The sequence below is a fragment of the Paramisgurnus dabryanus genome, chromosome 3 (genome assembly GCF_030506205.2).
Source record: "Paramisgurnus dabryanus chromosome 3, PD_genome_1.1, whole genome shotgun sequence".
Classification (NCBI taxonomy): Eukaryota; Metazoa; Chordata; class Actinopteri; order Cypriniformes; family Cobitidae; genus Paramisgurnus; species Paramisgurnus dabryanus.
Window position 1 is genome coordinate 30,274,228 of NC_133339.1, and position 144,179 is coordinate 30,418,406.

At 38.5% G+C, this 144,179-nt stretch overlaps 3 protein-coding genes across 14 annotated transcripts; 2 read left to right on the top strand and 1 right to left on the bottom strand.

Annotated features, from left to right (window-relative positions):
* Positions 1–8,887: 8,887 nt before the first annotated feature.
* slc25a23b (solute carrier family 25 member 23b) lies at positions 8,888–14,932 on the top strand. Of its 2 annotated transcripts, XM_065276182.2 has the most exons (10): positions 8,888–9,552; positions 10,561–10,684; positions 10,916–11,003; positions 11,168–11,279; positions 11,369–11,527; positions 11,789–11,935; positions 12,014–12,127; positions 12,461–12,628; positions 12,721–12,871; positions 12,951–14,931. In XM_065276182.2, exons 1-10 carry the CDS (start codon positions 9,352–9,354, stop codon positions 13,133–13,135), a joined length of 1,449 nt encoding a protein of 482 aa, XP_065132254.1. In that variant the 5' UTR covers positions 8,888–9,351; the 3' UTR covers positions 13,136–14,931. The 2 variants fall into 2 exon arrangements, with proteins under 2 accessions (XP_065132254.1, XP_065111743.2); XM_065255671.2 differs by lacking the exons at positions 8,888–9,552; positions 11,168–11,279 and having other exon boundaries at positions 10,643–10,684; positions 12,951–14,932.
* Positions 14,933–15,270: 338 nt separating this feature from the next.
* znf207a (zinc finger protein 207, a) lies at positions 15,271–31,818 on the top strand. 8 transcript variants are annotated; one of them, XR_010541804.2, is made up of 16 exons: positions 15,271–15,401; positions 15,956–16,082; positions 16,179–16,317; positions 16,407–16,598; positions 18,258–18,333; positions 18,455–18,525; positions 18,609–18,754; positions 19,043–19,123; positions 19,801–20,019; positions 20,185–20,341; positions 23,272–23,456; positions 23,662–23,735; positions 25,261–27,027; positions 28,263–28,604; positions 31,030–31,133; positions 31,240–31,818. XR_010541804.2 is itself a non-coding variant. In XM_065276127.2 (12 exons), the coding sequence occupies exons 1-11, from the start codon at positions 15,361–15,363 to the stop codon at positions 23,430–23,432; spliced, it is 1,410 nt and encodes a 469-aa protein (XP_065132199.1). In that variant the 5' UTR covers positions 15,271–15,360; the 3' UTR covers positions 23,433–23,456; positions 23,662–23,990. The 8 variants fall into 8 exon arrangements, 5 of the variants coding, with proteins under 5 accessions (XP_065132199.1, XP_065132191.1, XP_065132223.1 ...); XR_010541802.2 differs by having other exon boundaries at positions 23,272–23,735; positions 25,261–25,315; positions 31,240–31,802; XR_012336365.1 differs by lacking the exons at positions 28,263–28,604; positions 31,030–31,133; positions 31,240–31,818 and having other exon boundaries at positions 23,272–23,735; positions 25,261–26,902.
* Positions 31,819–33,455: 1,637 nt separating this feature from the next.
* On the bottom strand, positions 33,456–84,869 carry tnrc6c1 (trinucleotide repeat containing adaptor 6C1). 4 transcript variants are annotated; one of them, XM_065276093.2, is made up of 22 exons: positions 84,261–84,869; positions 76,457–76,559; positions 75,711–75,732; positions 61,240–61,527; positions 47,804–50,194; positions 47,326–47,520; positions 46,527–46,690; positions 46,358–46,435; positions 46,173–46,230; positions 45,915–46,063; positions 45,660–45,791; positions 45,245–45,391; positions 44,977–45,096; positions 44,662–44,745; positions 44,151–44,400; positions 43,811–43,975; positions 43,377–43,547; positions 43,134–43,283; positions 41,973–42,188; positions 41,390–41,460; positions 41,164–41,303; positions 33,456–40,169 (listed from the first exon to the last, which is right to left on the bottom strand). In XM_065276093.2, exons 2-22 carry the CDS (start codon positions 76,517–76,519, stop codon positions 39,794–39,796), a joined length of 5,430 nt encoding a protein of 1,809 aa, XP_065132165.1. In that variant the 5' UTR covers positions 76,520–76,559; positions 84,261–84,869; the 3' UTR covers positions 33,456–39,793. The 4 variants fall into 4 exon arrangements, with proteins under 4 accessions (XP_065132165.1, XP_065132157.1, XP_065132173.1 ...); XM_065276085.2 differs by having other exon boundaries at positions 43,377–43,562; XM_065276101.2 differs by lacking the exon at positions 61,240–61,527 and having other exon boundaries at positions 43,377–43,562.
* Between the last annotated feature and the right edge of the window lie 59,310 nt (positions 84,870–144,179).

Genomic DNA, 144,179 nt, shown 5'->3' on the forward strand with positions numbered 1-144,179 from the left:
ATTATAAACGGGATGTTGTAAATGAATTCAATAGAGTTGGATTTGTTCATGTGGTTACATGGGACCCTACTTCTTTTATGCAAAATCTCTTGTAATATCCGATGACATCCTAGCTTACGAATGCATAACACAATGTAGTTCACAATGAAAAGCATTCAACTACTTCATAAATCTGATCTCTCAGGGTCAGTTTTGATTTATAGTTTACTATAGATTAAACATTTCTAAAGACTGGAAGTGAATTAGCTATTGATCCTTTACTGGGCTGGGTCACACACTGCAAACTGTGATTTGTGAAGTGTGACGTTTTAGCTGGTTAAAGAAAGTGAATTACTATGTTGTATAAAGGTTAATAAGCGAATGATATAACATTGCTCAGATTTAGTTACATTCACGATATGCTTTTTTCTTAATGCTTTAATAATTCGATAATGTGAAATACGATGGATGTCTCATCGTTTCTATATTCATGCTGTATGTATATCTCATATTTGCAGTAAACGCTAAAGGTATAAAAGATATTTTAAACGGTCTACTATTCAAGCTTACCAGACTGAAGACATGGATTAGGCCAAGTATACTACCTGACAGCCGAGATACCACCTGTTTGTCACGGTCCGCACACATGTCCCACCTCCCTTTCATCCTCTCCTGTCCCCTCTCTCTCCCCTAGCTTTTGGCTGGGCGTCTTGGAGCATCTGTGCCTGCCTGAGGCATGGGTTTGTTGTAGATGTGGGTCACAGTTCTGAATCCTGTGCGGTCTTATGACCAAGCAGCCATTGTATCTTCAGCAGACACGGCAAAGCCAGATGCCAAGCATTGTTGATGGATTGCTTCAGCAGCATGCAAAGTAATACAGTCAATAATGAAGGTCATAAGTCAAGTTAATGGTTTGCCTGGTTCTCGGTCCTCCTTTTCCCTTTCACAGAATGAAATTACACATCAAAGCGAAGGCATCCAAGGGTGAACATTTACAGCTTTCCGGTTCTGTATCACCACCTAGTGGTTAATGTAAAAATGACGTATTGAGATTGACTGTCTGAGATCGCAACCTCAATGAAGTAAACTAAGATCAAGTGTATTCAGATACAAAAGCACCTGATTTTGTGATGTACAACCATTGCAGAAACCAAGATCTGACAGTATGGAGACTATGGTGTGGTTCAGTTTTTCAACCACTCATGCTGAGAAGCTTTGAGGGCCAAGGGCTGTTCAGCGAGAATGAAGATAATGAGAGAGAGAGACAGCAGCATGGTAATCAGCAGGCCTCTGTTTCCTCACTGATGCTCTAGATCAGCTTCACAGGCTCCCTTAGGCCTTTTCATCTTCCCGCTCCCCTCTGAGAACACTTCGGATGAAAGGCATAACATCCTCATCCAGTCTGTACATGCATGTTGGGGCGACTATGCAAAACTATGCTGATAATCGAAGAGGATCTTTCTCTTCCCGGTTCATTATCTTTCACACAACCCTCTCTGCTCCATTAGTTCCACTTTAAGCCTTATACATGCTATGTTATATACAGCATCCTTATCTTGCCATGATTTTAACTTCAACAGCTTTCAGAGTTTATGCTGTCTCACTCTGAACTGATAAAATCAGGTTTCATCGTTATCATTTGCTTCCTGGAGCTCTTTGGTTTGGATGAAGCACTGTTTATACTGTAGGCCCGCAGCAAATTACAAATCCTACATGAAGAGAAAAGGTCAGCATTGTTTTAAAGGGGCCGTAGAATGTAAAATTGTATTCACCTAAACATAAATGAATAACAGTTATGTATATGACATATTGTGAGCCTCAAACACTATTGTTTTCTTCTTCTTATGCAGAGGTGTATAATACTTAAGTATTTTATTTTCCAAGCATCTGTACTTTATCAGAGTTTGTGTCTTGGGAAAAAAAATTACTTTTCTAAAAGTACGAAAATAATTTTTACTTAAGTAAAAGTACAAAAATTTACTAGATGTTAAATGTACTTAAATATTAAATATAAACCAAAAACTTGAAATTATGAAATGTAGTGGAGTAAAAATTATGATAATATGTTTTGGAATGTATGTTTTCCAAAGAAAAATACTAATAAAATACGAATAATTGAAAATTTACTTTTATGTAGAAAGTAAACATTCTTAAGTAGTATTCAACTCTGTTCTTATGTAAACCTTGTGCATGCAAAAGACTGCTGTAAAACAGGCCAATCCCAACATAACACCAACTGTGACGTTACAGTCGAGAAGATGCACGCCCAAACATTAAATACAATGTTTTTACAATGCTAAGAACAGTTTTGACTGCTGATTTGGCACTTTATGCTAAATAATGCTATATGCTAGCTTTTAGGCTGAAGTTCTACTATTGACGTTACAGTTATGTTTTGCAGGTCCATACTGAAAAAACATAAACTTGCCACTCAGAAACGTCCATTTCCAGTCTTCGAATAATTGATTATTTCTCAAAATCTGTATCTTCGTCTGATACAGGCTCAAATATAAGGTCTGTTTGCACACACAGAGCTACAGAAAGAAACAGCCAATCAGGGCAGAGCTCAACATTATTATTCATGACCCTTTCAAATAAAGTAATGACAGACCACCTAGGACATGTAAAACCGTCCCTGGATCATTTTTGCAATTAATAAAGTCACATGCCTTCTATGTAGGCAGGGCCGTAATTTCCACTGGGGACGGGGGGGACATGTCCCCCATTTTCAAAATCCCCCCACTTTTAAGGTAGTTTGTTTTGAATTGTTTAACCGCATGTTGTCCTCGGCACGGACGAGCAGGACACAGAGAGTCTGCTTATGTTGATGAGCGTGTCGAGTGCCGTGAACACTTTAAAAATAGCTTACTGAAAACTAATGAGCAGACATTTGCGGTTGCGGCACAGTCAACGATGAAATGCCAGAAGCAGCAACAGATGACTTTAATGTCATCGTGAATGAAAAGGAAAGAAAGGTGACGTGAGTTGGTTCAGTAAATTAGCTCAGCTCAGGACAGGATCGTATTTACTGTCAGACAGAATCTGTCTACACCTGTTGATATTAGCCTAACATTGACTGAGCTAATGTTAACATACACTGTTGCTAAGTAACTTCAGACTGTAAAAGAAATATTTAATGTAGACTAGAACAGTCTGTTTACCATGAAAACAAGATCACTTTAAACCACACGTTTTCTGTCAGCAATAAAACACGCATACATCCAGACAAGACTCTGGATGCTAGTTTAATGTTTTTTATAAAACGGGCAGTTCTGGCTCTTCATTCTGATTGGTTGAAACGCGTTCTAAGACGTGATAAAATACCCCGGTAACCCCACGGTTCAGACCGCATCACAAGTATCACTGCACTACTGTTGCTGCCTACTGATTTATGAAAATAAACACCACACTCTTTAATCATATTTTTAATTTGTCTACAATTGCACAATAAATGGGGATATACAGATAAATGTCAATAAATATTGTTAAGTCATCTCGTCAATAAAGAGAAAACGTTGTCTGAGGAGTTTATACTAAATGGCGATCTTACCCAACTTAAACACTGACGCATTCGCTCAACACTGAAAACACAGTCGCTGCGTCCCAAACCGCCTACTTCCATACTATATAGTATATAAAAAGCACTATTTCGCCTACTATATAGTATGGAAGTAGGCGGTTTGGGACGCAGCTAGTGTGTAAGTTTTGATGGCTTTGAATCTGATCTCTTAAAAAAAAATGTTCACAAAAATTTAATTATCTCCGCTTATAGCTAAAAAAATTTGAGAGGTGATAATAGAACAAATGAAGGTAGGATGAAACAGGTTTTTTTTTTTGTTAGTTTGAAAGCGGATGGTCTGTTCTTTCATTTGATATTTTATGTTTATTTAAAAAAGATAATTTGTCTGCAAGGCATTAAACTAAAACAGAGTTCAGCATGCTTCCAAGCATATTTGATCATCGCTTCAACAGTTGCACAATATAAATGTTAATAAATTAGATGAATGGTGATTTATAAAATAACGTTATGCATATGAAGTAATCGTTTTATAAATACAATAAACCCCTCAAAGCAGTGGGGTTACAGTGCATTTTATAACAGCTAAGCGGCATTGTTAGGCACAACGCGAAGCTTCTTGGGGTTTATTGCTTTAATTTAATATGATCATAACTCAGTCATTTTCATATAATATGAGGTGAAGCTGCTTCAGAGCAGAGAGTGAGAGAGGGGTGCTGTATAAAGGGCCAGGTGATTTTGATTTGTTGGTGATAAAGGGGAGAAGTGTAGGCTACATAATAAATAGTGAATACAGTTTGAATATTATAAAAATGTAATGCTCTTCTTGTAGCCAAAGTGTGTGTTTAGATGTTTAGAATATTTTGTAACATGGTCACATCATCAGTGTGGTTTTATATTATTTACATCACATTAATGGTTGACATTTTTGACTTTATAAAATGATTCTCTCACGTATTGGTGACAGATCTATCAAACAATAAAGAAATTAACACATCTTTTTCTAATAGCATACTATTCTTCTCTAATTTCTCCTGTATTTTGTATCACCATAGTCCCTAAGGTATGTAACATATTGTATCAATGCATTTTTTGGCACCTTTAACATTAGAGAATCTCACAGATCACAATGAAGCTTACACTGAAGAAATCAGAAGTTATCTGAACTGATTTCATTATTTAGTGTAGTTCAGACACTAAACTTATGGATCCCCCTTGTGGCATTTTAATGTAATGACTATAAGCATCCTACATGGATTTGTACATTCTAATATTCTTTGTAAAGATTCTGAACAATTTGGCAAAAGCCCTGTAATGTCATTGCATTTAGCAAACTTTTCCATTAGCCCTGAGTGGTAAATATCGTGCAAGCAAAATAGTCATTATTTCATTCATTCATTCCCTTTCAATTATGATGTGGTGAAAACCATAAAAGCGCTGAGTGCCCTTAAAATTATGTTAATCATACTAAAAGGCTTCAATCAATCTTTCAAGCCATAAACAGGGCAACTGCATCACTATGGGCCAAGGATTTTTTTAAAGGTTTTCAAATTTGAAATCTTGTACTTTGTACATAGTCTATACCATATATGCATATTTGACATGATTTTAAAGTATCATGTTTTAGGCGGTAGTATTTATTAGATCCTAAACAGAGTTGAACATAGGTTTCTTCTAAACCCTTTCACCTTATAGTAAGCAGGATATGAGGGACTGGAAATCCTCTATAAATAGTGCAAATATAAAAGGTACAAAGGCTGTCTGTGGGGCGGTACCCTTTCAATAACTACACATTTAAAAAGTGCATATTAGTACCTCACAGGTACACATTGGTGTCAAACAGGTACATAACTGTACATTACTGGTACAAATTAGGACATGGAGAGCACCTGTGAGGCACCAAAATGTATCTGTGAGGTACTAATATGCACTTATCAGTTACAAATGTGAAAGGGTTATTGAAAGGGTACCATCACAGTGACAGGTTTTGTTTCTTTTCTTCAGAGAATGTTACATGTTAATACTTTATTAAATATAATACTGTACATACATGTACACATATATTAATAAATATCAATGTAGGTAGGTATATCAATGTCTATATTGAATTTTAGCCAAATTAGCAGAGTCAGCGTAAAACTAATGAATGTTTGTTTGCTACAAAGAGAATGAATTGAAAGCAACCCCAGAGTATAACTGTAATGGGATTCATGAACAGATTATAAATGATTATCACACAATACTCAGTGAGAAGGCACAGTGTTTTACACTCTTCAGTGATGATATTCAGTGTAGTGGAGGTTGTCCTTATATATGTGCTTGAATGAAAAAGCACAAAATCTGTGCCAGCTGCAAAGCACTATGGGGTACTTTTATTGTGCATTGGTCTTTCAATTGGACCTGGAGTGTAAAATACCCTGATTATCGTACAGTGGTCTAGCATGCCTGGCACCATGGCATTGATGGTATAACCATGACAAGGAAAATATTACTAGAATACAGCATGAAGTCCCTTTAATGGCTTTCTGTGGTAGTTAGGGGTGTGATGAAGAGAAATTATATTTCCCAGAAACCACTGTGTGGGTTGTGCCAAGAGTGAAAGTCTAAACCACTCGGTGGGCACAGCCTACATCTATGCTTATAACACCATAATCATCTAAAACATTTCTAAACAAGAGCTCAGTATCTCACAAATACACCACGCAATAACAAACCCCTTCCTTTTGTGCAGTATCAAAGCCCTGCTGTGTATGACTGATTCATTGTTCCTTCCAAAGACTTGAAGTTCAGTTTTACGATGCTTTGACCATGAGGGACCGTTATTAAGAATGGTGGATTGTCGTGTTACCTGAACAATAGATTTCCAGAGCTGGATGTCTCCCTGCTAACATAAAACAGTAATATATATTTATATTAGTGATCCACTACCATATATAAATGCATATAATTTTATTTATGTACCACATAAAGTGTAGTCACTGGCCATCTCTTGAGGGTGTACCCTCCATGTGACCCATAATGCTGAGAATGGCTCCAGGACAAGCAGGTCCAGAGAATGGATCCAAGACTGCAAAATGGATCTTCGCTGGATCATTCATGGAGTCTGCATAAGAAAGAATAAACATAACGTATTGACACATTTACATTTATGCATCACAGATACCTTTACAAGTGACTTGGATTCGAGGTACACTGTAAAACCTAACAGTTAATTTAACTCAAACCATTGTAAGGAGTCCAAATATGACCCCATCCATCCGCTTGGCCCAACGACGGAATCCAAACGGTATGGCCGGTTTATAGCGCATTCGGTCTTTTCCGGTGCTTCCGGTTTTAACATTACGCAACTTTATAATCTGACTCCAAAGATATAAAACGTATTGTAATATGAATCAAATTGATGTAATTTTGGAATTTGGATAAACATTTGACCATTCTATTTACTCATGTTAACATTGGACTCGTTCATTCGATTACCAATATCATATCAGCCCACACCGGCCGTTGTGCGGGTTCTGAAACATAAACTCAACCACACCAGAGGTCCTGACTTATATAGCCCTCGAATAATCATTAAAATTACCCTCAACTTAGTTAGGGTTAAATAATTAAACTTAACCGCACCAGAGGTCCTGACTTATATAGTCCTCGAATAATCATTACAATTACCCACAACTTAGTTAGGGTTAAATAATTAGTCTATCCGTGTAACCAGAGGAAATGGTTGAAGCAACTGCCCCATGCTGGCGTGCCCTTAATTATCATTAGAAAATATTATGCAACCCAGCCAACTATATCCAACTTAATACAGAACTCAAAACTATAATTATAGTAGAGATACTGATCAGAGGTCCTGATTTATCATCTGATAGTCCACATATAGTAAAGTAATGGCTCAACCTCTAAGTTCATCGGTATAGACAATTAGCATGAATTTATACCCCGGTCGTAGATTTATGGTGATAAAGGATCTCGTAATACCTGTAGTAACTTAGAATAGTTAATGAAACAGAGAAGATAGAATGAATTCAAATGTAACAATTTATTTACCAGGTAAGAAAACATAATTCAGAAGCCAATTTACATTCCAATTCGAATACGAAAATCAAACGAAAACCCATTGCATACCTGGTAATGAGATGAAGATCTGGTTACAGATTCCTCAAAGTAAAATAACAATACATGATGCTGTGCCAGGACAGCATCATGGGGGTGCATTTCTCGATATTGAAAGTCCCGCCTAAATCTTCTACACATCTCCTTAAATAACCAGAGAACAAAGCATATAGGAATTTGGTACTGATTGGTTGTTGTAGAACTAAGGGCTGTCCTTAATCTCTATACAGTGGGTGATTGGTTTATGCTTAGAATGGGAGGTGTCTATCAACATTGAATGAAGTTTCACATATACTTTAACATTGAATTCTGTTGTTATATGAGGCCATTGTAACCACTTGCGATGAGACATTTCAATAGAAAACAAATAAGATACAGATATAAGATTCTTTGTGCATGTAGCATTTCATATACAGTTTGCTTTTAGAGAAAATAATACAAATGTATGACACCCTAAAGGTGTGTCTTTGAAACCCAAATGTGTCTCAGTGGGAAGTCCACTGTGAATCGTGGAGAGAGGCTTTTCTCGCGCACTCACTTTGCCCCCATGCAGTGTCCTTTGGGGAGGTGCTATCTTATTTAGGAAATTGTCTTACACCATTTATGTAAACCGGTTGCATTAGACCATTTAAGTTTTAAAACACATAAATTTAAGTACTGTGAACTTGAGTCATGTGCAATTATGCACATGACTCAACTTCACAGTACTTAAATTTATAACTGCATATGACTCAATTTATTGAAGTTCACAGTACTCAAATGTATGTGTTTTAAAACTAATGCACCGGTTTACTTAAATGGTTTGAGTTGAGTTAACTTTTAGGTTTTACAGTGTATGCATTTTATCAGTATGTTCCATGAAATCGAACCAACCTTTGTGCTGCTAATGCAATACTACTAATTAGAATACAGCAACACATACATAACATAAGCAGCATACAAGCGGTTTTGTGAGGCTATATCGTCACAAAATCCTTAACGTTAGTCACTCTAATCTATTCCACTATATCCCACAAGTGCTGACTCTAATTTCCATAAATCTCGAAGCATCACACTACAGGTGTCGACACATTGAGAATGTGGTTTGCTTTTTTGTGATGCTAATTATATATATAAAAAATACAACCCCGATCAAATGCAGTCATACCTGCTTATAAATATAAAACAAAAATGTTTTTAAATAACGTATTTATGTCACGTTGATGGCACAGAGAAGGCGAATGTGCCATCTGGTTAAAAAAAAGTCTCACAAAGATGTACAGTAGCTCAATACAGTAGATGTCGCGCTACAATGCAGTAGTGCAGGCGCGCTCTCGATGTGATGCGCATAGAAACCAGCGCCAGCGCGTGGCGTGCTGCGAGACGAATACAGTTCGTATGAATGAGCTGCAGTTTCATCAGTGGGACAGATACAGGGATTATTATTGTAGTCAGAGTGCCAGAGGTTTAATACTTACTGGATTAAGTGCTTTAATCGCGACAGACTACCATAGAACAACCGCGTCGGATATCTACGTGCTACACGCGGTTACTTCTGAAATGATCGTTTAGAAAAACACGGGGGCGAAATAATAGATTAGCTTTATATTTGGAGACAGCGGTTTTATGAACTTACCTTACTTTACAAACTCTCATAGTCATATTTGCTGAGGAAGCGGTCATTTGGGAAGGTGCGGTGCACCCTGCTGCTGCATGAGACTGTCCGAATTATCAAGAACAAATCGCAGAAAGTGCTTCATATGGGCGAAGCGAGAGCTCGGTTCCCCTCTGGTTGGACATGGGCTCGTTGTGAAGAAAACGGTGTGTCAGATGCCGAGCAGGAGAAACGATGGGCACAACTGTTTGATCAACTAGATCGAAATAAAGATGGAAGGGTCGATGTGAATGAGCTCCGCACTGGATTACATGCCAGGGGGATCAAGCGCAGCGAGGTGGACGAGGTAACACTGATTTATAGTGCGCTTGTCATGTGGCTACACCTGAATAACGTATAGTTGTGATACTTTTTAGACATCAGAAAATTAAGCAGACAAATAATATTTGTTAGTGTAGCATACTTTAATATTTACTAGAGTAAACAAAAGTAAAGTATAGTATACAATATTGTAGTAATACACTTTGTTAATATATACAGTAGTATGTAGTGATAATTAAATACTAACGCAAAATTATATGCATAAAATATACTATGCTAAAGTATCCTGCACTCTTAAATGCCTTTATTAACTAGCTGTCTGATTTTGATCTATGAGTTTTAGTAAGACTGAAACTGTCTGTGTCTCTGACCCATGCCAAGTGATCCCCTGTAATTTATTTAGGAGTTAGACTTCTCTTACCACTTTGCAATATTGACAACCCTCCAGCCTGTTTGCTTATGTACTGTTTTAGAAAGTGATGTCACATGTTGAGCAATCATATGCCATAAACAACCTGCAGAAATATATGAGGACCACTTAGTGACTGCTGTTTCACTGCAAGGACGAGAAGACTAGCAATTTATGTATTGATAAAGTGAATAGCTGGTCCATAAATTGCCTGTAAGAATATCATATGCATAATCAATATGTTTAGAGCTCTATCCCTATTTGTTTATTTTTTTTCTAATGTCATTCCAGCATCTATAGCTATATTCATGTTGGGAACCAGATAATCTACACACAGGCTAATCCATACATAAATTCATATTTGCAATTCACCTGGGAAAACCGGAACATCAGGAGTAAACCCATACTGACACTCCTGACTCAGCCAAGGCTCAATTTATAGACCTTCATGGTGTTTGGCAACAGTGCTAGTACCCACAGAGCCACTTTGCTTCTCCTATTTCCACATGTAGACATAGCTTTGCAGACTACAGTATTTATTGGCACCTTAAATGCTTTCTTATTTTTAAGTCACTTTGGATAAATGCATCTGCTAAATAAATACATGCACATGTACTTGCCCAGATTGTACGTGAGAGTGACAGCAATGATGACGGCCAGCTGGACTTTACAGAGTTCACGCAGTATCTTCGCAAGCATGAGAAAGACCTGAGGCTCATGTTCAGCAGCCTGGATCACAACAAAGATGGTCTGCATTAAATCTTTTAGCAATCGTCAATTTATCTTTATAATACTTAATAAAGGTCACATTTGAAGAGCACATTTAGCTATGCTGTAATAGCGAGTGCCAACATGTTGTTTTTACTTTTTCAATGGCCAAAATATGTGTGAGATTAATCTGAGTATTTTTGTTTACATAGAAATGCTGTATCATTGCTCTTCTGCACTATAAATTGACTGTGTTTTTTTCTAACGTCAGGTCACATAGACGTTGCAGAAATTCAGCTCTGCTTGCGCAGCCTCGGTGTGAATGTATCCACAGAGCAAGCCTCCACAATACTGCAAAGGTTAGAAATCTTTAACTTTTCACAAAAACCTGCTTTAGTCAATTTCATGGACGCATTCATTTCCCGCCTCCAGTTGTGCTTTCAATCGAGTCTAAGATGTTTCTTCAAAGCCCCTATGCGTTGACTCACACATAGTTTGAGTCACATTCATGTTTCTGTGTTAGCATGGACAGAGACGGCACAATGACCATTAACTGGAGCGAGTGGCGGGACCACTTCTTGTTTAACCCTCTGCACAACATAGAGGACATCGCCCATTACTGGAAACACTCTCTGGTTTGCTTAAAACTATTTCAGGTTTTTGTTTATAATTGTATGCTTCATATTTGATGTCTTTTGATGGTATGATATAATGAATGTCTTAGATGTTGGACATTGGGGAACAGCTGACTGTGCCGGATGAGTTCTCAGAGAAAGAGAGACGCTCAGGTTTGGTGTGGAGGCAGTTGGCGGCCGGGGCAATGGCCGGAGCAGTATCCCGAACAGGAACAGCCCCTCTTGACCGCCTTAAAGTTTTCCTTCAGGTTGAATTTAATCTTCCATGAACGCATTTCTAATGTTTCTAGGAAATGCAGTATATCTCAAGCTTTTTGTATTTTAAGAAGTAGACCTGCTAAGAATAAACCAGGTGCACCAAGAAATTAGTAAACCAACCCATAAATCTCTAAAACTAAGTGCTATAAAGTAAATAAATTATTCATTTATGGTTAATCATCAATGATTATATTTTATTATATTGATGCAGATTGGAAATGTTATGTATTTAAGTGATTGGGTTTCCATAGGTCCATGGCTCGAGTGGGATCGGTTTGTTAGGAGGCCTGCAGGGGATGGTAAAGGAGGGGGGCTTGAGGTCCCTCTGGAGAGGAAACGGGATTAACGTGCTTAAAATTGCCCCAGAGACAGCGATCAAATTCATGGCTTATGAGCAGGTAACAAGACCAGAATTGTCTGAGCTGCAAATGCTCTGGCACTGATTATCTCTGAGCAAGCATTTTTCTTTTGTGTAGATCAAATGCCTGATCAGAGGCAGTAAAGAGGGTGGAGCTTTGAGGGTTCAGGAGCGATTCATCGCAGGCTCACTGGCAGGAGCAACTGCTCAGACCATCATCTACCCTATGGAGGTGAGAGAGAAAGATATAACTGTCCCATCTGTCTAACTTGATCTGAGCAGACAGATACATAGGACACTAGAGGATCGTGTGAAAGGGGAAGCTGAACCTAACTGCTGTTAATTGCTTGATGACTCATTTTCTAGTAAATTTCTTTCACAGTGAACAGATTGTCTTTCTATTTCTGCTAAGCTTAAGTATGTAAGACAAGCCTTTTTCTTGGGCTTCTGATGTTTATTTAATGAGGCAGATCAGATGTAAAGCCAAATGTATTTATTTTGACCCCTTAGCTGAAGCTCTCCCTGCACCCTCACCCCCTTTTAAAGTTTTCTCAGTCTTTTCCAGGTGTTAAAGACTCGTCTGACACTCAGAAAGACTAAACAATATTCTGGTATGGCAGACTGTGCCAAGCAGATTCTGTGTAAGGAAGGGGTGCGTGCCTTTTACAAAGGCTATGTGCCCAACACACTTGGCATTATCCCATATGCTGGTATTGATCTGGCTGTCTATGAGGTATGGCCATGAAATGTTTTAGTGCATATATCTTATCAACCTTATCTTTGATCTACCTTTACAATAAGATCTTGTTGGTCTTCTTCTGTCAGACTTTAAAAAATGCTTGGCTACAGCGGTACTGCGTGGGCTCAGCTGACCCTGGGGTTCTGGTGCTGCTTGGATGTGGCACTGTGTCCAGCACATGTGGACAGCTGGCCAGTTACCCTCTGGCTCTCATCCGCACACGCATGCAGGCCCAGGGTAAGATATCATTTTTGTTTGCAACCAAGATGCAATTTTGACATACCCAAACATAATATTTTTTATTTCTTATTGGTAGCCTTAACTGATGGCGTTCCCCAGCTGACCATGGTTGGCCAGTTCAAGCATATTGTGTCCCACGAAGGCGTTCCCGGACTTTACAGAGGGATTGCTCCCAATTTTCTTAAAGTCATTCCTGCTGTTAGCATCTCTTATGTAGTTTATGAGCATATGAAGAAAGCACTGGGAGTTCTGGGATCATAAACTATGACAGATTCAGAGTACAAAAGGATGGTGAAACTAATAAAGCTGGTTTTGTGGTAAAAGAGATCTAGAGGGATGTAAGGACGACCCTACAGAATGCAGTAAGAGGATTTACAGTGAGTGACCTAAAACTACACTGTACTGTACACATTCTTCCTTGGGCAATCTTTAATAAGATTGTGTTAAGCCATCGTCATTTCTGTTTCTCTGACTGGCAGCTTGGAGATTTCAGGTTTATTGAACATTGTTTAGGCATATTTGCTGTTTCTTATTTGAACACAAAACCTAAACAGCATTACATGGTTATGGTTTTTACAGGGATTTGCCTGATGATGAATTTTAGGCAATGAACTGAAATAAATATTAGTTAGTTAAATATATACATTACTTTTGTCACTATCTGATGATAGGAAGTGATGGGTGGAATATTATTACAGTATTTTGGAGTATAAGCTTTTTTTAAATGATAACCAAAGTTCCTCTCATAAAATTCACCAAAATAAGGTGTTTAATGTGTGCAATAGATCACATAATATCTTAAGAAATTATTTCTGTCTGACAATAGTACATTTTAGGAGGGATTTTTCTTATTTTAGAATGTTTGTTCAGGTCATTCAGTGAGAGGTAAGCATAATATATTTAACATAGTGATTAAGGGATTTGCACAAAAATATTGAATTTATATCTTAAATGTCTAAACCTAGGTCTAAACTGACTTGGTTATTGACATTACTGCTGCTTTGCTGCCATTTTAGCCTTTTCTAATATTTTCTTTCTCATTGTTAGGGGGCAGTATAAGATAGATGGTTAGTAAATTATAATATTGCCTTGAACGACAAAAGTATTAGAAAAACACTGGAGATTTTTTAGTTTCTTTAAATTGGGATACTTTGTGTTTATAAAAAGTGGTGAATGTAGAACAATGCATTAAATTAATTTATAAATCTCTAAACAAAGGTGCTCTTAACCCATACTGCATGTTATCAATGATGTTCTGCATGTCAATGTACTGGTATTTCCTTTGAGAGAAATATGCGAACACTGTTATATTTAAAGTAAGCTAACAAGGAATTTGTGTTTATGTGAAATTAGACATAATAACATGTAGGATATGTTTTGTTACAAGAATGTATGTATATCATATTCCTGTATTTATTGTAGACATTGCTGAATTTTAAAAATACAAAATTAAAATATTCCAAGGATCTATATTTTCACTATTTTAACTGTTATTTTATAAGTTATAATAGAGTATACATGTTGCGGCTAGCTGCATCCAATGATGATTTAACTTAACTGCCAGAAACCTTTGGGAGATCTTGGGAAACCTTCTGGTCCAAAACAAATCCCAAATTAGGATGTAATGAAAAAAGAAAGTGATTGGAGCAGTACCGTGATCTAAGCCCATGACATTCTTAAAGGACAAACTTAACTTCAAAAGCCTGCATTTTTAATTTTGAATACAACATATGGTCTTGAATAAGAATACAGTTTGAATGTAGTTGTGTGGGACATGAAACCTCTGAAAATAATTGCCTTCTTGAATTGTCGCATTTCTTTCTTATTTGCATTGCAATAGTGTGCCTTGACATGCTGTATCACTTTAAAAGAAGTGCATGCTACTTCTCAGCTATTGGCAACAATTTTTTAACAATTTACATATAAAATGTGATGATTACTAACAATTCTGTCCTGTACCTAAAAAGTATTCTTTTACTGTCAGTTCCTCTTATAATTATTTTCTCAAACGAAACTTGATGCTCTCAAAATACTGTTTACAAAGGTCAGATGTAAGCTTATATGATACAATAAAATGCTATACTGTAAAACACGTCGTCTTAAATCTATTTAATCATTTCTCAAACAAATGCCATCAGACAGCTACCATAAAGCATTGCCTATTCATAATACTGCCTTTCTAACACATGGCAAAGATATGGGGCTACATTAATAATAATTGCACATCTTTAATCGATCTTCTTACTAATGTTACAAACGTAAACATTACCATTTTGGCTGTCGTGGAGCAAATATTTCCTAAGCATTTTCCAGATGAGTACAGTCTGTGCACTTGCACATCCGGTCCAGTTGGTGGCGCTATTTTATCTTCTGGTGCGTCATAAAAAGGGAGCCGTCATTTCCTTTATACGCCATTTTACGTCTGCTAATGTTTGCGTAGTGTCTCATTGTGCTGTTTGCTAATCGACTGGTAAAATTTTTAAATCATGGGCAGAAAAAAGAAGAAGCAGATGAAGCCATGGTGTTGGTATCCTTCTTGAAAACATTTGTACTGTTAATGTTTCAGTTAGTTGGTTTATTGTAAGGAATTTGCTCACTTCCTGTTAACGGCTGGCTAATGCATTGTTCGCGTGTTTCTCTGATATAAAGGCCAAACACATACTAAGCAGCTGCCCACCTAGACCACTTTTTTTGGACACCAGTACTGTTTATATATTTGTAGGTTTTGTGGCACAGCACACGTAATGTTATTTGATTTATGATTTATGTTATAAATAGCGATGGTTGCTCGGTTGAACTTGTGATGATTAATCATGCAGATAAACGAATGAAACCGAATTCATTTTCCATTTAGTTGTAGTATTTCACTACCATGTTATTGCACAATTAAACAAAGTATTACAGATTTTTAGTAGATAATATCCTAATTACACGTTTTAGTAAAAAACTAATTAAGTTTGATTATCAATTAGCGTTAATTGTTTCTTCTGCATTGTTGTGGTAAGTTACTTCGTTGTCAAGTTGATTTCTACGTTATTGTGATTTCTCGCTGAGTATATTTGACTTTAACTGCAAATTCAGGTACTGTAACAGGGACTTTGACGATGAAAAGATTCTCATTCAGCACCAAAAAGCCAAACACTTTAAATGTCACATATGTCACAAGAAGTTATATACTGGTCCTGGTCTGGCCATCCACTGTATGCAGGTATGATCTTGTCATTTTGTGTTTTAATTGTGTACTAAATTGTCACATAATTCAGTTATGTCTCAGATTCAGTTGTTTTTCTTTTGTTTGCTTAAGGTTCACAAAGAAACTATCGATGGTGTCCCAAATGCGATACCTGGAAGAACAGACATAGAATTGGAGATCTATGGAATGGAGGGTATTCCCGAAAAAGACATGGATGAGAGGAGACGTGTCCTTGAACAAAAATCACAGGGTATCACATTAAACTTGCTCTGTTACATTTTTTTTTTTGTTATTCAAGCAGAACACAACGTCACTTTATTTCCCTGCTTTGTGTAACAGATCAGAAGAAAAAACAGAACCAAGATGACTCAGACGACGACGATGATGATGAAGAGGCTGGACCTTCCTTCCAAAAGCCAGCTGCATCAGCGCAGCCTCAGGCCGCTTACACCCCTATGACACAGCCGGGAATGACCCCTGTCCCAGCACCAGGAATGCCACCTGGAAGCTACTCAGGTGTGCTGTACAACAGTTAGTACCGTGAATTAAAATACTTAAATCAACTTTTCATTTGTTTCAAAGAAATAATATATCAGTAATAAACCTTTTTGTATTTAAAGTAGAAGGATAGTTCCATTTTTACAAATATGCAAGAGTCCTCATACAAATTTACTGGATATTTTTAACCACACATACTTTGTGCGTGTAGGTCAACCATGTGTCTGTGGATCGTTTGATTTTTGGTACATTTTTCTAGAATCTGTGCGTGCATTCAAATTCACACACAAATCCCATAAAGATCTGGTAAATAAATACACGTAATGTGTATTGTGTTTGCAATAATGCACTTGGTGGATTTTTTTCTGCATCTTTAGTTTGCTTATCTGCGATTTCTCTCTTAATAAACCACACACGTGCATTTTTGTTTATTTTAAGATCAATAACGAGTACTTGATGGGTGATTCTCGTGAAATTGGACTTAAGAGGTGTCATAAAACATTTTGTTAAAAAAAGTAAATGCAAAGTAAGAGTATCAAAATAAGAAGCATACAGTTACAAAAATTTCTTCATGTACTATTGTGCACATGATTTCAAATGACATCATACAAACCAATTTTGTTGTTTTTTCCACATTTAAGGGGAAAATTTTCATTACCGCAAAGTGTCCATGACTGGATTTGGGTTCTTTGATATGGAAATATTTATAATTAAGAAACCTAAAAAAAATTATTTAAAATTTTTATCATTGGTAAATGTAGAGACGACAATAAGGAATATAAATGTGTCCAAGACCAATTTTCTCATCCTCCGCAACAATTTTCAATCATTGTTTAAGCCCTTAAGGAACTAACATTTAAAAAAAATAGTTGGAAGAGACATATTATTAGACTTATTTTCTGTCCAGATAAAAGTTGAAATTTTGTTTGTCATATTACTTAGACAACTTTTTATTTGTCATTACCGAAACATGAGTTTGTTAATACATATATTTAATATCATGTTGCGGAAATGCGATAATTTTTTGATAATGATGATCTAAAAAAAATTTAAATAAATCTATAGGATATATATTTTTTAAATCCTCTAAAAATAATTGTTTAGTAAGTTTAGACCTTAGATCTTATATTTGCAAAAAATGGCTTTAAAGGCTTTTTAAAAATTCTGATGCTGGACACCTTTCAAATCTGGATTTTGTGAGAATCACCCTGATGTGCAGTCCTAATATGCTGTTAAAACAAGCTTCTTGTTGGGATGACATGTGCATTCTCACAATGACACGCCCCTTACATACAAACAGTAATTGTGATTAATTATTTGACAGCCCTAACAATGTTACTAGTTCCTCTTTATGGGAGCAATCCCAGAAAAAATAACGGGACGTGTTTGCATTCACACAGAATGCATATGAACAATTTGTCTTTTTTTTTTTAGATCAGTGTATGATGTAAATGGGGTTTTGGTGTGTTTGAATGTGTGTACTGTAGCATTATTTACTGTGTAGTACTTGCCTCTCAACTGTTAATGCAGTATGCAGGTGGTTAGTATAGGTAGTTGGACATGCCAGACATACTGTGTTTGCCATTTATACCATACCTGCCTAGTAACAATACAGAATATCCCATGTAAAGAAAAAGGATTTGATGTTAAACCTTGTATATTTATTATGTCTCTTATTGGCTGCTTTTACAGGAATGCCCCCAATGATGCCTGGTGTTCCCCCGATGATGCCAGGCATGCCCCCTGTAATGCCAGGGATGCATCCAGGGTAAGTGTTTACAGAGTCTGTATCATTTAATAATCATTTTATGTGGTTCATCAAAGTTGAATCTTGTTTATTCTCTATCTTGCTCTGTGTAAATCCTCTTTTGTTAAATTGTAATCAACAGCATGATGCCGATGAGTGGAATGATGCCACCAACACATGGAATGCCACCAATGATGCCAGGCATGCCACCAGGTACCTAAACTTCAAGTTTTGCTCATTACTGTTATGAGATAACCGGTTATTGTTGGTTAATTATTTGTCATTGTTCTGGTCAGGAATACCACCTCCCATGGGCCCTCACCCTGGCATGCCCCACATGGCCCAGGGCCCTCCCACCACCGCCAGGCCAGCAGTGCCTGCCGTCACAGTGCCCGCACCACAGCCGGGTGTCTCCAAACCACTGTTTCCCAGTGCGGGACAGGTAGCCTCACCTTCCTGCTCTTATTTTGGCCTTCTGTCTTGTAACAGTTTAGACGACACACTGCAATCATCTTAAAGTCATGTTTATTTGATTAAAATGGCAGACCTGAAGGTTTAGCAACTGAGCGATACTGTATCACTTCATGCTACTGACGTTGTTCTTCTCAGGGCTTCAGAACTGCTGCTTCTCCTAGGCTTAATGTAGTTTATGAGAGCTTTGGTGAGCAGCAGTCCTTCGCAGAATAAACAGCTGAGGTTCTTTACTCTGTGCTCTTTCTCCATGCTGCAGATGGGGACTCGAGCTCCAAGCACAAGCTCAGCCTCCTCCAGTCTGGACACTTTGTCAGCATCCTCTAAACCGCTGTCCCAAGTACGCAGCAGCTCGCTGATTGATAGAAGCATTAATGGCATGCAATAGCAGACAGAGCTCAAGCTGCCTCCATAAGTATAGTTAACCTGGCTCTAGACCGGCTGCTGTAGTGCTGCAGGAAAAAAAGATTTGAGGCAGAGAAGTGATAAATTGCTTTTTTCTCTCCTTTAAATCCAGTGTTTTTTCCTGTTTATTAGTTCAAGTAAATATACAGTGGCCCCAGACTGTATTTGGACACTTTGATGCTACACCCTTTTTTCTCCGTACTAATTTAAGCTTAGTAGATGTACAACGGTTTCTTAGTTAAGCTAATTAACCGCAGGTAGACTAGTTCACATTAACAAGCATCACATTACCTTTTGACAGTCAAAGAGTGTCCAAATACATTTTAATGTTTTTTTTTTTGTGTGAACTTTATATTGTTTAATACTTAGCAAACTTTGTTTTGTGAAATGTTTTGCAATGAGTGTCTTTGCTGTGTCATTAATATAAATGCATTTTTTTTATGTGAATGTAAAGACATTCCTACATTTTCTTGTGTATTGCTTGGGTCTCAAAATATTTTTGAGGGCCACTGTATGCAGTTTTTGCTTTTTTGTTGCTACGAGTAGTTAATATGCGGTAGACGTTTTGGTGTTTGCTAAATGTGGCTAATCTGCACTGTTGCCCTTCTACAGGTTCAGCAGGCTGTTACAGGCGCAGCGACAAGCTCTTCTGCACCACCTTCTGTTGTCCCCAAACCCACATTCCCAGCCTATACTCAGTCCTCCTCTTCTCCTGCTAACACTAGCAGCACCGTGGCCAAACCAGGCACCCCAATCACAAGTAAGCCGGCCGCCCTCACCACTACCAGTGCAACCAGTAAGTTGATCCACCCTGATGAAGATGTGTCACTGGTAAGTGTTTGTTTCTATGAACAAATTAACCAAAGTAATTTTGTCTGGAATAACAGCTAAGTGACTGCTTTCCTCTGTTTGATACACCAGTTTCTTTTTTCAAACTGTTAAGTGCCCCTGTGTTTATCTAACCAACCTGTCTGCTTTGCATTATGTGTTTGACAGGAGGAATTGCGTGCCCAGCTGCCTCGCTACCAGTGTAAGATCCCTAGCACGGGACAGGCTCATGTGTCTTCCCCACCAGTCGCAGCAATGGGAAGCGTGTTGACACCTCAGCAGGGCATTCCTGCACAACAGCCAGGTGTTAGGCATCCCATGCAAGGTATTGTTTTTATCCGCTTGTTACGTCATGACATAAGTAGTACTACAATAAGTGAGACTACAATCTCAGCAGTGGTTTATGAGCACTGTTTACTCTCTTCACTAATTTCTGTAAACTTTTGGAATACATTACATTTTCCAGGCTCACAGCATTTTTGATTTTAATATTTAAGTGATTTCATAAGACAAATCACTGTCTGCTTATCCTGGATTTCAGTATGGGGATAGAGGTTAGGAAAGTTTTAAAGCGCAATGTGAGGAAATATTAGTATTGTTTGATGTTTGCTTAAGCATTTGAGCACTTGGACTTGGAAGCGATGTCGTTCGACAAGCTTAAAGCGACACTCCACTTTTTTTGAAAATATGCTAATTTCCCAGCTCCCTAAAGTTAAACATTTGATTTTTACTGTTTTGGAATCCATTCAGCTGATCTACGGGTCTGGTGGTTCCACTTTTAGCATAGCTTAGCATAATCCAATGAATCTGATTAGACCATTAGCATCACACTCAAAAATAACCAAAGAGTTTTGATATTTTTCCTATTTAAAACTTGACTCTTTCATAGTCACATTGTGTATTAAGACCGTTGAAAAATGTAAAGTTGCGATTTTCTAGGCAGATGGCTAGGAACTATACTCTCATTCTGGCGTAATAATCAAGGACTTTGCTGTCGTATCATGACTGCAGCAGGCGCAATGATAATTTGCAACACCTGAAGGTAGTCCTTTAGGTAACCTTTAATAGCACTGGACTATTTTTAGGCACTACGTAATATCATTGCGCCTCCTGCAGCCATGTTATGGCAGTCTTTATCTTGTGCAAGAATGAGAGTATAGACCAATTTAGAGTAGACGTCACAGTTACGTCACCTCAAGCTGCGCACGCAATGCGGTTGCAGAAAAACAGTGGAAATGAATTAGACACGAGTGAAAAGAGCAAGATAACTCACTAGAAAATGTCCTGTTAAGTGTCAAAATAAGAATGCCAAAAAAAGATGGCTTTCATCTTTATAGAATACCATCGTCGAAGACATCATTTGAAGATAAACGTAGGTGTTTATGATTACAATAAGCCCTAAATGGACAGAATGGAGCGAGGAAATCATCTGGAAATCTTTTAATAATTAGAATAGAAAATAAGTAGAGAAGATGTCCGGTGTTCTGTCGAAGTCTGTTCCCTCCATGTGTTTCTTATAGCGTTTTTATCACGTTACAATTATAATTTATTCAGAATAAAAAAAAATTTATACTGAAAAAGCAATAATGTCACAATTCTTTTTAAATATTTCATACTTTTTTCGTTTTCTATTATTTCTTTTTATTTCCTTATCTTAGCTTATGTCTTCTTCCTGTTTGTTCTAAAATTATTATGTTTACATACTTAATAAATATAAAAATATAGCGCGCACACACACACACACATGATGTAAAGTGTTATTAATATAGAAACAGGCCTTTTAAATGCATGTTAAAACATAATACTTTTATAATAGTTTTATAAAAAACACGTATATAAGGAAGAAATAATAGAAAACAGGAAAATGATGAAATATTTAATAAACGCTATTATATATAATACATAGTATTGCTTTTATATGTACTTTAGCGATTCAGACTGTAAAAATAATTGATTTAGCAAAAAAGAACAATATACATTACATACATGCATATCAGTAGCCAAGCCATTTAAACTTTTTATCTATCTAAAAAATAAACGTAACGTGATTAAAACGCTATAAGAAACATTGCACTAAAGGGAAACATAGGGGAATCAGACTTCGACAGAACACCGGATCCATAAAAATCACGGTTTAATTCTTAAACACTTCACAACCTAACTGCGGAGCAGTCACTTTCTGCAACCAGTTTTGCTCCGCCCACAAAAAACGTCATCTCTGTTTGCAAACACGAAATTGGTCTATAGTTCATAGCCATATCTGCCTAGAAAATCGCAACTTAAAATTTTCCGTTGATCTTAGTACACGATGTAAAAGAGTATACCTGTATATAGGGCCGATATTTGCAAAAATGGCAGATTTTTTCCGGCATTATTTACAGTTTGCTGGATGGTTCCACACTGTTAAACCTAAAAGTTAACTCAACTCAAACCATTTAAGTAAACCGGTTGCATTAGTTTTCAAACGCAATACATTTGAGTACTGTGAACTTAAACAAATTGAGTCAAATGCAGTTATGCACTTATATTTAAGTTCACACTACTTAAATATAAGTGCATAATTGCACATGACTCAAGTTCACAGTACTTAAATTTATGTGTTTTAAAACTTAAATGGTCTAATGCAACCGGTTTACTTAAATGGTTTGAGTTAAGTTTACTGTTAGGTTTTACAGTGCATAGCACCCTCACCTGTTTTTACTTTTTGTTAAATATAGTTTTTTTTTTAAGTTCTATAAATGTAACTTTTTTTTAAATTGAGACTTTTAACATTTGGCATCATCATTGTCATTTTTATGATGTAAATTGAGTGAGCAAGAGCAGTTCGGCTGCAAATATCGGCTCAAGAAAATCCGCAGCCTGTATCAGTCATCGGCTAAGGCTGATGAAACAAAAATCGGCATTGTCACTGAAAAATCCATATCGGTCGATCCCTACAAAAGAGACAAGTTTTAAATGGGGAAAATATCTAAAGTCTTTGGTTATTTTTGAGCCAGATGCTAATGGTCTAATCGGATTCAATGGATTGTGCTAAGTTATGCTAAAAGTGGTACCGCCAGACCCAGAGATCGGCTGAATGGATTCCAAAATGGTAAAAATCAAATGTTTAAGTCTAGGGGAGCTGGGAAATGAGCTTGTATTAAAAAAAGTGGAGTGTCACTTTAACAAGCAGAAATGTGTGTTTATTGAATACTAGGAGAAATGTAAAATAGACTAGTTTATGGAGTTTTAAACATGACCAATTTCTTTTCATAGGGCCATATGGGGCTCCGCCCCAAGGTGTATCTGGATATGTCCCCGGAGGGATGCCTCCCTATGGACAAGCCCCGCCCATGGTACCTCCTTACCAGGCCGCTCCCCCTCGGCCCGCCTTAGGCATGAGACCTCCCGTAATGTCTCCTGGGGGCCGATATTGAAGCGTCAGCACTGGTCTACATTAGGTTTGGTGATTCAACCATTTTACCATCTAGTGGCGTGCTTTTCAATCCAGATCAGTTGCTAAAACCGTAACAGTTCTTGTGCAGTGAGAGGAGATGGATAAACTCTGTAACGCATGGGACTTTGATTTTACTTAGTTTTTTATTTAGACACCTACCCTTGGTTGCAGATCATACAGCTTTGGCTTTTTTCTCATGTTTTGTTTAGGTTTTTAGAAGTGTAGTAAATATGGTTCGTATTAATTTGAAGCGGCTGGAGTTTCGTACAGCACCTTTATCAAGGCAAGTCACTGTAAATATACTACTGTACTAAAAGTGTGAAGCCTTCGCAGCACCCATAGGTGCTGTTGGACTTCATGTCCCCAGCTTTGCTTGGTGAGGGCTTCAGATAGATGTGACTGTTGGGTGTATTTTTGTATGTCTGCTCGTCTACATTTACAGTGTTCTCTCTCTATAGGGCAAATAACATAAAGAACTCCTGTGAATGCTATCTGTATTGTTCCATAATGAATTGTAATAAACTGTCTTGAAATCTAATGGCTGTTTTTTCGTGAGCAAGTGCAGGACAACCCCACAAGGTTTGTACTACGAATGACTCGCATGATGAACGTTACTGTACGTGTGTATGTGTGGAAATGAAAGCTGTGTGTTTGCCGTGTGCTGGATTGTTTTTTTATGGGTATTAGGAAGCGAGAATAAATGCCGGCAGCTGTGTTTGATGTTATTGCCATTTGGGTTCTTTTATAATTAAGTCAAAGGGATAGTTCATCCAAAAATGAAAGTGTTGTCATCATTATTTACTCAAACTCATGTTGTAACACACCTCTATACATTTTCAATCAAAAGCCTCATTGACTTCCATAGTAGGAAATGTCAATGGGGCTTCTGATTGATTTGGTTACGATCATTCCTCAAAATATCTTCCTTTGTGTTCATCAGAAAAAAAATATTTATACAACATGAGTGTGAGTAAATGAAATTTTTGGGTGAACTGTCTTTAATTAATTAAGGGCTGCATAACAACTAATCGCAACTAATCGTTTGCAGAACAAAAGTTTTTGTTTACATCATATATTTGTGTGTATTGTGTATAATAATTGTCAATATAAATACACATGCATGTACATATTTAATAAATATTTACGTGTGTATATACACATTTTATATTTGTATATAATTTATATTATATATATAAATACTTAATATTTACAAAAAAAATTCTTAAAATTTTAAATGCATGTGTGTATTTATATATACATAATTATTATACACAATACACACAAATATATGATGTAAACAAAAACTTTTATTCTGCAAATGATTAGATGTTATGCAGCCCTAAATACATTTTAAGGGGTAATATCACGAGGAATGAATTTTTATAATAAAGTTTATTTGAATCAATTTATATGTTTATTACGGTAATATCTCAACACTTCATCCCCAGTAAAAACACAGCTATTGGACGAAGATGCAAAAACATCTCCTCTTTGGATTTAAAGTCAACACTCAAAATGCCTTAACTTGTATACATCATTAAAGGTTATTTGGTGTTCAGATACTTAACTCGCCTCATCAGGCCTATCCATTCATGATGAAGTTAATACCCAAGGTATTTGGAGAATTACTATTATTACTGAACACCAAAAAAAACCCAACGCTAATAGTAAAACAGAAACTCTTATAAATGATTTCTGTCCACATTAAGGCATATTTGACTGTGATTTTCAGAAGGTAATGGGTGAGAAAGTGAGTGTAGTTCACTATGGTTGTTTTCCTAAACTGAGGATTTCTCTTCTCCTTGTAGCAATGCCATGGGATTTGCTGAGGCAGAGTCTCAGTGTTGCCCTGCACAGGCTGAGGCAAGTCTCACATTTTCTCTATCTATATTTTCTGTACTCGAGGGGCCTCACAGCCATGTGGCTGTTGGATAAAAGTGTCCCCAAACTTTAGGCAGGTTTGGTGATGCCCCCCGATTTTGTTAAATTTAGGCGATTTCGCCTAACTAACTCTAATAAGTAGTTTTACCTAACATGTTAGATATACACCACGGGGTTATTTTCAACTTGATGTAAATATCATGCTATCGATTACCACATTATCCAGTCATGCAGGCAACACTGTAACTGCTTCAAAAATATATTTCACGTTTCCTTATGACACTGGTGTGTGGTGCAGCTGCTTACTGATCGAAGCAATGTAACATTAGATGTGTTTTGTATACTCCCCCGTAAAATTTTACTTGCACTTAACCGCAACTAATGAACAATCCCACAAACATAAACCAAATTGGACACCTCCAGGTCGATCTGAAGTAACAAAAAGTCCTTATGAACATTGTTCTTGTCCAATCCTACAGGTTGCTTTGCTGCCAGGCTTCACTTGTAATGTAGGTGCATTGTTTCTCTTTCATTTTTACAAACTGCAAGTAAGTTAAAGTGTAGTTTGTGGTAATCGACAGCATGTCTCAGATGCTGTCCACAGGCATGAGCAAGTTAAAAATAACTGCAGTATTGTTTAACTTGGTCCTATGCTGCTTTTTAAACAGCATACTAAAGTTTCCTGTTAAAGACCATTAGGAGTAATGTGTGATGATTTCATTGATTCTTTAACTTTTATTTTACAAATTCTTCTGCTTATTAGAAGATACAGCTCAAATTTCCCTTCAATGATAAGTTTTGCAGAGCTTGGCGGACTGTATTTTCTTTGTGTTGATCTGAAAGACCCTCATCCACAGTTCGTATGAAGCCAGAGAGAGGTTTATTTCAGATTAGGATAAGCATTTCCTTAAACATCGCCTGTTTGTTGCTATTATGTGCTCTGTCCCATCTGTTTCTTTTGTCTGTCTAGCTTTTACTGTTCTTAACCTTGGATTCTTATAAGGTTTTCAGGACTCTGTGTACAGGTTAGTTTATGTTGAGATTAAATATGTATTCACCCACTGTTTGTATGTGGTGATTTGTTTAAAAAAGGTATGTGATTTTTCTTCTAGCTTTGTGTCAGCTGATTTTCTGACTGGTCTTCTTCCAGGTTTTTCTGATAATTTTTTGTCGTTCCTTGAGTCGCCTTTTAAGAGGAAAACGATACAAATGTAAGCAATTTAATACTTCTTTATTTGCCAGTAGAGTGCAGCACAGACAAAGTCAATAAAAGTTTTACTAAATACAAAATTGTTGTCTGTTCCTTTACATCATATTGTTTTTCCTCCTTATTGTGGCTGCTACAGAGTATGTCTGTAAATGCAAAGACTTTTTTCTAGAAATTAATATGAATGATGTTACTTTTTTTAAATGTGTTAATAACTACAATAGGAACCATAATCTTTCCTGTAACAAGACTTCTAGGAGTATAAATTATGGAGATGTGGACTAAAATTGTCAGTGGTATCTATCTGAAACACTCAACATTAATACTACTGTGAGAGATAGGTGTGACTATTGTGTGTCTGATGAGTTTCCTGTGTTAAGGTTGAGTTCAGACATAGCAGACTAAACACCTGCGTAGAGATAATAAACCTGTTTAAACATCATGAGAGCCTTAATGTGTCTTGGGATTTTATTGGAACAGATTTTTGGTATGTTAATATCAATGCTTTTTTAACGTGCTTGCATGTATAGCATCTGCTTTTTAGGATGAACTTAAGTACAAACGGTCACATTTGTCATTGAATATAATCTAAAAATGTGCATTAGAATTTGATTTTAGATATGCATAAATTATTGCCAACAAGTTTTGTAGGTTGAGCCTATAACATCTAGATTAAATGTATTCAGTATCATATAGCATCTTGTCTGACTTGTACATAAGTAGTTCAAACAAAAATGCATCTGACGTGTTTTCTTGTAAATTACATTTTTTTTTTTTAGGCTGTTATGTTTAGGCTTCGTAATTCGATGTAACTGGCAATGAATAGGTTTAATGAAAATTAAATGCCTTGTTTTCACAAATGTCACTTTAATAATTTTATTGTAATTTAACAAATTTGACTGTATTTAGTTGCAATACTCTTGGGACTAACTTAAATGATAGTGTTGTCTTGATCGAAAACAACTTCCTGTGACGTATCTTAAAATACATCAGAGCGTGTGTTGTGTCTTAAGATGCACACCAGTAACGTTTATTTAAAAAGTATGCTTTTAAAAACGACTTAAATATCCTAGTTTAACAAAAGCCTAGTCCTGGCTTAAGCTATTTGCAAGCTTTTGTGCTTCCACTTCTAAATAAATCAATTTCTTCGGATAAGACACGGTAAACAATCGCAAAATCACTAAAGCCGCAACTGGAAACGATTGCAAATTATTCAATGCAAAGCATGTAGTCTCCATTAGGTGGTGCTGTTGTCCTTATGACTGCCACAAGTTTAAATGTGATTCACGTCGTCATTCGTCTACTTCATCTTTCGTGCACTTGAGGACGAAATGTTGGGTATATATTTAGTTATATTTATGTATTTTAATTATGTGTATTTAGTGTTATTCATTAAATCGTTACTGTCCTTATACAAAATAAAATATAATACCAATACTATTTAATATCTTTATGGTGATGATATTTACAATATTATCAACATTAACTATAATAGTAATAATCAAAATATCCATAATTTTTGTAATAAGTAAATACAAAATTAGTATAAAACCGGTATTTCTAAATGGCACGAGGCCGGGATCTAAAGCACATTTGAAGGGAATGTATTTGATGAAGGTGGTGTTTAGCGGCTCTTCACATTTATACAAATCAACAACTTGCTTTAAGTAGTACACGTACAGTACAATAGCTTATAAAATATAACAGCATGTTGTTTTACAGCATCTCAAGACTTTCAGTACATTCAAAAGCTTGAGGGGGAATCAGTGGATATCATGTGTGTGGCACAACGAAGAAAATCAAGACCATCACGTTTTTACCTACGAAGGTTTTCTCATTCAGAAGAAGTATTTAACATCACTGAAGATAGAGACATAGAGCCAGAGACTGAGAGACGTCGCGTCAAGATCACTGGACATCAGATTGACTCACACACAGTAAATGTGAGCCTCTTTAATTTAAGATACACAGACACGGGCCTTTACGTCTGTGAGTTCCTCCCGGAAAATCAACATGAACAGCCATTGGATAACGTGAATGTCTTTCTTCTTGTAAAACCAGGAGGTTAGTGGTCATATAAATGCTTGAATAATTAAAGTTTCAGACTTATTTGTAACACTGAGCATTAAATGTGTCTTTAAAGGGTTATTTCACACATAAACTTTATTATTCATTATATTAAAGGGGACATTTCACAAGACTTTTTAAAGATGTACAATAAATCTTTGGTGTCCCCAGAGTACATATTGGAAGTTTTAGCTTAAAATACCCCACAGATAATTTATTATAGCATGTTAAAATTGCCACTTTGTAAGTGTGAGCAAAAATGAAGTTTTTGGGTGTGTCCTTATAAGTGCAAATGAGCTGATCTCTGCACTAAATGGCAGTGCTGTGGTTGGATTGTGCAGATTAAGGGGCGCTATTATCCCCTTCTGACATCACAAGGGGAGCCAAATTTCAATTACCTATTTTTTCACGTGCTTGCAGTTTACCAAAACTGAGTTACTGGGTTGACCTTGAATTATACAACACAATCTCACGGCAAGTCGTGTTATAGTCACACATTTTTTATTAATTTATTCATGTTCAATCATGGACACGATTTTTCGCTTTTTTTGTCCCATTGAGCACAAGTGTTTTTTCGTCTCAGTCAACACAAAATTCTATAAATAGTTTTTCGTGTTCATGGCACGACTTTCTTTTTCATGTCATTTTATGCATTGTTTTCCTCATTGTTTTTCCTACTTTTGAATCATTATTGCTTGGGGTTGAGGTTAGAATGTAATTTTATGTATTGGTTTCTACATGGTTTTCTTCCGGGGTTTGGGTTAGGATGTCTGAAATGTAACACAAAGTGATTCTAACACAAACCCCAGGCGACAATGGTAAAAAAAAGAAAAAACAATGAGAAAACAATACATAAAATGACACAAAAAATAAACTATTTATAGAAATTCGTGTTGACTGTGACAAAAAAGACATTCATGGTCAATGACATGAAAAAAGTGGAAAATGATGTTCATGAACACAAATAAATTAATCAAATATTTTGTGACACACGACTTGCCGTGAGATTGGGTTGAATTATAGCACTTAAACATGATCAGATTTTCATGATATGTTCCCTTTAAGTTGTTAGAGCGCCAATGTCTTTCTTTACTCCTTAAGTAATCAGAATACTTTAAAAAGGTTTAAAATAACACATTACAATTTATGTTTTCTCCCAAGTATGTTTTCTTGTATTTAAGGCACACAAACTTTTAACAATATAACAAGAAATGTGTCCTTGGGTTAAGGAAAAAAAATGTGTGAAAATTTGGATATTTAGTTCATGGATATTATAAATAAGAGGAATAATCTAAAATGAAATGGATACATCAGTCATATTGTAACTGTGACTTTGAAGAATCATATGACAAGCTTGATGCATTATGAAATACTTAAAAATAATAATGGGGAGTCACTTTTTAATGCTATAAGTTGTTTAAATATAATTAACCATTTCAAAAAAATAACCAGTTTGAGGTGGAACTGTTCTGTTCCTTCTTGAAATTTACTCCATCCGCCCAGATCCAGCCCTGAATTTAAGACCACACATTATCATGACACAATTATTGACATGACAAAACAGTTGTTGCAGTACTTTTATCCTGTATCATTTCCAATGCTTTAATAATAAGCAGACTGCAATTATTCTTCTAAACCTCTATGAGTTTCTTTCTTCTGTTAAACACAAATTAAGGTTTTGATAAATAATGAAAAGCACACAGTTGATGGTATTGTTATGGAAAATTCTGAATGAGAACAAACTTGTCTTAATATTTCATTTAAGCGTCAACATGAAAAAGTTATGTTGTCTCAGTGTTTATGGATAGAGGTAAACTCTCCAGGCCAAACATTACAAACTACCTTATTGTAACCCACGCATTTCTTAAGATAACATTGACATTTTAATGTCCTGTTGCACTTCTCCTGACCTCGCGTTGCACTTGCTATTGTTCAATAAACAGGGTGTCTGCTACAAAAGAAATAAAGAACCATGTCTGTCAAAGATCCCTGCTGAAAGAGAGGATTTATCCTAATCCCAGACTAAAATGCATGTTTGAGATGCATTCATTTAATAACACCTTGTACTGACATAACATATATCAGTGCCATTGTTTTGTTTCAAGATGCACACCAGTATTGTTTTTTATGTAAGATATGTTTGTAAAATCTAATATATGTCCTTATATAACTCAAGCCTAGTCTTGAATTAAGATCAACTCTGTCCGGGAAACTACCTAAAAACATATATATATATATATATATATATATGGGAATATGGGATTATTTTACACATTGTCTCCACCAACCCCAAACTAAAAACTGAAGAACTGTATTTCTGAATGTCACAGACAGGGTAGAAAAATATCCACAAATCTCATAAAAAATTAGTTTTTGCTATTGTAATAGAAAAGTGAGCATGAAGTCTCTGTGTCTGGTTCAGGTGATCTGTGCTCCTGTGAGACGTATTCACTGTTAATCTACATCATCTCACTAGCAGTGTGTTTGCTTCTGCTGTCAATCATCGCATCATCTGCAGTGTATTACGTAAGATCATTCATTTAATTGAACATACAGTATAATGTTGTTCAGAGCCTAACAAACATGATTCAGTGCATTTAAACACATTCTTAAACTTTTTTCTTTTTCTCAGAAAAACTTGAATGCAGAACAAAAACTTCAATGTACAAATCCAGTTTACGAAGACATGTCAGCAAAAGGTATGCGAGCAAACTTCCATCAGGTCCCACTTCAGGTCTACAGGTGAAGCAGCAGCAGCCTCCGTCTGGGTCAATATGAAGAATATACTGGAGAATCATAATGCATCCCTGAAGACTGTTGTTATTGTTGTTATTTGTTAATCAAGTTGAAAAAGATAAACCCCAAAGATCTGGCATATCAGTTTAATTGTCTATTTAATATTTAGCTATACAATATCTCAGCTATTCAGTATGAAAATATCTATGGTATACACCAGACAAAAAAGCACAAAGCTGTCACTCGGACGGTACCTAAAGGATGCATATTAGTACCTCACACATGTAGATAACTAACAGGTACATAGGACCTTTTTAAAGGGTATCATCCCAGTGACAGCTTTTGTACCTTAATTCTAACAATGTATTGTTGTGCTCCTAGTCATTGTAGTATTTACACACTTTCATGTAAAGATAGATATAACATAAGCCCTGTAAATGCTTTTATAAACTTAAAACTTAAACTGGCTGTAATTTGTCACCATCTTGGTTTCTCAATTATCACCTTTACAAATTAAAAGCTTTTTATGGACTTAAATTGGAGTTTTGTGAAATGAGTCAGATCAAAAACAGAGATGTTTAACTCAAGATGTCTTCAAACAAGCCATGAGAGAAAACATAACCAGTGTCCATCACATATACAGATTAATATTTTAAAGTTTTCTTTTTGTCATCTTTTTACTGACATTTGGATACTAAAACTGAATAAATGCAACACATAAAAATAACCAGTTAGGTTAGGTTAGGTGAATACCTTAAAGTTTATAGATATTTTTTCCGGTTATTTCTCCAGTATGAGGTATTAAAGTAAAAATATTGATATTCAAATAATGTGGCATCTTTAAATTTCATGCATTATTATACAAAAATACTGTTTCTAATGTCGTTTCATGAACAAGTTTTATGTATAACACCATTCACACTTCTGGATGTGGGTGTAACTCATTGTTTCAACTACCCTACACCACTGGTTCACGGAACGAAAACCAGAAACTTTTGCTGTTTTGCAAGGAACAGAAACGAAACCAGAAACTTTCAAAAAATATATGTTCCGGAACAGAAACGTTTATTTAAAATAATGGTAACCGGTTAATACAGTTATTTTTTCGTTCTTTGACAAGATTTCTGTCTAATATGACTCGGTGAAGTTCACTTTTGGTCGTCGTTGACTCATCGGAGAAATGAGAAGCTTGCCACCAGCAAGTAGCCTAACTTACTCAAGCACAAGTCTCTAATGCTCAATCATAAGAGGGAAATATTGTAGGCTACCAAGTATCTCAAGATGTTTGTTTTTTACTAATCAGTGGTGTAATGGATCGCAATTGATCCGTGATCCGTACAGATCACGACCCAAGGTTTGGCTCGCATGCGGTTCGCGGATTAATACGCAAATTTAAATAGGGTGAAAGTTGATCATTTGCACGTGTTTCGAACGCTTGCAAATGTTAACACTTAAGTGATTTTAATCAATTTAACCGCTAAAAGACGCAAAAGTGAGCAATTTTTGGTACGCACATGCGGTTGAATGTGTCCGGTCCAAATCCGCCCTCCATAGATCAGAACTCTTGATGTATAAACTAGAGAGAGAGTTGCGCTACTGTGTCTCATACTGTAGTCCAATAAAATACATTTGGTGAATAAAGCACTGAAAAACAACGTATTTTTCACTTTATGTGGAGAGAGACATGTGTTTATGCTGCATCTTCTTCCCGAAGCGCCGTTTGGAATTCGCCCTCCGTCTATGTGTGTGTGCGCGTGTTTAAGTGCATTCAACAAATGTAGGCATGTCAGAATTACAGTTATGATGCTTACATAATGTAGCCTTTTTTAATGTTTGATGACTAGAGACTTCAGGAAAATTATGTAGACTAATAATTTAAGTTAAGTGTCCTAATGATCAGCCTACTTATTTGTATGTCCCACAGCTGACATGGAACAATATTAATCTTTTCAGGAACTTTATTTTTTGTTCTAACCGGTTCAATTTTAGGGTTGAACCGAAAACGTTAAAATACTGTTTCTGTTCGGAACGAACCAATTGGGAAAAAATTCTGGTTCAAAGCCCTGCCCTCCAGTATAACACCTCTCCCAAACAATCACCACACCACAGTCATTACAACCAAGAACAAAAATGCATTTATTAATTGTTTGAAAGAAGCTCCATAGTTCAAAACATTTTTTCGGTGCATGTCATCAACAATCACATTCTATGAGGAGAAATAGAGAGAAAGAGAAAAAACATTAAAAGCCACTGACTTCTTAAAATCTCAGTACAGACATATTTCTTAACATTTAAAATCAAAAGGCAAAAGCAACCCAATAGTTCTGCCCACACGCATCCAAGTAACACACTCGCTCGCTCATTCACACGTTAAGAACACAGACAACCTTGAAAGTCATGGGCTACAATAAAAACCCCACAGTGCTTCAGAATGAGACGCTCATTGGTTTAGGAATACACAGCATGGCGATGTACTTGTATGTAAGATACATGAAAAAAATGGGAAAGAAGAAGATGGTGTCGGTGGAGGAGGGAAACAACAGCGTCAGCACAATTAAAGGACAACCGGAAAATAGTTCCCCTGATCCCAATGAGAGATGGGTCACAGAAGCTTTAAGAACCCCACCCCCCTTGTGCATAGATCATAATCCGTATAAACCAGCCTTTAATTCGGTTTAAATCATTCAAATCGATACAGAAACCATGCCCCCCGACCCCCTTTTTAATTTTCATTGTGTTCAATACCCGCCACAAGAGACAGAACGACAAAGAGGAAAGAAATAGTAATGCACAATGGTCCTGATTTCAACAGGAAGGGACCTCATGTTAAGAAAATACAATAAAGATTAAAACATACAGCATTCGTATGTTCTTTCACTGTCTTTTGAACAATCAAAATCATTGATCATTTTGTTTAAAATGTAAAGCAATTTCAATATATAGATTTATATATAAAGCACTCCTTTTTTAAAGTCCATTAAGAGTTCATTATTTGGTAAATACGTAACTGCTACGGATTTAGAAACAAAGGTATTTTTCTTCTTCTGAAATCCATAACCTTCAGTGCTTATTTTTTTCTGTAATCCTCTTTCTCTAAAAACAAACATTAAATGGCGTGGAGTTGGTACTCTGGAACCCTTGCCTTCCTGAGACATGATCCACTTTTTGTGTGTGCAAGATAGTGAACAATTATCTCTTTTCTTTTCAACAAAGGAAATGTTTTTTTTTGTAGCTTTAAAAAAAACAAGAAAGTACAGGCTTTAATCATCTATGAAGTAACATTGCCAACATAAGTAAAATAAAAAAAAATACGACAACACTGATCAATCCCAGAGTTCAGCAAGTAGCACAATAATCTTCATTTTCGTAAAGTGTTTTTGTTATTTATCTGATGGAAGTATGTCCTTTAGGATTCTCAATGTAATTTTTCTCTTCCTTGAACTTCAGAAAAACATGAAATGCTTGTAAACTGTTGGTGGCCTTGCACAAAGAAGACTAAAAGTAGAACTGAAATAAAAAAGCAAACCATAAAGGTAGGCACCTCTGAAATGAGTCTTGTAATAAACTCTTCTTCAGATGTCTATCCAGCTCTCCATGGTGCAACATGGAGAGTTACAAGTCCCTCTACATCAAACTATGGCCACAGTTCTTCAAAAAAACAAAAAAACAAAAAAAAAGATTTTCCCACGGTTTATATTTATATCATTTTTTTTGTTAGTATTTTGCATTTTTTCTGTTTATAATCTTTAAAACAAAAATGGTGCAATACTCATAATAATCCATTTCTTTATCATGGATTATTCCACAATAAAAGCCACTATAAGGTAGATAATCGTATTACAGATTTAAAAAAAAAAACACACTTGTTATTTTTCTCAATAAGTCCTTGAGTAAACATTAACACATGAATTGTCACCTTGTCCCCTTAGTACTTTAATATCATGTTGTACGATTAGCTGAATGAGGGGAAGCAGACACTCAGTGCAACTCTAATAACAAAGCTAAGAACAAATACAATAACAACACACATCCGAATATAGTTTTGACTAGCCAACAAAAAAAGAGACAAAAACCTCTAAAATGCTTCAAAAATAAAACAAAAGGCGCAAACAATTCCACTGTAAATCACAAGCATACATTGGTTTGAACCCTTCGGCACTCATACAAGCAATCTATACTGAGATCCATTCATTTGTCATACAGTACACGCAATCTTGTGCAAACACACACATACAAACGATGTCATTTTGCGTTTTTTTATCTTTGTTTTTTTTTTTCATTTTGTCGTTTTTTTTCTAATATTTTTTTTTTACGTTCAGTTTGAACCGATGTTATCAAAAAGCTTGGAAGTGTATGAATGACAAAATTATTACAAAAAATTTTCACATTACATTATTGGCGCTTCTTTGATTCAAGTATTTGTATTTTTTCATTTGTATAATTTTGATATGTTTATGCTTTTTATCATCTAGGTAATTCATGGAGAGAAGGAAATGGGTCACTTAGGCCTGAAAAACAAACTAAAGGTAAATGGAGAAAGATAAACCAGTTATATACATACACAGGATTTCAGATGTACATGTATATCAACCAGCATGTGCATATTCAAGCCAGGGCCCTAAGAAAGAGGATTTATCTCCTTTAGAGCTCACCAGGCCCTGTTATTTTGTATGTTTGAAGCAGCCTTGTTATCTACACAACTTGCATTTGAGCCTCTCTCATAGAGTTGGGGTACATAATCATCATCATCAGTCCTACATACAAAGACCCAGCATGCCCACAGTGGAGGACTGGGCACTTGTTGGCTCGCAGGCTAACCCGCCAGTCATTCCTCTGAATTTTAACATGTTTTGGACGTTCTTTTTCAATCTGTGGTCTCGAGAACAGCTTAGAGAAAGGCAGTTAAAAATATATATATTCATATATCTTCAAAAACAGGCAATAGTGATTGTTGCTAGTGTCACTCGAGTAAAAAAGGAAAATGAAATATCTTCCAGAAAGGGATTTTCCTCTTTTAAGACTTGGTATCAACTGGCATGTGCCACAGGCCGTCTGATACAAAAGGTCCGTATGGACCCGGACCTGTAAAAATGAAACTTAAACAAAATAATAATAATAATAATAATAACTCTGCACCGTTCCCTTAGTATCGGAACAGGACAGAATTTAATACCATCAATACAGCAACCCCAGAGTCATCTGTTCGCCCCATTCGGGCGTAAAAGGCTTGCAAAGAGAAGCACTTCAGTCAAGAGTGTACTACAGAATTAAAGTTACCTCTTATATTTAATAATGAGACAAAAACCTTGTTTTTTTTTGGTTTAAAGAAAGATGTACCCAATGTGAACCATCTACAGTGCACCTAAACATTCTGGATTCCCTGTTTATTCTCAGCAGTCCTCCCAGTTGAACACTTAATACCTGGGACAAGGTGCTACCCGTCTGACTTGGTGCCAACTTGAGTTCTACCTCTCCATCTCCATGTGCTCTTTATAAAAACAACTATTGATAAAGTCTACATCCAAAACGGTTTAAAGAGCCCCAGTCTGATAAGATATCTGATTAATGCAATAATTCAAGTCGACGTTTTTCTAGACTAGCTTAATGTTACAGTAGGGACTCCTTCTCCAAGTCAACTCATCCACTTCGGTTTCAAGGATTTGGCTCTGAAGCCCAATGAATGCTTACATAACTCTGCCCCCTTTAAAGAGAAATCACTTTGGGGTTCTCTGAGGTTGCCCTGAGACTGCATATATGTATGTAATATGTACGCGATCATTCAGAGAGTAAACAGTGAGGGCCTGATTTAACAAGTGGGCTGGTTTCTTACTGCAGGCCACACTGCGAGGAAGCTGCCTGCTCAGAATGAACTGCTGAAGTTGAAGAGTGGGCTTGGAGAGAACTACAGTTTTTGAACTGCACTTCTCGGTCGGTCTTTGCATAGAAGTAGAGAGCCGAGTCTCCGTTATCGTTTGCTTTTATTACTGTCAGAGGAGGCGACCAGGTAAAGTAGTGTACTCTGCCTGCCCTTTGTCATAAGCACCAGTGTGAACGCGGCCTAGCAGGGCTGAAACAGAGAAGAAAAGTGCAAAGAGGCAGAGATGGGCTACGATGGAGAAGTAGAAGTCAAATTGAGCACCGTTCCTACACTTCATTATGCCACTTTGTTCAGTCCATCCCCATCGTAATGCTTCCGAGTGATTCTCTATCAATTGCCATCGGCGACATTAGCGGTCGCCGTATACACTGAGGTTTGCCTCTTATTCAGAGTGTTTCTGCATACGCGCAGCAAAAGGGGCTGGTGAGAGCAGCTACCGTAGAGACCACTGCATTGACACACACACACGAACAAACGAAAACGAAAAAAAGCGCAAAACAACAATAACATCAACAGCAACAACAACAACATTAACAACAGCAATGTTGACGAAATAAAAATAACAACACTGGCAATTCCAGGAGGGAAAAACCTCAATCGATAACCGTAACATGGTACATAAAACGAACCTGTCCACTTCCAGCTAAAGTGATCTTTGCATGAGAGGGAGAGTTTATGAGAGTGAAGTCGAGACGAGGTCGTGTGCTGGCGCAGTAGTACGTACTGATTGGCCAGGTCTAAAGGAGCCGCTGCTCCGGCCGAGCGTACGAGCGGCAGGTCCGTTCTGGCATCTGGTGCGCCGGCCTGGCACAGCGGATCAAAGTCAGAGCGTGGGCACCAGAGGCGCCACAGCAGATAGGCACTCAATGGCCACACTTATCATACAGGTAGGCGGGGCCACCAGGGCAGGCGGCCCCACAGAATCCATTAGAAACATTACAACACGTCAAGCTCCAGACGAGAAGGCTAATGATTTTGGAGTACTGTAACAGTGATATTTACTTTGATATATAGATCTATATATCATCTCGAAGAAAAAAACATGAACGCTTCAGTCTTGGTGTTTTTTTCCTCATCAGACATCCCTTCGATTTTGCTACCATTTTTTTTTTTTTACGTCCGAGTCCATTGGAAAGACAAGAAAATAAATGTCAAAATCCATTTAGAGTTCAAAAAGGAGCCTGGAGAAGTTCTGTAGATTGCTTTTCATCGTTGCTCTTTTTTTTGTCAGTTTTCACACATCCATGTGTAATTTTGTTGGCATTGAAATCGGAGCTTGAAGCTCTTGCTAAGTGCTATGAATAAACCACCCCTTGTCTTTGTTCCATACTTTTGTACCAAATACAACAACAACAACAAAAAATGCACTTTGTCTACTGGGTTACAAGAAACACCTCTTATTTGGTTTGAATCCCCTGTGCCCCTGTAGTCACACTGTCCTTGAGTGTGTAGAGGAAGTGCTTGTGAATGTTTTATCCCCAAGGGCTTACGCACCCAGAAGCTTCTCTTCTGTCGAGTCCCACGCAAGAGGACGCGAGTCTTTAATTCCCCAAAACAAGCTCCTACCGTTTCATCAGCAACAGTTTACTGTGTCGAGCTGGACGGAAGAGTCTGTGGCATATATTGCACGTCAGACAAACAACAATGAGGGCTTATGTTCTTGAAGAGGTCATTTAGGAAAATTCAAGAAAGTAGTCCATCGATTCCACGTGGCGCACTGGAAAAGGATTTCCTGTACGGTTTTTATGAGCAGTGGTTTACATATTTAGCACACACGCGCACACATGCCCTCAGCTGTCCTCTCTCAGCGTAAGAAGATATGCCTCGGATGTGCAGTGGGGCCACATACTGTACCTGTCTGTCCTTTAAAGAGTAATGAGGACAGGAAGGCAACTGAGGGAAACAGGAAGGACAAATACATCTATGCTGTTTGAGATCGTTCGCACGACGGTCTGTTTTCGCTCGGCTGGCTCAGAAAATGAGAAAATGTGCAATTCTCCGATGAATTTCTTCAGTAAGTCTCGGGTACGAGTGGAGTGGGGACCGAACAGCAGTTAAGGCTAAAGTTTAGTGCTGTCAAATAATCCGTACAATCCAAACGATCACTGAAAAAGCCATGGATCCAGTCCAAGAAAAAGGGGGTTGTTTGGAATGATGCACGTTTCTTCGTGGAGAGGGGGGAAGTGGTGATATGCTGTGATTGGGCTGATGGGATGTGCTCGTGCCACTGGAATTGAAAAATATGGCAGCTTGTCTCATCAGCTGTAGTAAAACACACTTTCACACTGGTATCAGTCATTAGAGAAAAGTCTTAGTAAAGGTTCACTTCTCTTTTAGTCACCGTTCTTCTTAAGAAGTCTATAGAATACTGCAACCCAAGCCTCGTGATCAAAATAACACCGATAAAACGACGCAAAACAAAAAAGTCGAAGCGGAAGAAGGTCAGCAGCCTTTACGCGAGTGTCTCTTGGTTCACAGTTCCACTGACGTTGATTATCGCCAAATGATTTGCTTGGTTTTTGCTCATGAAAGTTTCAGGGGGGGGTTCGCTTCTTCGAAGTGCTTGGCACTCTCACATGGACTCTCCGCTCAGCAGGTCTCCAGGAAGCAGCGTGTTGATTGGGGTGGGGCTGCCGATAACCCTACCGTCCTCTGCGCTGGGCGGCCCCCAGAGGCTGGAGTAATGCTGTACGCCCCCCCACAGCAGCTCATTGTTCGCCTTGCCGCCGGACCCTGTGCCGCCCGCTCCTCCGCCCAGGCCACTGCTGGTCCAGTGGCCGATAGGGTGCGTGGCCGCCGTCCCTCCGCCACCCAGCCGCGTTTGATTGGTGCCGGGGTTGGCCTGCCAGCTTGTGGTGGGCGTAAGGGACTGACCCTGTGCAAAGAAGCGGTTCACCTCCTCTTCTCCAGCGAACTCCGCCAAGATAGTGGTGTTTCCCAGAACACACCTGGAAAACAAGAGAAGGAAAGCGATCAAAACTGATCTTTAAAAAGTATAATGATAGTTATTATCCAGTCTTTCTAGAAAAACGCAGAGTTTTTTGTGATTGTTGCGGACAAAAATCCTTGATCTTAAGGCACGTTTTCTTAAAAAATGCGATGGAGTATGCAGGATATTTATGCAATTTTATGCGATGAAATTGCGGGAACTTGCAAAAACCACGGGTAACGAACGTGCAAAAACCACAGGAAGAACTTACAATAACCGCGGGAACAAACGTGCAAAAACCGCGGGAACGAACGTGCAAAAACCGCGGGAATGAACGTGCAAAAACCGCGGGAACGAACTTGCAAAAAACCCTCGGGAACGAACGTGCAAAAACCGCGGGAACGAACAACAAAAAACCGTGGGAACGAACATCCAAAAACCGCGGGGAACGACCTTGCAAAATCCACGGGAGGGAACATGAAAAAAAAAAAACGCGGGGAACTTGCAAAAACCGCGGGGAACTTGCAAAACTGCGGGGAACGAACGTGAACGGGAACTTAAAACTGCAGTAACTTGCAAAAACGGCGGGAACTAAAAACTACGGAAACTTCCAAAAACTCCGGGAACTTGCAAAAACTGCAGGAACTTGCAAAAACTGTTTTCAGCTTTTGCAGCTTTTCAATGATGTTCACATCACATAATCACGTCACTTCATAACGTTCCCATGGCAACAGGGGACATGGCTGCACTTGTGTGAAATAAATCCAACATTTTTCAACTTTCTGCTAAGATATATGTGATTTTTGCTACGAAAATGCGGGGATATTGAAATCATGCATATTAGGAAATATGTTGTGCACGGAAATCTGCAATTTATGCTGCAAAAGTGCGGCGTATTTGAAAAAATCCGCCCCCCTCATAAATATGCAGACTTTGGCTGATTATGCGTTAAATTATGCGATCGCATAATCGCTTTTTCTGGAGGGACTGATTATTGGAAAAACTATACATACATGTGTAGGGACTTCTGAGCTTTGGCAGCTTCCTCTTTTGAACTGTAGCGCACAACTGCATTGCCCTGCGTCAGGTTGAGATGGAATGTGATAAGTGGGCCATGTTGCATGCACAGTGTCCGCAGTGTTGAACCATCGATCTAAACAAAAAAGACAGCAAAGATATAACACAGCATACAGTAAAGAAAAAAACAAAAAAATAAATAACAGGCTGCCATGATGATACCTGTGGGGTGAGGTTTCTTAGGACCAACCAGCTAGTGCTTCTGTTAGAGCTGTCTGTACTCCACGTGGTTCCTAATCAAAGAGAGAGAGTCTTATAAACACATGCTCTGAATATCTCCTCAAAAAGTATTATAAGTTGCCTTAAAAAAAAGGTCTCTCTCTATAAAAAAGTATATTTCATCCTGTTCATACATCTTATTTATATTTACATTTTTGGGGCGATTTCTACATAAACAATTTCCAACTGCAAAAGAAATCTGGAACTACAGTACTTCGGGTAAATATCAAGAAAGTGTGATTAAACAACAGCGTGGGTTTGCTGACTAACACACAACATATGCGAGAGAATAAAAACCACAACACACTGCATTCGTTCGTTGCAGTGCCAGATCCTGCACCTGGAAATGCTCCAATCGCTTCATCCCGACCTCAACGCTTTGATAGCGTTCACACCCACACAGAAGTAAACTGACAATTCAACTGCCGTCTCCGTACACCCACACCCAACCCTAAGAATAACTAAACGCACAGATATCCACACTCGGTTAAACTGTGCTATTTGGATAGAGAAAGGTCAGTGGCACCTGAGGAGTAAGAGCCGCTCCATCCGGCCACAAGGCCCAGGGTGTTTCCGCCCCACGTGGACGAGGGCTTGGTGTTGGTCAGGCCCGGGGGTGGTCGCGTGGGAGCCGTCGTGTTTCGGGGTCCTTGAGGGACTTTCCAAAGCTCGTGAGATAGAGAAGCCTGGGTGTGTGAGATGGGCCCCGGTGACCAAGTGGACTTCATGTCAGAGAGTTTGCCTGTGGATCAATAACATTGAAGGTGTTTAAAAGGGGCAGGAAGGATAAAATGGAGCCAAATGGTAACACACATCATATTTCCTGTGTCTAATTTGGAAAACTAGACGTCATTTCAGACAGGAGAGAGTGGGGCCATACTTGATGTCATAAGGGTTCATGCCCCACCCACAGAAGAACACAGTGAAGAACACAGCCCCCTCACCACTTCCATCTCACAAAATCACAGTTTGTGACCATGCTGGACACAGGGACAGTGTCTGACTAACACCACTGAGGGAATGTATGGACAAATGTAGGTGAAAAAGAGCTCTTTATGGGGGAAAAGAGCCCACTAGATACCTAGGAATGCAACCACCGTTCTAGGTCCCATGCTAGGCAGAGGTTGAACAGTGGATCTTTTAGAAAAAGTGGGACACAGGGAGGGTTGAGGGCAGACAGGGATTCTGGGAGTTGTACCTGTGTTGTCTGCCTCGGTGGAGGACAGACCGAAAGAGCTAGTGACTGGCCAATCGCTGGAGGGAGGCGGAGCCTCGCTCTGTGTGGAAGTTGGGGTGGAACCTACGTTGTGTCCCAAACAAAACAGGCAAGAATTCAAGTGGAAATAATAAATGTAACAAAAAAGGAATATCTTAAAGTTCTACAGGTAAGAAAAATAACATTGTAAGTGATGTGCAAAACATACATTTGTTTAATAAAATAAACAAACTAGTTAGTGTGTTGCCTAAACATTAAATTATTGCCATGCGGATGTTGTGGGACGCTTAAAAAGCAGAGTATATGGCCGTAGTCTAAACAGAAGCAATAATGCAAGATGTTTAAACATGTATGCCTAACTAGATACATAGTTTGGGGAAGTATTTTGCATCCACAGCCACCTGACAGGAAGTTAACTAAAAACAGATGCACATATTTTTCTTTTATGGAAAAAGTGATCAGTCCTCTTACCTCCACTTCGGTCTCTGAGCAGATAGCGGTTAACATCCTGAATGTTGGTATTGATGGTAGGTCCACTGGGGACACTCCCTGGGGTCACATTGGGGTCGGTCTCAGGGTCGATATTTTGCAGTCCTTTCCAGGGAACTCCAGGACAGAACTCTGAGGGATTTCAAAAGAACCAAATCATGTATGATACACTGGTTTTGCCTAACAAATGTGTGCAAAGAGATTGTAGAGACACCGGTTAATTACCTGGAGGCCAGTTGACATTGGTCCCATTTGAGATCTTGTCATTGGTGTTCTTGCCCTGGCCCCAGCTATCATGATGTGCCAGAGGACTGGCAGGAGACTCGGAGCTGGGAATCAGATAGGGACTGTAGGAGTCATCCAGCTGAGGCTTACTTGGGGGACCAAGACTGGGGCCTACAGAGAAAGCACCTGTGAAATTTTTACTGTATATTTACTGTCCGTTTACTGACAACAAGACACACATAAAATCTGCACGCATTTGTGTGTACATTCATTAAATGTTTTGACTTATTGGTTATGCTTATCTAGACATCTGTTCGTTAACACAATACTGTGTAAATCTGTCTAACACATTTTTAAACACATCTATCAAAGAAATATGCAGATTCCACAGAGGCGTGCTGATAACCATAATAGTAATTGTCCTAGGTTTGTACCGTGCTTGTTGAAGTTAGGCTCCATTGGAGAGGAGTTGCCAGAGAGATTATCCATGGAGTTAGGGTGTGTCCACTGTGATAGGCGTGACTGAGGCTGAGGAGGGTCTTTAATAGACAGGCCACCCATGTCCATGCAGTTTACATTCATGTTATGGTTCAATCCAGCTACAGAGACAAAAACACACAAAAGGCTCTTATACATCATATACAGAACCTTCATCATGAAGGCACAAGCGTCTTCCTAGCAATAAACCATGTACATACTAAACTCGTATTCGAAGCCATGACAAAACGCAAAATAAAAGTTATCTGCGCAATAAGAGACAATGCTGGTACTCACACATAGGGTAGGGGGAGAAGGAGTTCGGAGAAGACTGCGGCTCTTTGGTCTGAAGGTCAGAAACGGAGAGACTGGAGGCTTGGGGATGGACGGGAAACGAGTCCAAAGCTGATTTGCCTGCGCTGGGATGCAGGCCCGGGTGAGAGGGGGGCGGCTGCTGTTGCTGCTGCTGTTTCATCAGCAGAGCCTGAGCCAGCTGCCGCTGATGCTGCTGAATCTGTTGCTGCATGTTATTGATTGTACGTGCAACCTGCAGGAGGACAAACTTGTGAACAGAGTGCATGCTGAATGCATATCAACATTTACATTTCAAATTAGAAGCTAGCAATAGGAATGACAATAATGGTACTTAAGTACAAAGACGCTTTGAAAATAATAGTTTATTTTTTTTTTTATAACTACCTGCTCACCGAATTTAAAGATTAAACACAAATATTCAGGTGTAAGTTAACGAGTGCATTTAAAAGCAGATTTTACTGTATTTTCGTATGTAGAGGGGTAAACTGCTTACTTGCTGCTCTTGCTGTCGGATGGGGCCAGAAACACTGCGCTGTGCCTGCAACATCTGCTGCTGAATTTGTAAACGCTGGTACGCCTGCAAAATCATACAGACAAGAAAACATTATAATAAGGCATTATCAGTGAAATTTAAAACACTCTGATAAACATATAAATGTGACGCTCTATGTAAAAACCCATTTTTAGTGATTTAATGTCACGCGTTAATAAAAATGTGTGGCGTTAAAATGAATTTGCGTTAACCTATTAATTTTGATAGCCCTAATATACCGTATGCATTTATAAAAAGCATAAGATCTGCACTCACCAGTTGCAGCTGATAAAGTTGGTTCAACAGGGTCATATGCTGAGGGTTTATTGGTGAGGTTAAAAGTGCAGGGTTGAGACCAATGTTTTTTGCTGCAAACTGTAAAAGCTGTGCTTGAACCTGTAAACGAGTGAACAGAGTGGTCAGAGTACACCATGACATTAACACATTTACCCACAGAATACTCAGGTGTGAAAAACTTTTTTCGGCAGATAACACCCCTCCTGCAGCAAGGTGCTAAACCACTAGCATACGCGTCCAAGCTCACCTGAGGGGTGAGAAACTGAGGCACTTGAGCGCGTAGACTAGGCTGGGAGGAGTTGAGAGGCGGCACTGTCGGCTGGGGAGGAGGCTGCTGCGGCTGCAGGGCCCGGGCTTGTGCTGCTCCACTGCTACCAAACACTCCGCTCTGCATCTACAACAAAACACACACGAAATCAACCTCATCCTGAAAACCGGAAAATGTATGACCACCAGCTGAGGGAAAATTTGGATATTAAAACAAATTTATTATGATTTTGCTCTCATTCGTTAATTTCCTTTTCCTAAAGATATTTCAAATTATTTTCAAACATTTTGAAAAGAAAATAACATCATATTATTAACCCTGGCCTATGTATCATTTAGGATATAAACTCGGTCTTAGATTTGAGTAATGAACACACAACAAACATCAGACTCACCTGTCTGTTGTTCAAGTTTTGCATGGCAACTCCAAGGCTTTGGCCAGGGAGTGCAGCACTACCCATTGGGAGCTTCAGGCTCGGAGAAGGCATAAACGGTGAGGTTTGGGCATCATCTACTAGCCCAGCATCCTAATGAGGAAAGAATAAAAAAATTACGAATTTTCCACCCTGTTCTTTAGTCTTCTAGAAGCGAAGCCCAAAAGGTGCCCTTCTTTATTTCTATTTGTGCATATTAAGGTGAGAAGCAAGTACCTTGTCCATGAAAGGAGGACGATCTGAAGAGGATTCTTTGGAGATGACCGAAGGCCTGCAGCCCATTGGTTTATTGACTAGGCCGTTGTTGTAGTCAGAGATTCCCATCCCCCGTTTATCTAGTTCGGACTTCTTCTCCAACAGGGCGCCTATAACATTATAGATGTTTGATGTATATGCTATATATATATATATGCACACACACAGTAGAAAATCATTTAGCAAAGAGACTGAATATTTAGCAAACGTAACACTTACTCATAGCCTGATCCAAGTTCATGTTGTTGCTCTTAAGAGCCTCCTCCGCAGGATCTCTCTGCAGAATTAAAGAAGATAAACACCATCTATTATCTATGCCATCTATCATGTGCTGTGAATTAAACAGAATATATCTGTATAAAGCAAGCAAAATACTAATTTCATGAGTGACAAGCAGTACTCACAGGAAACCCCATGTCAGTTAGCTGCTTGATCAGACGATTCATGATCCAGGTATCATCCTGTTTGTTTGGGACTTTAACCTTCAGAGGGGAAAAACAGATTAGCTGTTTCTGCTGCAGGCAATGTGACTGATGCCAAAATAAGGCATCTTTGCTTCTATAGCCCTTGTACCTTTGGTGGGCCCTTCTTGGGTGGGTTGCCCCAGGAGTTGCAGGATGAGTTGCTCTCCTGAGATGCAGTGCTGTTCCACATATCTCCCTCCTCTTGATCCCAATGCCCCGCAGACATACCCATGTCCTCACCACCTCCCCAGCCATCTTGCATAGATTTGGGGGCTGGATGAAAAAAAATGTGATTATGAGAAATGTATATAAAAATACACATCAAAACTAGCAATTGATCATTCACCATGAGGAGAAAAAAACTATGTACAATCAAGCAGTGCACATTTTTTAACATTAGGGGGCTCTGTTATTACACAATTTGAAACTTAGTGATGATATCAGGCAACTACTCAGTGGGATCAGATACAGGCAATAATGTTATGATGTACTAACGGCACCCATTATTCTAAAACTAATATTTAAGGGGGAAATATCTGACAACATAATAAATACAAATAAATACTTTCTTAAATATTGCCTTAATTTAAAAACATGAGCTTTCTTTGGAGTACTAAATAAGCCAATGAAGCAAACTGCTACATTGAAACAACTATGTAGAACAACTGAAGTTAAGATTCACAGTCAATTTTGTATCACTAAACATTACATACTTTCATATATCACATACATTCTGCTTATAAAAAATTTACAAAGTATACATTTTAATATGGCAACATGAATATGACTTTTTCCATTTCAGCTTCTATAGATATGTATATGTCAAGAGTCAGATTTAAGTATAAAGAATAAAACAAAATAAATTAAGATAATTTATTCAAAATAAACAAAAGTTTGACAAAGCTAACCAGGTTTGCATGGGGCAGGTCCAGGAGGTCCGTTACCTCTACCATAGACTTCAGACCCATTATCACTCCAGCCTCCACAGCCACCTGGGGGTTTACCCCATGCCGAAGTGCCATTGTCCACACTTACTGCAGGGGCGGCTGGCTCTCCCCATGTGGGTTCAGGTTTTGAATGGACGTTTGTCATCTCCCCCCATCCTGTAGAGGAACACGCACAAATCTACCATAAGCTTTAACTGCATCACTGGTCATATAAGCAACTTGTTTACAAGTCTAAGACAATGTTGTATACATGTCTACAAAATAAACTACAAATGTTATTTTCTAGGATAAGGTGACCTAAAATGGAATAATAGGCAGTAATATTAAACGTCTGTTTAATTCTTGGCAGAGGAAAGATTAAAGAATGCCATGCTGAATACAGCTTTGGCAGAGGGAAAGACAGCAGAGTCTGTTCCAGGTTGTTTTATAGTTTTCTTACCTGGATTCATTAGCCCAGTTCTGTTGTGTGGAGGCCCTGTTTGATGTGGGGCTACGTTATCAGGGGAAATGTGGTTATTATTAGAGTTTGGCCCTCCATGACTGTGGGTCTGCATGGGAGGCTGGTTATGATGGGAATGATGATGATGGTTGTTGGGTACATTGTTGGCATTGGCAGGGCCTGATTTGCCTTGCATGCCAGGGTTATTTCTGTCCCAGAGATTGACTGTCTTGTTATGTGTACTTGGGTCACCCCAAGCTGAGGTACCATCATCGATCTCCATTTTACGACGGATAGAGGGTGGAGATGGCTCCTCCCATCCAGTGGGCTCTCCAGTGTGATCGGGTTTAACACTTCCACTATTTCCTCCACCCCATCCAGAGCCGCTTTGTTTTATAGAGCTTGGACCTCCCCAAGAACCCATGCTACCACTGCCACTATTGCCATTGTTGCCATCCTGAGGCTTGTTATTCCATCCTTGTGGTTGCACATTGGGGCGCTGTGTATCTCCCCAGTTTCCTCCTACTGTTGGGGCAGGTTTTCCCCATCTGGAGCCCTCATTCCAGCCTGATCCTTCTGCCTCCCAGGAGGAGCTGGATGGGCCATTTTTTTTCCCGTCTGCAGGTTCACCCCATTCTCCTCCAGATCCACTTTCTCCACTAGGCCCATTGCCCCATCCTTGAGATGATTTGTGACCCTCAGTCCAACCCTGTGGTTTGATTTTAGCATGACTCTCCTCCCAGGTAGGAGATTTTTCCTCAGAACCCCAAGTCTGACCACTTTTCTGCAGGTTGCCACCCGGACCACCAGATGGGGTACTGCCCCAGTTTCCAGGACCACTGGAGGGTTTCTTGTTGTTGGCCGGATCCGTCCAACCAGAACCAGCCTGGGGTGGTTGCATGGCTGTACCCCAGCCTGGTGCAGCTCCAGTGCTAGGGCAAGGGCCCTCATTCTTGCTCCCAGAGTCAGGTCTGGATGCATTGGCAGAGTTTATATTGGCATTGCCAGAAGTTGGTATTGGTCCTGCATTGGTTGCATTTGAGGTTGAGCCCCAGGCATCAGTTCCAATGTCATTCTTGCGGTTGGAGCGTGCAGCTTCTTCTGTCTCCCAAGCAGTGTGTTGACGTACAGGTGTTTGTCCCCAGCCCGTGTTGCACAGAACTCTGGGGTCCATATCCGGGGTAGGCAGAATAGGAGAAGTCTCATCCCTTGATGAGCGGTCCCTTCTGCGAGGACAGCATTCCATGCTATCACTGCTTCCCTCACTAGCTGGGGCATTGGGCCCACGAACCCAAGAATTAAGTTGCTGCTCTTGGGTGGGAGAGCTAGTAGAATCCCATCCTTTGGCCTCACTGTTGGAGTGTTTACCCCAGTCTCCAGTTGAGGAAGCTTGTCCCCAGCTAGCAGTTCCTGAGGCCACTCCCTGTCCCCAGCTGCTCCCTGAGTCCCAACCAGAGTCTTTTGAGCCACTAACAGACTTGGCATCTCCATTACCCCAAACAGGTTCTTCCTCACCATTGACCTGTGAGGCCCCTCCTGGAGTTTGAACAAATGAGCCCATGCCTGCAGAGCCAACCCCCCAGTTAGGCAGGCAGTGGCCAGGGCTTCTGGGCTCCTGCTTAGTGTGATTTGGTCCATCAGTGTTAAGGTTCTGAGGTTCGGAGCTGAAAGACACATTCGTGGATGGGCTGGAGTGTGGCTCTGAGGAGTCACTGGGCATAATGCTACCCCATGTGGTGTTGCAATTGCCACTACCACCATTACCTGCAGAATTTCCATTGGCACCACTTATGCTGCCACCGCTGCTAGAGCCCTGACTGGGCAAACTGCCCGGTGGGCTACAGAGATTAGAAGGAGGAGGATTGTTTCCCCCAGAGCTGCCACCACCCATGCCGGTCCCTTCATGTCCCAGAACTGGCCAGGCAGAGGGGTTGGCATTGGGATTTAAGTTCAAGTTAAAGTTGGAGGAGCCCCAACCCCTGACTCCCACTGATGTGCTGGACACTTCATTCTTCCCTTCTCCTCCACTGGCAGGAGATGGGCCAGAGCCCCAGCCTCTGCTGGCCCCACCCTGACTGGAGAGCAGACCTCCTGAGTGGCTGACATTGGCTTTGCTGGGGTGATTGGTGGAGAAATGGCCTTGCTGGCCAGATCCTGTGGCCATGCTCATGCTGCTTGTGCTGCTAATATCACTGACGCTTTCAGTGTCCAATTGGCATCCTGCAGGGCCGTGGCTTTCTTTGCATGAAATGGAAGGCCACGCCTCAGTATCGCTCTCGTCAATAATCAGTGGATCCCAGCCGCTGCAGCTGTTGGAAGAGGCTGTAGTGGCACTGCGTTTGGGGGGTATATTCTCATACTGGGCTGCCAGGCCACTCTGTTGGGGCAGCTCTGTTAAAAGAGAGAGAGAAACCATTAATTTCTTTCCCTGTAATGCTTGTTATTTTTAATTAGTAATTTAATTGACATGCTTTTAACTGATGATAAAACATTCTACTCAAAAATAGCTACTCTGCAAATAAATAAATAAATATAAAAACATGATTAATTTAAATTTCATCCTTACAGAATTATAATGGTCCATGCACTGCTTCATGCTTATTTTTCAATATGGGTATCATGTAAACATTTATGCCCCAAGTCTTCCCCCAGTGCCTCAGTGGATTGAAGCATTTCCATGATCACCGTAGTAAAATATAAAAATAGAGCAGCAAAAACGTGTGCGGATCATTTACTAATTAATTTATTGGTAGTCAATTAACAATGAACTGCCTTAAAGGTGCAGTGTGTACATTTTAAAAGGATCTCTTGACCAAAATACAATATAATATACATAACTATATTATCAGCGGTGTATAAAGACCTTGCATAATGTATCGTTATGTTTTTATAACCTTAGAATGAGACATTTTTATCTACATACACGAGGGTACCCTTACATGGAAGTTGCCATTTTGTGCCGGCATGTTTCTACAGAAGCCCTTAACTGACAAACTTTGTTTACTTGGTTGTCTCCGACAATGACATGTTTGTCCTATGGCGGCTACCGTAGCTTCTCTATGTGTTTCCGAAGCGAGTGGTGAGCTGTGGACTGAGCCATTGGTTGCAATTTGCAACCTTACCACTAGATGCCGATAAAATGTACACACTTCACCTTTAAAGGGATCGTTTACAGAAACAATTTAATTATGTCACCATTTACTCACCCTCATATATTACAAAATAAGATATTCTGATAAATGATGCTAAGCACATAGTTGACGGTACCCTCTGACTTCAAGTGTATTTATTTTCCTACTATGAAAATCAATGAGTACTGTCAACTCTGTGGTTACCCATCAAATCAAAATATCTGCTTTTGTGTTCAACACAATAATTAAACTTGTGCAGGTTTAGAACAATGAAGGTGAGTAAACATTGACAGAATTTTCATTTTTGGGTAAACTTTCGTCTTAAGAGAAGATAATGGAGAGATACAAAGCACATGACTCTAGTACAGTATAGGAGACTTGTTGCCAACAGTCTGTCAACAGTCTAAATTACAGTTTAGCAGATATTTTACAAAATATCAAACTTACAAAAAATCAGACTTCTGCAAGTATTTCAGAGAGATGCCCAATTCACTGAGATTTATTCTAAGATGTATTATAGAGTTTGAAAAGTAAAAGTAAGATTAGACATTAATCTATTGAATGTACCCATCCCTCTCAGGAAATGTGTAAAATTGCACTTAAAAAATCCCCTTATTTGTTTTCCCCCAAAACATGTTTCCATTTTTTAACAACAGAGCAAGGTCATAACTTCAAAAGAAAATAAATGCATCAGTTACTGCATTTGCAGGATCACATGTATGTACTAGCCTGGAGCCATAATTTTCCACTGGGTTCACCGCAAAGCCTCGGTTCCCCAAACCACAACCATCTCCCTCTGCTGGCCTGACAGATTACAACCGCAGAATTCACTTTCATAGAAATATGTTCATTCTAAATCTCTATCAACACATTGATAACAACAACGAAAACAGTACAAATGCCCACATACGGATACAGGGATCCTGTTGTGCTAATTAGCTGGCAAATGCTGCCCAGCTTCCTGGCACTTGTTCAACTCTGTTGTTTTTGTTTTAGTGTGGCTTTGCATGCGCAGGCACGGCTCAGTGTGTGTCAGACCTCAGCAAAGCGGCAGCGTTTGTGTGAGCCAGCCTTTCAGTCACTAACCATGCAAAAAAGACTTTTAACTACAGTTAAGAAAAAAAAGGAGGGCGTGCATGAGAGAGAGTGTAGTGTTTCCCCAACACAAATGCTGTCCTTCTGTAGACTGCGTAGTAAAGGACGCCATTTTATCACATCTGAACTGATGCCAAGAAAGCTTAGAGCTGCCGTCAACATCTTAAAGTATCTCGCTAAAGACGACACGCTTATCAGACAAGTCCAGAAAACCTCTGCCCTGCAGTAATCTCAGAGTCACAATGCAATAGCTTTAGGGTTTTACATTTTATTCGCAGTCATTTGAATGCTGCGAGCGCAGAGTAAACAGAAGCAGAACGGCAGACAGCAAACGGAAAGGAAAAGCCTGTTATCAGTGCGTGGGTCAGAGGGGGTGGGGTTGCAGAGAAGTGGAAAAGTACCTGAGGAGAGATGTCGCCCGACCATCCTGAGAGAAGCGCTAGTCTGCATGCAGAGCGCTGGCCATCCCTGTTACAATATGTCTGCTGCTTGCGAGGCTTTTGAGACTCATATTTGAAACGCTGCCAAAGAACTGCAGCTCAGAACCCGAGCGGCCGCCCCATTCGTCCCACACCGCTACGGCAGGATCCGATCTCTGTTCCCTCAGCCGGGCTTTATTTATATCCACCTCTATTCCTGATTCAGAGAGAGGAGACTCTCTCCGTCTCTTGTGAGGGAGGGGAAATGGGCTGCATGGGAGCTGAAGGGTAAAGCTGAGAGCGTTTCGTTGCGCCATTAGAAGGGAGAAAAAAACAAAACAAAAAGGGGGGATTCCTTCTCTCGTGTGCCCCTTTCATGCTTTCAAAATGTCACAAAACATTTAGCGCAGACCATTCAGGCTGCAATTAGCACTGCTGCCCACAACAGAGCTCGCTGAATAGATGCACAAAAGCAACTTCGAGCATGGGCTGCACTGTAAGGAAGGTCCGGACGGAAACATGCACACACCTCCATTCGCTGATTTTGCGAGTATACGCTTTTGTTTTAATATTAGAAGCAGAGTGGGTGTGTGCAGTTGTAGCTCTGCATACCAGAGGTGCGGTTCCCTTAGTATGGAGGAAAACAACACTTTAATGGCCACATGCGAAACAGGATAAACACACCAAATGAGGCTCACATGGAGGCGGGCAGGTGGCCAAAGGCTAAATGTCTCTGCTGAGTGTGCCCGTGCTTTAATGGTGGAAAAGAGAGACGGGGAGGGAGAGACAAATATACAGAAGATAGGCGGAAAGCAATGCATGCTGGGATAGAACAAGGGATGGCTCCAGTAGTAGAGAGAGAAAAAGAGAAACAAACGCTTACGAAAGCATACCAGCTCTTGGCATCAAGCAGGGCATTGTTTACAAATGGTCCCAGTGCCTCCCATACACAATACATTAACATCCGAAGAGAACAGACTTCTATTATAATCGAACTCAATGCCAGCTTTTTTTCCCAGCCAACTATGCAATGATGTAATCAAAGCCTTATTTATTAATTATGCCTTTGTCTGCAAATGACCCTTTCAAGAAAACCGCAAACAAATAAATAAAATAAGCTAGCTTCTGGTCAAATGACTAAAAAGCTATTGGTTGGTTTGGTTTGTGTCTAATAATAGTATGTTTGACATTAAATGTGTCAGTGCTAAATTCCAGCAGCATGGTTCAGCTGGAGAACAGGGAATGGAAATGTACTCTGTGTGACAAACTTTTATCCTACTGTTTTAAATGTATATTGCCCACTTCAAACATTCATCAAACACAGCGTGGCAGCACTTTCACTTTCTTGGAGGCGACACCTAACTAGGAATTTGAACTGGTTTGGAAGCACTTAGACTTCCTTCTAAAGATAGAAGACATCCTTGTTATAATGACTAGATGTTTAAAAAAATACAATTAAAAGTTTTTAAAACTTTAAGCCGTTTTCTCCTGCCTAAAGTACTGCTGTGTATCGGATGTGCCAATCTAAAATCGATCTTCTGGACACATTAAGTGTGTTAAGTCCATCACAGCCTTCTGTCACTGTGATTATGGGTTTGTACACATAAGCCAGGTCACGTTCCCCGCGTCCAAATGATCTATTTTTAACTAGCTGGTGTATGTCAACAGTTGGGTGGACATCAGTAGTGCTCACTTATATTCTTAGCTTGTTCTCGGTTTGGTTTTGGATGAACAGAAATAATTGACTGCTCACCGACAACGGCACAGTTTGTTTTCCTTTCTCACAGACTTGGTCACAGAATGGTGGTCAGAAACATTCATGTGAAAAATGTAATAAAGCAATGATTCTTGGCATGAGAATATCCATACAGCATTGTGAAGCAAATGTTTTCGTAATTTGAATTATGGATTTTAGCCCATCGACCACAAAAACATGCACTAGACAAACTATTACAGCATTTTAATGCCATTAGCATTGCATTTTTATGACACTTGTCAAAAGTACTTTTTTAATTAAATCCATCTAGCTGTTTTTTAATGCAGAAATTTTGTGCAAACAGCCCCTAAGGAGGAATAGGCTACGTCCTACAAAACAATACCGTATGCCAAATATATATTTTAAAAGTCTGGGGCTTGGAAAAGGGGGCTTTGCTGACATTGCCATTTGTCAGCTGTAAGGAGGCTTGGTGAGACAGTGGGTGGAGGGACCAGCGTGGGTCTTATGCAACAATCATCAGGCTTCACATACTACACCATACAGACACACATGATATCAGGAAAAAGCAGCCATAGGGAGTCAACAGCAGGGGGCGACACAAACAGATGACAAGCACTTAAATAACTAATCAAGAAAAACTGAAATGACAACAGGAGTCAAATAAACACCATAAACTTTAATAAGTAACTACAAAATAAGTTAAAATGTACTTCTTATAATGCTTTTATCTGGAACTTAGGGTTAACTGGCTCAATGCTACATACTCTTAAAAAGATAGATGTTTCATCGGACGCGAGCGCATTGTCACGGTTACAAGTCTGGACGGAACTTAACTTCTGGTCTCTGTTTGTTTAATGGTCTGGCTAGTCGCTAAACTGAACTCTGAAACAAAAACCTTGTCAAAAATAACAAATGTTTTGGTTTCCTAAAGACGAGGGGAGACGGCGATCATGGATCACCACTATGTAAAGAGAGGTTTGGCAGCCAATCAACACATTAATTTTACATGGTAATGATAGCTCAGTGTAGCTTTTGATACGCTTTAGCTATGTCATATGCCAAATATATATTTTAAAAGACTCAAAAATAGGAGCAAGTCTGGGGCTTAGAACAGGGATCTTTGCTGACATAGGCAAAATGACAAAAAAAGACAAATTAAAATGACTCTGTTGTTATTGATTCTTTGTGGAAGTTTAGCTGAAGTTATGTCTGTTCTAAAAAAGCCGTTTGTTTATGTTGTTACTGCTGAAACCGTCTAAAGGTGCACAATACCACCAAGCCATTTTTGGCTGTATGGTGTATTCATAAAGAACTATTATAAAACATGCAGTTCTGGTTCTGCATTCTAATTGGTTGAAACGCATTCTAAGCTGTGATAAAATACCCCGGTAAGCCCAGAGTTCAGACTGCATTACATAGCTTAAGTATCACAGTGCCACTGTTGCTACGTACTAATTAGGGATCGACCGATATGGATTTTTCAGTGCCGATGCCGATTTCGGTTTCATCAGCCTTAGCCGATGACTGATACAGGCTGCCGATTTTCTTGAGCCAATATTTGGAGCCGATACTGCTTTTGCTCACTCAATTTACATCATAAAAATGACACAATGATGATGCCAAATTTTAAAAAAAATTTAAATTTTAAAAAAGTAACATGTATAGAACTTAAAAAAAAACTATATTTAACAAATAGTAAAAACAGGTGAGGGTGCTATGGAACCATCTTTTGATGTTGTCATGGAAAGGTTGGTTGTTTTTAGTCACATGACCTGCAATCGCTTGCGGCTTCCAGCACAGTAAATAATGCGGGAAAAAATTCGGCAAACACTGCAGCCACATATCGGCCGATGCCAATACACATAAAACTCGCAAATATAGGCCCGATATATCGACTGGCAAATATATCGGTCTATCACTAGTACTAATTTATGAAAATAAACAACACAGTCTTTAATCATATTTTTTTAACAATTGCGCAATTAATGGCGATATCCAGATAAATGTCAATAAACATTGATGAGTTATCTCGTCAATTAAGAGAAAACGCTTCCCTGAGAATTTCCCCCCCAATTTATATTTTTGCAATTATCCACTAGGTGGCGATCTAAGTTCTGAATCAGATCTCTAACAAAAGTCCTTCACAAAAATTGAATTATCTCAGCTTTTTGCTAAAATTTTGAGAGGTGATAAGAGAACAAATGAAGGTAGGATGAAACTTTTTTGTTTGTTTGAAAGTGGAGGGTCTGTTCTTTCATTTGATATATTTTATGTTTATTTAAAAAAGAAAATTTTTCTGGGAAGGCATTAACGTTAAACTAAAACTGGGTGGCAACTTTTTTTTAAATGCTGAGCGGGAAAGATTTAAGCATGCTTCCAAGCATTTAACAGTTACACAATGTATGTTGATTTATGAAACAACCATTATCATATTTTCATTGTGTCTTTGCTCCGTCTGTGTTTCTTGGGAACTGCACTCTGCTGCAGCCACACTTCTGAGGAACTGCTTTGTAATATTAGGAATATTTGTACTCGTGCCTAACAACGCCCCTTAGCTGTTATAAAATGCACCGGTAACCCACCGCTTCTTGGTTATTATTGCTTTATTGACATCTGAAGAACCTACTGTTTTACATCAAAGGTTCTTTTAAGTGGAAAAAGGGTTTTAAGATTAAAGAAATAAATTTTTATTTTAAGAATTTTTGGGTCGATGTTTTTTGGGAACCAAAATTTTTTTATAGAGGCCCAGTCAGGCTGTGGATTAGACTCTTGTACTAACAATATTTTCACTGGTGGTTCCACCACAAAACTAAAAATACCCATTTAGCTACACATTCTATGTGTCAAAAGCCAAATGTTATTGCATATATTCACTTTTTAATCAAGATGACTTAATTTTAGAGAGAAAGGTGCTTAAACATTTAATAAAGCTCAATACATTAAGAGTGATATTATAGATCATATTCAGTACAAAATTAACACGAAAAAAACAAACTATGTGCAGATAAGCAGATAAATCCAGAATATAAATGCAACAAGATCTTGCTTTGTGTTGTAATGTGCAATGCACTAAAACTATAGCAATTACTGTAAACAGCTTATGTTTGATTGATTTTCAAACACGAGTTAAATAGAGACTGCTCATAGCACTGATTTGATGTGGCATCATTTGCATGTCAAATTAACATATTACAGCTTTAACTTCTGTGACTTTACTACTGTTCACATCTTGATGCATTAGTGATTGAGTTGCAGTTACTGAATTCTACCAAAATGTTGTACTTTATTGCATGAATTTTACACGTTAACACAGCAAATGATAAACTTTCGTGTCAACAGTACACTGGCCCGATTCAGGCAGTCCTTATTGTCAACCCTTGGATAAAGTTAGAACGTGTGTGCATGTTCTCTGTGTGAAAAATAAAAGTAAAATGTTTTTGGCTAATAACAACAGGCTCAGTTAAAGGAGCAGGTGAAAAGTTTCATTCCACTGTAAAAGGGGAAACCCACATTATCATTCCTTAGGCTCTACTTGTTCAACTTCACTTTCTGGTCATAAGACTGTTAAGCATTGGTCGGATGCACACAAATCTGTGTTGGGACGAGAATACTAAGGCAAACAGAATTCCAAATGATTTGATAATTCCCGACAATTCCCGACATCACTGGGCTATTGTGAATTCCTGTCGGGCTACCAAAATGTATCGGGCTATCTAAGGGAGGAAAATATATTTTAATGCTTTTGCATTCCCTCACAGATTTGGTTGGGTAATTATGTTGTATGCAATTTGTGCAACAGGTATTGAAATTGCATTTGAACGCACACCAGCGTTTAATTGCACTTTCCATTCGCTCAACCTGTAGAGGGTGCGTGCAGTACTGATTTGTCACTGATGCTCTAGATCTGTTGCACACAAATTCCTTCAACATCGTCTTGTCAGTCATTACTATCCTCACCTGGAAAGTGATATCTCCCGTAGCAAGCTTAAATGTGATATAGATTGCATAACAGTTACTCGCAAGCTACGTACAGAAGCAAAACATTCAGAAACTCGCATATAGAGTTGGATTTCCGACATCGCAGACACATCTCATGAGCCCATTGTGACCCATTGAAACCAATGGAGAGTAGGACCCTGTGCTATTCCCTAACCATAATGTAGGATATTCTTATGTGACTTCAGTTGATATTTCAGATTCAGAATCTGGAGTTTATAGAAATGTTGAGTAAGGTTAGACCCAAATGTTTGGATTGATGATTGAAATTTGATTATTTTATATGATTATTATTTGATAGATGTTTTGTCTCAATATTCTACATAAAAAAATAATGTCATTTTTTTAATCAGGCTATTTGCATGCATTGTGCCTCCCCAAAGAGCTACCAGGGATTTTGAAATTTGCAAGCCCTGTGCAGGTCTGTGATTTGTAAAACAATCTAAAAATCACTAGCCCGCACTATACATCACACATCTACTGTTTAATGCATAAACAAATACATTAGGCTGTTAAAGATTACATGTGTAATGTCTGTGCATCTAGCAAGAATTAACAAAATTGCAAAAATGGTTTTAAACTGGTTTTCACAAATGCTCCCCTATTTGCCACTGGTCTTAAAGAAAAAGCTGTAAACTCACGAAAATGGTAAGTAAATGTTACTGTGTGGGGTTGATGAGGATGCTGAAACAATGTTTTGATTACCTTTAAGGTAAATCGACCTACAAATTGCTTATTATAATCTCTGCAAATTAGGGATATTTAAATGAAACTGTAATTTCTGTCTCATGGATTGTGTTACATTAGAGTATGTATGTGACAATTGTAGGACAGACGGAGGGAGCAAAAGAGACCAGCTAAATGAATACAGCCTGACTTAAAGCAGAGCTGTGGGCCATTCGGCGGCATTCCAGCAGCTTCCTGTAAAACACACACACACACACACACACACACACACACACAGAGAGAGAGAGAAAGCTGGGAGCTCTTATTACTCGCTGCGCTCACAATGTGTGTTAAGTAACATCCAGCGGAACCACAGCTCAGTTCATGTGCCCGCTCAAAACATACCCAAAACTGAACCAGGAGTGAGAGAGACAAAAACAGAAGAAATTGATAAAGACAGAAAGCAAGAAGGAGAGAAGGGGAGGAGGAAGAAGCACAGTAAGAAACATATTTGTTTTTGGGTTTTAAAAAACAGAGCTCATTGCAATGCATTCTGGGATTGGAAACACAACCAAATGGGCCAAAACAATATCTTTGACAAGGCAGGCACTGTACCAACTAAATTTTAAAACACTTGCAGGTGCCTTTAAATATGTTGAATACCTAATAAAGGTGTATTCAATAGCATACTTTTTGCATTATTTTAAAATCGGTAGCATATTTAGCCCTGCATGTTAAGGTAAATATTATTATTCTAAATGCACAGACTACATAATGGTATTACAAACCCCTAACCATAAGTATTAAACTTGAGTAGACCGATGATAAATGATGAACTGATAAATTTATTATAAACAGCCTAAATGAATGAATGTCGTGAATAGAATTAAATTAAATGGTTGAGTTGCGCTATGACTTTATTAAGTGTTCAGACAAAAAAAAACAGTTGAATATAAGGTGAAGTGAGTTTTGCAAGCACTGCTTACACGTTCTATACATACTGTTGAAATGTAGCTTTGATACTTCCTGATTGGAAAAGCCTTTGCATCTCAAGCATGCCTATAATGCACGAAATGCAATCTAGTGAGATACCACAGCGTAGTGAAACTATCATGTTTTCCATGAGACATCCAGCGTGCACCACAGGATTCCTAGAGATCCAATCAATACAATCAGAGGAGGCAAGAACGTCCCATGAGCAGGCTGGTCCATATAAATGCCACGCTAACCAGAGGACCCCCTTTCTGAATCCCACACATTTACTGTAAGCTCTGAATCACCCCTGCCCACAGAGCTGATCGTCTGCCATCTCTCCCTTTTTCTCTCAAAATCTCTCTCGCTCCGCCACTGTAATTGGAAAAACCACAGACACACGAACAACTCTGCCAAGTCCACGTACAAACTACAACCCTCTCGCACACCCACACGCCTGCAAACACAGGAAGTAGCAAAGCACAACTCAGCAAAGTGAATTATCTGCATCAAGTTTTCTTCATCTACTGTGGCACAAATGCCAGCTTACACAACAAGGACGTCTAAACATGAACAGATTTTTCGATTACTTCTGAACAACAGCACTGAGACACCCCGTGTGCCACACTTATAAGAGTGCATCCTTGCGTAAAACAAAACAAAAACACAGGTAGATGCAGCGCAGCTGAGTAAAACACTTGCATCTTAAAAATGACTGAGAAACATCAAAATGTTCAAAGACACCAGTTTAGCATGTTTACATAAAGCAATAATAAAAAAGAAGTGAGTTATAACAAGTTATAATACTTTAAAATGCTAATTTTACAGACATGAATGATGATGACTGTTGGTATTAAATTAAAATTTTTGATTAAAACTAACAGCTCCAGAATAGCATGCTAATTAAATCATGGCGGCTAAACTGATCAAAATTACATATAAATATTGTTACTGTAGCTCAACTGGTAAAGCATTGTTTTGGTAGCACAATAGTGTCATGAATTAAATCCCAAGGGAACACACTTTGTAATGCAATGCAAGTCATTTCTGATAAAAGCATCTACCCAAGTCCAACAGTAAACAAATAAACAATTGAGGAGCTCAGATGCAAAAGCCTCTAAACGCCACCTCTATCTCTTGGCATGTATTAGACGTTCATAAAATACTTTCACTTCACAATTTGTTGGTAGAATCTATTAAGAGTCTGATAAAAAAAAATGCTCATTTACAAAAAACATGTCAGTCGCAGTTTGCATCTTCAGAACTAGTCAATATCAAGACAAATAGTATGCACCCATCCAACTGCCGTCAACTCTATCAACTTCCTGCAAGATTACATATTAAAACCCCATATCACAAAACTATGGGCGAGTGTATTCTTGGGCAGACTTTAAATCAGCAGGCTTTTATGTGCAGATCATGGATGGAAGTGAGGCTGACCTGTGTGGTTCTGGGAGAAGGACTGAGGTGTAGTATTGGCTGAGGGTGGCTGCGTGAGAGCCGGGCTCCCGGCGGGCAAAGGTTGGCCCCGCTTCAGTAGCTGCTTGTGTTCGTGCTGACGGAAACGAGGTGGCACCTCTCTGGGCGGGTAGCGTGGGGCTGCCGGCTGCTGCTGCTGGTTGCTGGAGGATGCACGCTTGCCATTGCCACCACTGCTGCTGTTGACTGAGGGCACGGATGGGTTGGTGGGGGGAGGAGGGGTGGGGCTGGGCTTGGCAGAGTCTGGCACTGTGGACACAGAGATGAAAAACAGCAAGAGACAGAAAGAGAAAGAGCGAGAGGTGGGAGAGGGAAGGATAAAGTTAATTTTAGCACATGCTATTATGAAAGTAAACAGAAAGAGTGCCTTTAGAGGGGGATCGGGAGGGATAAGCAGGTTCGGACCAATGGGGTCTTTTGGAACACGAGTGCTTGCTTGTTGCTAACTACGACAGCTGGTCCGAAACCATGTAACTCTTGGGGTACAAAAATTAAATGAATACTTATATAACTTATACAAAAGCTAACACTTCACCTAAAAAAAAACCAATCGTCATTTTTTTCACCCTCATGAGCTTCAAAATCATTACTTTGATTGAAAATAAATATAATAAAGAGGCTATCACATATAACTCTAAATACAGCGCACGGGCTGTATAAACCATTTTTGAAAGGTCCAAGGTTTTATGCTGTAAGAAGCACAAAAATAGAATAGAAAACAGCAATCAGTACAACACTTCAAAATCCTGTGTGCTTCCCAGAAGAAAGCCAAAGGTTTGGAACAACATAAGAGCGGTTAAATAATGAACAGAATTTGTATTTTTGGTTCAACTGCTTAATACCCCTGTTACCCCATGTGTGTTGTGGAGGAAGTACAAATAGTTACACAATTAGCCATCAGAGAGCCAGATTCAGGCAGATGAAGCAGAAACGTCTGAGTGAATAAGTGCTGGACTTATGTAACGTACTCCTAACACAGACGGGAGATGCCTATTCTGCTGGGGGATAAACCCCGGTCTGGCTTTGTAACAGAAGAGTCATTTTTTGGAGAACTTTTGATTGTTTAGAAAAGAGACTTATGGGCAAAATAAAAGATACATTTTGGTCATGCATGTAAAAGTCTTCATTTGAAACATTTGAAGCTTTGATCTAAAACCTAGTGAACTGTCCCAAAACCTGCATACTAACCATGACAACTTTGGAGAGTAAATAAAAAGCATATAGTGTAAAACCTGGAAGAATCGCACTAGGGCAAACAGCTGTATGTCCATGTCACTTTTGAGGAACGCTCTGCATCTGATCTCTATCAAAGGTCCTTCACAGAAATGGAATTATCTCAGCTTTTTGCTCAAAATTTGGTGTTTTTGAAGAAACCTACCCATATTTGAGAGGCAATAAAAGAACACAAATGAAGGTAGGATGAAACTGTTTGTTTTTGTTTGAAAGCAAAGAATCAGTTATTTCATTTGATATATTGTATGATTATATATTTTAAGAAGATCATTTTCTGGAAGGCATTAAACTTTTGTGAAAATCATGAAAAATGCTGGTGCTGGCTCACAACTTTTTTTTTAAAACGCTGGCGGGGAAAGAGTATTCTACGAAATTTTTTAATGTGGGTTTATTTAACTTAAAGAGAGAGACCAAAGTTGTCTTTATGAGAGAATGTATTATGTAGCAAACAACGTTTGTGGTAGTTAGGTTAACTGCATTCCTCACAATCCACTGCCTGTTTCATGTTGGCCAATGACAACGCTCACATACACTATTGATTATGCAAAGGAGAGGCCCAATGTGACGAATCCTGAACTTTAGGTGAAAAAATAAATCTGTCTTTTCAATTTTCCCTTTCTCTCTCCCTCAAACACAATTTTTTCCCCACTCACGGCCCCTTGCTCTCCTTCATGGCATGTTTGCAGGGCAGACACTCCAGCGCAGTCGCAGTGCTAAGCTGGAGCTGCTGACGTCAATCTCCTGATTAAATTGAGGCGGCCAATCAAAACAGATTCCCTCATCCCCCCCTCTCATCTGCGTGTCTGAGTCGGCCCATTGTTATGGCTGGTTATAGATGTGTTGCAGGAAGCATATGGACCCTTAAATGGATAGCCAATTTCTTGTGATTATAGCGGAACTACCTGCACGTTCTGCCTTTAACACTTCTACCCTGGGGCTGTGAGAAATGGCTGCAGTCAGGGCCTTTTGATGAAGGGCTTTCTAGAAGCTTCTGTGGAAACTGTGAAGCCAGAGCTCTTCCAATCATAGTGCAGAATTTGCGAGGGGCGGTTTGAGAGTGCAAGGGGGAGGGAGATGCGACAAGACCTCGAATGGTAAAGGAAGGGAGGGGGGAGTTGAAATACAGAGAGAGAGAGAGAGAGAGTGTATCTAAATCCAGCTCTCTGAACATTGGACACAGATACACACCGCAAATCCTCGACCAATTATGCCGTTATGAGATCTGTGTGAACTGAAACGCTTTAATTGCCAACCACTTTGCCTGGGATTATTTTAAAGCTTTGTTGCCTAATACACACTCTCATGAGTGAAAGAATTACAGGACTTGCTAGGCCAACGATCTGGACAGAATGTGGTAAATGTTATGTGAATGTTATGGATTTATTTCAAGTTAAGCTATATCAACCGCATTTGTGGCATAAGGTTAATAACCACACCACAGAATATAAAATTGTCTTGTTCCTTAGCAAAACACTTAAAAATAAACATGTTTATATTAAAGGCAATGAAAATACAAGACATAATAGGACACAGATCACACAAAGTTTCAAAATAAAAGCCATATGTGTAATAATAGACAAAAATAAATATCACTGACCTTTTCTGGTCAAAGGTACAACTAATATAACAACTCATCTTGTATCTATAACCAACGCCTTTTTAAATAAAAAAAAACTTTTTAAAGGAACACGCCCACATTTTGGATATTTAAATTTATTATATTATTCACTGTATCCCCCAGAGTTAGATAAGTCCATACATACATTTCTCATCTGCGTGCGTTCTGTAACTCTGTCTGACACAGTCTCGCTAGCTTAGCTTAGCACAAAGACTGGAAGTGAATGGCTCCAGCTAGCAAACTGCTCCCAATAAGTGACAAAATAACACGAACATTTTTCTATTTATGTGTTGTGATTTGTATAGTCACACCGTCTACAAATAACAAGGTCATATGAGACATAGCCATCTTTTAACATTATACATACTAGGAACTATATTCTGCAAAGGCAAAGCACTGCTTACTTGGGTGAAGTGATTTGCACAACTCTGACCGAACTCTCTGCTCCTCACCAGGGGGCTTCTCGGGGGCTTCTCGGGTGCTTTGAGCAAATCACTTCACATAATTAGGAAAATGTTCGCGTTATTTTGTCACTTATTGGGAGAAGTATGCTAGCTGGAGCCATTCACTTCCAGTCTTTGTGCTAATCTAAGCTAGCGGGGGCTGCGTCAGACAGAGTTACAGCACGCACGGAGATGAGAAAGATATGTATGGACTTATCTAACTGGGGGATACGGTGAATAAGCTAAATTTCCGAAATGTGGGCGTGTTCCTTTAAATAAATACAAAAATATAAATAAAGAATGACTTTAGTGATGAATAGCTGGTTCATCCATGTAACAACAACAACATCTACCTAGAATGCTATAGCAGTTCAAATAATCTGTGGTAATATGCCACCAATCTGAAATAATGAATAAAATTGTGCAACTGAAAGCCACTCGAGTTGGAGGCAAAGTTTCATTCATTCTTAAATATGATTTTACCAAAAAATATAACCCAAGCACTGTTCTAGAGGGATTTAAAAAGACCTACGAAAATACAAACATCTGCTTATATTACATATTAAAGTTATTGCTGAACAGCTCAACAAATTAAGAGGCATTTAATCAAAAACAAACCAAACCAATTTTCTATATTGGCCTGCAGAATATTCCCATCTCACATTATACAACAGATCTCACGCACTCGCTTTTTCCAAAGAAAGTAATTGACTGCTAAGAAATTATATCCTGAATTAACTGTTCGACTTTAGCGGGCAGATAAACGGGCTACAGGTGGAAGAAATGGTGTAACACGTCCCAGTAGACTGAAATTACAGGACGTAAGCTCAGTCTAAGTACAGAGGAAACACCTTAAACCTAATTACAGAACACACTGAAAGCACCTCCCATTGTAAATACACTTGCACATGCTGCTAAGTCCTAATGACAGGCTTTCCGAGATGGACTGTAACTTCAAACAGAAAAACGCTGAGTGGGTATATTTTGATCAAAAGCACTTTTTGGCCCCATTTTCCTCCACTACAAGAGGAAAGAAAGGCACAGTGATGAGAAGATGTGAATTAGACCCCACAGAAACTTTAAAGGTTGATATAATTCAACATTGCCCAATGGCACACATTAGCAGCCATCTACAGAGGTGAATACATGGCACCCCATGTGCGCACACACCCTCTGGAGCACATCTCCTCAGGGTAACACTTACACAGACACCTTGTGATGCCCTGGGTCCCAAATTACGGTTGTTGCTATGGGGACACACACCGTGCACTTGTTATTATAATCTCCACACCTCCCATCAGAGCAGAGCATCTGTCACTTCCTCACAACACAAACAGAACTCGGCCCGGCTCATATATGACTGACAAAATGTAATAAACACAGAGAGACAAACTGAGCACAGGTAAAGGAAAAATTCTTCATGACAACTGCACTGCAAGCAGGTTTCCAACATTGAGGGCCCAAAATAGTAATTAGACACCATATTTTATGTGGCATGTAGGGTTTGCTTGCAAAATAAAATACCCAACCTGTGGTGAGGTCGATACCACACAGCCAAGCCATCAGATAAAGAGTGATTTGAGATCCAACTGTCAATCAAAAACGAGCAGATCATGAATCGCTGTACCTCACTGCTTTAAAATCACCATAACGCTCGCCTTTCATGCTAATCTCAACGTTTTCCATGTTTAACCTCGCAGGAATGAGAGAAGTCTGGAGATCTTAATTAGCAGCATTTAAATATGCAGCTGTATTTAAAGCCTGCGGTTTTCGCGAAGAAATGAAAAGAGTGCTCTACATGAAAACTGGAGCGACTGGGGACGCACCTCATGGGACGAGCGGAGAACAGAAAGGAATCCTTACCATAGTCACCCTCAATTAAACACACTTCTTTATAGGACTGACTAATATTTTCAGGCAAATGCGCCAAGATGCAGTAAAGGGAAATGAAAACATGATTGTAGCACTGCTCTACAAACATTTTTTTATTAGTTATGGACGGATATATCAGCCAGATATACTAATTGGCATCCGTTGATAACCATCAAAGGTTCCTTAGTTAACTTTGAATTCAAGGACCTTTCAAGGACTTTCCAGGTCCAATACCCTCAAATTCAAGGACTAGAAGTGGGGACACATTTCGAGTGAGAGCACGGTTACATCGTGTTACCTTTTAAGATACATTGTTACAGCACTGCGGTGATACTTTGGGGACGCCTCCAGGGGTAAGTGCGTCTGAATGTGTATATCAAATTCAACCAATGGTGAGGCTTTACGACAAAGACAGGGTGACGCGGGAGCCAGGAAGTATATCGCTATCTGAAATAGACGGCGTTACATGGACGCAGGAAGTATGACAAGGGAGACGCAGTGCCTCGTTCCCTTCTCAGGGAACAACAGTTACATACGTAACCCAAGATGTTTTCATGTGTCAAACACAACTATGCAAAAAAGCATTTTAGTATGAATCAATATTTGCATACAGAAGACAAAGCATTTAAAGCAAACAGTTTAGCAAGTGTGCTTAAAAAGTCTAGAATTTTTATGATATTATCCTACACCAGGGTTTCACGCAGCACTTTGCAGTTCGGGCGGCCCACCTAAGCTGGGAAACCCTACCACCTTAACTAGGTTGTCCAAAAAAGAATAATTTCGCAGCACAAAAGCCCATCAAGTGCATCTCGGAGAATAGCGCGGACACGCTTCACACCGTGAGCGGGCATGCGCGCCACACGGCCTAAATGTTCTACAACATCTGCTTCAGTTTGTGTTTATTAACCCTTTAGTTTCACTTCAACATGCAGCTATTTTCGTTTGAGGTATCTGTTAGAAACATTTAATTCATTAATAATCTAGTTTGTGTTTATTTTCTTTCATAGTTTATTCAAAAATAAGTTTTATTTGAGTGTTTTTAATAAAACTATTTTCATCATGACGCTTACGCCCCGCACCTTTGATTGTCACGCCCCCCGGCACCACCCACCGTCCAACCCTACCACCTTAACTAACAAATTTTCTGCGGGAAACCCTGTACACTACACAGGGAATAATATGGATTTTGTATCCAGACAACGTCTTCCATAAAATAGATTCAAGCACTTTCAATGACCTGTATCCATGTATGTAGATTTAAAAAAAACTTCCCAGGGCCTTGAATATTTTCCCCCAGATTCACAAACTTTCAAGGATTCGTGGGAACCCTGCATGTCCGACTGGTTGTAATATGTTGTACACCTTTACAAATTTTGTAAATGTATATTGCCATCCAGATCCGCTTATTTACCACTGCGTCATAAAGATCTCACTAAGTGTGCTATGTCTGGCCACTTTTAGACCAAAACAATTGGCAAAGCTTCTAATCTGGTCTGATACACCGCTAACCGCTACAAACAGGGGAACCACATGTCGACCCGCAGTGTCTTACACCACATGTTGGAATTAGTCCAGATGCTGATTTTGTGTGAGAGAGAGAGAGATGAGCTGTACCATTAAATGTAGAGATGAGTAGGTGTAGCCTATGATACCAGAGCTCGGCTCACCTGACCTGACTTGCATTACCGGTACACAACTGGTTGTCTTAACCTGCTCCGCGTTCCACCAAACTATGACATTCATACGGTAACGTTATGAAGACAGACAGCTCTATTATAAGCTGTTCTCGCCTTTGCCCACCATCCTTTCATTTTCCCATTACTGCCATGGAGGGGCTATTACCCAGAAAGACACAGCCACATTTCAAATAACACACACAAGGGCGGCTCGCTGATAAGGACGAGCTTTAAAGAGTGATTGAGTTAGTGTGAATACGCATACACGCACTAGGCAGGCAAAAAGACAAGATGGCGGTAGGCTGCACAGCCTGAGGGAGGCTATAAATACTGACCCAGTCAGGGAACGCTTCTCCCCACACTTTCTCTTTTTCTCTCTTTCCATGCACCACCTCCTGCAATTCAAACACATGCATCACAAATAAACACTTTCTTTAAATCAGAAAACCACCAAAGCCTCTATTTGACCGTGTGAGCAGCATCTCTTATTCTCTTCAGTTTATGTTTTCAGTGCCACTACAAACATTTGATTTCCTTAATGACGTGCGATGTAAGCAGAATGCATCGCTGCGCAACAGCACAACAGTGCTTAGCCAACCATAGCTCTTTAGACAGGGAGTGATGGTTATGATCTGAACATCATATCTCACCTTCGGAATGTTCACAGCTTCTTATCTGACTTTTATGTTGATGCCTTTATTACATATAATTTTAATTATTGCAAAAGTTATTCACAGTTCTGAACTTACCGCCTTTTGTTGAATAATTTTAGAGAAGCTTTAATTTCAATAAAACTAATACATGGCACGAAGGCAAGTTTTCCTAATTGCGTAGGAGGTGATGGTACATTGTTCAAACTGGAACGTGTAATTCTTTGGACGTTGGTTACGAAAAAGCAAATTAGCCTAAATCATCATTTGCATCAGGTTTTGTAGGACGAAATAGTTAGCGACTTAAATGCACAGCCCTTTAACCACAGTATGTTTGGTTCTCTATGCAAATGAATGGAGACTCCTGGGAGTCCTGCTACTTCTCTCAGAGAAACTCTGATTATCCTGCAGGGCTGTGCTGACTCACTTATACGAACAGGCCAAGAATTGTTCAAGTTTCTTAAAGCATCCATAACACACACTGTTTCTGCATATCTGATGTTAATCTGGTGTACCTATAGAGTAGTATTACATCCTTCATATCTCCGAAGATTTAGAAAAGACAGATTAGCTTTACCGACTTCTTTCTGATAACATACGGAAAAATTTGTAAGGATGAGTTACGAATGGTGAAAGGAGCGAGTCACGAGTCAACACCTTATAAAACACTGACTGGATAACTTATAATTCACTACATGTTCGTGTTGTTTATATAATATGCACTTGTGCGCCTATTTCCAACGTAGCACAGAAGTCTTACTTACCGCATGCAACTCATGACACCATTGGGACTTTTCAATGAAATCCAGCGTTAAACAAACACACACACAAAACTCTGCTGCTACCCTGGATAAACAAACTATATCCATTGTTTCCATAATGCTGGCTTTCTTCGCCTTACATCCAAAAACACACTTCTTTCTTCATGCCATTGTTGAGTCTTGATATAAAACAAAGCTGTCGTGAAGTCATGCCTGTAACTTAGCGTCCTCGGCTCTCGCTCTCCCGCTGATTGACGCATTTAAACAAACCATAATAAACATATTAAACTACTATTACATGTATTCAGTATTGTTTTCGTTTTATAGAAATATTATTATGCAGTAGATAAGACACGAGCTTATGAAATTTGCTTATTAAAAAAAAAAGTATGCGCAAATACATCACAAACTATTATAAACATTAACTAATAAGCAGTTTATGTTGTATATACTGTAAACGTATTTGTGAAACAATATATAGTAGCAGAATAAATAAACCAGCTAAATCAGCATATTTTTATCTGCATAGTATTAGTTGTTTTTGAATAATTATTGCATTATTGTTCACTGTCAGTTTCTATGAAAGGTTTTACCGGATGGATGTGTGGATAATTGATGCACGTGCGCCACATACACATTCAGTTCTTGTGCGTGTATTATGGTTAAAATAACATGTTTTGTAGAGATTTACTGCGTTTGCATCAGCTAATATGGCAACCCCTAACTGCTCAACTTATGCCGGTCTTCCTGGATTTCATAATAAGCATTTAAAAGCCAATGCATAGAAAGTCACTGAAAGCAAACAAAGTGACAGAAAAGTTTCTTTCAGTCATGAAAAGCAAACCTCATTACCTCTTCTAATGGCTACACCCACCATCATGTAATATTTCAAGGACTGCCTCGCCTTTACTTCAGGGCTTATTGCTCATCTAGATTTTGCTGTTCAGGATGAAATTAATGGAACTAACTTCTACTCAGTCAGAATATACTACTCTGTTTCTATCCTAAACCCAGCTCTTCTCTTTCACTCCTGTTAAGGAGGGCATCTGATGCAGCAATTTACCAAACCTTACACAAAGTGTTGGTGTAATTAACTAACGAGAAAAAACCTAATCTGTTATGACTCACAAAACATTACAAAGCGTTTTCTTTTGAAACCCAATATAAATACCTTGCTCTAAAAGAATGCTATTTTCAAAATATAGAAACATGCGGACGTAGGTGTCAGTGGGTGTAAGAGTAAGACTTTCAATTTGGTGCCGGTTCTTGTGCCAGAAACAATGCTCGCCCAGGGGATATTAAAAAGACACCAGGGTCATAGCTTATGACCCTTTCAAGTTAGCATTTAATTAAGTCATCTTCTCTAAATTGTGTCAAACTATCTAAGAAACAACAATGTTCTTCAAAAGGTACTAAAATTCTTAAAGGCAAGTTGAGTGCCTCCTTAAAAAAAAAAAAAACTATAATGAAAAACATGTTCCACTAGGCCATGAATCATCTTTCAATCGGCCCTCTGCACGCACATGCATGCACACAGTGGGTCATGTCTGCCCTCTCAGATTGGCTGTCTAGGTAAAGTCTCCAGACACAGTAGCATCCCGTATTCTGCTCTACAGCTAAATCCTGTAGAGATCCTCTGGGGACCAAACTCGTCTTTACCAACAAAGGATCTCAAGGACGAACAGCCAGCCTGAGTCATTAGCAGTAATTAACAATGTCCTAATTCTGAAATATAGCTTAGAAATGTGCTGCAATGGGACGTCCTTAAAGCAGAACAGGTGTTAACTAACAAACAACCCGTGTGAACTTTTCAGCCTAATGCTAGCTTCTTAGACATGCTGGGTAATGGACCCATCCAGAGCTGCACCTGACAGACATACTGAACAGACTTAGACATCATTGGGTGAACTTTCCCTTTAAGAGAAGGTGCAAGAAAGCGAAACAGAAAGAGACTTGGAGAGAACAGGAGAGGTGAGGGGGATGGTTGTTTTGTCAGTCGTCGGAAAATCTTCTTAGGCCTTTGAGGTTCTCTGCGGCCAAAACCAAAAGATTCGCGCTAACAGGAAACTCGAGCAGGTTCTCGATCTTCCTTTCACAAACCTCCATAGCTCCCTTCATCAATTAACACCTCTACAGAGACCTACAGTCTGTTCCCATCAAATTTTTTCCCTGTTCGTCCCTTTTTCCCTCATTTCAGAGAAACACTCCCTCGGTTTAGCAAAAGCACTGCCCTGTGTGTGTTTGTAGCCCTGTGTAGGGCCTCCTGGGCCTCTTTTGAAAAGGAAAGCTGGGTAGTCTTACAGTCCCCTGCTGCTCTCTCTATACCAGAGCTCAGTATTGCAAACTCAGAAGTCATCTTTGAGTTGACCTTAACATTTCTCCTACCATACACAGGCTGTTAAGGTGACCTGCTAAATCATTATGCAACATGTAATCCTAAATAATATTTTTTTATTACCATGCAAATTGTACGCAATGACTTACTAATGACTGAAAACACGGCTTTGCAGATCCACAACATAAACCTTTGAGTACAAAATTTTCGATTAAAAGGCTAAACGTGGAAGGAAAAGATGTGGATGCAGTGCATCTTCCGGTATGATTCAGGAGAGGATAGAGAGACATAAACCAAAGCCAAAACAGATTTCATCCAATTTAGGCAAACTTTGCAATAGCTCCACTACACCAAGATTAATTCAATTCAATTTGTTTGTCGTCACATACCCAATTATACATAAGGGTCAACTTGGAGTGAAATGTAAATCAGTTATCAGTCTGCACTAGTAATAAACAATTATAAAATAACAAACGAACAATAATAAAATATGTACGATAGAAAATAAAAACCAGAACCTAAGAGGCCGTCCACACGGAGACGGATCAAGAGTGGATAAATCTGAAACCGACACCCTTGTGTCTTCGTGTGTACAGCGAATCTGTATATGTTACCCTTTTTCTCTAAAACCAATGAATTGGCGACAGGGGGTTTCACACTGCATAACTTTACCATAGGAAGAATCGCCGGCAGCATTGTCCCGGTCCACAAACTATGTCTCGCAACCAAAAGCATGCAAGAAGTGACAGGGAAACAACGCAAGGTCACGTGTGCAAGACCGGAGTTCTCACGTGAATTGCATGTGTGCTCATTTGCAGTGAAAAGAAGTAAAAGAAAAAAAAGATTAAGAAGTAGGAAATGGTTGGGGAAAGACTCCACCCCGAACTTCCAGATGCCCTGTATGTTGCTCTCTCATTGGCTGTAGGTCATCGCCGATGTTATTTTCAGTAAGAACACATTTCACATGGATTATTTTGAATCGCCAACAGGTTTAAATATCTAGCATGCCAAATATCACATGGGTGTTGGTGACTCGTCTGCGATTCTCTCAGATCGCGTCTTTGTGATTGTCACTTGCGTGAACGAGCACCGATTTGCCTGTGATTTCTTGCCTTTGTTGCAGATTTCTCAAAACCTGTCGGCGAGTCAAATTGGGACTAAAAATGTGCAGTCTGAACTCGACATAACGGAAAATTAGGGATGCTCCGATTGATCGGCCACAGATGGGTATCGGCCGATAACGGCATTAAATGACTCTAGAATGAGGCTGCAGTTAGAGATAATTTTTACGCAGTGCGAGCATTTTTATAACCCATCAACAAATCAGTGATCGGTATCGGCCTGCAAAAATCCTGATCGGAGCATCCCTACAAAAAACCACAGAAAAATGTTTAAGTTTACTTATCATCGGCTATTTCTTTCTGGAGAAACCACGTGCGTATCTGATCTGATCATGAACTTGCACATGACACACGCTGTTCTATGAAGCTGGCTATTGATCTCTGTTTTAGCACAGATAGTGAGTGAGGAGCTCCATGATCTCTGCATTATTCCAGTTTGCACACATTTCTTGTCGTGAATGTTAATCCGTATATAAATCCTATGTAAAAGAGCTGAAATGTAACTTGTTGCGATGCCACACTATGGCACACCTCTTAAGCCATTGTTTTTGCCATTTGTTAACACCATAAACATTTCTTGAGACAACTTTGTGTGGATGTGGCCTAAATAAAAACGCTCTCTGAATAAGAATGGGAATCTAAATAAAAAGAATAAAGAACCTGCAGTTTGACTCGTACAAAGATATACAAATTCAGAAGATGAAAGTGCAATAGAGAGACAAAGAGAGAGCTTTGCATCTCAGTTTTCCAGAATATTCTACAAGGGAAGTTCCCCTTGTGTCTAAAGCCACTAAAAGAATAAGTTCAGAGCTAAAATATTTCCGCACAAAGCAGGTCAGCATTCCCTCCAGAGTCTGGTGTTTGAGAGCTTCAGCATTAGCAGATGCTCTAATGAGATTTACGACCATCTATCCTTAACATGACATAAAGCCCTCTCCCATCTGCCCTACGACAGCTCTGTTGCAGCTCTTAAAGAGACTCTGCTGTCTGAGGTTTACTGCCTCATACCTCAGCCTATCTTAATGAAGAGGGCGTAACCCGTTCCTCAGTGAGCAAGGAGTCCAGATCCAACCACGTCAGCACACACCCCCTGATCTCAGTGTCTTAACTGTGTTGTTAACTTACTTGCTCTCTTTATAATCTTTCTGTCTTGGGTTTGCTTTTTTTAAAAGTCAATGATGTTAGACACCAAGTTAGTCTAGGTCCAAAATAAGTTTTTGCCACCACTGCTAATGGTGAATTAAAACAACCATAAATACATTTCAAATTATATGTTTCAAATTATTGATAAAATGATTTCTTATGAAGCCTAAACTATAATTGCCTTTATTTTTAGTAGTAGTGACTGATGCATTTAGTTATACATGTTTTACACAAACAGCATTAAGTCTGCAATTGACATTAACTTGAATCAACGAGTTGCTGACTTTTTTGAAAGGTAGGCTGCTACACATCGAGGCTGTTTACACTTGGCATTAACATGCGTTTTCATCGATCGGATCACAAGTGGACGACGTTAATGCGAAGTGTAAACGGTGTTCAAAAAGTTTTGAGCTCGTCCACTTTCGTCAGAGGTAGTCGAAAACCCTTTCGATCGGATTGCTTTTGTAGCGTAAATGCACATGTGGTTGAATGTGTTCGAACAGCCACACGCGACGGCCTTCCTTCTGCCCATTTATCTAATCTGAGGTACTAAACTCAAGTTTTACGTCTTTTCTGACTTCTGGCGTGAACACACGGTAAACAGTGCTATTTTTAGCCTTTCATTGATAAAACTAAAGCGTCTGATCTCCGTAGTTTCGTTTTGAAAGCGTGTGGAAGTTGCGCGATCCTATTTTTTCAATTGCGCTGACAATTCAGAGAAAGCTCTAACATATACACGTACAAAACACTGTGCAGCATGTTTACTTGCTAAACAAGCAGTGGAGTCTGACATAATATTAGTTTGCGTCCATATAAACTCATAATTACTCCCGCTCGCGTTTGAATGACAGCAGAGAGACTCGCCCACCATCTCACAGACCACCCCCTCACAGTATTCAGGACAGAAGCGGTCGAAAGTGGACAAAAGAGACGGATTTAAATACCAGGTGTAAACGTAATGTGTCTCTCTCGTCCACTTGTGATCCGATCGATGAAAACACATCTTAATACCAAGTGTAAACAGCCCTAATGAGTCCCTAAAGTTAAGTTGTACTCGCATTTGGCAAATGTTCATTTGGAACACAACACAAACTTCTAAATCCGTCAGGGGTCACCAAAGATGGTCGGTCCATCACTCCCAACTGTTGCCTTTATATGTTTTTTGTGCCAGTCATTCATTCACTCCACACAAATAATGGTACTGATCCAACGTGCTGAAACTGGCACTATAGCAAATGGTATTATGTCACCCACCCCTGCAGTGACACACACTGTGCTGAACTAAGATGAATACACAGTCACACAGTAAGTGCAGTTATCTGCACTGGAGAGTAAACCAGATCATTCTGTCTATTGACTGACTTCTGTGGCCATAAATACTGATTCAAGTAATAGCTTGGCTTAGACAAGTCAAAGTTGACAGACTCCTCACCTTTACTGATATGTTTGCTCCCTTAATTTAAGTATATATATACAGTTCACAACAGTACATGCAACAAGCTTTGGCACACTGTCTGTAAACATTTTTGCATGCATGAAACCTTTAAGAAATAAATAATGGAAAGGGAATCATAACCGACCTTTGGTTTTCTGTTCAGCAGCCTGCAAAAGAAAAACAAAATTAAAATGGAGATAAACATAGAAAAAGTTTTTTAACAATGGATATTTTGCTGTCCTGAAAAGTTTCTTACAAAAGTTAACTTTATATTGACAATGAATTGAAAATCGTAATAAATAAATAAAATCGTATATGATGTATGCTTAAAAATAGCATGCCCAGTTCAACTTATGCAGGTAGTGTTTAAGATGTGAGTGAGCAACATATTAATTTTGTTAATTATTTATTTATTAAATTTACATTTTATATTTATGTGACTTACAGTGCATAACAAGGTATACGTTTTTTTATATCAGTATGCGTTCGAACCCATGCCCTTTTGTACTACTTATGCAATGCTTTACCACTGAGATATACAGCAGAACACACTATATATTAGACTTATAGACTGTCTAATATACTATTTCAACTCCACATCGTCTGTATTAAACTTAATGATTGACCAGATAATTGATTGTTAATTTTAATGACAACTGACTATAAAAGCTGCTACAGATAGACATCTATCCTATACACGCTGCGTTTACACAGATCTTGGCTGGACGTTATAAAGGCCATTTCAGTTTGACATTCGCAGTTACGAGCCTGTAAAGATCTCAGAGGCTTACGACAGACCCAGTGAGGTGTCTGTTAAGCAGCTTTTATAAGGACGCAAGCAAAACATTCAAAGTGGATGCTTGTGGGTCGGAGAAAAAAAAAAATGCTAACCTTTTTCTGAGCAGCTTCCTTCTTTTTCTTTTCGTCTTGCTTTTTCTTTTTCTTTTCTTCCATCAAATGGTTCTCCTCTTCTGTCTCCTGTTTTGTCCCAAGGCTATAAAAGAGCATAAGCTGTCAGTAATCTTGGTCCCTGTATGAATCAAATACAGCTAAACACAGCCAAATGACTAAGTATCTCCGAGCCAAGGCATATGTAACATTTCTCATCTATTACAGCTTTACCCAATAAGACAAAGCATTACATACCAAGGCATTATACAAAAACAATAAAACAACAAAATGTCATACGTACACTAATTTTAAGGATTAATGCATTTTATAGGACATCTGGTATTTAACTGCATCCAAACAAAGGGATGACTTTAAGTTCTTCTCTATTAGTCTGTAGTTTCAAAAAGTGTCTGTCATTAATAGAAAACTCGTCCACTCATATTTGCTTGATAAGTTTTAATATTCATATAGTTAAAGGCGGAGTCCACGATGTTTGAAAAACGGTTTGGAAAAGGAGACGGGCCGACTACCAAAACACACTTATAGCCAATCAAATCAAATCAAATGCCGGGTTGCGTATGTGTGGGGCGGGTCTATCAACAGAAGGTCCAGATTCTATTGGGGTAGGGGCGTGTTTGTTTAGGCGATTTCAAATATCAACACTGGCTTTCAAACATCATGGACTCCGCCTTTAAACGCATTAATGTCATAGAAATGAAATAGCAAAGTGCAATGCATTTATAAACCAATGCTCTCAGATTATGAATTAATGTATTATTTGTTTATTTATTTAATTGAAATATGAAGATGATATTTTTTCAAAGGTCATACAATTTATCAGATATTTGAAGATTATGATTTAATGTGACTGCAGAACACTCATTTGATAGTCTATAGTGTTAGTTCCAGTCCTGATTCTGACCAATAGCAGTGCTTTATTAAAGGAATATTCCATTTTCTTAAAAGAAAAATCCAGATAATTTACTCACCGCCATGTCATCCAAAATGTTGATGTCTTTCTTTGTTCAATCAAGAAGAAAAAATGTTTTTTGAGGAAAACATTGCAGGATTTTTCTCATTTAAATGGACTTTAATAGAGCCCAACACTTAATACTTAACTCAACACTTAACAGTTTTTTTCAACGGAGTTTCAAAGGACTCTAAATGATCCCAAACGAGGCATAAGAGTCTTATCTAGCAAAACGATTGTCACTTTTGACAATAAAAATAACAAATATACACTTTTAAATCACAACTTCTCATTTAAATCTGGTCGTGATGCGTCAGCGTGACCCGACGCAATACGTCATGACGTCAAGAGGACGAATGCGAAACTCCGCCACAGTGTTTACAAGTGTTGAGAACGAGGACTGTTCCTACGTTGTTGTATGTCAACTGATACTAATGAATGTCTTTGTGTCAGTTTATTGTTTACAATGGTCCGCAAATGTGCGTTTTATATATGTAACATGTGACCTCCCTACGTCACTACGCATTTACGTTAGGTCGCGCTGGACCGGATTTAGACGAGAAGTTGTGCTTTAAAAGTGTATATTTGTTATTTTTATTGTCAAAAATGACACTCGTTTTGCTAGATAAGACCCTTATGCCTGGTTTGGGATCATTTATAGTCCTTTGAAACTCCGTTGAAAAAAAACTGTTAAGTGTTGAGTTAAGTATTAAATGTTGGGCTCTATTAAAGTCCATTAAAATGAGAAAAATCCTGCAATGTTTTCCTCAAAAAACATAATTTCTTCTCGACTGAACAAAGAAAGACATCAACATTTTGGATTACATGGTGGTGAGTAAATTATCTGGATTTTTCTTTTAAGAAAATGGAATATTCCTTTAACAATTAAGCCCAACTATTCTGGGAATCACTGCACAGCACCCATAGCAATGTAGACATATGTGAAACTTTCTGTTTCTGTCCACAGTCACAGTCGTTCAGGGACTATTTTTTTCCAGCAGTGATTTTATTACCTGCATTAATACATATGTTTTCGCATTTGTACTATCAGTATTCGCATTGTGCCTAACAATGCCCTTAAGCCGTGACTTATTCACGATACAGCACCGTCTCTTGTGCCTTACTGCTTACACATTACCCATAAAATAAGGCCAAATTCAGCAAAGGAATTAATTATACACAGAAGGAAAGAGCACAAATGCATTATATTTAAGAATAAGACATTACAATACAACCAATGTTTACTTTACAAAAGTATTATTTTTGAAAATAAAACATGATAATTCTTGACAAAGTGATAACATTAGCTACTTTTTTTAAAGATTAAAATTAAGTCTGGTTTATATAATATAATACTAAGATTGGACCACAGAAATAAATACATTTGAAAAAGCCACGCCATCCTTATGTGTTGGGTAAAATGCCAAAAAAAAAACTAAAATAGATGAACTTATCCCACCAACTCATTTATTACATAATACATGCCATGCCTAAAGCTAAAATAAACCAGAATCTCTAATTTGAACCAGAATCGCTAATTTAAACCAGGCCTTGCTAAAAAATAATTCAACATTGTCCAGTTTAAATTAAAAAGCCATCAGTGAATAGTTTTGTAGTATTTTTAGGTTTATTTTAATGAAAAAAGAACACTGAAAAAATTATATTTTAAAAAGGTGTACTTACTTAGATGGTCAGTTGTTTAGGAATAAAAACATTAACTTTAACCTTTGTTCATTCCATTCTGCCTTGTTTAATAAACTTTTTAACTTTCAGTGGGAAACAGCTAGATAAACAAATACATCATGAACCACTAGTATCCAAGTCAGTGACGGAAACCTCACTATATCATATTTTACATCTGGGTGACAATACAATAATATTGTAATTTTTTGTGTTTAGTGTATAGATACTAAAATCTGTGACATATTGAAAATGTTTATTATTTAAGTGAACTGGACTTTCAATAAATGTATTGATTTCTGGCTTGAAAATACTGATACCATTTCGCAAATTAAAATATCACAATATCATACATTTTTATTTTCATTCCACCCAAGTAGATATGGTCCTGTCAACTAACAAAAGCATGTACACAACGAACAAAAATATATTATCCCACACAAGACTACTCTGAAACCTACCAATAACTAACACAAACAGGAGATCTATACCTTTGACAAATAGAGGAAAGTGTCAGATGCACAACCCACAACATAACCGCTTTCTTTACAGGTTTAATCTTTGTTTGTATGCAATGCCATCCAAATAACAGCCAGTGTGACGTACAGTAGGAAACAGTGGTGGGTGGAGGAGGTGGGACAAAACGAAGCAAGCTGAAGAGACTGTGGAGGTAGAGTGGAAGGGGGGCTAGATGCTCTCTGGGCACAAAGCCAAAAAATGTCAGAGCTGCAAGACAAACAAGAGCGCTGCGAGCCCTCGGGAATCCGCTGGCTAGCAACAGCAGCACACAGAGGAAGAAATCTGCAGCCCCTCCATCCGACACAATCGTGCTTTAGGAACCCATACTTCCGAGCCATTTGAGCTGACATGCCAGTAAACCGCTGGATAACAAAAATCTCCTCTAGACAAGCAGCCGCACACAACAGCTAGCGCAGACAAAACACGCTGTTAAAAAAAACTTTCAAGTCTGACTTCATTTCCGAGGGCGAATATAAACTGTGCGAGAAACAGTGAGGCGTGAATTCCAGACCGCATGTGTGCAGGCATCTTTGTAATCCAAACCGAAGAAAACTTTCTGCCAGGCTGAATGACAATGAAAAGAGTGAAAGGTGATTTTTCATATTGTTAGCTAGCAGCGGGCAAACAGCCTCTAAAAATAGCTTTGGTGGATTGACTCGGCTGTCACAGCGGTCCCAATGACTTTCATCTCCCTGCAAAGTCACTAATGAAAGCACTTTCACAAGCTCTACTCACAATTTATTGCCCTAATAGATCACACGAATGCCTTCCATAAAGACCCCTGTCATTATACTCAAATCACGCAGGTCTTTTGGCAATTGCACATTTGTCTCAATAAAATGCAAAATATCCAACAGTTCAGCAGACTAATGGACTTAGCATAAGAGGAAACTCGTGTAACGTGGGCTAAATTGAGAGTGATCAGTACGAAGGTTATTAGTGATGCATCAATGGGAAAAAGCGTGAGCTTGAACTTCAGCAGAATTACAATAAACCCTAAAAACAGCACTTGGCCTTTCGTTCTTGTGGTCTTGGGCTAAACATAGATAAAAGGAAATCTACTGAAATCTGAAACAACAATCCGTTCACACCTTAAGAATCAGAAACATCACACAAGTGTGGCAAGCCCCTGTCCACAATCAACAATGCAACTTTCAGGCATCAAGATGGATGGCTTTTATCAATCTGGCACACAACATTGTGTTTAAATATACCAGATTGATATACGTTGTATGCTTTGTTTGAACAAGAGCAAGCAGCAAGATTAGCTCATCAAATATACAGTATACCTTTATGGCTACTGAACCTTTAAAGGGGAAGTCCAATCTAGACATTTTAGCCTGTTTATCACGGGTAATTTATGTCCACTTTGCATTATACATGAGGAAAAATAAATAAATTTGCACGATTTCGATTATTAGATTGATAGTGTGTTGAAGCGGAATTTTCGTAACGGTCTTTAATGGACACAATTAACCAGAATGCACTGCGCGAAACTGATTCATTAGCTCCACCCACTAACCACTGTTCGATGCAGTCGTCAGGTTTGTTTGACTTCATGCGGCGCCGCAGGAACCGACAGCTGGATGACGTCATCCCGCTGTCGATTCTTGCAACGCCACATGAAGTTGAACAAGCCTAATAACTTCTTTTACCGCTCAACTAGCTCTCAAATCAACTCAAGTCAACTTGAAGTTAGCCGGCAGACGAACCCATCCAAAGAGTAACTCCGCTTTAACCGTCTCTGAGGGGGAAATCACCAAAGCCCTCGATAAAAGATGACTAGAACCTGTGCAGTATGTGGATGTAAGGACAACAAATTCAGGCCACCGGGAGTTTTTATTGTTGACATCAACGCGACCCTCAGCTGACCCACCACTACACTACTTTGAATATGCAGCCAGCACTTTCGTCAGGAAGATTTTGAGTACTGTTTTCAGCCCAGTTTTTCCGCGGACTCAGGTAATGTAAAATTGTTAAAATATCTAAAACATAATTTGGCTTAGTTGTTGCTTGTTTTGTGTAACTACGGTAAACATACTACGTAGAAAGTTATTATCATGTTGTTGTTATTATAAACACGAGCAAAGCAAGCTAACGTTAGCTCCTGTGCAGCTGTCAATCAAAAACGTTATCATCTACTGTCAATCATCTCGCCTCAAGACCCGCCTTCATTTAGAACATTCAGAATTAATGTAGTCGTGCATTTTTCTTCCGGTGATTTGATGACGCGTCAAATCACCGTTACTGTAGCAGTTAAAAGCTTTAATTTTTTATATGGAGTTAGTACATTTGATGGCAGCACAATCAACTACATATATGGCATGAAATATAGTGTTGGAGCATAATGTAGTTTTAGGGTGGACTTCCGCTTTAAACCTAAACAGTATATCAAGTTTTAAACTATACTCCGTAAGTAAGACCCATTCTCCTTTACATCAACTTAGAGCTGTCGTTTTGCATGCAAATAAGCAGGTTAAATGTGGCAATCCAAGAATAAATCATGGCTTTTTCAAAAAGGTTAATGAATTCAGAGAACGGCTTTAGTGTGTCATTGCAGTATGGGAATCTTGGGCCCTTTGGACCACAGTTTACAACAAACTCTAAAAGAATGTAAACCTTATGCCAAAAACGCAATTCGAGGGCTAAAAATCTTCTTAAATCTAACAGGAGAGGAATGCAAACTCAAAATCAATACATACACAATCAAAACACAAAGAGTTCATTACAGCTTTCTATGAGTAAATAAAAACCTAATCTTATTCCTGAGGAGGACAACCGGCCCTATTATGATTATCTATCATGATAAACCAGTTTAATGAGGGTCAGAGGGACACAGAGCTTGTTGACACAGACATTTAAAGATTAACATTAATCTAAATGAAGTGAAGTGAAAGTTGTTAGTTTCTTGTGTCCAAATAAATAAAATGATGTGTGTTATTGATGAACCATGAGACTCATTCAATATCAGAGCAACATTGTTTGTGTGCACTGAACAATCTATTAAAGACAGTCAAAACCAAATGTGTATAATAGATTAGTCTCATTATATAGACTACAACCAACAGCTGTCTATAATCCTTACACTGAAGAAGAATTATTAACTAACTTATGATATTATGGAATACAATTTGTAGAATCGTAATAAATAAATTTGTGATGTCCGGCAATCTACTTCATTTTTGTCTTTCCAAATGTTTACTTGACTATTCTTCAAAAAAATCTCATAGTTAATAGTTCTAATATAATTAGAATACATCCACTTTTTTGTGGTCTCTGTGGTCTCGCCAAATTTAACTATGGTTACTACACAGGAACTGAGGTCAAGTTTCATAAAGGATCACACTTCAGAATCAGTCCAATCCAATAACCAACAGCTACATACATCTAAATATAAAACCACGTGGTGCAAATCCCCAGCCACAGCTTATGTTGGTAAGGATACATCAGAACGAGCTGAGAGGGGCAATGTGACCTAAGTTTTATGGTAATCTGAGCATTAAGTGGCCTCTTTTTCACTTCTAGAGAACACACTGCCCTTTCAAAGGTCTTGCACAGGGGCCCCTGACCCAGTGAGGGATGCAAAAGCTCTCCCTGCCAAATTAGCAACTGCACCACATGAACAGTTACGGGCAGAGGACGTCTGACACTGGTGCCTTCCCAAGAAGTAAGCGGGTTACCAATATCCTGCATAGCCTAAAAGCTTTAATAATATAGCAGCTACTACAGTTATTGTTGCATTATAACTAACTGTGGCAACTTGATATTAAACTGCAATTAAAAATGCGATTGTTACCTAATGAGAGAAAAATTATTGCACTGTTTAAATTAGATATGCTAACTAATTATTAACTATTATTAGAATATTAATTAATTAATTAAACCTATAATTATACAGTAGTTATATCAGATTTTATCAAGCAATAGTTGCACGTAACTGATTTCTTCCAAATAAAAACTCGCGAGCTTAAGGAGAGAGTTAATGATCCGAGTTTTCTCTATATCGCCTACTTTGTTTCTGCAATTGCCCATGATAAGAAAGAAGCTAAGGCTCGAGTCGATATCGAGGCAGGATGTGGCACAGTACCAATCTGATTAATTTCAACCACCGAATTAAACACTAGGAATGGGTCTCAAATCGCACAGAGTAGAAAACATTGTAAGCATCTTACGCGCCTTCCTAGATGCAAAGGACATGACGGGACTCCCTTAAAATACAGAACACGTCTTTCAAGCGTCAGGTCTTTAAATCCAGAAGTCTACAGACTGCATATCGCTCACGTTGTCATAAACATTCAACCTGCTCACCGAAATCTTAAAATACACAAAACTTGCGCCTGTTTGGAAAATAAGGGCAATGTTCTTATTTGGGGGGGGGGGGGGTAAACATTTGCACACGAAAGCTATTTCTAGCCATCAAAACAGAATAAACGTGACAAAAACAACAACATAAAAACACCGACGCATAAACGGTCGTCTGCCAAACGTTAGGGTTTAGTTATTTTCCTCAGTCTGTGCACCCTCTCAATGTCACAGACCGTCAGAAACAAAACAGCACAAAAGACCAACATATAAAGACAATGCATGCTAAAATTAAACCCAAATATCCAACCGTTTCAAAATGTCACTTCTTACCTTTATTTCGCACACGAAACCAATGCAGTCTGCTGTTCAAATCGGATGCATGAGCTGCATGGTGGATGTTGTCGATACCCGTACTGATACAGTTCAGATGTATTCAGTCGCAGTCACTCTTGCAGTAAAGCTGCAATGGCGAGCCTGACTTTCCAGTTGAGGAATTCACCTCTCAATATGCAAGAATTTATCCGGAGGCCAAAAATATCTCTAAAAATGCCAGTGCAAACAGTGAAAAGGACGTTTTGCTCATCAGCTAGAAAGCTTAACGTTGATGATTTGTAACATTTCGGCGATTTTTCAAAGCAGCCACACACACACGCGCGCACACGGGCAGTTTGAGCTTCTATGAATGACGTTTTCACATCAAGAAAGTCACATATATACTGTATAAAGTGCGTAAAGGGAAAATTTTCAGCATGCTTTTAGTTCGCTAACACGCATGTAAACGAGTCCACGAGCAAGTGCTCCAGATGGATAGATGGTATGGGAATTCCAATACATCCATTTAAAATGATATTGCGCTGACACGAAGCGTTCACTGGATTTTCGTTCGCGGCGCTCCAGCAGCCATTTTGTTGAAACTGACAACAGCAGCTCAAGTCTCAGTAGAGTAAAACAGGAAGTGCCCCCGTACCCCAGCGGCATGTCACGTGACCTCAACTAACAAACAATCCAACCCCTCTGTTAAAAACGCTCCACCTTTTTTTCGTTGCCATGACAACGAGGGCCGAAGAATTACTTCCCTCCCCCAGCAACACGCACATTCATTACCGTATGCATCCAGCCACCCGTTCTGGCTTGCGTTTGATAAGGCCTTAATCAAGGTTCGTCAGCAACACTTTGAAACAAACACATTTAAAACAATGACATTTAAAGACCACTGCATTCCTTTAGAAAAGCGTGCATCTGTTTTACTTCAAAGTTGCCGTTTTATTTACACACTCACTTTCACCAGCAGGTGGCATAATTTCAACAAACCACAAGAATCAGTCTGAAAGTCATCTCTTAATTACATGAAACCTAATAGTTAAAAATATTAAAAGCCATATGCACATACAAGCATTCAATCCGATTACAACTTATTCAGTTATTGCTGACAAATCAAATAAAAAAGAGAAGAGAATGGGAGCTATGCAAACAAAACAGATTGAATACACATATATAACCATACCACAAACAAAAATAATATATGATACAGTGTGCTCTACACCCACATGAAAAATAATAAAGTATACTAGTAAAATGTATAAATACCACAGTATTTTTTTAACATGACTATAGTAAATACTAATATAATATACAACAGTTTAGTGGTTTTGAACCTTACTATTGTAAAAACTATATAGTATTTTTAATGTAGGGTTATTTGCAATTTAATCATTGTTACATATAAAATACAATGTCCAAATTACATTTGCATTTTTTATGCATGTGGCTGATGCTTTGTGTTCCCTGAGAGTCAAACCCACTTGCTAAACCATTTAAGTTACAGCAACACAGTTTACACTGCAATGAAAATAAATAAGGAACCCACTATTAAATTTGGGGTACTTATATGTTCATCCACACCACTTAGTATTTTGTAATATATTTACTAGAAATGATGATGAATTCAAAAATATTACTTTACAGATCATTTCCATATTTAATGCAACTTTACAGTCCGCGACACAACACCCTGTATTACCATGCATGACTTTCCAGAGGCAATCCCTTGTCCCGTGTGATCCTGAAATGTCTGTAATAAAGATGATCTGCACTCTAAAAAAACAAACGGTGCTATATAGCACCAAAACTGTTGCTTTGGATCGTAATCATAGAAGAACCGTTTTTAGTGCCATATAGCACCGGTGAAGCACCAGTGAAGCACCTGTTTAGAACCATAAAAGTGCTTTGTAGAACCATATGTGGTGCTATAGTGGTGCTATATGGCCCCTATATGGTTCTACACAGGTGCTTCACTGGTGCTTCACCGGTGCTATATGGCACTAAAAACGGTTCTTCTAGGATTACGATCCAAAGCAACAGTTTTGGTGCTATATAGCACCGTTTGTTTTTTTAGAGTGTGGGCATGCAAGTTTGGTCAATGATGAGCTACTGTTACAGCAAAACCAGGGGGCAATTTCAATTTCATCTGGGATCCCCACTCACCACAGTCCTGCTTACAGCTTTATCTCAGCATGGGATGAGGAAGACAAATATGATCAGAGAGCTGGCCAAACATTCGCTGAGCAATGAGCCAAAACCAGATCTCACTAAAGCCTCGTCTCTCTCTCTCTCTCACTTTCATTAACATTCATTCGCCAATGACACCCAGACTGCTTCTGTTGGCCAAATGAATACGAGGGGATGGCTGAGTCGCTTTAGGTAGTTAAAAGACAAGGGCTCGCCGATAAAGACGTGCTGACAGACCTTCAAGGGGCCAATTAAATAACAATCCGCCCTAATGTCATCTGCATATGGATTATGGCTGAGATATGTAACGTGGCGACAGAAGAAAAACGTGATTATGGAGTGCATTTAATGATGAAGTATGTGTAGAGGCATAAAGGATCAGCTTAGCAGGGGGACCTAATCACGGCTCGTGGCAATTAATCTCGCTTGTCGTGATAATTCTGCTCCATTATTCACAGCGTCACATCTTCTGCACAAGAGCAACATCATAGAGGGGCAACCCAGGCAAAAAATTATATCAACTTTTGCCTTTTGGGAGAAACTTACAACAATACTATGTGCATGCATTGGGAGCATGTGATGATTTACAGATCAATGACATGTATGCATGCCTCGTGGGTTGCAGGCCACGGTTATGGGTCGGGCCTCTCCGGGCTGGATTAATTTCCCTTGAGACCATTGTAATGGATAAGGGCAAGAGATGAAGCAGGACCAGACATCACAGGCAGCATCACAAATCACAATACTGATGTTGAAATTGGTATTTGTCTTCGACACAACTGTCACATCCAAGCAAGCCTATTGTTAAATCATGTCCAATGAATCCACATAAATGATACAAAACAGTGATGACAAGTCATTCATTATAACCCGGCCAACAGAAAGTCATTCAGCATATGCAGAATGACCATCATTCACAAAGTTTACTCCGTTTACTCTGAAAAACTTTTTAACACATAATACTTTATACATTTCACATCATGATGTTTACACAAGCACACACATACGCATTTGTTAACCAAGCATTAGACCATTGTGGTCTCCATGGCATTTCTGCGCAGTGCAGAGAGGTTAATCAGATTTACAGAACACAAGCATAAATGGCTGCCTTTATAGATTCAAATGAGCAATTAACTACAAGCAGCCTCTTTCACTTTCATTAGAAACCTGTGAATGAGCTGCTGTAATAGTTTTGATAAGAAGCCCATGTAGGCAATCACAGCTTTATTCTCTGAGCAAAAGCTGAGATAAGATGCACCTGCTTTCATTTGACATGAAAATAGCACTGTAACACTTCCACATACAGTTCATTGTAGGTTATATACTCAATATAGATTATATGTTTATATAAATAGAGCTGCTTATCCTGTGACATACAGTGAATATTTAAAAAGGTTTTAAAGATGCAAAAGTGAAGTGGAGGTTTTTGCTAAACAGCTTGCATGCACTGGAGGGTTTTTCAGCTATAAAGACAGTCAAATCAAACCACTGAAATAATAATTAATATGACATTCATACAGGGTTCCCACACTTTCCAGGTCAAATTCCCTCAAATTCAAGGAGTGAGAGCAAGGTTACATCGTATTACCTTTTAAGATACATTGTTACAGTTCCCTTTCGCAGGAACTCGCTTTGAGTCACTTTGGTGACGCCTCCAGGGGTAAGTGGTGCGTCTGAATGCGTATATTAAATTTAAACAATAGTGAGGCTTAACGACAAACACAGGGTGACACGAAACCAGGAAGTATATCACTATCTGAAATATTGCCAAAGACGGCATTACAGGGACGCAGAAAGTATAGCAAAGCAGACGCAACGTCTCGTTCCCTTTTCACATACGCAACCCGAGACGTTTTCATGTGTCAAACACAACTATACAAAAAAGGATTTTATGAATCAACATTTGCATAGATATAAGCATTTAAAGTGAACAGTTTAGCACGTGTGCTTAAAAAATCTAGAATTTTTATGATATCACCCTACACTATAATATGGATTTTTTTCCAGAAAACTTCTTGCATAAAATAGATTCAAGCACTTTCAATGACCTCTATCTATGTATGTATAATTTCAAAAACTTCCCAGGGCCTTGAATTCCCTGCCAAGGTTCACAAACTTTCAAGGATTTTAAGGACCTGTGGGAACCCTGTTCGTTAAAAAAAATTAATTACTGACTAATAAACTTTTATTGCCATTGAAGTAAAATTACTGACCCTAAGATTCTTTCTAGGATGAGATAAGGGCTGTGCAAAAATATCGATACAGCTAACTATCGTGATACATTTTTCCATGATAGTGTATCGATATTTCTATCTCTACTATTGATATTTAAATCCTTCTGTGTGCGTCAAAAAACCTCCTCCGCCGCTGCTGTAGTTGTCGCTGTCCTGTTGTCTGTCATATACTGTATGTCCAGTTAGCGGGAGTGAGAAAATGGCAGAAAATTTAAAAACACCTGCAGTTTTCAAAGCCAACGTGTGGAAGCATTTTTGGCTTAAAAAAGTTTAAAAATTCAGCTCTACTTTTTTACATTTTTGATTTTAAAAAAAGGAAAAACTATTGCAATGTATTGCAACATGCAATGTATCGTACCGCATCGTATCGTATCGTGAGGCCCTTGCCAATACCCAGCCCTAGATGAGATCAAAACTTCCTCTACAATCGATATTCAGAATCTATAATGGAGTCTAGGATATTGTTTATGTTAAAGTAGATCGGTACTCAACCTGTATATATCTTAATCAAATAAAATCTGTCTCTGGACCAAAAATGACAGAAGCAAACTCCCTGGTCACATTTGTCAATGTAATGATGGAGGGTCCGGACCAACAGCACACAACAGAAGAAAAAAGCCCTCAGCCGTGCACTGACTGACATGAACTGTTTTGACAGCTGTCAGGCTTTGTTTATGATACATATGTGTGGACAGAATACCGGGATGTGTCAAAGGAAACTTTATTCAGATACATGTAGCTCACATGCTGAAGCTCAGAGAGACTGCAGACGAAGAGCTTGAGAACAAGCTTTGAGGCTTTCAGTAAGGAAACAAAGTAAGCAAGGATTAAACATGACAGCTGCTGAAAAATAAAAAGACAGTGATTGAAAAGGAGACCACACTGACTACAATTACAATGTCATACTTCTAATGTTGATGAGGCCTTAGATTAGCAGTGAATACAATTACTTATTCGCTTTATTAAGCATCCTATCATTTGCATAATTTCTGTTGAGTATCTATTCTACACCATCAAATAAACAGAGAAAGACCATAAAGCTCTTCCTGATCAATAGTCTAGCATTGATATGGGGAGAGGGGCATCTTATTCACCATTTCTTATTCATTACACTTTATTGATGGGGATGGATTAAGGACACTGTGCGAATGCGTAATGTGATGCTGGAAGAGGCATGCAGATACATCTGACCTAAGATGATATAAACTATCCAAATATAAAGGGGATAAATCTATAAAATCGCAAGAACTAGCAACAAAAGCCATAACTGGCTTCATATATGAATGCAGACCAACAGAGCCGCTCACAGAGAAGCAGAGCATCGGCTGTGGGTTAGTAATGAGCATGGCACAGTTGCATGCCTACAGCACCCCCTTTCCCCTTCCCCCATGCCCAGCGTCACAGTGATGAATGGATCCCTCTGCTCAATGACCTCCAAGGTCACAGTTTCAGAGTATGGAGTGCAGCCTCTGCACCGTGCTGCACGCTCCCAATACACTCCGGTAACAACAGCATAACTCACTCTCCACAGCCACGAATAAGACTCCCACCAGCTCTCATCACATATGTAATCAAACAGGCCTTAATGCAGTGCGAGTCTGAGAGCAAGGTTAAACTTCACATACAGTGGTTGCTTCAGAAAACACATTGAAAATATAGGATTTTGGTTTTATTTAAACCTGGAAATAAATGCTTTAGGAGCAGTTACAAAAAACAATACAGGTGTGCATCTAGAGACAAAACAATGGCACTGATATACGATACTCTGCAAAAGTCTTAGGCCACCACCACTAGACTTGATGTTTTAGAAGTTTTAATGTCCATCCATATTTATTGTTCAATCTTTTTTATTAAGATACATATGTAAAAAAAAAAAAAAAAAAACTAAATGTCTTCTTTAGGCATCGTCAGTGTTTATTGTGACCTCTCTTGGCACTAAACACATCTTGAGCGTTTTTTGAGCAGAAAGAAAGACACATTTCTTTAAAATTAGAAATTAGGATTTCATTTTATTTAGGTTTAAGAGATCCTGCAGTTTCCTGCTATTGCTCAAGTGGAAGAGGAGATTACCCTAAAAACTTGACACACCAATTTACATTTTTATACAGTTTTTTATACTATATACACATTTCCTGTATTTTCTGGATTTATTCTATTAAAGAGACTGAGAAACAATTATATATGATCACTATAACATTGCAAAAACAACAAATCTAATTCTGACATGGTGGCTTAAAACTTTTGCACAGTATTGTATGTTATGATGTATCGGTAAGGTGTTTTTATATTAAAGCATCACAAACATGCATTTTAGTCTGGGACTATAAGCTCTGTCTGGAAAACCCCATAAACACAAAGAAAAAACTGTTAAATGAGCTTTACATTTATGTATTTGGCTGATGCTTTTATCTGAAGCGAATTACATTGTAAAAAATTATTTGTTGTTTCAACCTAAAAAGTTAGTGTTCTTGCTACCCTAAAATTTTGAGCAATTCAACTTAAAAGTATTAATTGACTCAATTTCAGTCCTTCCAGAAAAATTCAGAGTTTTTTTTATTGTTGCGGCAGGCAAACATCCTTGATCTTGCGGCACGTTTTCTTATGACTGCGCTTGTGTAAAGTAAATGCAACATTTTTTTACTTTCTGCTAAGATATATATGATTTTTTCTATGAAAATGCAGGGATTGTGAAATCATGCAAGCCCCACATATTTTGCGCACAAAAATCTGCAATTTATGCTGCGAAAGTGCAGTTAATTTGAAAAATGTGGCCCCTGTATAAATATGCGGACTTTGGCTGATTATGTGTTGAATCATGCGAAGGACTAATCAGGTTTTTCTGAAGGGACTGCAATTTGTTTGAGTTAACTAATATTTTTAAGTTGAATTAACTCGTAAGGCAGCACAAACCCTTACTTTTTTTAGTTGAAACACTTTCTTTTTACAATGTCAAATCAGCATATATAAAAACCTTTAATTTAAATAGTGTATATTTTAATGATGATCCCTGGGAATTAAACAAAAGAAAGGAAGAGTAAACTGCGCTTTTGTAATCCTAAACAATCCGGTGCGACCAGAGAAGGACGGAACAACATAGACAAAAAAGGATTGCCAGTGCAGCACAGATGTCTGTATAAAAATAATTTAATAAAGGTGCAAAACAATGACTAACATTTTTATGCACAATTACATCTTCATCAGAGTCCTCAGATGAAGATGTAATTGTGCATCTGAAACGTTAGTCGAAACGGCGATCCTTTTTTGTCTACCCTGGGAATTACTAACTCCATGCCTACAAGATGAGCTACAGAAACCTTAAGTAATTTGTACTACTGTAACTGTAAAAAAAAGAAAAAAATATTTGAAGAGAAAATAAATAAGAAAGATTCTGCACAATTAATGTGCCATTATTTAGATTTGAAGAAACTTGTGACAATATTTGTGACACGTGACATTTTTGTGAAAGAAGTAGCCATGTGCCTGTTTCAATAACTATGCACAGCTTTCTAATAATAAACCATTTTGGTTATAATTTTGCATGTTTAGAATTTATATAGGCTATATCGGCGTTACATTGCCCTTAAGCCACTCTCCTTTTGAATTAGCCATTTATATAACCCTAATAATCAAGCACCACTGTGACATTTGCACACCAGCACACGTAAAAGCACACAACCCCATTGATATGTAAGCATGCAAACAAAAAAACAAGTCTGGCCACAAATGAGTGCAGTGGAACAATATCTCACTAATGTAATCTGACAGCAATTTGAATGAAAACAAGGTTTTTCGGGCGACTTCATTAGCAGTTTCCATATGGTATTGCGCATTGTTCTCGGACCCTCTGCGTTCTCCACATTCCTATTACAGAGGTCTGCCATTCAAAAGCGTTCCCCAGTGTCACAGACGGCAGGCTAGGCAATCTCGCATGCCACGCTGCAGAGTGACACCACATTTATTAAACCTCTCCACCGAGCAAAGAAGACGACACACACATACACACAAATGCGCTCACGCATGGCATATCTCTCAAGTGCCACTGGCCAGGAAAATGGAACTGGGGGTGGGAGTGTGATATGAATCTGTTTTTGGATTTGAAAAACTAAAGGTAAAATTGTCTGACCTTGACTTATGGAAGTGGGGGGTGGGAGGGACGGAGAGACGAACGGGAGAAGAAGAGGGAAGGCGGGCAGGAGCGTATATTAATGAGCTGACAACAGGAGCACAATAGCATGACTGAATGTGATGGGAAGAAAACGGGCTGGGCAGGAAACAATGGCCATTGCTTTGCTTCTCACAAACGCATTCACAAGCCACTTTCACAGTTGCCCCTGACAATGTCCACTAAAAATGATCACAGTTAAATAATCAAACAAATCACAACAGATTTTAAAGATTTATTTACAGTGATAACCTATGAGAACCATTTTTTGAATTTTTTAAATCAAACCTTTTTTCCACATAAAGGATCTTTTGTGCGACACAAAGGATTAGTGGATGTTGAAGGTTTCTTTATGGTACCCCACATCCCAAACAATTCAGTAGAAACTCAAGTTTCTGTGCTGCAAAATGATGTATCCTGTTTTTAGTTATCCATTTCATCATTTGTTGACTGATGCTGAAACTAGCTAATCACCGACTGTGAACATACCCTGGGAGTCTATATCCATGAACTTGAGCATTTGATACAATACAAAATGAACAGCTACCTCATTATCTCATAAAAATAATTACCATATCTCGATGGTCAATTGCCTAGAGTCAGAAGGAGGAAATCGACCTTTTGATGAACTCTGTAATTCTGCGGGAGCACAAACATTCAGATTAACATTAAAAAAATTATTCAGAGTCAAAGCTGCAAGATAATTTGCTCAATTATTCAGCTGGGGTTAATCATGTCATCACTCATGGCTTCAAGCTATTTTGAACAGTACATTCAATATGTAGACAGTAACAGCATTTGGGTAAACAGTCTTGAGCAGCCAATGGGACGGTTTACATAAACTATAGTGGCTGAAACTGTCAGCCGAGTGAATACAATGAACGGGACGTGGAGCAAGAAAACAGTGGGTGTCCATCCATACAGGATAAAGAAATGAAAAGACCACTTAAGATGTGAGTGAAACTGAATTAAACGGTGACATAGACACACAGAGTTTTCCAAACGAACATATAGATCTGCCTGTTTTTTTTTACTGGTACTCTCTTTTTTTATTCCTCTCTTCCCCTGTTTTCTATTATGCACATATTTTCTACAGAGAGCAATGAATAATTTAAAGTGGTCCACATAATCCCTATAGGCGTGCTTCCCTATAACCTACACACACCTCTGTCACCTTAAACCATGAGAGAGAGAGAAACAGAGGGAGAGACAGAGAACAAAAAAGGGGAGCAAAACAAAAAGAGGAGAGAAAGTATAAATGGGAGAGAAGTGGGTAACCAACAATTAACAAATTAATACACAGTAAGGATATAGTAATATGCCTTGTAATGATAATATACTGCATTACTATAGGAAATGCCAAAATATATTCGATCTCTAAGCATGTACACTTTTAAAAAAGGTCCTAATATTTACTATTAGGCACAGATTTGTATGCATTTGTTAATAATATGTACTTTTGAGGTACTAATTTGAACAGTTTAATGACCTAAGCACATGGTCTAGAAGGGTGTGTATAAATCCACTTTTTCTAATTTAATGACAGGAAAAATGGTTTGTACGCCTGGCACACAGTCTAAAAGGGTAGTTCCTATTCTCGTAACGAGTAATGGGTGTGTTGTGGGAGTGACGTGCAATAAACCAGTGAGATTGTCATCTCCCATTCCCTTTGACAGCCAGTTGCGCGGGCTCCATGCCGATTCCCTATTTAGATAGCGGAATATGTAAACTGAAAAACTAGCAGACAAAGAAGACCACCAGTTTAAGATTGATGTTAAAAAAATGTGTCGTTTTTTTGTATTAAAATCTTTAAAAGTTATTTTCTTTCAGTCATGGAAGTAAAATTAGCAGGCTTTTAATTGCTGTAAATGTATGGAAAGCCTACAAGATCAGTTTGATCTCAAAGTATAATTAACAAATATGCAAGAAAGGTTTGTACTCTAAATATACTTTATTTGTGACAAAAAGGAGATAATTAACTTACAAACATGTGATGAGCCGAAATGTTGCCTCAAAGCAAGAAGGACCTTGGTTTGAGCCCGCTACGTCAGGTGGCCTTTCTGTGTGGTGTTTGCTTGTTTTCCCTGTGTCAGTGTGGATTTACTCCAATTTCCTCCAAAACATGCAGGTTAGGTGAATTGGAGATGCCAAGTTGCCCATCCCCCAAAGTGTATGGATCAACTTGTTTGGATTAACCAGTTCTCACCATGAATATAGCCATATCTTCACAAGGCTGTCAGAGTCGAGTCTGGAATACAAACTCAGAAATTCCTCATTTATTTTATTGCTCTGTATGTCTCCTTTTTTTCCACATTATAAGGACTTTAGGTGAACAAATTTAACTTACTGTATAACTCTTTAGTGCAATGTAAGCGCAACCTTTCAATAAAATATTGGTCATATCATCTGTAAATGCGTCCAGGACAAAAATTACACATGAGAAGATGCATTCAAACTTAACAGTAAATGATAATGTTAATAATAATGTCAGCTCTGTAATGATTCAGCAATGTTTATCCACCACAGTCCTATATATGAAATCTATGTCATAGATTAAATGTCTATTAATAATTCATTAGTAATTTATATAAATTCATCAAATTGTGCTGCTTCTCTTGTCCCATTATTCATCAGGATACATTTTAACAGCTACTAATCCAGTAAGCATCTTTATTCATAAATTACCACAAATGTTGCTGCCCATTAAAATAATAAAGTGAAAGACTTCATTTTACTGCTCTCAAAACCATTTTATTCTTAATGTTTAGGAAATGCTGTTGCTTCTTCTAAGGTTTTCTATGAACTGCATGTCAGAAAGGCCATGAATGAGTCGATTTCCCCGCATCTCTGTATTCCAGTTGTGGTTGTATGCGTATGAGCACGGTCTGCTGGCTGTGTCAACCTGCAGAGTTCTGCCAAAGCATCCCAGCATGCCTCTGACAAACACTCTGTTTTCAGTCTCCTTTCAATGAGGCGTTACAGTCAAACAAGAGGCGGCTCATCTCAGTGCTGCAGTCCTCCTCAGAAAAAGAAAGCCAGACTCCAGACACACACACACACACACATATACAGAAAGACCATTATAGTATCTGTTCTACTAACCATTACTGGTACAAGTCTCATTTCACACCAGAACGCATCATTTGCTTCCTACCAATTAACAATGGTCTCATAGAGACCTGAATCATAGAGATTCACAGAATGAAGATCGTCTTTTGGAGATCAGGTTCAAATCACAGCACAGCCTGCACTGACAAGATGTTCTTAACAGAACAATAAAAATGACATCCAGCTGACATACACTGCAATTTGTTGACTATTCAACTATCTTGAATAGATACATATTAAGTTTTTTGGTGTTAAATATAGGCTACGTGAACTTTAATAATTAGTGAATCTTATATGTATCGCTCACAAGATTTACCCCCAAAATAAAAAAATATTTGACCAGATTTAAATAGCATCACATCTGCTTTTAAAGTGTTTAAATATCAAAGTATTTGACAAAACAGTCTGACATAAATTCTCGGTAAATTCCAAAACAATTTTGAAATCAAATAAACCCTTTGTGCATAAAAGTCCGGTGCTTTCCACTTCATTCCCTGTGGCGTTCTCCACTGTGAGATGCCATTGGTGTCTTGATGTAATCATCCACACATTTGTAATGTTTCACTAAACCAGAACATCTCTAGTAGAGCTAAACACTTTCTTCTTTGGTGAAAAAAAGGAGTCAATGGTCATGACTCTTTGCATATATACATGTGTGCTGTTTCAACAAGGAAGACATTTAAGTCTAATAATTAGCAAACATGACTGCATCTTTTCTTAAATTCATTTTTCCATATTAAATGTAGTGCAGATGAAAATGTCAAGCACGGGGCTATGTGTTTTATCTAATGAGTGTGTATAATTTAAATGTGCATTGTGGGAATAGGGCAGAATTTTAATGTGTAACTGCTTATGGAGACTAAAAATACTTTAATTTTCTTTAGTTAAAGGAAAACACCATGTTTTTCAATATTTGACTATGTTCTTACCTCAACTTAGATGAATTAATACATACCTATCTTTTTCAATGCCTGCACTTATAATCTTTGTACTGCGCTTTGTGAATGTGTCAGCATTTAGCCTAGCCCTATTCATTCCAAAAAGTTTTATTTTGTGCCACCATACTTACTCGTGTAACCACTCGTCTTTTAATAAGGAAAACATGGAAGTGTTCGGTGACTTCTAAATTCATCCCTGTTTGGATCCTAAGGAATGAATGGGGCTAAGCTAAATGCTAACACATTCATGACATGCTGTACAAAGATTAAGTGCATGCACTGAAAAAAGATAGGGATTAATGTATTATTAATGTATGTATTAATTAGTCTAAGTTGAGGTAAGAACATAGTAAAATATTGAAAAACGGTGGTGTTTTCCTTTAAGAATGAAACTACAAAGTGATTTAAGATTGCACATTATATGAATTAGAGACAACAAAATGACCACCAAGCAACACAATAAAACTAAGATATATAAATGACAATAAATAAAGACAGGTGAGCGAGAGCAATAATGACATATGGTCATATCATATAGATGATAAGCTGTTAAACACACATTTAGTGTCAACTAATTTAAAGGCAGCAATAAAGCATATCAGCAGGGACTTGACTCGACATGAGCTATAAATTTTCCCCTTGGACTACTTAATTAAGATGATATAATATTTCATACAGAAGTGAAATGAAATAGAGATAGAGTTAGGGTGGTGGTGGGATGCTGGACGAATTGTCATGGTAGTGAGATAAGCAGACTGTTCATATTCCCATGCATTGTGATTGACAGAATCTATGCCCCCTTTCTCTCTCTCTCTCTCTCTGTGTTAACTGTAAGGAAAGCCAGTACTGAAAGCAGCTGTGGTGCTCATCATGAGACTGTAAGTGGGGAACTGAGGGGTTGTCTGGTTGTCTAGCAACAAGGTGATGGAGGTGAAAGAGGTGAAGATGGGAAGCTGAAGAGTGAAACAGTAAAGTGACATAGTTCAGAGATCACTGGCTGATGAATCTTAATCTTTTAGCTCCCTATTGGCCTTCTAATAATGTGCTGGATGGATTAGTCATTTTATTATACTTCATTCACACCGCTCCCTGTCTCTCTCTCTTTCTTTTTTCTATACCTGCCACTTATGATTTAATGATTTCCTTGCCCATATTTGGACATTGGCCTGGTAATTCTTCAGCATTTTCCTGTCTATTGTCCTCCATCACTTAGTCTTGTCTGGATTTCTTCTATATGAAATCAGATTCAAAGAAAGGGAGGTGAGTATTTGTCATCATAATAATATACAAAGCAAAGCAGTATGCATCTATGTGACACTAAGCAAAGTAGTGTGCATACACTGTAAAAAAAATCCGTAGAAATTACAATGCTATTGCAGCTGGGTTGCCGGTAATTTACCGTAGATTTACATTTATGTAATTTACTGGCAAGAATTTGTTCAAAGTTCAATCAATTTTAAATATTAACAAGTATTTATCTTTACAGAATAAAACTATACAATAACAGCCTCATGCAAAGCATTCTGGGAATCAGAAATCATCATCAACCTTTTTCTGTTTTTTTTTTCAGATTTTGTTTCCCAGAATGTTTTGCTTGGTGCTGTTTTTTTAGTTTTACTCTATAAAGACAAAGACTTGTAAATGTTTAATGTTCATTTAACTTTGAACAAAATGTTGCCAGTTAAAAACATAAATTTAAATCTACGGTAAATTACCGGCAACCCAGCTGCAATTTCTACGGATTTTTTTTACAGTGTATGTAAGAGGAAATGTGTTGAGGGCTGCTAAAAGAGAGCAGCACATGCCTCACATTTATTAATGGCTGGAGTGCCCAGCATCGCTCCGGCTCTTCCTGCAGTGAGCAGGGACTGTAGATATGAATCAGAGAGACTGCACTCATTCCCTCTTACCCCAACCTGAACGCATTGGTTTATTTCAGTAGCACTCAGCATTCACATCTATATATATTCACTCACCATTATACTTTAGCAAACATACAGCACTCTCATGTTTAATGCTTAAGTGTTTAATTTCTGGACCACATAATTGCAAAAATAATGATGTGAACTATTTTCAAACACTTTATGTGCTGTTGTTTCAAAATTGCACTTGTTGCAAGTGGCGCAGCAATTGAACGAACTAAAACGGAACAAACCTTGGACGCAATCTGAATAAATTGCAAAGGAAATACGATTTTCTTTAATGCCACCTTTATTGCTATGTTTCTTTTTTTATTAGTATAAATTAACACAACTGCTACATTCCCACTCTCAATTACATACTTCAATGTAACAAACCTAAAAATGCACCTACTTAACGTTTGTCTTTAGCAGAAATAACATTTTCTATGATGAAGCAGCTTAATGAAACAGCGTAATGTGAACAACAAAGCAATTACACTTTAATGAAGGCATCTATGTGTTTGAATACAGCGCGTGGCAGCACAACCCCCTTCATCCCCCTGTTCAGTTAATAACACTTATGAATGCTTTGCTGACTACAGTAGGATCTCAGTCCATCGCTGTAATACTGGGGTCGGCACGCTGCTAACTAACACAGGGGCGGTTTATCCACTTAAAAACAACAATGTAATTATAGAGTCACTGGATCAAAATCAATTAACTCCTGTGGCATGCTGCTTTTGATTTAATGCGAGTCTAATTAGCATGGCAGTGTACGGGGGTCTGGAGGTGTGCCGCTAACATTGTGGAGCCATTGTCTTCCTCCGTGCTCTTTCAAAGAAGATAACCACAACAGTTACTATGAAAAGGCACTGAACAATGAAGAGTAAAACAAGCTATAATGTAAAGCCCGGGATACACTGCAGGATTTTTGCACTCCTATAAGATCATTACACTGTGCGTCATGGATCATTTAAACTTGGGTACAACCGAAGGACAACCTTCTGATCTTTCTGATGAAGCCAATATTAAACTGCAATTCATCAACTGGCCGCTTTAGGCTGACTCCAAAAGGGAGTCAATTCCCACAGACCTCCATGTTAAAATGGCCAACTTTACAGTAAAAAAATAAGATGTTTACAGTACAAAAAGTGTTTTGGTCTATATAGCTAATTTTGCCCTTCATGAAACTGTGAGGGGGGTGAATTTTTTGGTAACTCATATTAAATTATATTAAGCCTTAAACTTCTGCATAATTAAGGGCGTGGCCACTTAAGTAAGGGGTGAACTGCCACTGCTGTCACTAGAATCAAGCTGGGGGGGTGGTTTGAGCAACCAGTCACCTCAGCTTCACCATGTCCCGCCTCTTTACCCATTTTCGATTATCACCGAGTGATTTTCGGTGACGCGTGGCCAAGATGGTGATGGCAGGCAACGCCTACTTTAAGCTTCATAAGCTATCTTCACAAACGAATTGGTGAGGTCACGGACACTACGTCCATATTTTTTTACAGTATATGGGTACGACAAGCATGTAGACTGTACAATGATGACACGGAAGCTTCGATGGCTGCATCACACGTTAGCACAACGTCACCAGCATGCGCTAGTGGTAAACAAACACCAGTACGGAGGTCGTAGCAGCAAACACACTGTGCGTTGATCATGCAGAATTTCTGACACTGTCAGAAAACTATCGTAGGCTATCTTTGGATGCAAGACCGGGAAAACGGCCATCTTTAAACCTCTCTCGCTGTACGACATAGGACCATCGATGAAAAGCCACGATCACAGAAATCGTGACGATTGTTTCACGATGGGAATCTTTCATCTGGAACAGCCAAAAATCGTGCAGTGTATCCCGGGCTTACATCAGGGATATCTCTGCCAGTTACGAAGTATAGCAAGTACTGGAAAACTAATATAATAATATGGATATGAAAATGGACTTGCATTTAAATATTTTTTACAGTTTACTACTATTTACTTTCAGTGCATTAATATATGTATTTTCTTGTATAGTACAGGTATATGTTGGCTATTAACACTATTATGAATCTATTAAATATTTCCTTATTATACACTAAAAAAGGTGCTAAATAGCACTAAAAGTCGCTCATAATCATAGGGGAACCATTTTTATCCCTAAACATCACCTATAGGTAGAACCTATGTTTGCTACTCATGCTTTAGCAACACTTATGGTTCTACAGAGGTGCTCTGTGGTGCTTAAATAGTTCCCCTATATGACTACAAACTTTTAGTACTGTTAAGGACCATTTGTTTTAAAGTGTATGATGCAGAGGATAGTGGAAAGTGACAATGAAACAAACAGACCTTCAGCAATGACCTCAGGGTTTCTGATTATATGAGTGACCTAAGTGCTTATAGGAAACCTCTTCTAGAGCTTGTGTGCCGAGACCAAAGATTTCCCATAAACCTTTGCTGATGTGAAAATGTCAGCCAATTAACGCGCATCATCCTCTCCTGATAAAAGCAAAGGCTGTTGTCCTCACACCCAGAATATCTCTGCCCCTCCACATCTCTCTATTTGCCCATCCTTCATTCTCCCATCTTTGATGTCTTCATTTGGGGGCGGGAGCGTTGCATAAAGAGAAGTGCCTATTAAGTCGGGCAGCGGACAGGCAGAGCGTGTGAGAGTCTCTGCGCTTTGTGTCACTGATGAGCGTTCCAGCTCGTAATTGCACATCTACACAGAAAAGCCTGAGGGAGAGCGGCAGCGTGTTTCATACACAGAGCCGGAGAAAGAGTAGAGAGCCCAACCTACACAAGAGAGCTGGGATCAACTCTTGGTTAATAAGGAACCTCTTTAACCATGAGTCCCCTGCTTGTCTCCTTCTGTCTCTTCTCTGCACCTCATGCCTCAACTATTATTTGCAATGTCAACCAATTACTGTAACCAAACGAGGCGGGAAGGACATGGGATGATTAGGCGTAGGTGCTACGTAGGAAAGTCTGAATATATGACTGCTTCTAAAAATAACAGCTTTTTGATTTTTAACTGATGTTGAGAACAACAGCACAATTGCAAGTGAGAAATTTATGCTTTACACTTATCCAAAGCGACTTACAGTTTTATCAGTATGCATGTTCCCTCTGATCCAAACCCATTACCTTTTGTGCTGCTAATGCAATGCTTTACTAGCTGAGCTACAGGAACAACTTTTTTGACAAATAACATTTCCCCAAGTTCCAAAATAAATCAAAGCATCAAGACCTACGTTTTGTGTCACCAAGCAATTCAATTACATATACTCAGCTACATATATACTAAAAGGTTTCACTATGCTGACAATTGACCATTGTGTTGCCAGTTTAGCTACAGCGCCACAGCGCAAATAAATACAATATAGCATGAAGACTATAATTTTATGAGTTTGCATTAACATTAGGGATGCTTAACGATTAATCGCGATTAATCTATAGCAGAATAAAAGTTTTTGTTTACATCATATATGTATGTGAACTGTGTATAATAGCTTTGTATAAATAAATGCACACACATGCATGTATATATTTAAGAAATGTTTACATGTGTAATATATTTGTATATTTATGTATAATTTATATTATATATAAATATAAATACTTAATATATAAAACAAATTCTTCTTAAAATTATACATGCATGTGTACATATTTATATAAACATATTTATTATAGACAGTTATACACAGTTTATTCTGCTATAGATTAATCGTGATTAATTGTTAAGCATCCCTAATTAACATGTAATCAAATATTATATTATATTTGGTGTGCTATCCTAGGAAAGGTCTCCAAGCCCCAACTCCCTCCTTTACTGGGATAGATACTAGGCAAAAGCAGAGGTAATGGGGTGGAGGAGGGATGCTCAAAACTGTCACGGGACAGGGGGAAGGCTATTTGCAGATTTCTTCATGGTGATTGGTTAAATTACATGACCATGCTCCTCCTTAAGCTCCTCCTTAACTTAAATTCAATAAACTTCATGAAAAAATTTAAAAATCTCAATTTTAAAAAGTAAATAAATAAAGTGTGTATCTTTTCAGAAACCACCTGTATTTAAGGAAAGTCTTTTTATAAGATTGCAAAATACTAAATTATTATTAATGATTAATTAAAGCTCTCCCACATTTGGTACAGCGAGTCAGTGATTATAAACGCATTAACAGTCAGTAAGATGAAGGTTGGAGTCTGTGTGTTCTAATCTGGGGTCATTTTAGGTCACAGAAGCATTTAGTTGGCCATATGCTGGATGAGATGGGGATGTCTCAGCCCCTCCCTCGCTTAAGTCTCTCTCTCTGTGTGTGGGACCCCGCTTGAACAGCTCTCTCTACTGGATAATCAGATGGTAAATGAGCTGATGAGCAGTTTGAGTGTGTTACTAGGACAAGAACACTTTCAAATGTTTTTATCAACTCATATTTTTAAATATTGATCCCACTGTTCATAGTGGGTATTTTGTGGCAGATAAAATAATAATATAATAAATGATAGTATTGCACTTTTACCCCTTCATCACAAAAACAGCTTTTAATTCAACATTAATAGTATTAATAACTCCTACCTTGTGCGACTGCACCTTGAACACATCAGCTAGTAGGTAAGAGTACATTAATTACAGACTGAGAAAGACGAACATATAAGTTTGACAGAGAGACCAACATGGCTTGACTTGCTTGCAGTACTACATTATACAGCAAAACATATGACTCTCTGCTAAATAAAAAACAGCTTGAATTGTCCTGCACTTCTCCACCTCTTTTATGGTGTATGCAGACCGCCAGTCTCTTCAATGAGGTCATTAGGAGGCGTTCCTAATTTTGGTAACAATTATAAACAAATGAGTAATCATCCTCTCAAAATATATTTAATATTAACAAGATGCGTCACTGGCATTGATATGATTGGGGTGAGATTGCAATGGTCAGGATGGCCGCTTTAGTCCCGCCTTCCAGTAAAAAGAGCCAATCGCCAACCTTGAATCCTCAGAGAGAGGGACTTTGTACATGTGTTAAATCGACAGGTCTTGTTGGTCTTGTTCCGAGAGGTGTCACAAATATGGAGGTGCAGTGACGCAACTTCTTTAAAAGGACTTTGGTTACTCTCAGAAGTTGCTACCGAAAGTCACTCATTATTTGCATTAAGTTTAACTTTTCTGGACGAGCCAACTTGCTGTCACCAACAGTCACTGTCGCTCATGTCGCCAGAAGTCACCAAGCTTTCACTAAAATTCAGACATGTGGACATGTGACTTGGTGACTTGGACTCGAGTCGACTCGAGTCGCTATTTTTGTGACTTGTGACTTGACTTGACAAAAAATAAAATACTTGAGACTTGACTCGGACTTGGAAGTTAAAGACTCGGGACTTGACTTGACTTGACTTGAGACACGATGACTTGAATGACTTGAGTGTTAATCACATCATGTTTTCAGTTTAAATATAAAATATATAAATTATTTTAAAAAATAAAGTTGACCCAGCTGGAGCGCAGGCTGAGAATGGCGTTGTCATGACTGAATCACGACACTATCATTCGTCATGCCCTCTCGTACGCACACCACGCCCACTTAGATTAGATATCGATATCAACATGTCAGCCGGAGGGGTACAGAGGGTCATCGCTTTCGGCTTCAACAAGACAGCTATATGACCCCATAAAAGACGAACAGTGCGTTGCAAGATATGCAACATTAAAATCACAGGCAGCCAGACGGCAACCTCCAATTTCGTTCATCATTTGAAGAGCCATTATGCCCAGTAAGCAGTGGTGTAGTCTACGTGATACGCAGGACTACGCCGTATACCCACTAGAAATTGTCAAGGATTTCCGTATACCCACTGAAAATAGCGCGAGGATGCGTAACAGCATGGTTTTGTGACATTTTTAAACTTTTAGTCATAATATAGATGTGAAGCACTGACCATTAGCATGCTACACTTGCTACTTTAGCAGGTTGAAATACATATTAGGCTTTATACTTCCTGCCGAACTGCGCGATCCGATCATGAAATCAAATTACTATAGTGACGCGAAAGTGACTGGGGAGCAGACTGGTGTGGCGCCAGAGGAGAGTGACAGCAAAGTACCGCGAGAGAGACTCCAGTTATCACATGGAGAAATCTGCTTTGAATCGCTCTCGCGGTACATTGACATCACGAAGAGGTCTGCTTAGCGCCAAATGAAGGCGAACCTGCAGTGTAGCAGCTCACGCGACACTGTAAACAAACAGTCCATGTGGAGATGTGAACGAGTGGAGCAGTGCTGCTTTACAATGCACACATGTGAGTAAACAACATTTAAATCATGCGGTTCACATGTCGAGTCTTTTGCACGCTCAAGTGCGTAATTTCAAATGTAGGCGCGCTAACCATAGACAGTAAAAGAAATGGACACAGCGACCCCATTGGATTCAACGGTGACAAGTGAAGTCAATTAGAAGCACGCACTTCCTGGGTGTCGAGCGTACTGCGCAGACTCAAACTGAGCTCAATGACGTGATGTCACTTGAGCAACCTGTCTGACAATTGTAAGTCTTCTAATAGCCGTGCCACTGGAAATCTGAATCACCTATTTAATCTTGCAGAGACGGCGAGCGTGAACAGGAGCACATTTTGGTTAGTATTCTGATTAATAATCTCCCTTACTTTATGCCTTCACGTCCACCCGATTGCCTCATAGTCAGTAAAAGATTTCCTGTGAGCTTCTCTCCCAGTCCATACGGTAATTTCTCTACTGTGCGACAGAAAGTCGCAGGTTATGATGCAATCGTTAGCCTATTTTTACAAAAACTGCTTCTACTGGGACATAACGTAATATACATGGTAATGGAGCCTTTTATACATTTTCGTGTTTCTTTAGAAATTATTAATGGACAAATGGAGTCTTTAAACGCCTCAGATGTAAAGTTATTCGCTGTCAAAGTGACGCCAAAATGAATGGGAGTCAATGGGATGCTAACAGCAGATGGGTGTTCGCTAAGCAATGGCGGCATCCAGGGAAGCTTCAATAAAATATGAAACCCTGCCCCCTTGGCGCTAACGGAAGAGGTGCGATGCGCTCGTTTTTTCTGGGCACATGTATGAGAGAGAGAGAGAGAGAGAGAGAGAGTGAGAGTGTGTGTGTGTTAGAGAGAGAGGGGGGAGAAATGTAACAAAGTTTAATGTTGTACGTGAACTGTGTTTGAGAGAGAGGGAGGTGTTCAGAGAGGGGTCTGTTGGATGTTAAGCTGTTATTTGTTTTATGGACTCAATGTGGAAAATTTCAAACACAGTTGGCAGAAGTGAAAAATAAATAATTTATGAAGTAACAATTTTGTTTGATTCCATGATGTATTTTACTGAACATGAGTATTTACAATGCAAATCCAAATTATTGTAATTCACTGATAGTTACTTACTGTATATCTTGTCACTTTATTACGCCGCATTCACACGTTCCGTCAGCGTTAACGCTTAACGGAAGGCTTGTCTGAAGCGTGGCCAACAGCCAATCACTGTGGCCGCAACACAAGCTCCGGTCTTCCATAAACGTAATTGGCTGGCTCTGCCTAGGTTATTTGAATAAGGCGATATGATTGGCTGACGCACGCGTTGCCGCTTGAAAAGTTGAGAAATGTTCAACTTCTGTCGCGAGCAACGGCACTGACGTGGCGCCGACGGATCCACAATTCAGTTCGCCAACGCTTGACGTCACCCATTAAAAGTGAATGGGAAGCGTCAACGCTTACGCCCCGTGTGAATGCGGCGTTAAGATCAGATTCTGCAGGTAAAATTACAATAATAAGGTGATTTGACTTGGACTTGACTTGACCTACTACAGGACTTGACTTGACTTGACCTACTACAGGACTTGACTTGACTTGACTTGACTTGACATAGCCTGTGACTCGACTTGACTTGACTTGCCCAAGAAAAAAAATACTTGGGACTTACTTGAGACTTGAAGGTTCAGACTTGAGACTTACTTGAGACTTGCACATGTGTGACTTGGTCCCATCTCTGCTAAAATTAACAAAGTGGTGTGCACGAAGCATAACGTTGAACTTTTTTTAACTTTGTCATGTAGCTTGACACGCCCACTTCCTGTCACAAACGGTCACTGTCGCTCATGTCCATTGGCGCCCGCGACTTCTTTTTCAAGGGCGCATGATGAGAAACTTGTAACAACATGTATTTATCCCCGTCATGTGTGGCTTGTCATGTCAAAATATGTGTTCGGCATGTCATGTTAACCTATGTGCATCCTCCGACATGTCAAAATACATGTCTGCGGCAGACGCTTCTAAGGGGTTTATGATAAAAGTCACACTCACGTTTGCCAGATACTCATTTAACCTCATGTGTAATCAGAATTTAGTGTTAAGTTAGTGTCTTGTGAGTATTTTGTGAACTTGAGCATCTCTTTTATCATAAACCCTTTTGACGCGTGTGCAGCAGGCACGTATTTTCACAAGACAACAAACACATATTTTGACATGACGAGCAACACACATGACACTCCAAGCACAAATTTTGAATTTGTGCCCCATCGGAAGAGAAGTCACTCACCGGCCTCCACTACTCCACTACATATGTAAGGAATAATTGACGACGGGCCGTTGAATTATTAGAAAAATAATGCATTATATAATAGTGCATTATTTTTCAATAATTCAACAGCCCGGAGTCAATTATTCCACTTATACTACGTTACCACACCTCAAGTCATCGATCACATAATATATGTAACGGGATTAGTCCGGTTTTTGTACTTGAATCGCTATTGTGAGCAGGACTATTTCTTCCGCGTCTCATCCAACGGCTCTTTAAGCTGGCAATGGAGGGTTGAGCCGTTGATAGCATTCTAATGCAGTTATTAATTAAGTTATTAGAAAGAGAGGGAGAGCGAGAGAGAGAAAAAGAGAGAGGGCGAGCAAGAGAGAGAGAGAGATTGTGTGAACGAGGCTACCCTTGTGCGTCTCTAAACAGCGCTATTATTGCCTCAGAAATCGTCTGTCTTGATGTTTTTGTAAGTCTATTGTTACTGTTAACTATACAAAGTGATATGGAACTGTAATGAGGTCAAGAGAGCTGTCTGGAACTACGTTCGCCGTGCGTTTCCCAGAAAATGATTGCACACCTCAGAACGTTCATCAGCCTATCAGATTCAAGCATTCAACGGACCTGTAGTATAATATATATTACTAACCTTTGTTATGCTATGTATACTGTGCTAGACTTGAGGAGACTAGTTCTAGTGCACTTATTTATTGCTCTTCTTGTGTTGCTCTAATTGCTTCTATTGTTACCTCATGTGTAAGTCGCGTCTGCTTAATGTCTAAATGTAAATGTCGCAAGAAGGCGGCAAGCTTGCATTGAAATGAACGTGATCACGTCGAGAACGGGTCGCATTGCCGTTGTTAGTAGCTAGTGGTGTGGGTGCATATTATATATAGCTTGGTCTGTTTAGCTGTTAAAAATTGGGTAAATCCCCTAAAAATTATTTGTCGAATAAATTATGTCAATTAGTTCAAGGAGTTTGACACCATTTTTACAAAACTCACACTTTACACTCACTGAAACAAATTTCACATTTTACTATCTATTGTACACAGCTGAAACCAGTTGAGAATGTACAGGTGTTGTATGTTTATACCAACAATGGATGGAAACAATAAGAGAGGCAGAGGAAAAATGGTTTTGAGAAATGTATTTTAGCAATTGTGAAAAACTGTAAAAGGCCTTATGAGACTACTGCCAGGTTAAAAGAAAAAGCGATGAGACAGACAGCCTATAGGGCAGTGCTAACCTGCCAGCTGAGGCCCGGTGATTGCTACCATGGCAACGGTAGGCATGAGCTATAGAACCTGGCAAACTGAAAACGTCAATTAATGTAGATATGTAGATAAAGTGTCATGGCTAAAAGAGAGAGAGAGAGAGAGAGAGAGAGAGAGAGAGAGAGAGAGAGAGAGAGAGAGAGAGAGAGAGAGAGAGAGAGAGAGAGAGAGAGAGATGTAGTGTATTCGTGGAAAGAGATTAGAGAGTGAATGCAGAGCTCAGCGATGACAGAGATTGCAAATGGCTATCTGCATTATAACATGTGCCCTGTAGCAGAATTCCCCTTCTTGGTCTTGGTGATTGGATTGGTGTTTCACGATAAGGTTGACACCAACAAAAATACAGACTACTTTTCTAATCCAAATATTGATCACCAGCTTTGTGCCATCTGTGGATCAATGCAGACAATGAAACCCAGGCTGTAACCTCTGGGGAATGGAAAGGAGAACAGAGGAGAAAATAGACAAGGAGACAGAAGGGGAAGAGCGGGGAGAGGATGAGAAAAAAAAGGTAGGAGAAGAAAAGCGAAAATAAGAGCAAAGAAGAGGAGATCATTCTCCTGGGACTAGAAGTCTAAAGAAGACAACACAATGTTTACAGCATTGATATGATCTCAAAGGAGACATTATACAAACATAAAGCAGGTCTAACAACCACACAAACACACATTGCACATCCACCAATTCTGCCCAAAGCTGTCTTGTGTTGCATGTAGCCATGTAGCAAATGTTCTAGTTCAAGCTAATTTGGAGCCATCACCTCCAACATATCAGTCACTGCTCCATCTGCCATAACTTCAATCACAGGAGGCAGACAGCTTGACCTGACTGACAACCAAAGAATAACAGTGGGAGTAGTCAAATGGAATTGGTGTTTAAATGCAAACACAGCTCCTCTCAAGCTTTTATCAGGCCCTACTTTCCAGTGGTGACAGAGCAAGGCGTCTCTGTAAAAATATATCTAAACACATAGAGCCTTGGCAAACATCAGTGCCACTGACAGATGTAAGATTGGCGGGGTTTTCCATGTGAGACGGCGGAGGCACGGTGTGTTTGTGTTGGCGGAGGGGAATGTTTATGAACATTTAAATTCTCTGGTACCTTCTTGAAAGACATCCTTCCTGCAAGCTCTCATTTACTTTAACTGATCAAGGAGGTCACATTTGCATTCACTGTATGCATTTGACACTTTTATCCAAAGCAATCTAACCTGCAATTTTGGGGTTAGCACCATGCTCTAACAATTGAGCTTAGGTGTGCAGTTGTAACATATCGAAAACTAACATAACAGTGTCTGGTGTCATCACACTTACATAACAGAGCAGACCATCATACTAGATGACTGGGATATAACATGGCCTTACTTTTAGTGCTCTATCACTGCTTGGTTGGGATCTACTTTGCCCTGGAGCACAAAGTGATGAGACAATTTGCTACAGTACCTGGTGAATTTAGAGAAGCTCATTATTGGCCGTGGGCTACAAAACATTCAGACCATCTCAAGTTAGATGTCTTCATAAGACCAGTTGTGTTCAAGGTCCCTGTTCACCCCAATCATGATTCTTTATACACCAACCACCTTTCTCCAAACAGTATCAGAACATCCAATCAAAAGCCATCAGACCACAAAACAGCGTCTCCCTTCAGACAGTATGGCATTTGCAGACATCTACAGTGAGCAATCCAAGAACAATAGTCATTGTATACGGACAGTCTAGATATATAACCTAATGCATATTTAAGTACCAATTTTTGTGAACTTCTAAGCGTCTATTATTTCACCTTATCCCTGAGATTGATTTAAAATCTGTATCAGTAATCTGATGTAGATAGATACCAGCCAGTCTGTCCTCAATGGGTAGTTTGAAACCCTAATCATACTCATCACTGACCAAAGATGTTATTACCCCTTTTCGCGTCTCTGTAGTGGCTATAATGACTTCTGTGGGGATTTTCTGTGCTGTTAACATCTACAGTGTTACAACAGAGGTACTGCCATCTGCAGTTCAATTTAGGATGTTTACAAGACAGCTGATATTACAGTACAAATATGCTCCTCTGGTGACTTTTATTTTTCTGCCAAAAACTGACCACAGGCAAATACATTTCTTGGAGACATAACAGTACATGCTGCAGGCACACTGTCTCCTGTCATAACCAGTGAGACTCTTGGTTATTCAATATGATTTGAGGTTGTGTGCTGAGGTCAAAGGGTTTCTTTGAAAGCACTTCATTTAATGGACTGGTGTGTCTTTACAATGCACTTCTCATGAGCAGTTATACCACTGGGCTTAAATCCTGGCAAACGCATTACATACAGTTATATGAAGTACATTTACATGACCACATTTGGCAAATCCTTTAATCCAAAGCAACTTCTAGCTTGAGATTGAATTATTTCAAGACCTTGTGCCATTCTTTGTGTTAGAGTCATAAAAAAACAGACAGAAGTCACCCACAGACATCAGTCAATCACAGACAGAAGTCAGTCACAGACAGAAATCAGTTACAGACAGAAGTCACCCACAGACATCAGTCAATCACAGACAGAAGTCAGTCACAGACAGAAATCAGTTACAGACAGAAGTCAGCCACAGACAAAAGATAGCCACAGACAGAAGTCTGTCACATACAAAAGTCACCCACAAACAGAAGTCAGTCACAGACAGAAATCAGTCACAGACATAAGTCACCCACAGACAGAAGTCAGCCACCGACAAAAGACAGCCAGAAACAGAAGTCAGTCACAGACGAAAATCAGTTACAGACAGTATTCAAGCACAGACAGAAGTCAGTAACAAACAGAAGTCACCAACAGACAGAAGTCAGTCACAGACAGAAATCAGTCACAGACAGAAGTCAGCCACAGACATCAGACAATCACACACAGAAGTCAGTCACCGACAGAATTCAATCACAGACAGAAGTCAGTCACAAACAGAGGTCACCCACAGACAGAAGTCAGCCACAGACAGAAATCAGTAACAGACAGAAGTCTCCCACAGACAGAAGTCACCCACAGACAGAAATCAGCCACCGACAAAAGACAGCCACAGACAGAAATCAGTTACAGACAAAAATCTGTTACAGACAGAATTCAACCACAGACAGAAGTCAGTCACAAACAGAAGTCACCGACAGACAGAAGTCACCCACAGACAGAAGTAAGCCACCAACATAAGACAGCCACAGACAGAAGTCAGTCATAGACAGAAATCATTCACAGACAGCAGTCAGTCACAAACAGAAATCAATCGCAGACATAAGTCAGTCACAGACAGAAGTCACCCACAGACATCAGACAATTACAAACAGAAATCAGTCACAGACAGAATTCAATCACAGACAGAAGTCAGTCACAGACAGAAGTCACCCACAGACATCAGACAATTACAAACAGAAATCAGTCACAGACAGAATTCAATCACAGACAAAAGTCAGTCACAAACAGAAGTCATCCACAGACAGAAGTCAAAGACATCAGACAATCACACACAGAAGTCAGTCACAGACAGCAGTCAGTCACAGACAGAAATCAGTCACAGACAGAATTAAATCACAAACAGAAGTCAGTCACAGACAGAAGTCACCCACAGACAGAAGTCAGCCACCAACAAAAGACAGCCACAGACAGATGTCAGACAATCACAAACAAAAGTCAGTCACAGACAGCAGTCAGTCACAGACAGAAATCAGTCACAGACAGAATACAATCACAAACAGAAGTCAGTCACAAACAGCAGTCAGTTACAGACAGCAGTCAGTCACAAACAGAAATCAGTCACAGACAGAAGTCAGTCACAGACAGAAGTCACCCACAGACAGAAGTCACCCACAGACAGAAGTCAGCCACCAACAAAAGACAGCCACAGACAGATGTCAGTCATAGACAGAAGTCACCCACAGACAGAAGTCAGCCAAAGACATCAGACAATCACACACAGAAGTCAGTCACAGACAGCAGTCAGTCACAGACAGAAATCAGTCACAGACAGAATTCAATCACAGACAGAAGTCACCCACAGACAGAAGTCACCCACAGACAGAAGTCAGCCACCAACAAAAGACAGCCACAGACAGATGTCAGTCATAGACAGAAATCAGTCACAGACAGAAGTCACCCACAGACAGAAGTCAGCCACAGACATCAGACAATCACAAACAGAAGTCAGTCACAGACAGCAGTCAGTTACAGACAGCAGTCAGTCACAAACAGAAATCAGTCACAGACAGCAGTCAGTCACAGACAGAAGTCACCCACACACAGAAGTCAGTCACAGACAGAAATCAATTACAGACAAAAGTCAGTCACAGACATCAGTCAATCACACACAGAAGTCAGTCACAGACAGCAGTCAGTCACAGACAGAGGTCAATCACAGACAGAAGTAAGTTAAAGACAGACGTCAGATAGACAACAGTAGACAGACAAAAGTCAGTTGCAGACTTTGGTCATTAACAGACAGCAGTCAGTCACAGACAGAAATTTCTCAGTCATTTAAACAGAGAGATCAGGGCATTATCTGAATGTACTATATTTCACACAGCTACACATATGTGATACAAACACAACAACATGAATTGTGTTATGCTATGCTCACACGTTATGTATGCCACAGTATCTGTGTTTACTCTTGGTGGTTTGCATAGACCTTACCTATGTGTGTGTGTGTGATTGCATATGCCGTATGTGGTGCTCGCTCCCTCGACTCAGCTAATGAAATGCAAACAACCCAAGTAGAGAGCCGCAGTGATGTGATCTATGTTTTGCTGCTGAGAGAGGAGGAGGGGAGAGATATAGTGCGCTGTTTGTCCATTGGCGTTGGTGTGTGTGTGTGTGTGTACGCGCAAGCCCTTGGGGACAGCGTGCACTACGGAGTATGTGTGGGGTTGGGGGCTGTGCAGACAGAGGCAGGCTGGTGAATAAATCATGCAACGATAGCGGGCACGTCACAACCGTGGCGCCCAGTCTGACTGCGGCTGTGCCAAAGGCAAAGAAAAAAGGTCAAGGAGAACCCAAAAGAAACGGTTACCAGTGAAGTGTGAAACGTTAAATTGGACGCATACAGAGTAAAGCCTTATATGAGTCCGTATACAGTATGTGTATAGAAGATTCTGATTGTATTTGTATACGATCGTGGCACCTGCCTCTCCAGGCATCAGCCATATGTGCACTCACCAGGAGTGACATCCACCCCCTCAGGCGCTGCCAGTGTGTAATTAAAGCTCTATCACATCACACACAGAACAGTGGGGGTGATTTAACGTATCTGCAGTGAAGCATTTCTATAACTGATGACCTGCTGCTGGCTGTATTATGCAAAATGCCCTGCTAGCATAAAAATTTCACAAATGCACGTACAGTCGTTGACAACTGACTAGAAAATTACAAAATAGGCATCAGGTTAACTAAAACCAGCATCAAGATGGTTTTAGTTACAACTAGGGTTTAAAAGCACATCTGAATGTGAAAAAAACAATAAATCACTAAAACTACTAATTTACAAAAATAACCCACTGTACAGTTAAATATCTGTTTAAAAATATAGAATATAAACAATAATAACATCCAATTTTGCTAATCGTATTATTACTTTGAGGAACATTGAGGCTTTTAGAGCAAGCCAGGGCTAGAAAGTGGAGCAGCTGACAGACTTGATATAAAACATAGAAAAGATCTTTATTAACACTCATGGGACAGTACTTACTTCATTTACACATAATATCTTTTAATCTTACCTTGGAAATCATATGCCTAATTCCCGTACATATTTTATTAGCTGGTTTGTATAAAGCCTGGTGGAGCTCTTCTGTCTCAGATAATCCAATTAACGCAATGCAGCGACAGGCCTCCAGCAAACACACTGAACAAACAGCAATTTGTTAGAGAGGCAAGACTACAGAGAAGATGTGTGCATGGCTCTGACTCTCACTGTGGCCATATAGTCTACAGACCTGAAGCTAAACCCAGCGATAATATATGGAGAAGTAGCTGGCCTATTACAAGTAACATTTAAACAAACACAAATATTTTATTCAAGCATCAATATTCATTTTACTGAACACTTTTAGTAGCAGCATTTCTTCTTCAGAATCGATTTGTTTCAACAGATCACTAAGACATTTACCTTGCTGTGTGTGTCCAGAATACTTTATGATGCTATCAGTACACCCTCTGTCTGCATATGAACAAAAAAAAGAGGAGGAAGAAAAGACATTTAGAGTAATGGATGTAGGCTGCATTTGTTCTGTCAGCTTGACATTCTATAACAGGTAATATAAAACAAGGAAGAGAAGCCCTGCCAACCGCACATAACTATGAAAAATGACGCAAACGGAAAAAATGTGTCATCATCTGAATCTGCCTGTGATTTGAAGCATTTTATGTACATACCGAATGGATAAATGATGCTCAATGTGATCAAATCTTACACAGTCACACAGTAAAAAAATTATCAAGTCTGAAAATTATTTTTTTTGTCTTGTTTTTCAGTACAAATATCTAATTAAATATTTACTTTAGCAAAGAAGGTATTAAGTCCTAACAAAATTATTAAAATTAATTGAGTTTATGCTTAAAGAGGGAAGAAAACGTACCAATGGGATAAGAAAAATAAAAAAAATAAAAGTTTTATTTTTTATTTTTCTATACCACTATTATACTATTTATTATTTTATCATATCATTATTTGATGATCTTTTACTATTATACTTAATTCAAGTTTATTTTTCTTACCTCATTGGCTGATTTTTGTCTTGTTTTAAGCATAAACTAACTTGATTGTGATATACAGTACTGTGCAAAAGTGTTGTTGTTTTAGAAATTTTAATGTCCATCCATGATAATTTTTCAATCTATTTTATTAAGATACAAACAGAAAATACAGGAAATATGTTGAAAAAATAAAAAATTAAATTTAAAGGACTAAATGTCTTCTTTAGTCATCATCGGTGTTTAGTGAGGACTAATAGCTGGCGCTGCATAATATCATTGCGCCTGCTGCAGCCAGGTTATGGCAGGAAAGTCCTTGATTATACAGCAGAATGAGAGTATAGTTCTTAGCCATATTGGCCTAGAAAATAGCAACTTTAAATTTTCCATCGGTCTTAGTACATAATGTAACTACAGCGTGAAGAGTCAAGTTTTACAGTAGAGTCAAGTTTTAAACAGAAAAAATATCAAAACCCTTTGGTTATTTTTAGTGCGATGCTAATGGTCTAATCAGATTCAATGGATTATGCTAAACTATGCTAAAATTTGTACTGCCAGACACGGAGATCGGCTGAATGGATTCCAAAACGGTAAAAATCAAATGTTTAACTTTAGGGGGGCTGGAAAATTAGCCTATTTTTAAAAAAAGTGAATGTCCCTTTAATGGGGTGGTTTCTCGGACAGGGATTATCTTAAGACAGGACTAACCCTTAGTTCAATTATGAAATATAACTAGTTTTAACAAGCATGCCTTACTAAAAACATTTCTTGTGTGTTGAGACATTTTGAGGCAAAGCAAAGGGCACTGATGTATTTTAAGATATGTCAGTGCAAGTTGTTTTCAGTTTGGACACCTCTTACATTTATTTTAGTCTAGGACTAGCGTAATCCCTGTCTGGGAAACCGCTCCAATATCTTGTTTTTGCTTTGAGTTTCAAAGCAAATCAATGTTTTCACCATATGTTTTCACCATAGGAAGTGAAAACAAATGATCAACAAAATGTCATGTAGCTTATTGCTTGTGGTGCTTAGTTTAATATCTTAGATTTAAATGGAAGAGATAAAGTGGATTTAACAGCTTGTTATTTTTTCACAACCTCTCTGATTAAAACAATGTTATGCTCCCTGTAACTGCTCATTTTACTAAATCTTAATCATCCAGAAACTTAACTACATTTATTTTACTGTTGAATTGTATTTTGACATTAGAATCTATGTAATTTTTTTGTGAATTCCAATAATAAACAAACATATGCAAAAATGCATTTGCAGACAAGCAGGCTAACATTTTCATTGTCCGCTAACCGTTTTAGGACAATCAAGTCTACAAGTGTAACTGGTCCTTTTTAACAAAGAATGCTAGAAATCATTATTAGAATGTCTTTAACAATAACACATCTGTGAATTGGCTGTTGGCCACATCTGAGGAGACTATCCATCATCAGCATATACCATAGCTTCAATGAGCTTCTGTAGCAGAGGGGAGCACTTGTAATTTCTCTCTCTCTATCTGTCTTGAGTGTGACCCCTGAGGGGAGCGAGCATAGCACTCTGCCTTGGCCGTATCAAGCATCAAAGCCCTGATTGGCAATTGATGGCAGAACAAACTGGCAGCCATCCAATCAATTCCAAAGCAGCCATATTTTCCGAGGTGCCAATCAAAGATCCTTTTTCCAGCTTGGCGGGGAGTCTTCTTTAACACTCGAGTGTCTGCAGGCGCTGGCACGGGTAGACACGCCAATCTCGCTTTTGATTTCGCTTCCCATACGCCTGAAAAATAACCTCATTACATTTCTATTTAATATCAATGAATGCTTACTCGAGTAATAATCCCCATAGCTTTCATTTAGAACATGTGGTTAAAGTAGATTAGAAAATCTCAAAATAAGTCATTTTTATGAGGTGAGTCTTATGACGGGCTGGATTGATTGCACCTCTAAATCTGATTGTTCATTGGCAAATTTTGGCATCTGTTGGACAGAATTGCCATTCACAGCGGGTATGACTTAAACTGCTCGTAGTTATAGACATACATAAACCATTAGAAACTGATTACATCAGGTAGTTGTCTGTGCTTCTAGCATACATATAGCATTGCGCAAGCCAATGAGAGCCTGAGGGTCTGGTGCAATAAGAAAAAGTGAGACTTCAAGTGGAGACGGCAACTACATTACCATGAAGGTCTCATTTGTCTCCAAGCATCTTACTCTTGATCTTGGGGATACATCATATTTGGTCTTAGATTAGTGAGTTTCATACAGATGCGACCAAATAATGGACATGTTAAGCTTGAGGTCATTTTACTTCACAGTGTTTTAGACAATAATAATGAGCACTTTGTCCACAGAACTGTGTGTTATCTTCATGTACTGATGGGAAAGGATGGGTCAAATGATCTTGACCTTAACCTTCCCCGGCTAGACATACTGATGTGCGTGATTTATTCTCGACCGGTATACCAGACTCCTCAGGGAACGTGTGTAAGCCAGGGGTCAAAGGTCAAGGCTTCTGGCTGACCGAGTTGACCCAAAGCTGCCCTCTTAGACCGTTAACAGCTCCCAAACGTCCCTCGATAAAACCACCTTCACTGCTCTCAAAGGAATAATGCATACGGACAGAAAGCACATGACTCACATCACCTCGAAAAAACATTACCGACCTTGCGCTCGCCTGATTGAATGAGAAAATTATGAAATCTGAATGCCCTATTCAAACCGAAGATCCTTTTGTGAATACCAGATGGAAACCTTTCAGAAAGCAACCGGCCCTTTCTCTGGCATCCACAGAACTGTGCCACTTTTGTTCAAACTAAAAATATCCATTACCTTTTACTCTTCCAGGAATTCTGTCGCTTTCCAATATTGTTTTTACGCTTGTTGTTCAAATTCAGCAAGTAATGAGTCTTGATACACTGGTCTGGAAGATGAAAAAACAACAGTCACTCAAACTGACATCAAGCCTGCATGATGAGAGAGGAAAATAATAGAACCGCTATTTGATCTGACAGTGGAGATTTCTGTTTTTGCTCTTATTTTTCTTCAAACACCTACAGAAATGTTACAGCGTATGTCTGGAGAAAAGTCATTTCTTGACTGGTCAAAAAGCATGTGTACTTCAACATACACACAAACACATAATACTTGTATGTGAGACAGGCAAAAGCAGGTTGTGATAGGATGGTAGCATTGGGTTTTATTAGAAGGTGTCTGATCGATATCCATTAAACTTTTAATTTGCTGTGAGCTTCTGCAGGCGGCTGCAAGAGGATGATTGCTCTGAGACTGTTTGGATGAGTGCATCAAGCAGTCTGCCTTACTTTCTCGGTTAATGAGATCTCACTGCTCCGGCACGCAGACACGCAAACCTATTTCAGCGTCTCAAATGAGAAGATTCGTTCTCCAGTAAACACGAGCATGGATGCTAGTGAGCCGACGGGGTGCAGAGGCACACAGGAAACTTAAGCAGAGAAATAAGAGATAGAAAACTTTGTCGCTGTCTCTTTACTGCACTGCAATTTACATATGCCAGTATAGGCCTACTGTATAGCAGTATGCAAACATATGCTATGTCAGCTGACAAAATACTCTTATACAATGTGTGCCATTCCAAATGAAAGATAACTTCACTTAAGTGTAATAGTAGAGGAAATAGATATTTACAATTTTTAAAACGTATTCGTTAAAAAACATGGACACTGCTCTTGCTAAATAAATGGACGCATGGTACATGCAGCCAAAATTATTTACATTTTTTAAGCATACTGAGCAAATATTTAGTAGGATTAAACACTTATAATTGATATTTAATGCACTTTATAAAATAATGGGTTGGTTTCACCCATGGTTTGGTATATATTGGAACCATTAATATTGAACCATTGGGTTATAAATAAGCACATGCAGGGTTGTCTCAACTGACTGTTGGGTAACACAGGTTCTGTCCCATACTTACCCAATCATGTTTAAGAACTGATAAGATTATATATGACACGCTTTATGTGCCTTTTTGCACCTCCCTTTCTTCATTTGTTCAATACTTTTTCCCTGTGTCATTTCACACTATTACACATAACTTAATTTTTGAACTGAACTGTTTTGTTTTTGGGTCTCTGATGTTTGGATTACTGGGGTTGTTACCAACATTTGGTGAGAATTTCATGTCAATAGCACTTTTGAAAATATTTACTAAGAAAAATAGTGACGAGTTGGATATTTGGAGCGGTTTCCGGGACGGGGCTTATCCCAGTCGCAAACTTTTAACATATATAAAAATCTTTTAACATATATTAGTGCCATTGTTTTATCCAGACTGATCTCACGGAAATTTGTGTTATAGTCACGCCAAATTTTGATTAATTTATTCATGTCCATGGCAAAAAATGCAGCTTTTTTCGTGCCTTGAGCACGAATGTCTTTTTTGTGTCACTCGCGCAAATTTCTATAAATAGTTTTTCGTGTCCGTTGCACAACTTTTTTGTCATTTCATTATTATGTATTGTTTTCTCATAGTTTTTTCATATTTTCTTAACATGGTCACTTGGGGTTAGAATCACTTTCTGTTACATTTTTAGACATCCTAACCCAAACCCCAACTCCACGCGAGAATAGTTTTAAAAGCAGAAAAAAAAACATGTAGAAACCAATACATAAAAGTACATCCTAACCCAAACCCCAAATCTAACCCCAAGCGACAATGATTTAAAAATAGGGGGAAAAAAGGAGAAAACACTACATAAAATGACACAAAAAAGAAAGTTGTGCCACGGACACGAAAAACTATTTATAGAAATTCGTGGGAGTGACACGAAAAAGACATTCGTGCTCAATACAAGAAATTTTGTTTTGTGCCATGAACACGAATAAAATAATAAAAATTTTTGTGACTATAACACGCCTTTCCATGAGATCATCTTGGTTTTGTTTTAAGATGCACACCAGTATTGTTGTAAGGTTTGTTTGTAAAAACTACTTGAATGTCCTAATATAACTAAGGCCTTGTCCTGGACTAATCTAAACCCTGTCTGGGAAACCGGGCCATTATGTTTAGGGATCCCTGTCTAAACACAAGAGGGAAAGTCAGTCCTTCAAGAAGAACATTGTCTAGAGTTAAGTACCCTCCATGAGAGCATAAAGCAACTCTTACTGTTTTGCACCTTTATCTTCCCACTGGGACCGAACCTCCAATTTCTTTTATTTATTGTAGTCTGCAGCCCTGAGCTTTTGCCACTAGACTATCGGCACCATGAGAATATGAGAATCTAATGCCTGCATAATTCTTGCATTATCTTGAGAAGTTTCTCCCTTATGACTGACTGAAAACCTGGAGCAAAAACTCTGGCTTTCAGAGGAACTTTAAAGAACATTAAACAGGAAGTCAAAAATGTCCTATATTATAAAGGCAATGACGTGCATTACAAGTAGAAATCAAATGGTTTCTGCTACTGGTCTGTGATGGTTTTGTAGCATACGTGTGGGTAGAAGTGTTTCAGTAGTAACAGGACTGTCTGCGAGTTCTCTTCTAATCAGCACTCCAGAGACTTCCTACAGGTCTATTTCTCTGCCTTTGTCTTGTTTTTCTTGGCTTCCCTCACTCCCGATCTTTCAAAGAGAGAGAGAGAGAGAGAGAGAGAGAGAGAGAGAGAGAGAGAGAGAGAGAGAGAGAGAGAGAGAGAGAGAGAGAGAATATCTAAGAGAAAACTGCCAACAGTGCATTCTTGCTGAGACAGCATTTTTATGCTGGATGAAGTCCTGCTCCTGTTTAGGGTTGTTTTTTGACAACGCCATGATTAAATACTTTTGTCTCCAACAGCGCTCCTCATCGCATGCTCATATCATCTATTATTATCAGGAACGTGTCAGTGCATTACCAGTGAACCACTATATTCATACACCACAAATCCAAAGGCGGACATTTTGGTAAAAAGTTGTTTTTGCATAAGCTGGATAATACGACACAGGCAAACAAATATGCAAATATAAAACATGCACAGCATAGCAACAGAAGTGAAAGTGGGGCTGAAATAAAGGAAAAGGGCATATCCATTTCTCAAAATAAAGGTTCTTTGACTGCGTCCCAAATGTCGCACTTCATGTGACTTGCGGTCTAGTGGCCGTGTGTGCGTTGAGTTCACGAGACCGTAGCGTGTCCCTTTTTTCATTTTAGATTGGAAAAAGGTGCTCATGGGTGCCCCCTTTCAGTCGATATGCGCCCTTGATGTGAACTTCTCCTAAACCCCCACCTGTACGAGCTTCGCAGCAGACTTATGTGATGAAAGTGTGGACTTGTAGGGAGACCGGAGTGTTCAGGATACCATTTGGTACATTTGTAGCACAAAAGCCGGGTATTAGATATAAACACCCTTCTTATATACATTAGCCAAACTATGAAAAAAGTGTGTATTTTCATAGTTTGGCAGGTCCTGGAACTTCTAGTCAGGTGTGACTTATACGTCAAAAAAATATTTTATATGAACCAAGAGAAACCATTACCGTATACACCCGCAAGAGCCTGCTCTATGCTGCTCCTGTATTTATGTAATTCAATGAATTCAGTGATGCTGAATGACTTTGGGACCTTTTTGAACTTGATTTGGCTTGTCGTGTTAATTTTGCCTATTCAGCCTCTCAGGTATGCTCTGTATGCTATTGTGTATCGTGTAAATAATTGTTTATGTTACTTTAACATATATGGACATCTATTCAGCCTGCTGTTCTGTGCTATTGTTTAGTTGAATATCTTGGCTTGGATTTTGTGAAATCATTTTCTAAATAAACGCGACGTATAGTCCAGTGCAACTTATAGTCTAGTGCGACTTATAGATGTTTTTTCCTCTTCCAAACGCAGATGAATATGGATATAGTATAAGATTTATGTTCTTCAGTTATATAGTCCTAATGTATGATGATAAATTAATTATTGATATGTTGCTCAGAATATTTTTTATATAAATAAATTATTAAAGAATAAAAATTAGAGAATAAAAAGTAGAACTTAAAGGGACATTCCACTTTTTTTGAAAATATGTTCATTTTCCAGCTCCCTTAGGGTGTTTTCACATATACACTGTTTAGGTCGGCCCAAATGACGTGTCGCTCCGAGTACGGTGCGTTTGGGTCAGTGTGAACACAACAGCCGCACTCGGGTGCGCACTAAACAGCCGCTCCGAGACCGCTCTAAACAGGTGGTCTCGGAGCGGCTGTTGCCGAACTCTGGGGCGACCCACCTGTGGTGTGAACACTGCTGGACCTCGGGCCGAACCAAATACAGGAAGTTCTCCACATGTTTGAGTCCGTTGTCCTGGTCCGTTGCATAGAGATTCACTGTCTCCTTTACGTTTGAGCTGATGATTTTATAAATGCATAGCTGTCCTCCACACACAAATAGTGACATTACGGGCTTTTAGCAAACGGCTCCGTGAGAAAGGCTTTAATAGAACAGCTACGCAATTTCGTGTTAAAGCAAAGAAACTTCGCAAAGACGTACAATGTTTATCTCCACATCTTGATAGCTGCGCTCTCCCTGTCAAGCTGGTTGTCGTGGAAACGTGGGGGTGGTCATGAGACGGTAAGAGCTGTCAGAGACCAATGACAGCGCTGACCGTTGTCACATGGTGTACGGTGCGGCATTTCGAGTAAAGTAAAAAATATATATATGTGAACACGGACCGCACTAACTGAAAAATGATACAATGTATTTTGGTGCGCTCCGAGGCAGCACCACGGTGCGCACCAACATATGTGAAAACAACCTTAGAGTTTTGCCTGATGCTAATGGTCTAATCAGATTCAATGGATTATGCTAAGCTATGCTAAAAGTGCTAGCGCCAGACCCGAAGATCAGCTGAATGGATTTCAAAACTGTAAGAATCAAATGTTAAACTCTAGGGGAGCTGGAAAATTAGAATATTTTCAGGAAAAGTGGAATGTCCCTTTTAAAAAGTTATTGCCGGGAATTAGGCTGTAAAAGCTGGAATCTTCTTTATTTTAAGAATGTAGGAATGAAAGATAAATTACACTGATTTATGTAGACACAGTGTTTTAAAGTAAATGCAGATCAAAGTGAAAGATCTTCTCTTTCAAAAATCATTTAACAAGGTAAAGCCCAAACTGTTCTTTGCAGAACAAACTGCATAATTAAAGTCGTCTCGTCCTCACCCCATGTGTTCAGAGGGAGCTGCACAAAGAGGAACCCCCTGCAACAAGGAGATTAGGAACAAGGAAGCTGTCAGATACCCATGATCCTCTTTGCTCCTTCAAATCTCCTCTGGGTTTTAATTGTGCTTCAGCTCAGGCCACTGGTGAGCTAATTGCACTTTTGTCGAGTGCCAAGTAGAGTAATTTCTCTAAAAATGAGCCTGTTTCCTTGGCAACCCACATCATTCATGGGGCAAAAGTCTCTACTTGGTATGACAAACTGAACAAATGCACACTGGCTTAACTCATACCTGACAACAATGCATTGAGGATTTGGTGTGTCAGGATATTTGGACATGTATTGAACTGTGGTGGTTGTGCTTATCATGATGCAGATGCAACAGTACATGTGCAAGTCACTTTTAAAATTATAAAATATCTTGCCCTTGCAAAATACATAGAGTATAAGCAGCTCTGTATCATGGTTGCTCCCTGACTCAATATCTCTTTCCTTCAGTAATTTTAAAATGAATTCCTTCAGCCTATCCTGCGTGATCCGCTATTGTCTTGCATGCAACGCATCAGCATTGATCTCAAGCTAATGCTCAGGATCTCTACAAGGCACTGCTTCATCAGATATACAGTAAGTGGTCTTTGGCTATATCTGACCGACTCCTCCACAGGATACAATAAAGTCATCCCAGACTATCCTGAGCATCTGACCACAGACTACTTAGTAAGTCTGATGCCTGGGTGAAGTGTGTGTGTGTGTGTGATTTTCATAGCCACGTAGCTCTTCTGGTTGAAATCAATAGTGTGTGAGCCTCTCCAACAACAGATGATATTTACCATCTGTAATGTCCACTCTTGTGTGTTTAAAGTGTTAACACTGGGACGTTTATCTTGCAAACTGATATCAAAGCAGCTGCTGAGACAGACTTGTCATCTCTAACTCCCGCTCAGCCTCAGCACCACAATTCATGTTTATTCAGCTTAATTAGCTCTCTCGCTCTTTCTCTCTCTTTTTAATAAGTGGGTCATTGGCAGGGGCTCAGTAGAGCCTGCTGCAGATTATTTTTAGAACAAAACAACTGTTGGCCATGAGGTACAGTGAGCGTTATGAGGAGTCTGTGCTGTTAATTTGCAGAGAAATACTAAACACCATGAGAGGCAAAGCTTAGTGCCTAACCTCTCTATGCTGAAAATGAATTACGCATCCAAAAATAATTGGATATTGGAAGAAACGAATATTGTGCAACTTCTAATTTTAAGGACATGTAACATTAAAACCCATTCATCATTGTTAACAACAAAGAGTTGGAAAGCCGTCAAAGAGAGTTTCTAATCTCAATAATGTCCATGATGTGGACTGTGCCAAGAAAAGCTTTCATTTATTCTAAAACTAATTAGATGAAGACAGTTTTCTCTACAGAGTTGAACTCATCATGGTAATGTCATAAAGTTTTACCTTACTGACGACAGTATGTACTGCCTGTCACCATGGTATTTGCAGCAGGTCAGGCTGTGGCCCTTGAGTTCATGTTGTCCAGGGAAACACAGTTATGAGTCACAGTGGCTATTACATCCAACCTGTCAGTCAAAGAACACAAAGAAAGGTATTATAGTGAATTCAGACCATACAAAACAATAGTGAATGGCAATATTTTTACACAACAGCAATTAATAATACAGTTTACAAATGTCTTTTTTGTGAAAATGTGACTGTACACTGAAGTAAAGGGTTCTTAAGAAACAAAAAAAAAACATTTTTGCAGCCAATAATGGTTGATATTTGGCACATTTTAGCACCTTTATTTTTAAGAGTTGTGTGTTATATGTGAATCTATATGTGAAAACCACTTTTATCATAACTGTTTTCTACATAAAATCATCTATATACACATAAATGTAAAGCAAGTGGTTCTCAAACTTTTTCGGCGTGGGGCCCCCCTTGTTTATGTACATCCCTTCATGCCCCCCCCGAAGAAAACGTAGGACATAAAACATTCCAAAACTTAAAATTATAATTAAACAAAACATATTAAATTATACATTGTAGTGATCTTGGTTAGTAGCCTTATTTTTCTGAGGTTTAATTATACAGAATTTGTGATAAATGAATGCCCCGCATGGCACCATCTCAGGGCCCCCCAGTTTAGGAACAACAACTGATGTAAAGAACAGTCTATGTAACTTATCTTTCTATAATATATATCAAATATAACTTGATATTTGAAATATTGACTGGTTAAGGCAGTGGTTCTCAATCCTGGTCCTGGAGCCCCACTGCTCTGCACATTTTGTATGTCTCCCTTGTTTAACACAGCTGATTCAAATCATCAGCTCATTAGCAAAGATCTTATTGTCCATCAGATAAGAGAGACATACAAATGTGCAGAGCAGTGGGGCTCCAGGAACAGGATTGAGAACCACTGGGTTAAGGGGATGTCAACGTAAAATCATTAATCGAAATCAAACTTTGATACTCCTAATCTCATAATTAGATGATGAGATCTTAACCTGGACTTTACAGACAGGTTCACATATTAAGAGTTATTTAGTTAAGTCAATTAAAGGAACATGTGATATATAAATATATATAAATTTGAACCTGAACCACTAAACCAGTCATAAGAATATTTTTTTTGATATTGAGATTTAAACATCATGTATACAAACTGAGTAAATAAGCCTTCCATTGATGTATGGTTTGTTAGGAGATATAACTATTTCAAAATCTGTAATCTGATGGTACAAAAAATCTAAATACTGAGAAAATCGCCTTTGAAGTTGTCTAAATTAAATCCTTACAACACATCCCAGCAAGCAATTTTGGCTAAAACAAGGCAACATTTGGGCTGCCAGTGAAAGTATAATAGAACATGAAAAGATGATGCGTATACGCTAAAAGAAATAAAAGCAAACACCTTGAACAACTGTTGACTTTGCTTACATGATGGGTATATATTTCTCCAACTAATGCTAAATACATTTTTGATCACATTACAGAAATTAAAAATTTACAAAATATATTCATGTAACATGATCTTTACTTAATATCTATAATCTATAAAAAATCTATAATTTTGGCCTATACAATGTATTGTTGGCTATTACTACAAATACACCCATGCTACTGACTGGTTTGTGGTCCAGGGTCACAAATAAGGGAAGTAACTTGCATATTTTAACAAATATTTCCAACAGTATCCAGTTAATGAAATATCTTCAACTTAAAAAAAATGAGGAGATCGGGCCTTTGCAGTTTTGAGACCCAAATTATGAAATAGCCTACCTTTATATATAAGGACAGCCCCTTCTATTGCCACATTCAAGTCGTACTTGAAAACATATTTCTTTTCCTTAGCTTTTAATCCTTCCTTATTTTTTATTCTATTTTTTTTTAACTTTTAATGAACTGTTGTCTTTCTAGCAAGTTTTTTTATGTTATTTATGATGTGTTTTTATTGAGATTAATTTTTTTAAGTAATGAATAGCACTTTGGTCAGCCTTGGCTGTTTTTATTGATTGATTGATTGATATCTTCATTTGTGTTGCGACCTCTGGGTGAACAGTCTCATTATAAAGATTACAAAACAATTTTTCATATCCAGCGGACATAAACAAGTATGCTACACCGGTATATGTGTTGAAGATACAGTCTGGTGGTAATAACGTATGTGTGTACACCACACACAAATGAAGCGAACTACTTCATTATAGAAGCAGCAGGGGGCTTCTGTGGGTTTAACTGTGCAAATAGTATTCATTTAAGAGAGAATTATGCTCGCCAAACCTTATACTCTATCCTCTATGGCCTAATGGCCCAATTCTGCTGGGATGAGATCTCCATCATCCAGGCTCCAGGGCAAAGTTATTTCTAATTGACCAAACCTGCAGTTACTTTCGCAAAATAAACACAATCTGCGGCAGAAAGATGTTTGCTTCATCATACTAATACATGCAGGCAGAAGAAAGGATACTATTAAAGAGCTTCTGCGCATTTAAGCACTATTGATATTTTAATAGTGTCTTTCAGCAGCCAAATTTAACCTCGCTTTCATTTTCCTCTCCTCATCTTGTAATCAGCTCGCTTAGGGACGGTTAAGCAAGTTAATACATGCAAAACTCACTGCTCTAAACACAACACAGCAAAGTATGTAGGAGGCTGAGGTTTTTAATCAGTAATTATGCCAATGAGATTTTGCTAATTAAGTCAGTAGGTTCTGTGTATGAATGCTACACTCGCTTTTATTCATAAGTAAAAATTATATTTAATTATTTTACATTTACACTGAAAGTGGTATATTATTAATTATAGTAATTTATTTCCTATCATTTAAATTGCATATTGTTTTATGGTTGTAGTATCATGACTTTGTTTTAATTGTGTTAACAAAACATTCAACAGGACTCAACTCAGCGTATTGGTTAAGACAAAGCATTAACAAAAAATGGTGTGAGTCTAACAGTACAACAGCTCTCTTGCCCGTTTGATACTGCGTGGTGCATTATAGAAATAGTTCATCCAAATTACAAATATGAAAATCCTCTTAAAATGAACTCATCATCATGCCATTCCAATATGTCTTCCTTTTGTCAGTGGAACACAAACAAATAATTTTATATTAAAAAGATGTAATCTTGTCATGTATTCATGGCAACATGCAGTTCAGCCAAAGTCCCTTTAGAGAAGGTGCGCCGTCTCTATGTTTGCAAACGCATCCGGGCAGTTTTTTTAGTCATGCAACACTAAAGTCCTATCTACTTGAATGTGGAAAGAGATATCTCTAAAATCGTGTGCTAAAATCACAATTAAACAACATATTTCTGACAAACAATTAAACCTTCTCATGCAAACAGATTTTGTATAAAGCCTCTCCCCCAAAGAACTGTTAGTCAATTGATGATTGGTTCTTTTAACTAGAAGGCTGAACTTACATCACCAAAGCGGCCTTATTGAGCGTTAAATTTCACCCGATTCATAGTAATAGCAGTGCTGAAGTTGTTATATACAATATATTTGGTTCAGCGCAGTAAGTTTTAATATGACGGCACATTGATAACGTCAAATGTGATGAGACTCAGTCATAAGCCTCAAGTCAACCAGTTATTGATGTGCTGCCATACTGGAACTTACTGCACTTATGTCTATGTCGCCATGGATATGCAAGGTACTGATAGCTAAATAAGCTTCAAATATTAATAATTTTCTTTCACAAATGTATCATTTCACTTCAGAAGAAATACATTAATCCACTGCAGTCATTTGGATAACTGTAGCGTTGGATGTATGTTCAACTGAAGAAAGAAGGTCATGTACATCTGGGATGGCGTAAATTATGGGAAAATGTTCATGTTTGAGTGCATAATGTAATTGTTTCTTTAAAAACTGATGATCTTATATCCATGTTCATATTCCTCTATTTCTCTTTTCTTTTTATCTGCCTCCTGATACAGTACAACTCAAACATGAGATAGATAAAGAAGTAAATGATCTCCCCATCCGATCCAGACACCCCCTCTTTTACCCGTCTATTTTTCAGGCCCGTCTCATCTCAGCAGTGCACCTGCTCTGTTGTGTTTCGTCCAGGATGAGAGAGTTCAGTCTGTGCTGACGGAGGACTGATCACATTGTAAGCCAGGTTATATTGGCCTGTCACTCCCGCGCCATTTGAGCTGGAAAAGTGTGAGTAAGGGCAGGAAAGGGGGGCAAATAATTGGAGCTGCAGGGCTTCAGGTGTAATAACAGAGCTACTGCTCCCCAGAGCCATTTTCTGCCTAACAACAGCATCGCCTGCCGTTTCCACACATATATTCACACAACGCACACAGAACCTGATCATTTCTGACCTTAAAACTTAGACAGCAAGATTATTCCACCTCTCCATTTACACAATGTCAGTAAATTTCTGCCTATAAAACAACTTTTGCAAAACAGCTTCTGAGAAGTTTGCCACTGGTTTTAATAAAGTGAATGATATTTCACTGCATATAAAATGACTGTAGCTAGAGTGTCCAATGAAACAAAGACATAAAATCAATGTATATATATATATATATATAAAATCACTTATGTTGTTTTTGTTAGCACTAATTGTAATGCAGCTCTCCTAAACTTCTTTGTTTAACTTTCATAAATTACATGTCAAGTATTCACAATATATAGAAAGTCTTCTCCTAATGACTGAAATTGCACTTCATGTTGTCTTTTTCAATATTTAAATGATATATCGGCTAAACAGCCTTTCCATTGTACAGTATCTGGACACGACTGCCGGGGTTCGCCCCCTAGTGGCAGTAATGACATTTCAGTTTAATCTGTGTCAGCATGGGCGAGAAGCTCATTCCAGCACAAGAGCCTTTAATCTACGAATATATTTTTAGTTAATAATTTACTTATCAGTAATCAGTAGTTTTTAAAGCATTCAAGTGTTACTGATAAAGTTAAACAAGGATTAATATTTTTTTTTTACCTTGCACACAGTGTTTTGAATGGAACGCACTGAAATACATAACTTGCGTGTCACATGCTTTTTAATGCATTCAAGGCTCAAACTGGATCCGATAATTACGCACCCACAGATGGTTGGCAACCCACGCAGTTCCTTTCCAACTCTTCTTCTGATTTATCAACCCTTATTTGTCATGTACAGTGGAAAGGTAAAAGTAACCACGCAGATTTTAAATCAGACAAAGATGACCGCCAGTTGACTAGCCCTGATGTAGGGGGTAATTTAAAACCCACATGAAACAATGCTGTAGTATGATTTAGTACTGTATTTATCGTAGTAAAACGTACACTGTAAAAAACTCAAGGCTGGGTACTGGAAAGAACACACATTGGGTTATAAACAAACCACTATTTGGGTTGAAACAGTAATAATAATACTGAACACACTACAAAATAAAGTATACACCAACAAAAAGTAGTAATTACTATAATCTTCTACAGTACATTACAAATTGTTGTTTACCATAGTAAATACTAAAGTATACTACTGTATTTTTTCATGTGGGGAGATGTTTGTGTACATCAATCATAGTAGTAGTTATTTGTATGTTTTAGGTTGCCTGGATGGTGATGGAGCGATGCTGTACAATCTCAGTTATGTATGACAGATCTTGCTTGCTTTACCCTTCACTTGACAGCACTCAGAACCGGTCCGCTAAATAGGAAAATGTGGCATGCAAAAAGCATGCAGCACAAATTTAGTGGCAGCGTTTGTGCCGTTATATGGTTTGCATAATTTATTTTAGTAAATCAGCCACTAAACAACACAAACGGTATGCATGCAAGTACTGTGGTCACAAGTGATTTATTAAATTACTCCTATCTTACATCATAATTTAACACAATAATACTGGTATTTAAAACTTCTGGTATTTGAAACTGCTTGTGAGAATAGATTATTCAACTATTAATAGCTGAAACAGATTATATATCAGCCTTTCTGCTTAAAATGTTCCTGATGCAGGAAACCAGCTGGCCATTGTCTGTGCCTTCCCATTTCTACCATTCAAGACAGGCACTGGAACTCAACCAGGCATCTTTACCGATGGCCCAAGTAAATTATTTATAGCCATAATAAGGTTACAGCTGCCACTAATTTGGGGTTTGATGAGATTATTCTTAACTGAGAATCCTGGGCTAACATGAAGTATTTATTGTTTTCAAAGATTTGATTAAGTCGTTCATGGACTCATCTCAGAGGCAATCGTAGAGTACCTCTCTGATGCACATCACTTGTGCGTGTGTCTCAACAAAACAACATATTACATACATGCTTAAGGTCACATTTGGGGTTACTATACTGTCAGAAAAACAAAAAAGGTTTGCTGTTGCTCAGGTAATAAAACTGTTCTTGAGGTGGTACCCTAAGATCTGTTTTGTACCTTTACAAGATAGATAAGGGAGACATGCAAAATGTGCAGGGCAGTGGGTCCCCTAGGACAAGATTGAAAACCACTGATCTATAGTGTACTTTTAAAGGTACAGTTAACTATTTTGTACCCGAAATTGTTCCTTAATATACACAATAGGTCCTTAGGGTATAATATTGTACCCCAAAAGGTACAACATTTCAATGTGTTATAAATCCGTTATAAACAGTTATTCTGACATTGTACAGTAAAAGTCCTGATTGCCTTGTCATAACAAGCAATTCTGAATTAAAAAATAACATCTAAAAGCCATTCAAACACAGACGTCTAAGCTAAAACAAGGCAAAAACTGTGAAAATTTAATGACGTCTAACCATAGCCCAAAAATAAATGAGATAAAATGAATAAATAAAACCAAACACCTGTTATCTCTGTAACTTTGTTTACATGATGGAATATCATACGACTTTCGCAAGTTATTTCGACAAAACGAAATGTAACCAAATTCAGATTTATTTTGACTGTAAGTGGGTTACTCAGCTGGACTATTTTGGGTTTAATAGATAACCTAGACAGTGAAATAACTGCTATTTCTTGCAAGAGCAAGAACAAACACCTACTATAATGCTACTTTGTAGAAAAATATGTGCATTACTGGAAATTAAACATACCAGAAAAGCTTGGATGCAGTGACGTGTACAGTTTTCAGCCTGATAGCAAAAGATCCATAAATAAAACCATTTATGTACTAGTCTACTGAAGACACCAGAAATCTGTGCACTCATCTGAAAAAAAAAAACTAGTGTAACATCAACACATTTTCCATTCAAGAATATCCCATCCCATTCTATATATCCCAAAATGGATTTTGTTGAGGACTGTTTTCTGAAAATGCTATAAAGAACCACTGAAGAACCATTTTTAAAGGATTAGTCATTTTTCTTAAAGGAGTAGTCCACTTTAGAGATGGGGTCCATTGACTTTTTATAGTAGGAAAAAAAATACTATGGAAAGTCAATGGGCCCCATCTATAAAGTGGACTACTCCTTTAAAACAAACTCCAGATAATTTACTCACCACCATGTCATCCAAAATGTTGTTTTCTTTCTTTGTTCAGTCGAGAAGAAATCATGTTTTTTGAGGAAAACATTTCAGGATTTTTCTCATTTTTAATGGACTTTAATGGACCCCAACATTTAAAAGTTTTAATGCAGTTGAAAATGGCAGTTTCATAGGACTCTTAATGATCCCAAATGGGGCATAAGGGTCTTATCTACCTAAACAATTGTCATTTTGGCAAGAAAAATAAAAAATATGCACTTTTAAACCACAACTTCTCTTCTTCCTCCGGCTGTGTGACGCGCCAGTGCGACCTCACGTAATTGCGTAATGACATCGAAAGGTCACGTGTTACATATGAAACACACATTTGCGGACCATTTTAACCAAAAAACTGACACAAAGACATTAATTTGTATTATTCGACATACAACAATGTCGGAACGGTCCTCTTTCTCCACACTTGTAAACACTGGGGTTTCGATAAGTCACCCGTGACATCTTAACGTGATAAAGTATTACGTGAGGTCGCGCTGGCGCATCACAGGACCAGAGATAGACGAGAAGTTGTGGTTTAAAAGTCCATTTTTTGCATCATCGTTTAGCTAGATTAGACCCTTATGCTTTGTTTGGTATTGTGTAAAGTCCTTTGAAACTGCAATATTAAACTGTATTAAAACTGTTAAGTGTTGGGGTCCATTAAAATGAGAAAAATCCTGGAATGTTTCCTCAAAAAACATAATTTATGGTAACACTTTATTTTACGACCCGCAAAGTACCGCGTAATTAAACCGAATTTACAGCGTACCTATTTGTAACAACAGGGTACCTCTACAGTACGTACTTGTAGGTATAAGGGAATAATATTTTAAGTTTGGGGTAATAAGGGGGTAAGAATATGAAGAATTATAAATTATTTATACTCTAAGTATTTTATAACAACAGGGTACCTATTGTAATATTACGTGGTATGTATGACTTAGTCAAGTCTATGGGGAAATTATGTTTTATTTATTTTTTATTGTGAATTTTTCATATTGACTACTGAATGTTGTATACAGTCAATGTCTACGAGCCACATCGGCAAATAAATATATCAGCATATCACTTTTATTTTAGTAGCCTATATTACTTGCTTTTAATAACAAAAGTCCAGCTGATTTAATGTGGTTATCTTTTTTTTAAGGTAAGTACAATAAAAATAGCAACTTATTCCCTATTTACCAGGAAACTCCTACATTTGCGGACATATTTGAAGTGGTGCTTTGCAATTTATTAACTGTAAACACAAGTATTTTAGCCAAATATAATTTATGCAATGGCAAACCAGAATGAAACAACAGCAGATATCAGCTCCCGCTAAAGCAAAAGACGACTACATGCGTAAACACTTAATCAGGTAAGTAGCAAATATGAAAAAAAAAAAAACATATTACACATAGACCATATTACCCATAGACGTAAGTCATACATACCACGTAATATTACAATAGGTACCCTGTAGTTATGAAATACTTAGAGAATAATTTTTCATATATTCTTACCCCCTTATTACCCCAAACTTAAAATATTGTTCCCTTATAACTACAAGTACGTACTGTAGAGGTACCCTGTTGTTACAAATAGGTACGCTGCAAATTCGGTTTAATTACGCGGTACTTTGCGGGTCGTAAAATAAAGTGTTACCTAATTTCTCAACTGAACAAAGAAAGACATCAACATTATGGATGACATGGCGGTGAGTAAATTATCTGGATTTTTTTAAGAAAATGGACTAATCCTTTAATAGCAAATGTTACTAAATGATTTAAAAATTATACACAATCTTTTTATTAAAATTGAAAGCACTGCAAAAGATCCTAAACTACATAATTTTATTCAGTGAAGTTTACACAAGAACTAAAAGTTAGTCGAATGTTACAGAAGCACAACAAACTCCTCTAAGACCATTCTCATCATCACTTACATGAACGCGAAACATATTAAACATGTATAATTCTGATTATCGTGTTTAATGTCTTGTTAACAATTTAACTTGTCTCAAACAAACACAACCTATGTGTGATTAAACTGGTGTTAGGAATGCATATTCATACTTGATCATATTCATATTCATCCAGCATGATCTGTCTTTCCCTGAGGTATTAATGTCTGATCAGCACAAGCATTCACCCATGTGAACAGTCTGATGAGTGTAGGAACCTTAATTAATCAAAGCTGTCTATCTCTGGACTACTTTATCTCTTCTTCCACACTTTCTCTTTCCTCTTAGAGCGTAACTCCCTCCATCCCTCCCTCCCTCTATCATCAAAGACAGTGCTGATGTTAAGGGGAAATGGAGGACGGCCCTCTATCTCTTTCCTGTGATTAGCATCCTGTTGTTTTTCTGTGAACTCAAACATTTTAATCAAACACACAGCAGGACCGATCTGTAATGACCTCAAAGCATACAGACACAGAATCTGCTGTTAAAGGACAATTTAAAGGCCATAATAAAATAATCATAAAATCAATTAAATGAGAAAATCTTTTTAGCTACTTGCATTGTAAGTCCAAGTAATATTGTAGGAAATGCTCTCAATCCAACAACAGGAGGTCACTTGCCTCAGTGGCGCGTGCTTATTTAGTCAAATATGTTTGATACCAAAATAGCCTTGCATAACTGTTCATATTATACATCAAACATGGAGAAGATCCCAATGTACACATAATAATCAATACTGGAGAAATGTCAGGCAGCGACCAATACATTTATACATCTGAAGATGGGTTAATATGGACAAACCAGACCACAAGTTTAAATGAACTACTATATGACCAAACCAAACATTAAAACAACCCAGCATAGGTTAATTTGAACCAGCTGTGTTTACCCATATTTTACCCAACCATAGGGTACTAAGAATGGGTTAAAGCAACCCAGCATTTTTCAAAGTGTACCTCGCTAAATTGTACACTTAATCTTCAATTATTTCGGTGTTTATTGTGGACAAACACAATACATGCTGAATGTACACTCTTAGGGGGTGTGCACACCAAGGCATTGCCCCCCCAGATTTTCCTTCTGCCCCCCAAAAATGTCTAGCCAACCTTAAAATAACAGAGTCTCTTTAAACAAAAAAATCTTCTTTAGACAAGCACTGACTTTTACAGCTCCCGCCCACTATCGTCTGATTAGCTTATTCAAGTCTTGGAGGTTTTTTCAGCAGTATTTAAGTCACAGGAAAGTACTACTGTTCTCTATGACGGTAACTTAAAAAAAAAAACATCTTTAAAATATATATCAGAAACAATTTAGTATTACATGAACGTAATAACCCAACACATATTAAATTAAAACTTTTTTTATAGTAAAACATGCCCAAAATAGCCCCTGATCCTTTCTTAGACTCACCTCATTATTTATTCATTCAAATACAACAGCCAATGGCAAGTCTCCAGCAGCATTTAAGTGTTTGTTTTAGACGTAGTTCTGTTTATTAAAATTAGAATATGCAGTTTGGTTGTGGCATACTATATAGTAGATATAAATGATATAAGATGGTTATACAGTAAATATACAGTATTGCAACAGCTGAGCATCGCGTGCAGTTTTAAATTCAAATTTTAGCGGTTTTGTCATCGTCATTCATCAGCTCCTTCAGCTCGCATTTGAGACAAATACTTCACACGCAAAATTCTACAGACTTTTAAGTTCAGGAGCAGCTTTCACTCCGCAAGGTCATCGTAAGGTAAAACGTTGTATTTTATAATGTTGCATTGTATTATAATATCTAATTTGCTGTGTTATAAATATGAACAAAGCAGTGTGATTTATCTTTGGTCTCGTCGCAAATCACACAGTATTTTAGGGCTTGTGCTTTTGTCTGGTGCTGTTATAGGCAAACAGGATAACCTTTGACGAATTTGTCATGTCAAATTGCATGATGTTTCAAAATATATTATTTAACCCTTATGTGTTGTTGGGGCCATTTTTGGCCATTTTTGCAATTTTTTTGTCTTAATTTGGCCACAACTTTCTCTGTGTTTCAGCAAATGGAATGATTTTTGGTGACAAATCTTATATTTACACATATTTTAAGAAAATGCTTTGAAATTTTTCAAAAACTTAACAATATACCGTGGGCAAATTTACTACCCTTACGTGTTGTTAGCGGCCAAAAAAGGCCACTAAATTAAACTGCTGTAAAAATTTATCGAATGAAATTTTTTTCACATTTTTTTTGCATAAATCTGTTAATCAACCTCAGTACTGATCAAAACTACCAAATGTTTGCAAAAATTCCATGATTTTAACTCTTTCATTGCCAAGTTTATAAGTAGTGTCACTGATTTGGGAAAAAAAAACACACAAAATGACAGATTTTCAATATAAAACGTGACTGTGGACTGGATTTTCTTTTACCTTTTTTACAGTCTTGGGCATGCCAAAGATTGGTAAAAACATTGGCTTTGATGCATTTTTAGTTTTTGTGCAGCATCAGATTAAATTTTTTTCTCCCTCATTTATTGTTTGTGGCCATTTTTTCCCCATTGACTTCCATTATAACAACATTTTTTGATTGCTGAGCCATGACACCTTATTACCATGCATTCTTGATTCTTTGTGCCTTTTCCTTTTGCAAAGAGGTAAAATTTGTCATTTTTACTGTTGATCACCATGTGGCACCATTAACCCTTTAGTAGCCTGTGCAAAAAAACAGAGCATAAATTCTGGTCTGTACATTGAGTTATATGGACTATAAAACCATTGTGTGTGTACGAGTGTGTGTGTACGAGTGTGTGTGTGTACGAGTGTGTGTGTGTGTGTGTGTGTAGGGTTAGTGTTAGTATTGAGGAGAGAGCACCTCCCTCGCGCACCAGTTAGTGCTGCACTGGTGAGAGGAATTTAGTCTCCTGTAGCTGTCCCTCTAGACACAAATCCACAGACACCAGCAGGCACCAGCAGCTCAGGAGTGAAGAGGGGAACATGCAAGTGGTGTACAGAACCAAAAAAAGAACAGTCAGCATTTGTATCCGTTGTGGTAGACACACTTGCAGAGAGCACCAAGTAATATGCTGCAAGTCCTGCTAAAAAGACTGAACACACACACGTACACATATACACACCAAAAAATTAGTTTGATTGTTTAGTTCTCCATCCATCCTCTACTCTTGCTTCATTGTTCAGTTTATTTGAAGTTGTTTTTGCATTTTGGTTCATAATAAATGTTGTTAATAAATCTGATGAAGAGAAGATTTTTTACAGATTTTTCCACACAGACGCACACACATGCAAGCACGCACGCACGCACACACACACACACACACACACACACACACACACACACACACACACACACACACACACACACACACACACACACACACACACACACACACACACACACACACTCTCTCTCTCTCTCTCTCTCTCTCTCTCTCTAATATGCTGTTATAGTCCATATAACTCAATGTACAATCCAGAATTCAAGCTCTTTTTTTTGCACAGGCTACTAAAGGGTTAATTGTGCCACATGGTGATCAACAGTAAAAATGACAAATTTAACCTCTTTGCAAAAACTAAAACCACAAAGAATCAAAAATGCATGGTAATAAGGTGTCATGGCTCTGCAATCAAAAAATGTTGTTATAATGGAAGTCAATGGGGAAAAAATGGCCACAAACAATAAATGAGGGAGAAAAAAATTTAATCTGATGCTGCACAAAAACTAAAAATGCATTAAAGCCAATGTTTTTACCAATTTTTGGCATGCCCAAGACTGTGAAAAGGGTGAAAAAAAATTCAGTCCACAATCACTTTTTATATTGAAAATCAGTGATTTTGTGTTTTTTTTTTTCTCAAATCAGTGGCATCACTTATGAGCTTGGCAATTAAAGAGTTAAAATCATGAAATTTTTGGAAACATTTGGTAGTTTTGATCAGTTCTGAGGTTGATTAACAGATTTATGCAAAAAAATTTGAAAAAAATATTAATCTGATACATTTTTACAGCCGTTTAATTTAGTGGCCTTTTTTGGCCGCTAACAACACGAAAGGGTAGTGAATTGGAACAAGGCACAAGGGTTAAAGCGTTGTGCTTTGTTGTGATATTTTGAGGTTGCTGCAGCAGCATGTATGATAGGGTCAGGAATTAGGGATGCACCGATACCACTTTTTTGGAATACGAGTACGAGTACTTGCATTTCAGTACTTGCCGATACCGATACAGAGTACTTAATAAAAAAACATGATTTAAATTTACAGGTAACAGCTTTAGTCATATAATTTAACAAAAAAACAAAGGACTACTTTTCCAGTTTGATGTAAACTCTGCCTCTTTGGACAACACAAGAGGCATTAACCCCTTACACGCCGCTCAAACATAGACATTTCTCAGACCGTGGTATCGATTCCAGGTATCGGGGGACTTTTAACGAGTACGAGTACTTTAGAAAATGTGGTATCGAGGTCGATACCCGATACCAGTATCGGTGCATCCCTATCAGGAATTAATGACAATACAGCTTATCACATATATCACATTGAAAATACATTATTTTAAATGAAGAAAATGTTTGAGAAGTAGAAATAAAGTTTCTAACAAGTGTTTATTTAGAATAAAGGCATATGTTGGGCAGGGTAGGTATAAGAATGGCTTTAATTTATCCATAAGTGAAATAATAGATTAAATGCAGTGTAAACATTAATAAAATATAGCTATATGTACAGCTTTATATTTATATCACCTGCTTGCCTGATTTCATTAACTGTGACTAAATGTGTCAAACTAGTGTAATCATTATAACATTATAAATCATTCATCTAATTGCATCTTCATTTAAAATTTGAACGTGCAAAATTACATATAAATGGCCTTTTATTATAAGACATATGCAAAATAATATTGGATTGAAACATCCATAATTTTAGTGTATGAATCATTTTAGTCGAGAAATGGCTGCCCACCCAAAAATCCTGACTGCCCCCCCAGTCCAGCAAGCCTAGTACCGGGCCTGGTGCACACCAAAGCTTTTAAACGCAGCTGAATAGCCAGGCGGACGCTGACTGCCAGCTTTTTTTAGCCGACTATCAGCTTTCTTCCGCTGAGTGCTTTGGTTGCTGTGATACTTCTGCTTTGTTTATCAGTCGTGGTTGGTTTTTGTGATATTTGTCCCGCCCCTCCTCCACTGTGATTGGACAGCCGTGTGAGAACTGACATTGACGAGCTGAGCTTTTCATCTAAAGTTGAATATTTTTCAACTCTCAGGGGGCGTGCACACCAAAGCTTTTACGCCTGCGGCCGGCGCATGTTTTCAATTGTTTCCAATGTAAACGTGGTGTTTTTTAAAAGAGAGTTAAAAGAGATTCAACTTTGGGTGAAAAGCTCCGCTCTTCAATGTCAGTTCTCACACGGCCGTCCAATCACAGTGGAGAAGGGGCGGGACAGGTATCACAACAACCAACCGGCTCACAGCTCAAGTATCACAGCTACCAAAGCGCTTTGCTGAAGAAAGCTGGCGCTCAGCTGAGAAAACAGCTGGCATTCGGCATCCTCCAGGCATTTTCAGCTGCATAAAAAAGCTTTGGTGTGTCTTGCCCCTCAGCGCTGAGAAACCACAGAGAGCCGGCTATCAGCATGGAAAAAAATGCCAGCTGCTGCGCTTCTATTGGAAACAATTAAAAACATACGCCAGCCGCCGGCGTTAAAGCTTTTGTGTGCATGCCCCCTTAAAATGTTGGGCTGTTGCTTTTTATCCCATATGTGACTCAAAAAGGGACAAACACAGCCATTAGGTTTAATATAACCCATGCTGGGTTGCTTTATCCCAAAGAGTGGCATTTACAATACATATGTGGACATCACATTTTTTTGTTTGCACCATAATACCTAATTCTGTGTAACTGGAACCTGTTGTACACAAATGTGGACAATTACACTCCTTCATGTTCAAAGAAAATATTTGGTTATTATATTTATTGGTTCTTCCTAACCCCAAAACAGCTGGAAGAAATCTGAAAAAAGCCAAAGCTCGGGTCATAGGAGGTTAACTCAGTGGTTGGGTTTGTCTCTTTTTGAAATCAACCCTCCATTTTTTAAAGCGCTGTTATCATACACAAATACTGATCATACTCTACAAAATGTATACTTCAATAAATGCAAACGCAATTTCAAATGCAGGTACACACAGATAAGGTTATTATTGTGAGCTTGAAATCAGCTTTCACCAGTAATACCGAATATGTTCTCTCTAGTGTACGATGACCATATTTGTCCAATCAGACTTCAGCATCACAACTATGTTTTATAAACACCCATAAACAACCCAGCCACCTCCTCTGCTGTTAATCGTAAGTACAGCTACGGACCCGGTTGAAAATCCTATTACATAGAGAGAAAAATGTCATTACAGTAAGAGAGCTGTTTCTGATTCTATTTTCTGCAGCGATGAGGGAAGCTCTTGTCAGAGCAGAATGAAGGGTGTCATCCATCAGATGCTATTGCCCGTCTGGATGATAACTCCTAATCCACTTGTTTCAGCAGTAGATAGATTAGTGGCAGACTAATGCAGTGTGAATAAAGCGCGCCAGCTTGTTGTCAAACACACAGGTGTCAGGAAGCATCTCTTGGGGCAGGGCTGGAAACGGACATCCTCTGAGCCCAAAACCATAAGTTAATGAAACAGAGGGATATAAAAGCTGATGTAGCATCATGCGGTGTCCTAAACAGGTGCGACGGGACAAGATTTCAGCATTGAGCAAACAGTTAATGCAAAGAACAAAGCCAATATACTGTAGTCAGGAAGATGTCTGTGCATCAATATGCAAAGTTTAAATAACATCTGATTCAGAAAAATAAAGATCAAAACATTTTGATGGCCTTTATTACATTTAAATATATAGGCTATCTAAGATATTTAAAAAACTGACTGAATGAATGTGAAATGTGTACTGTATATATTTAGCATAATAGGGCAAGCTATTTTATAAACTGAATGTATAGCTGATCTATTCAGCCTTTGTTACACCAACAACTGTATTCTGCATAACATTGGGGTATGAAAAGCAGAGGGCATTATTATAAAGGTACAATGGGGGTTGGGCTGAGCGCCGGGGCTGGCATGCGTCTTAAATGAAAAATGTCTTTCTACGTCCCAGGAGCCTGTGAGCGCTTATGCCTTTAGATGCCCAAGCAGGAAAGCATATAAAACCAGGGACATGCAAAACAAGGAGGAAAAATGAATATGCGAACAAAGGCGGAGCTCCTGTTCCCTGGGGTGTGAGTATATGAGGATGGGTGCGGGGAGCACTGAAATCTCCTCATCCAGTGAGCTACATCATTTGCATGGTGCATAATCTCCAAGGCTCTGCCATGCAAATGTTTCATATTGTTGATACGGGAGACTTTCGAGTGGCTGTCAGGGGCGAATTTATATATGCACTACCAGCCAATCCTGGGCCTTAAATCACTTTCAATTAGGTGACACTTTCAATACACAGATTGTGATTTAGAGATGTGGAAAGTTCGCTCAGCTTTGAGGCCTGAATTGGTCCAGCACATTGCTCAATATCAGATTTAATTCAGTGCTTTTGCTCTCACCTTCTTTGCAAAGTCTGGTTTAATTTTCTCAGAGGCATTTTCAAAAATTATTTTTGTTAAAGAGACCCCCGGGGCATGTTTTTGTAATCTAATATGACTCAGTACAAAAAAAGAATATGAAAGAGAGAGCATGAGAAAGAAATAAAAGACAAATATTATTCTTTCTTTTTCCAGACATTTCATACCATCTTAGTACTAAGCAGACAGCCAGACAGACAGATGACTGGATGGATAGACAGACAAAGTAGATGGATGATAGGTCAATACAGTAGATAAATGGATGGACAGACAAACAGATAGACATATATACAGAAAAAGTAGAAGAATGAATTGATTAACAGAGTAGATAGATACAGTACATGGATGGACCGATGGATGACAAACATACAGACAGACAGGCGGACTGTCATAAAGAGTAGATGGATGGATGGATGGATGATGGATGGATGGATAGATAAAAAGAGAGCTGATAGATACAGTACATGGATGGATGGATAAACAGACAGAGCAGAGAGATACAGTACATGGATGGATGGATGGATGGATTAACAGACAGAGCAGATAGATACAGTCAGGGGCGCCGTAAAGGGGGGAAAAGTTAGGACGATTCTAAGGGCCCATGAACTTTTGAGGGCCCCAGCCAAGGACCGTGCCGCACACGCAACCCCCTTAAGCTGAGCCCTCTTAGCTCCGCCCCGTCTTTACTCTGCGTTTTAGCGCCGTCTTCAATCCACGGTCTCACAGTGCGCGTGAACTTCAGAAGAGAACAAGGTGTGTGTATTTACTGCTATTTCCTATGATATCTGCATATGTGCACTTACTTACTATAAATGCAGTTTACACAATGTGACGCTGGAGCAATACAATGCAGTTTTCTTTCCACTGTAAAGTCTTCGCTCTGTTTAAAAAAACACAAGGTGATTTACGTTCCCTGTTTTATGTTATGATTCTTACGCGAAGTCAGCCCTTATAAGCTGTTTAAATTAACGTAGCCCGTATAAGCTAATTAACATAAACTAGAAATGCGATCGGTTACACACTGTTTTGTTTTGTAACGCAATATACCAAGGAATGATTTTTATGCAGTCGTAAATCGAGTTGGTTGTAATAAAACTGAAATGCAACTAAGGCTAAACTAGTCAAATTATGTATATTAAAGCTTCTCAACTTGCAACAGGGTTAAGAAATCAATGGAAATCTATGTCGTAATCTGCTATAGTTGTCATTCATTTCATTTTAGAGCCCCGTTGATTAAAAAACAGTCTGAAGAATCATTTAATAACAGTATAGCTGTTTTCTTAAAGAGTAATAAACCATAAACCAACTTTTTTTTTAGCTAATGATCTGTAAGAATGGGGTTTTATTAGTGCTGTTCATTGATTTTAGTAAGTTTTTTGACATTTGGATAATAAGTGTTTCAATACTACAATATATGGTGTAAAAACGTCTGAGTACTGCCCTCTTCAGGTTGAACGGTGGCTACTGCAGTTGAATTTTCCTATTGAATGTTGGGTCCAAAAAATGCCTCGTGATGTAAGCAGGTTCAAGCTCACCATGCCGCTTTGGTCAAGCATTGTTGACCCAGTCTTATTTCAGGCAGAATGTACATAGAAAAGATGCATTGTTGTTGTTCGCCATTTTTAAATGTTACAATGTCGTGTGTGTAACAACTCAAGTATACAGTATGTCACTAAGACTGTCTCTGAAAATCAGACTAAAGCTTAAAATCTTATTGTGAGATAAAAAGCATCACATTTCAAGCATTAATTTCACTATGATTTCAATCGCTGACATGACATTACTCAGTCAAAATTAAAGATATCAAGTTTATATTTTCACAAATGTTCTTTACATTATATAGGATGATTTTATGTGGAAAACAGTAAATCACAAAGAAATACTTCAGCTGGGTTTTCACAGGCATGGTCACATTTATCTTTAATCTTTAAGAATGTTGCATTTTCTCTGAATATTTGATATAATGTACTGTATTTTTCAATTAAATTTGCATTGCACAATATATTATCTTATCTGCAGACATTTTAGGTATCTATAAATACTGATAACTGTGGTCAAAACAATAGCAAAATAAATAGTTCTGTATTAATAAAGTACAGACAAAGATTTTGAATAGCTACAGGTTGGATTGTATGCTTGGTACGAAATGGGTATGGGGGGGGCCTGACCCCCTATTTTTTCATAGGGC

Excerpts from the sequence above, each read along its gene's own strand:
- slc25a23b (XM_065276182.2), top strand. The coding sequence starts at position 9,352 with ATGGGCGAAGCGAGAGCTCGGTTCCCCTCTGGTTGGACATGGGCTCGT. Across the intron at positions 10,685-10,915 it reads CCTGGATCACAACAAAGATG|GTCACATAGACGTTGCAGAA; the intron begins GTCTGCATTAAA and ends TTCTAACGTCAG. Across the intron at positions 11,528-11,788 it reads GCCTTAAAGTTTTCCTTCAG|GTCCATGGCTCGAGTGGGAT; the intron begins GTTGAATTTAAT and ends GGGTTTCCATAG.
- znf207a (XM_065276119.2), top strand. The coding sequence starts at position 15,361 with ATGGGCAGAAAAAAGAAGAAGCAGATGAAGCCATGGTGTTG. Across the intron at positions 18,526-18,608 it reads GATGCCAGGCATGCCACCAG|GAATACCACCTCCCATGGGC; the intron begins GTACCTAAACTT and ends TGTTCTGGTCAG. Across the intron at positions 20,020-20,184 it reads CTGATGAAGATGTGTCACTG|GAGGAATTGCGTGCCCAGCT; the intron begins GTAAGTGTTTGT and ends TGTGTTTGACAG.
- tnrc6c1 (XM_065276085.2), bottom strand. The coding sequence starts at position 76,519 with ATGGAAGAAAAGAAAAAGAAAAAGCAAGACGAAAAGAAAAAGAAGGAA. Across the intron at positions 50,195-61,239 it reads CTTCTCCCAGAACCACACAG|AGCTGCCCCAACAGAGTGGC; the intron begins GTCAGCCTCACT and ends CTCTTTTAACAG. Across the intron at positions 43,284-43,376 it reads CAATGTCAACTGGCCTCCAG|AGTTCTGTCCTGGAGTTCCC; the intron begins GTAATTAACCGG and ends GAAATCCCTCAG.